Source organism: Camelus ferus, chromosome 16 (genome assembly GCF_009834535.1).
Source record: "Camelus ferus isolate YT-003-E chromosome 16, BCGSAC_Cfer_1.0, whole genome shotgun sequence".
In the NCBI taxonomy this organism is placed as follows: Eukaryota; Metazoa; Chordata; class Mammalia; order Artiodactyla; family Camelidae; genus Camelus; species Camelus ferus.
This window is the reverse complement of record NC_045711.1, coordinates 4,962,962-5,107,140: the sequence shown is the minus strand read 5'-3', so window position 1 is coordinate 5,107,140 and position 144,179 is coordinate 4,962,962. Positions and strand designations below refer to the sequence as shown.

At 36.0% G+C, this 144,179-nt stretch overlaps 2 protein-coding genes and 1 non-coding gene across 4 annotated transcripts; 2 read left to right on the top strand and 1 right to left on the bottom strand.

The window, feature by feature from the left end:
* Positions 1-34,813: 34,813 nt before the first annotated feature.
* Positions 34,814-76,221, top strand: DHX40 (DEAH-box helicase 40). Its single transcript, XM_006181431.2, has 18 exons — positions 34,814-35,003; positions 35,841-36,008; positions 37,197-37,342; positions 38,803-38,922; positions 39,122-39,349; positions 39,564-39,630; positions 40,593-40,724; positions 49,342-49,441; positions 51,203-51,289; positions 51,420-51,602; positions 55,664-55,744; positions 56,361-56,518; positions 69,518-69,632; positions 70,161-70,269; positions 70,975-71,069; positions 73,429-73,498; positions 73,770-73,998; positions 74,939-76,221. The coding sequence occupies exons 1-18, from the start codon at positions 34,892-34,894 to the stop codon at positions 75,076-75,078; spliced, it is 2,340 nt and encodes a 779-aa protein (XP_006181493.2). The 5' UTR covers positions 34,814-34,891; the 3' UTR covers positions 75,079-76,221.
* A 4,046-nt stretch (positions 76,222-80,267) lies between these two features.
* Positions 80,268-80,339, bottom strand: TRNAS-GGA. The gene has a single exon. It is a non-coding gene; the product is annotated as a tRNA-Ser (tRNA).
* A 4,872-nt stretch (positions 80,340-85,211) lies between these two features.
* CLTC (clathrin heavy chain) lies at positions 85,212-143,644 on the top strand. Of its 2 annotated transcripts, XM_014556516.2 has the most exons (33): positions 85,212-85,679; positions 103,820-104,027; positions 106,685-106,953; positions 107,513-107,674; positions 109,895-110,008; positions 110,443-110,616; positions 113,450-113,647; positions 114,410-114,610; positions 116,705-116,857; positions 117,338-117,460; positions 118,172-118,309; positions 118,553-118,717; positions 118,840-119,020; positions 120,370-120,533; positions 125,261-125,386; positions 126,017-126,159; positions 127,799-128,033; positions 130,240-130,362; positions 131,403-131,548; positions 131,812-131,995; positions 132,195-132,387; positions 132,841-132,998; positions 133,188-133,352; positions 133,481-133,588; positions 133,673-133,840; positions 133,972-134,121; positions 134,213-134,344; positions 134,456-134,566; positions 135,487-135,657; positions 136,006-136,227; positions 137,432-137,452; positions 141,070-141,145; positions 142,602-143,644. In XM_014556516.2, exons 1-33 carry the CDS (start codon positions 85,638-85,640, stop codon positions 142,724-142,726), a joined length of 5,049 nt encoding a protein of 1,682 aa, XP_014412002.1. In that variant the 5' UTR covers positions 85,212-85,637; the 3' UTR covers positions 142,727-143,644. The 2 variants fall into 2 exon arrangements, with proteins under 2 accessions (XP_014412002.1, XP_006181495.1); XM_006181433.3 differs by lacking the exon at positions 137,432-137,452 and having other exon boundaries at positions 85,425-85,679.
* The last annotated feature ends 535 nt before the right edge of the window (positions 143,645-144,179 follow it).

Sequence of the window (144,179 nt, the reverse complement as noted above, 5' to 3'; positions counted from 1 at the left end):
TCTTAATAATATTAACCTTTGCCACGAAATGTGACTAGTGATAGGGGAAGAGAGGCTACGACAGAAAGAATATTGAAATGTGGCAACAAGAGAAAGGATTTTTAAGTCTTAACATCTCGCCTTCAAAGAAATGGCTCAAAGCATCACATTGCTTTTTTTTTTTTTTTTTTTTTTTTTTTGCATCACATTGCTTTTTTTGTGCTGGGGCGTCACAAGGGCAGTAACATCTCCCAAGTTACTAAGTCTGATTGGTTTTCATCTTTATTACTACTGCATTTATTTAACACTTCCTAATATTAGACATTGTGCTAGGTGTTTTACATGTATTATTCCATTTCCTTCACACACACACTTAAAAAGCCCCTTATGAGATAGGCACTATTAACATTCTTACTTCTTACAGGGAAAACTGAGGCTTCATCCTAATATGAGTAAGACCTCGGGGATGTGTAGCATCTGGAGAGTGGGAAGTAAGTGACTAGCCATGGTGCTAAGAAGAAAAAATAAACACAGTTAGGAGTAATTTAACAAAGAGTTATCATGGAATAGGACAATGCAGAACTCAGAAGAGTGCTTTTACAATGCTTCTAGAACTCCTATGAAAAGAAACATATACATTAAGTTTTTCATTCATTCATATTTCGCCTCTTTCCATGAGTTGGCCACTGTATTGGGACTGGGAATACAATAATGAATAAATGCAGTTTGCAGGCTACTGAAAGACAGATAACGGTCATATGAGAAATCCTGTAATATGGGGCAATGTTTCCAAAACTTTTCTGAACATGAGAATCCCCTGGGTGACTTGTTAAATATACAGATTACCAGCCTTCTCACATGGAACTTCTGAGGTCCTGCGTTATTCGTAAAAACACCATAGTTGAATCTTACATTCAAGAAAGTTTGAGTACGTGCCTAGTACTTTGAGTGATCAAAGGTGGGGTCTCTACCCAGCCTGGGGCATTAAGGGTGGCATTTAGAGGCGGTGGCAACTGAAGAGGAGGTGTGGGGACAGGATGCATTGAGAAAGCACTGACCTATTTAGGTCACTGAGAGCAATTAGATGGTGTTGGACCACAAAAAATACAAAGGGAACTAGCAAAGGATAAGGCTGGAGAGAAAGTTGGAGTCTAGATTATGAGGCTCCTGGAATGCCATGTGAAGAAATTTAGACTTTAGGAGATGCTTTTTAGACTGCTTCAGCCTTTATATAATTTATATTTTATATATCTATATTACATCTATTCTATTTATATTATATGTTATTTACATAATAGCTACATATTATTTGTATATGTATTTATGGTTAATATCATTCATGAAATATTTCTATATTATCATAGTAGGATATATCATTACATTTATTGCATTTCTGTTTAGTGAAATTAATTCATTTTTAATTTTCCTTAGGCAAGACTTGGTGGTGCTTTGCAGAGAAATGAGAGACTTGTTTATCCGGTCTGCAGCAAAAAGGGTGTTGGCCGCGCTGCTGGGAGTAGATGTGGTCATATTAGTGCAGGGAATCAAAACAAGAGAATGTAGGTAGAGAGGCAGGCCTCCCGGGAAGTGGGCTGGGGGGAATGGAGTAGCCATCTCCGCCTCCTTGCACTCTTCTCTGCTCAAAGCCAAAGAGGATTTTCTACTGTTTTTATAAGACTGAATGTTTTCCGTACAAAACCAGGCCTTAAATGTTTACATATAAAATACTGAAATCCAAAATGGCTTTTTATTTAAATATTTAATTTATTAATCATATTATTTAATTATTTTATTTTGGCAGGGTGTGGGGGGAAGTTATCAAGTTTAGTTATTTTGTTGAGGAGGTACTGGGGACTGAACCCAGGACCTCATACATGCTAAGTATGCACTCTACCACTTGAGCTACACCCTCCCCCTCAAAAAGGCTTTTAAAAATGTGTACTTAATCACAAAGTATAAGGAACCCTCTATTTTAATTCAAAGGAATATTACGCGCTCCAGGGAAACTTTCTCTGCCTGCTTTCCTCTCTCTCCCCCTGGTTTATGCACCTCTCCTGTGCACTTTTGTAATATCCTCTGTGTGTCTAACCATATTGCCTATGCATCTTTTATGTTTGTTTATTTACTATTGCATATTATATGCTTATTTGTCTGTTTTCTCCATTTCATTGTGAACACTTTGAAGGCAAGGAATGTGATTTATCATTTCTGTATCCATAGGAATGAGCAAAGGCACAAAATGAATGCTCAGTAAATGTTTTTTTAAATGAAAGAAAAGAGATTGAGTGAGTGAAAGAGAGAATAATATGTTTATTCTTTGAAACCACATTATTATCAGGACTTCTGACTAGGTAAGAAAAGGGGTTTGGGTACAGTTCAGTGGCAGAGCGCATGCTTAGCATGCATAAGGTCCTGGGTCCAATCCCCAGTACTTCCATTAAAATTTCTTTTAAGAATAAGAAAAGAATAAATGCCTTGTCTGAACAGCTTACAAGCCAGGATCTGATATGGTTTAAAAGCACAAAGATGTGTTCCTCTGTTATGGTGTGAATTCATGCAGTAATTTCACAGCTGTAGTTGGTATACAGCACATTTAGGCTACACTGTCCACAGAAAACATGTAACGCTATCATCTGTATTTTAAAGAGGATATTTCAACTCAAGCTCTGAAGGAAAGACAAAAAAATTAATACTGACTTCTAGAAGTTTAACTCACTTAAGCTTGTTGTTTTGCTAAGAAAAATTTTCACTCAAAACTCATTAGAAGATTTATAAGCAACATGTATAAAAACTCTAAAACAGAAATCTATTACACTTTTTATTTCACATGCATCAATTCTTTTCATTTTTGATGAGAAACAATTAAAAATTATTTCTATCATCTTTGATTTAGTTTAGCCCTGATTTTGCAGGCTGGTTCAATGCCCTGTAATTATTGTACCAAGATAATGAAATATCTCAAAACAACCCTTTTTAATAAAACAATTAGATTTCTAGGAAAAGAACCCATGTTTTTTTCTTTTGTTTCACTTCAAATTTCCATTACTGAAAACTTTCTAATTGCTTTTAATGGTTACAAACCTGTTACTTTAAAATCATTTTATCTCGGAAAAAAACAATTATTCTGCAATTATTACTTTAAAGTCTTGGGTGAAAAACTTATTTGGATATTTGTGACAACTGAAACAGAAAAGTCAGGCTTCAGAAAGGACTGGCCTTGGCAAATAAATATTTTGCTAAATGTAAACATATGTGTTCTCTATAAGAACAACTCGTATCAGAATCTATTGTTATTTATACAGATCTTAATTGATTGGAGAATTGTATATCTGTTCAATGAAGTTTCTAGAAAAGGTTAATTCATTTTAGGAAAAGAAGTAAAATTACTAAACAGATTAAAAAATAGAAAAAAAAAACAAACAAAAAACAACTGTGTAAGTCCATTAACAATTACGATTCAGGCAATTTATCCAAGGAAGTAGTTCTTTGCATTTGTGAAACTGAGGCACAATGTTGACACACTTCATTTTCTCTCATCAGACCGTCTTACTTAAAGTCATGAATGGCTGAAGTAAAACAGAATCTTAGACATCATCTGAGTGTGCATCAAAATTACCTGAAAAGCTTTTTAAAAAATGCCCATACTCGGGCCCCAACACTTTGTCATCCACCCCGCACCCAGTCTGACTCAGTTGGTCTGGCATGGGGCATCAATATTTGTGTGTGTGTATTAAAATATACAAAACATGAAATTCATCATTTTAACCAGTTTTAAGAGTACAGTTCAGTGGCATCAAGTACATTCACACTGTCTTTGAACCACCACCACCATCCGCCTCCAGAACTTTTTCATCTTCCCAATCAGGAATTCTGTATCCATTAAAAAATATCTCCTTGTTCCCTCTTCCTCCCATCTCTTGGTAACCACCATCCACTTGCTGTTTTTATGAATTTGACTATGCCAGGTACCTCATACAGTATCTGTCCTTTTGTATCTGCATTAGTTCACTTAGCACAACATCTTCAAGTTTCATCAATGTGACGATGTGTATTAGAATGCATTCCTTTTTAAAGACAGCAGCAACAGTAGTTTGAAAAACTCTCCAGATGGTTCTAACGTGCAACCAGAGCTGATACCCACTCATCTCATCCAGTTCCCTTCTTATTCAGATGAGAAAATTGAGGTTGAGAGAGAGGAGGTGACACTAACTTATCATCCACTCATTCAGCACATATTCACTGCTCATCTACCATGTTCCAGGCACTGTGCTGGGTACAGTTAAACTCACACAATGCCTAGGAAATTGGGACTCAGATCTTCTGATCTGAATTCAAGGAAGCTTCACAGGCTGCCCTGTTACAGTATACCCTTTCCTTGTGTTTGAAAAACTTAAAACTTCAACAACAGTAAAATAGTGTTTTTCCACTCTGGGGCTATTTTGGGAACCAATTTTTAATATGCTTCTATTTAGAGTTCTATTTAGAATCACTTTATTTTCTCTAATTATAATCAAAGTTGAATATAGTAATCGTGAATCAAGCCCAACTATTAATTTAGTTGAGGATAGCTGATTTACAGTATCTTTAAGTTTACCCTCTAGACCAAGAATGACCTGGCAAATAAAAATAACAGAAAAGCCTTAAAATGTCATTTCTTTAAAAGATGGGTGGGAAACCTCCAGCCTTCAATTTAATTTCATCTGGCCATAAGAAAAATCCAAAGAATTTGTGCCTAAAGCCATGAAATTGTAACTTTATTTTAAAGTATATAATAGCAAAGCCCTTAAAATGTACTTTTGTGTAATAAAAATCAGCCAGCAAAGTCCAAAAAACAATTTTTAAAAAAACAATTTTTAAAAAAACATTTTGTATTTCTTTAAAGATAAGGTAATAAATTCAAATTACATAAAATATGCATGACATAAAATTTATCATTTTAACCACTTTTAAGTGTACAATTCAGTGACATTAAGTACATTCACTGTCCTGTGTAATCATCACACTATCTATTTTCAGAACTTTTCATCATCCCAAACAGTAACTCTGTATCCATTAAACAGTTACTCCCCGTTCCTCTCTTCCTCGGTCTTTGGTAACGTCTTTTACACTTTCTGTCTTTATGAATTTGCCTATTCTAGGTACCGCCTATGAATGGAATCATACAGTATTTGTGCTTTGGGTCTGGTTTATTTCACTTAGCATAATGCTCTCGAGATTCATTCTTGTGGTAGCATATGTCAGAATTTCATTCCCTTTTAAGGCTGAATAATATTCCTTTGTACGTATATTCATGTGGTTCATCCATTCATTTGTTGATAGACATTTGGCTTTTTTCTATTTTTTGGCTACTGTGAATGTGGGTGTACAAATATCTGTTCAAGTCCCTGCTTTCAGTTCTTTTGGGTATATACCTAAGCGTGAAATTGATGGATCATATGGTTATTCTATGTTTAATTTTTTGAGGAACTGCCTTACTGTTTTCCACAACAACTAAACTGTTTTACATTTCCATCAGCAATGCACAAGGGTTCCAATTTCTCAGATCCTCCCCAACTTAAGTCAACTTTTAACCTTTATTTATATAACCCTTGATATTAAAGTCTTCTAACCCCCACATCTTTAATTATTCTGCGTTTCTAGGTCACATTTGTTTTTCAGTCCAACGTAAATGTTTAAATTCTAATTTTTTTATCCTATATATCTACCTTCTCTGATTATTAAAGTAATATGTTCTTTTTTGGGGGAGGAAGGAGGTAATTAGGAAAAGCAATATGTTCTTTTTAAAAAAATGTGTTTTTACTTAAAAATGTTTTTGTCATTAACAGAGGCACTGGGGATTGAACCCAGGACCTCGTGTGGGCCAAGGACGTGCTCTACCACTGAGCAATACCCCCCACCCCAAGCAATACGTCCTTATTGAAAACCTACAATTCATATAATCCATATTTCTCCAGGTTTCACCAAGCTGAGAATACTGATGCGGTCACATTTAGTATCTGAACTTTGACTGCCTCTTGTTTCCAGGCAAATCTGCCTTCCTCCTGTTATGCCCTTCCAGGAAGACCTCCAGAAGCCTCTGCTTTAGCAGCGGGATATTGTCACTGATGTAATTCCTGGAGAAGCCATTAGAGGGCAGCAGCTCCCTCTCACCCCTTACCCCAGCCCTGGAGAGGATGCAGCCATCAGGCCAAGAGCATTTCTGAAGCAGCAAAGTGCTACATGGCAATGACTATATAGAAGCAGGGGGGGTACCCATCTTCCATCCTCTTGGTCCCACTTTGTCACCTTGGTTTCTAGAGCCCCACATGGAAACTCAAGCACAGTTCTGAATCCAAGATTAACAACTGGTTGAGAAGATGGGGAGAAAAATGGCCCTGACAGCTAATAGCTGACCACAATGTCTCCCCACTGAAGACAGACAGTTTCACAGAGTAACAGTTATCAGACAGGTTCACTCTGACTGTGGAACAAGACAATAACAAGACCACACCATAATCATATCTGAACATGGACTGAAAAAGGCGTTAAACAACCACAGAAGTACCCAAACACCCCCCTGTTGCAGTTATATGAGTGACTCCAGCTTCCTCGGTGAAAACTTAGGTCCCCAGTCATTGACTTGCCCCTGCTTCGTAACAGAACTCAATCTGGAACAAACCCTTGCTTCTCTCCAGATCATCCAGCCCAAGTCCGAATCCTAACAAGACCCTTCCAACTCCTTTACCTAGACACTCCCAGATCTTGGCGTGTTCTCCTTCGAGCATTCTCCCTTGCTGCAGCAGTGAGCTTGCAAACCTAACTCTACTTTGACAATGGCTGTATTCCTGGTGGCCTTTGGGTGGAAACCTTAGCTGGAGATGTTTTAGAGATTTAGGCCGCTGTTCCCATTGGACCATTGCTTCCTCATTGCCTTCATCTGCCTTCCTCTCAAAAACATTCTCAAGCAGACTGATGCCTGCAGAACGGCTGGATTTTAGGTGAAGATTTTTTTTCTTTATTTTCTGAAAATTTGCAATGAACACAAAATACTTTCATAATTTTAAAAAAAAGAATTATACCTTTAAAACAATAGTACCTAAGAATATATTCTTTTGCCCACTACTCCATTGATAGGGAAATTTGAACACCCCTATCATTTTCTCCTTGCTTTACACATCAAAATTAGCTACTGTATCCTTTCTCTTTCTCTCATTCAGTTTTCTGCCTCTTCACAGTTCCTCTTTTTTTTCACTTTTTACACTCCAAATGCTTCTTTTTCTTGGCTTGTGCACATATTTTCACTTCTTTTACTCCATGCTTCCCTCTGTAAGATCTAAGTTCTGTAAGATCTGAGCTCTCAAATGGACAGCAGCTTCTGGCTAAAATGGCCCCATGTCTTCCTGCCTAGCTTGGCACAAACCACTGCTTGATCATAGCTCTTGACTCTGAGTGGCGCTTCGAAACACTGCTCAACACAGCCCTCCTCACAGCTGCCCATGACACGCTGGGGCTGACCTGGACGAACATGGTTTGTCATCTCCTGAGATAGGTAACAGTCTTGACAGCTAAATTCCCCCTTTTTACAATTTGTGATCACGTCACCTAGACTGGGACAACACTTACTCTTGAACAGCCTTTAAAGAAAATGATGTTGGAAGGGTGATATTTAAGCTACTTAGGTTAGAAGAACAAATATGTTCGTTTTCCTTATTCTCTGATTTTCTCACTATAATGAGGCACATGTAAGAAATGCTGCTAATTACAAATGGATCTATCTTATCTGATACAATGAGAACTTTATGTAGTAATAAACTATTTTCCTTTATTAAATCTTTTAATTCCTAAATTTTTAATAAATAAATGTTTACTTATTGACTACCCACCTCAATTAATCTCAACTAATGAGATTTTTAGGTTCCTACAATGACAGTTAATATTTCAGAGTCATGCATATCTTTTTTATGTTTCTCCAAATATATCCAAGTTGAAACATTTATAACTTAAAGTTTTGACAGACATATGTCCCAGACCAGCCCAAAGGAACACCTAGGAGCCCTTTTCATTTTTAGCACAAAACTCCACACAATGTGACCACCAGAGACAGTTCTGTTTTTCAAATTTTTGTGTTCCTACTGGCATTAGATTTTTCTTTTTTTAACCACCGAAAAGCTTACCAATTCTCAGGGTGGGGGCCCAGATGAAAAATCTTTGCAAGTTCAGAGAAAGGAAGATTTTTGTAAATAAAAGACTGTAGACACAAATGGAAAAATATTATTAAGATCAGTGTTCCTAGTGTATTGTTGCATTCCTGAGGCATGTCTTTATTCTAATCAAAAAGCCTGAAAGTTTTTGAGAGGTAGAGGAAGGGGGGAAAACCTCAGTTTTGGCTTTTCATTTATTTTATTACTAATTAATTAATCTGTTTGTACTTAATTTTGGATCTAATCAAAGTAAACATTTATCTTAGGCTCTCCACATGCCAAGTCCTCTTTTAAGGGTTTCATGTGTATTAATTTGCTTATTTCTTACACAACCCTAAGAGATCAAGACTATTCTTAAACCTGTTTCTCGAGTGTACAAAGTGAGGCAGAGAGAGATTAATAAGTTACCAATGTCATTCACTAAGTAAGTGATAAAGCTAATATTAAACTCCAGAAGTCTGGCTCTCATATTAGTAACCTCTTCTCTACTGGATGCAATCTTCTGAGATAGTAACAAAAATCTTCCCTGATCCACGATGGGCCAAGCTTGGCCAATTAAACACTCCCACCCTGCAACTCCTGTCCCAAGTCACAGGGGAGAAAAGGCTGCAAATGTTTGGAGTCAGTGCATCCCAATGGATGGGATATCCTGACAGACCACCAGGGCCACAAACTTTTCCTGTGTTCTTGCCCCGACCCTCCAGATCTGCCCTGTTTCAAACTGGTATCCAAGCCTGCTTTTCCAGCCTTCCCATGGATTCTGTAAGTTTGCCACATAACTTCCAATAAACTCTCTTCCGCTTGAGTTGCCAAAATTAGTTTTTATTTCTTGCAACCAAAGAATGCTAATCGATACCCACTGGAAGTTGGGGAAAGTATCTGTTATTTCTCTAAATTCTCTCTGCTTTACTAGTGCTGCACGCAAGGGAGGGAGGGAGTCACTGAGAAGGGCTAGCCCTGGAATTCAGCTGCCTAAGTTCAGTCCCAGCTCCACGACTTGCCAGTTTCTTATCTATAAAATGGGGCTAATAATAGCACCTGTCTCAAAGAGTTGTTGTGAAGATTAAATGTGAGAAACGTATAGAGTGCTTGGAAGGGTATCTGGCATACAGTAAGCACCTAATAAATGCTACCTTTTCTATTATCATCATCTATTTTTCTAGCCAGTTCAAGTTATTCCAATTGTAAATGTAGTATACAGTAATTTTAACTCAACATTAAATTTTAATCTTCCATGTATATAAGTTCTCCCATATTTAAGGTTAAATTTAATTTAATCTAAAATCTCCAGAGAGAAAATTTTTGAATAAATCTATATTTATGAAAAGATGTACTTTGGGTTCTGCAACAGTCTCCCGTTTTAAAATATATTTTATCTGGCGAGCTATTTCTTCTTATTTTAACTATTGCCTGAGAGACTATGCTGTGAATATATTAACTTCATATAAGTAAGTGAGTATCAATAATGAAACACTGTAATAAATCTTTATTCACACTGAGATAATCTTGAAATCAGTATAGATACAGCCACTTCAGTTTATTTTGTATAATTAATGACATTTTAAAATATGAGTTCTGAGTAAAATTTATAACATTTTTTTCCTCCGAGAAGGATGAATTCACTCTGGACTTTTTTGGTGTAGCTACAGTAGACAAGTGATTGTCAGCTTTCTGAGTTAGCTAAGTGAGAAACAGATTAAGTTATTTTTTTTCCTATGGAGCTCAATTATCTTAGTTGGCTCCATCAAACTCATAAGATGAATATTTAACCCCCAAATTGTCTTTCCTGTTTAAAGGATCAAAAAATGCACTGAGAATGGTTTCATTAAAAATGCAGTTCCATCTAAAATAGAGGCAGCTATCTATTAAATACCATACCATCAATGTTAAGCTATCACTGCTTTTAAAATAAAAGTTTAAGTTTCAATTATGGGACTAAACATGAATAGGTGAGAAAGAACGTTCTCATCAGGAAAAACAGAGACCAAAACAAATAAACAGGGCAAAGACAATTAGAAGCATTGAGCTAATGCAAGAAGCAAAAGAAAGCATCAAAAATAAAACTATTAGAAACATTCTCAGAGAGATAAAGGTGACTATGCACTCAGGAAATTGAAAATATTGTAGCAGGAGCAAAAACTTTAATAAATGATTCGGAAGATAAAGTTGAAAATCTTTCAAAAAGAAGGGAAAAAACCCCCAAAAGATGGAAATTGGACAGGAAAAAAGTATGGGATCACTGCGGAACATCCAATTTCTACCTAAAATGTGAATGGATGCATGAGGTCCTGGGTTCAATCCCCAGTACCTCCATTTAAAACAACCCCCCCCCCAAAACAGGCTATTGAATGTGCCTTCACTGCATGCAATTGCAACAAGTAGAAAATGGAGGCAAAAAAGTGTAACACAAAATTGATTCTCAAACGTCCACTAACAAAGTGAAAAAATGAATAATGCTTACCTCTGGTCAGTATTCCTGTGGTAACCAGGGCTAGGGATAGTGCCATAAGGTTCCATGAATCTGGATTGTTGGTTGTTGACTGTCCAGACCCTTTTAATGGTAAGTAATAGAAATTCAACTCAATCTAATTTTAGCAATGAAGAGAATGCCTAGGCTTCAGGAAATGGGAGGTCCAAGAAGCAGGTCCTGCTTCTAGCATAACCAGATCGGATCTAAGAGTGCAAATCACGTCATTAGATCTCTCCTTCTACCATTCTCTTTGCTTCCTCCTTCTTACTTCTGTTTTTCTCTGTGTGGCTTAGTTTTTCAGGCAGGCTTTATCCATAAGGGACCAAAGACAGCCACCAAACAGCCCCGGCTTACATTAGTCTCGCAACTAGCAATTCCAAAGATAAGAGTACAATTTTGCTGCCCCAGCATCTGAATCAATCTTTTTTTTTTTTTCAATTGAAGTATAGCTGATTTACAATGTTGTGTTAGTTTCTGGGGTCCAGCATAGTGATTCAGTTATATATATGTAAATACATATTCTTTTTAATTACAGGTTATTACAAGATTTTGAATATAGTTCCCCGTGCTAAACAGTAGGACCTCATTGTTTATCTATTTTATATATAGTAGTTTGTATCTGCTAATCCCAAACTCCTAATTTATCCCTCTCCCTATCCCCTTTCCCCTTTGGTAACCATAAGTTTGTTTCCTATGTCTGTGAATCTGTTTCTGTTTTGTAAATAAGTTCATTTGTCTCATTTTTTTTAGATTCCACCTATTAGTGTTATCATGTGATACTTGTCTTTTCCTGACTTACTTCATTTAGTATGATAATCTCCAGGTCGATCCATGTTGCTGCAAATGGCATGGTTTCACTCTTTTTTATGGCTGAGTAGTATTCCACTCTGTGTGTGTGTGTGTGTGTGTGTGTGTGTGTGTGTGTGTGTGTGTGTACTACATTTTCTTTATACAGTCCTCTGTTGATGGACATTTATGTTGCTTCCACGTGTTGGCTATTGTAAATAGTGCTGCTGTGAACATTGGGGTGCATTTATCTTTTCAAATTGGAGTTTTCTCCAAATATCTGCCCAAGAGTGGGATTTCTGGATCATATGGCAGGCAACTCTATTTTTAGTTTTTTAAGGAACCTCTGTACTATTCTCTAGAGTGGCTGCACCAAATTGCATCCCCACAAACAGTGTAGTTCCTTTTTCTCCACACCCCTCCAGCATTTATCATTTGTGGACGTGCATCAGTCTTTGGAAAGAACTTGGATTACGTTACTTGCTCCCTTCTGGACCAAGGGTGTATCTATGGGAATTAAGTACTCTGAGCAGCCTGATTCATAAACCCATGTAACTGACAGGTCCACCAGAATCCCGTGGAGTGAGAGAGAGATTTTAAAAGGAAAGAATGGGAGAAGACTCCTCTGTACCCACCAACCCCAAATGTGTAATCTACCCTCAGGAGTCAAGATTCTTCACGCTATAGGAGATTAAATAAAACTCGATGGTTTTATGAACCACATCCTTGAGAAAATTATCACCTTGAAGTGATGGATGGCTTAATTAGAATTTTTAAAAAAAAAACACCTCAACCCACAACATTATCCAAATTACTGGAGGTAAAACATCTTTGGTTTCTAGGAGATATGTAAATGATTCACTTGTATTTTTAATTTGTAAGTAAATGATGGTGCCAGGTTTCTAGCTTGAGACTGAAGACACATCTTTAATCCATACAACTTCACACAAAGAGGCACATCTTGGAGATGAATACAAATCTAAAATTATTCCTATCCAAATGTGCCCTGACATTGTACCTAATATTTGCTGGTCATGATATTCTCATAGCTCTGAGTTCTCCGAATCTCATGTGGACTCTTATTCTTTTCAAAAATAACCCCTTTGTAGTACTTTAATACAGCTCCAGGACTTGACCTGACCAAAACACATTCTATTAAACTTGCATACTAAATAATCTTTCCTTGTATCTGTCAGAACCTGCCTGAATCCCAACTTCTATATCCTCCCTCTCCCCACAGATATCAACCATCTGACTCCTAAAATAAATCTTGGCCTTTGGAAGGCACTCCTACCCATCACCCAGGGACTTGGCACACAAAGTTATACTCGCTGCTAAACTTGCTCTGACCTCATGCTCTAATAACCGGGCTTCTGACTTGTCTCCAAGACCACGCTTTCTAGTAATCAGTCCTAGTAACTACATCTCTGTCTGTTTCCTGTGCCTGAATCCTTGACTTAGAAACCTTCCAAGGGCCACGGTCTCTCTAGACCAGGAGGCTCTGCCTTGTTCTTATCATTCCCTGTTCTTATCACACCAGGAACTGAAGGTACACACTGTTGACTTGAAACAAATAGACTGCCAGATATTTCTCCAGCAAAGATCGGTTTATTTGGGGTCAGCAGAGAATTGCAATTCAGGGTCTACAACTGTAGCAAGCCATGTGCACATTCCCACACAGCAAGAGAAGGAGAACACTCTTGTGGATGCGAAAAGGAAGGCTGGGAGGACTACGGTAAACAAGGAGTCCAGGATTTTTCATTGGCTGAGTCCTGGCCAGGAAAGGGGTCTTTCTTCTTCCTGTTGAGCCCTGCTATCAACACAGGGTGTGAGAGCCTCTCCGTTCTGGTCTCCCAACTCTACTTAATTGATATTTCTGTTTATTATTTTTTTTATGGCACCATAATCTCAGCTTAAATACCTGACAGGTAGGTGGCTCTCAATATTTAGAGATCTATGTAGAGAAGCATTAAACATCTTCCATCAGAGACCTTCCAGCTTCTCTGTGTTGGGCCGCTGCTTTCTTGGCTTGTAGCCTGCTGTCTCTTACCCTACCTTCCTGAGGTAGATTTCGTCCCAGCATCTGTAGCTCTTATCTGTCCCTTTCTAAGCCCATTTTACCCCAGCAGACGGGAACCCACTTTCAGGCTTTCTCTACACCTCAGAGGAGAGCAAGATTATTTCCTGTCCTACTGCATTTTCTCAATATCCTGAGTTTAATTTCATGGAAAATTTACTCTTTAAGAAGAGTAATTTAATTGGGTGCTGGGAGAGGAAGGCCCAGCTGGATTGTAGTAATTTTTATACTTCTTTTGTGCTACTCTCATAAAAATAATTTATCCTTAACTTCCCTTACCATTCTGGATTTTGTCATTTTTTGTCTCTCTAGCATCCTTAGTGTTGGGGAACGTTAGTTCCCCCATTTCATAGGACTTTTAGTCACAGAACTCTGACAGCCTTGGTCTCAAGGGTAAACCCAGGACCAGGATCTGGCCATGATCTGAAGATGATCTGACCGTGATCTAACCAGGATCAGTCCCTCCCTTCCCTCTGATCAGAGTGATTGGTTCAGAACGTAGGACCTGACCAAGGCTGGCCAACCGGAGAACTTCCCTAGGATTTGATGTATACAAGTGTGGGGAGAAAAGTGGGGTAGTTTTGCTGTGATGTCGGTCTGGTGCTGCTGGGGCTCTCTTCCCCTCCACATGGAGAAAGGCTGAAGGTACCAAGCATGAAGATATGAAGCCAAGATATGAAGATATGAAGTCAGAAAATGAAGCCAAACCAAGTAGAGATGAGAAATTAGAGACAGAAATTTTTAATTTAACACTCAATGAATTCTTCCCAAGATGGGAGCCAACAGCCTTCTTCTTTTTTTTTTTTTGCTTTAGCCAGTTTGAGTTGAATTTTTGTCTTTATAATCAAGAGTCCAGATGAATAGAATTCTATTTCAAGATAGCCACATATCTAACCAAAATCCATCCGCTGAAGGTCTAGGGGCTAATCTCTCCCCTATCTTCCCCGTCAAGTTCTAACCCATTGGAAAGCAGATGTAGGGAGGGTTTCCTTACAAACTGTGTGGAAGCAATGTGGCTTTAGCCTGAGGCTAAAGTAGGGTGACTCTCAAGTCTCCTCTTGTCTAGGCCTTTCAGCCCATCTTTAGGGAGAGTGGGGTCTGCAAGCAAGACATTCCTTCAGCTAGCAGTGCATAGGGTCAGGGGTGGTCACACATCCTGTCACCAGCAGGACAGAGAGAATACTGATGGTGTAAGCCTCTAGAGTCCCTTTTTCAGTGCAGTGCTGGCTTCCAGTTTCTTGTCCTGGTGTCACTCCTACTTGCTGGTGCCCTCAGGGACCCTCAGGGAATCAGATTTCCACCAAGGTCTTTTTCTTTGGGAATGTGAAGGAAAGTCACTCTCCTTCTTGTGTCCTTACCTCCCTTCCTTTGGCATCTCACCCTGGTTCCTCCCACATTATTCATAGTACATCACCCACAGGGGCTGGCATAGGGCTCAGATGGAACAATCAGAGCCCATCTCTTGACTTTCTGAATTGAATTCCAAACTTCTGTGCCCCATTCATCAGATAATGTCATCTTCAAAGTCACTTTTCTTTCTCGGGGACTTCGTACAAGCTGTGCCTCCGCATGGAATGCTTCCTCCTGTCGTCACCTCACTTGACTAGCTTTTTGTCTTCCGTTAGGCCTCTGATGGAATAAAATTCATGTGTTATAACAAGACAAAGAAAATATTAATATAATTTTTTTCTTTGCCCGTTTGGGCCTCCTCCTTCCCCTTTAGTGTGTATTGTGCACCTGCATCACCCAGACCTCCTCAGGAGGTAACATTCCTTCTTAATCTTGTAAGGAGTCCCGGTGACCCACTACTTGCTTTGTACAGGCAGATCTGGAGTGTCTAAGCTGTCGATGTGTCATGTGATGTATAACCTTTTGTCTCAAAAATGTGATCTCCATTGCAGCCCCTTGTTTTACAACAAAAAGAAATGATCATTATATTTTAATTACAGACTGATATAAGAAAATAGAATATATGTACAGCTAAAAACATGAGATGCAGAAGTACATTGAAGTGTCTTTTAAAAATACATTAGAAGAGAGAAATAATCCCAAACTTGAATTGGAAAGAAATCAGCATTCCTGATAAAATGTGTAAGGAGTTTTCTGACATTTAACTCATTAGTACTTATTCTGAAAAAACAAATCACCCGTCCATTTAATTGAGTCGTGACTTAAACTTTCTTTTATATTCGATCTAAAAGTGATTAAACTTTCTATTTTTCTATAAAAGAAATAGCATCTTATAGCATCTTTACTTGCTCTATTTGTTCCTAACTTGTTTTGCCCCTTCCTTGCAGTGGACTATAAGCTATTAAACTGTGAGCTTCAGTGGGGCAGGGACCAGGTTTGTATTATTTATTTCCAAGAACAATTAGCACAGTACCTGGCAAATAGCAGGAGCTGCCATGATATTTGTTAAATTAATCAATAGTAAGTGAGTAAAATGTAAATATGTGCCCATTTACAAACTGGACACATTTAAACAACAATTTGTGTGAATCTTCTCTTTTCTTGTGGTGGGACTCAGGACACGCTACTGCAGACTGCACAAGGTGAGAAATTGAGCGTGCAGTACAGTAGAGAAGGAACCAAAATATGAAGCCTGCACCCAAGGCAGTCACAGGAATGATCATTTGTCTCTAGGCTGTCGGCTGAGGCACTAAAAGGATTAAATGATTTGCCTTGGCTTTTGTTCTTATTAGCGCTGAAACAGCTAGTTATAAGTCAGTGGTTATTATAGTTATTGACACCTCAACAGGTAAGGCTTCTCTGTGTAACTTCTAAAAGAACGCATTGCAATTACCCTCTGTATGATTTTTAACTCATTTAATGCTCCCTCATTTAAGATTTTTGAAGGGGGTGCAGGGGGGATAATTAGGTTTATTTATTTAAATTTTTTTTAATGGACACACTGGGGATTGAACCCAGAACCTCATGCATGCTAAGCATGTGCTCTACCACTTGAGCTATTCCCTCCCCACCTCCAAGATGTCTTTTATTGTCTTCTGAATGCAATTTTTTTCCAATTAAAAAATGCATCACTAAATCCTTCACTGCACTAGTAAATGCTCCAGATGCAATAGGCCTCCTCCACGTCTTCCTTCCTTTTGCCAGTGCATGTGGGCTGCCAGTTACATGAATGTAGGTCTAAGGACACCGGAGAAGAAATTGTCAGCATCTCACCATTCAAGCAAATGTTTCATGTCCAAACAAAGAGCTAATTCTATATGGGACAAAAATAGATGGAAATGTGTTATTTGCGGTTCAGCTTGCCTTGTTTTTTTGACAGAACAGAACTGACTTCATTTTTTTTTATCCTGCTCTCTTCTCTACAGTGGCTTAAAAACATAGTATAGAAACTTTCAAAAGAGTTTCTGTTATTCCCAGTGGCCCCAAATGGATATGAAAAAGAGCCTAAGAGCAAAACAGAATGCAATTCACTGCAGTGCTGCTTTCAGTATAATTTGGGTCTTTTTTGTTGTTGTTGCTATTCAAGACACATACTGTTTTTTCATCGATTATTAAAGAAGTGCATATCTATTGTGAAAATTTATAAAATGCATTAAATAAAAATCAGTAGTAATCCCCAAAACCAAAGGTAATGACTATTGACGTTTGGGGAGATTGTCTTTCAGTACTTTTTCTACAGACAAGGCCAGTTTCAAGGGCGTGAGACCTATGCAGACACACAGGACTCGTGTTCAAAAGGGCCCTACATTTGTTTGAAGGCTCTACTGTGGCTATCTTGAAATTATTAATAGTTTTTGAACAAGAGGTCCTGCATTTTCATTTTGTACTGAGCCTTGCAAATTATGTAGCCAGTTCTGTCTATCAATGTTCATGCACTCACACATGCTGATTCTATGCACATATACATATATTACATGCAAACATGATATATTTACAATCTGTGTCATAAAAAGTCTTTGTAAATGTTATTTTTAATACTTGCATAATATTTCATCATGTGAAAACATAATCACTTATTTAATTATGTTCCTATTTTTAACCCCTAGATTGTAAAAAATTTGGTATTATTGTAAATAGTAATGAGGAACACCTTTTTATATTAATTTTTCAATGTATTTCTAATTATTTCCTTAAAATAACATCCCAGAAGTCAAACTGAGGTGATAAATGGATTTGAATGTTTTTGATACTTTGTATTTAAATTGGTAAGTAGCTTTCCAGAAAGATTATTGTTACTAGAAGAGTGTTAGAAGCTCTCTCTTCATACCCTGAGTGGCAAAAAATATAATAATTTAAAAATACTTGGTAATTGAATAAGTTAAAATATTATCCAGTTACTTTAATTTCTGTTTTTTGACTATTAGTAGAGGAAATATATATATTTGAAAATACATATATTTATTAGTCATTTTTGTTTTTTCTTGGAATTGCCCTAGAAGACATACTTCTCAACATGGTTTTTAAAGCCCTTTGTGTCCTACCACTCTGGCTTTATTTTTCACTGCTCCTCTCCTACTCATCTCCCCAATCTATTCTAAACTCCAGCCATCCTGCATGTTACTCAGTTGCGAGAAATTGTCATGCTTTCTCTTGCTTCTTGCCCATTAAACATTCTACATGCTGTTTCTGGACATCTCTTCCTGTATCTCCATGCCTGACTAGCTTCTATTTGTCCTTCAGTTCTCAACCTAAACATTATTTCCTTGAAAGCCTTCCTTAAACCCCAAATTCAGTTGGTGCCTCTTCTTCTCCTTTAAATAAACTTTTTATGTTGGAATAATTTTAAGTTTATAGAAGAGCTTGTGAAGACAGTAGAGTTTCCATACACCCTCTACCCAGCTTCCCCTAATGATCACATCTTACATAATAGTGGTACGTTTGTCAAAACTGAAACCTGAAGACACATATGACACTATTAACTAAACTACAGACTGCATTTGGATTTCGCTTATTTTTCCACCAACGTTCTTTATCTGATCCAGAATCCAATCTAGGAGACCATACCGCACTTAGTTATCATGTCTTCATAGTCTCCTGTATTTCATATGTTCTTTATATTGTGTATATTTTATTCCAATTGCATCCCCTTCTAGCATATAAACTCTGTGAGAGCAGGGACTATGTATCTTTCACCTTTGCATCCCCAGTTCTTACAGTATCCATAGTAAGTAGGTGATGTATATGACTGAGTATAAAGCAAGGTTTTTGTTAAAGAATCTCTAAAAAAAAAAAAGGGAAACCACCTTCCATTTAAGTTCTTACAGAATCTCTTATATTGTTGTATATTTTCTCAATTATTTTATTCAGAACTATGAGGAACACACATCAGCCTTAAATGACCTCACTAAATGCTTGGATGCTTGTAGAGATCTTCTGCTGAAATCAGTAAAAATGATAAAAAATGGAGGTAAGGACATTTTTAAACATTTAGTTATCTGTGTTTTAGGGGTTGTGACCTCACAGTTAGAGGGGCTGGATGTCCTTATAAACAAAGCTTTTAAAAGGAGATGGACCCAAAAAAAAGGAGATGGCGACTGAAGGATAAAGGTTTATTATAAAGTGCACTTTAAAAAGCAATGCAGCTATTCAGGGTGGGGAGGAAGTGGAGCACTTCCCTGGTCACAGCTACTGTCTCTTTGCCTGGAACTGCTCCAAAGCCTCCTACATGGTGCCTCTGAACCCTCTCTTGTCCATCTACAATCAGCTCTCCATCAACATCTGGAGTGATCTTTTCAGAATTCAAGTCCCCTACCTAAAATCCTGCAATAGCTTTCCAATTGATCTTCGAATAAAGACCAAAATCCTTAATGATAGAGACACTGCCTTGGGAATGATCCCCAGTGCTCTCCTTACTTGCTGCAAGTAATAATAAATCCTTCCTTCTCCTGCAAAAAATAAAAAATTTTAAAAATCTTAATGATCTAGAAAGCCTTGAGTGCACACTCTCCTGCCTCTACCCTCAGCATGCAAATGTCAGCTCAAGCCTCAATTCCCTGACCGTGTCTGTCCATCAGGTACATGTTCTCAGCATTCAACTGAGCTTTTCTTAATAGCCCTTGTGAGAATTATAACTATACACTCTATGAGAGCAAGACCCAAGTGAATTTTTGCTCACCCTTGTATTTCCAACATCTGGCAAAGTACCTGGCGTAAGTAATTTGAAGCACTTCAAATTAGTTGCAAAAATGAAAAATGAGCCCCTTTAGTAAGAGTGAATTATCTACTCGGTGGTTTAAGAGAATAACTTTTAATATTTTTACTTTTCAGTTTCTAGGCACTCAAACTTTACTCTGAGTCTTGGCAGCATGAGAATTGGCCATCGAACCTGGTTAAGATCATTCAGTTCTGCAACTCTGGGATCAAATAGCTGTCCAGCTTAAGTGAAGCCTTATTTGGACATCCTCATTTTTAGATGTCTTATATATCAAGCTAATCATCAATGACTGACATCTGCTGCCTGATGTTCTGAGAAGTCTTTCATCTCTACTTAATTTCAATGTGATATTTACCATATGAGAATTCTCTCCCTGAGCCCTCTCAACCGTGGTCCTTTTTTAGACTTTCCAAGCTGTTCGTCTGGTTAAGGACATGTCAGGCATCCTACGTGGAAATGAGGGCTCGCTTTCAGGTATTTGTAACTGACATAGAGAAAGAACATAACTCTGTGTATCATGGACTCCGTGAAATCTCCTTGGAGAATAAAATGTTGCTTCTCTGTATCTCATTCCGTTCTGTAGCTTGTGTACCTCTTGTAAGGATCAAGAGTAATTAGGAATCACCAGGCAGTTACATAGAAGGACCCGCCAGCTCTCTGTAGTGTGTACTGCATGTAGTCTGTTCACACTATGTTAACAGCATTTGTATCTCCCAGGGGTACGATGCTCTATGCAATGTGTCCTGCCTATAACTTGCTTAGAAAAAGTCGTTATCAAAAGTTATGTCTTGCTCAGAGAATCCATGATGTTCTACATACCCCAGGCTACTTCTTTACTCCCTGGCCACAAGCCTAACCCAGAGTTCTAATCTTCAAGAACTCTTTGCTCCCTAAATGCTCCATTCACATCTTCTTTCTCTTTCTCCTTGAAGGTCATCATAGTTGTCTATTCAAAAAAATCACGGAGTTAAAAAGAAAACCTCTTTTTATGTTTTTCCATAACACTTATCATCATCCAATGAAGTAACTATTTTATTTGTTCGCATGGTTTATTATCTGTTTCTTCTCACTAAAATGCTTGTTCCATGAAGCAGAGTTTTTTTTAAATTTCTTTGTGTGTGTGTGTGTGTGTGTGTGTGTGTGTGTGTGTGTTTGATGGGGGGGTAATTAGGTTTATTTATTTTTAGAGGAGGTACTGGAGATTGAAGCCAGGACCTTCTGCATGCTAAGCATGCACTCTACCATTGAACTATACCCTCCCCCACCTGAAGCAGAGATTTTTATCTGTGTTATTCACTGTTGTTGTCCTATTGCTTAGAAAAGTGCTTAATACATAGTAGGTGCTTAATAAATGTCTGTTGATAAAATTAATGATGACCAACCCAGAGAATAAAAAATATTCAAGATTAACTATACTGTGCATAGGGTTTAATGCAGTTCTTTATTTCAAATTGTGGAACAAAATTCTCAAAGATAAGAAAAAAAAAAGCCCCACTACTTTGGAAGAGAATGCAGACATGTGGAAGAACTGAGGTGCTGAATTAGGGAATTTAGACTAGAAATACCACTGAGGAGTGAACACTTGGAGACAGGCTAGATATAGCCCTATATCACATGTGCAGCTGGGGCTTAGGTTGCTAGAAATAATTGCCCTGAATAATTTCTGAGAGTTTATGCCATCCCTGATTTGCCTGGCTCTACCTGTCCCTTGGTCTGGGCCACTCAGCTTACTTCCTTGCCAGAAAGGTATTAGGAGGTGATAGCAGACTGGGGGCTTTATAACCATGGGAATGGGTGAGGCAGCCTCCTGGGGGTGAGGACTGGGCTACAACAGCAGTTTCAGGAACCTCGTTCCACCTGACTGGACCCATGCAGGCTCTGGCTTCCCCAGAGTTTTCTTGGAGAAGCCAGAAATGTAACTGTTTGCCCATTTTTCCTGCCCTCCAACAGGTTGTTCTGAGACCCACACATCCTCTCCAGAGATGTCCCACATAACCAGGTAACCAGTTGTGTCTCTTTCAGAAACTGTGACCCTTTCCCCCTTACTCTTCCTTCCCTGGAATCATACTTCTCTCCCCTCTCCACCCACCCCCTCTACACAATAAAAATGAACCCTCTAAACTTTGTCTCAGGCTTTGTTTTCTAGAAAACCCAGGCCAGGGCATAGAGAAGAGGGAGGAGTTGTCACACTTTAATTTCAGAAAGATTGCACTATACCATAGACGTATCAGAGTTCTAACCCTTTTCTCGTGTGCTTTACTGCAAAAAAGTATGATTCTGCTTCAGAATAGTTAAAATATTACTATCTAGCAAAAGTCAAATAGCCATAAAGTAAAAAAACTGGTAGAACTTCAAATGAAGACTAAAAGACATGGAGATGAGTTATTGTAGTCAGAAAGACCACTCTAAAATGTATTCATTCATTCAGCAAAGAGTATAAAGCACTAATTTAGGTGCTGGAGGTATAGCAGTAAGCAAGACACATGGACCCCTCTTCCCCAAGGAGCTTAACTATTACTGGAAGAGACAAGTGACAGGCAAATAAGAAATATTTAGTATAGTGTCAGATGGTAATGAATGATATGAAGAGAAATAAAGAGCAGGAGATGGTAGAGAATGATGAAAAACTCCTTTAAGTAGCATGGTCAAAAGAAACCTAAGCAGAGACCTTCGTGAAGTAAGAGAGGAATCCACGTGAAAGGCCGAGGACTAGCATCCAGCTTTGCATGCTCATCCGTTGTTTGTCAGATTAGCTTTCAACTAGGAATAAATAGAGTAACGGAAGGAGACAAGTTTTGCCTTTTTTTTTTTTTTTTTCAAAATCATCTAAGCCTGTCCTAAAACCTCCTAAATTCTTCTTGGTGACTGGTTGTGTTTTTTTTTAAAATCAATCAACTTAGTGGAAGTCCAAGATGCTTCCTCCTTCTTCAATGCAAGATCATTCCTAATCTCTTCTAGCTCCACGATTGCTATTTATTTATGTATCTCATATCCATGTAACATGGCATATACTTCAAAAGCAAAGTCTGTATATTTTCAGCATTACATTCCCTGAAATATCTAGTACAGTGCCTATCACAAGAGTCAGCAAATAATTACTTGTTGAATTAAATTTTTTATTTTTATTACTGTAAGTACTTTTTAGGACAAAATCATCTGACTTCTTGAAATTCCTAAATCATGAGTAAGTCTTTAGCCTCTTTTGAAAATATACTTACACATGCACTGATTTAAAAAAAATAAAATACGTGATCTTGGACAAGTTTACCTAACCTCTCTGCGCCTCAGTGTATAGCAAATAGAAATAATAATTCAAATAGAAATAATTCTTATTTCACAAAACTTGTTGGTGCAAGAATTTTAAAAAGAACATAAATCATGTGGTATAGGACCAGACATGTGGTGGTATTTATTAAGTTGTCGATCAATTGAGAAATAAGGAATTTTCAAGGTGAATCTAAAACCAGGTTATGTGATCATGTAAAGACTGCACTGATTATTTGTTAACAGTATTTGTTGTTAGTTATTTCCTATAATGAAATCATGATATTATCACAAGATCCTTTCTTTAATCGGCTTTATTGAGATATAATCTACATGCTATAAAATTAATCAGTCCACAGTGTACAGTCTTTGAGGAATGCACACAGCTGTGTAATCACCACCAAAATCAATACATAAAGTATGAACATCACTGTAAAAAGTTCACTTACACTCCCTTTGCAGGAAGTTCCGTCTTTCTACCCCCGGACTTGGCAACCACTGGTTTGTTTTCTGCAAAAGTTACTTTTTATTTAATTAAGCAAATATTTATGAAGGCCTTCTATTTCGAAGTCCTCGAGCTAGATACTTCACAGAATACAAAGATAAGTAAGACACAGTTTGTGTCCTAAAATAGCTTAAAATCTAGTCTAGTTTTATATAACTTTGAGATTACTTGTCTACCAATAATATGGGACTGAATTTCAATATGAATTATGCCTACTGAAGAGGAATAAGAAGAAAAAATATTGTGAATGATTCTCTTATTTTCAGAACACTGAATGAAATTATGTACCTTCATGAATGCCACTATGATTGCATGATATTCTGGATAATTGTTAAAAAGTAAACCATTTTTAAAATTAAGTAACACATATTGGAAAAAAGTGCAGAAATCATAAGCGCACAGCTTGATCTTTCCAGGTTATTTAATGTCAGCCTAGACCAGCTCTCTCACCAACACAGTGAAAAGGCAACATCCCAAAGCCTTTCAGTTTAGAGAGAATAATTACACCATTGAAAAAAAAGAAAGAGATAAGAGAATAATGCGCTGCAAAGGCTCACCAAGAATTGTGGGGATAAGTAGTGAGAAAATGGATGGCACATTAAAATTCATGAGGAAATGACAGTTAAGTTCCATGAATAACAAAGCGATTATTATGCAGAATCAGGTTTTTCTTTCATCATTACAGAAAGACACAAAATCATTATTGTGATCCACCACGAGGTTTTCTTTTGTTATTAGATGCTGGGACTGGCCTATTAAATGTTCCGTGTTACCCAGGGGGATGGTCACAGAGGCGAGGAACGGTGGTTGCTGTGCACGTGGCTTTGTATGGTTCTAATTGTATACAGACTAGAAGAAAGGAGCAAATTAAAAACAAGGGCAGAACGGCTGGGTGGGCATTTTCTTGGTGATTACAAAGAACTGGATCTATCCTCAACCTTACAGCCCCTTGCTTCATGCATTACACCTGCCAATTCCAGAATAGACAAAGCTGGTATTTGCATTTAGAGCCTCCTTGGCCAACACAACGGGGACTACAGTTAATTTCAAAAGGAGTGTACATGTGAATCGAGGAAAGGTATTAAAAGGTGAAAAAACAATCTGGAGAAATAATCCTATACAAATGTGTATAGTGGGTCAAAAATTGACCACACTGTAAATCCAATGTGCAAAGAAATTATTGCTCTTTAGTTTCTTTGATGGACTTAATTTTCTTTGCAAGCTTCATTCTGGGAGGGGGAAACAAATCCCAAGCTTTAAGCCTGTCAATTCAAGGTAACGGTTTTTTTTTTTTCTTTTTTCAATTTAAATAAATGGTCATTTTTGAACACATTTTCTTTTGGGTAGTTGCAAAAATCTTTCACATTCTTCCCCCTTATTCTTGCTTCTTTTCAAAAAGCGTCTAGCTGTATGGAAGGATTTGTGACCTCATGGTGGCAAGGGGAGGAGAGGCCTCAGATCCCTGTGGGGGTCTCAGGATGCAAATTTGTCCCTGCAGCAGAACAGCATCTCTGTGGACTGGTGGCCATTGAGGGCCCCTTTGGAGATGTGGTAGGTCTTACCTGGCCTTTGGGCCGTGAGCTGGTATCATCCCTGGGTCAGTGGTTCAGGCCATTTGCTCTACACACGGCCACCTCTTAGTTGGTTCTAGTCTCATCCTTATTTCTGTGCTGTCTCACCAGAATTCCCTGAAGATCACAAAGGAGCCAGGACCACTGCTTCAAGCTAATCCATCCACCCATTTCTTTCTGTCGCCACCCAACAATCACTGTCTCAGCTGTTGGACCGAGTCAAATAGAAGCAGGGCATTCTCCTCATGCTGTCTCACATATCTTCCTTCTCTAGAACATTGCCCTGGAAAAGAGCACTCAAGACACAGAAGTCTAACTCCTCTTTCTCCTTTCAGGACCACCATTCACCCTCCGCTCCTTCTCTCGCTGAACAGGGTTTCTCTATAGCCTCCTGTTTCACTAGCAGGAGATGGGAACTCCCTGGTTCAGTCTTAATGGCAGAAAAGAGCATCTTTTCTTCATTACAAGACTATTAGGAGTGATCCTGACAGGGTAACAGCTGGGAACTGGGGTTTACAAAATACTTATTTATTTTTCCCGAATATTGTTCCAATTTTTTTTGAAGAAGCATGACAAATGCTCCCCAATTATAGATGACACAGTATTCCAAAATTATGACCATTAAGGAGAGAAGAAAGAAATTTGTGGTTTCATATTTTAGGGTGGTGGTTTTTTAGGGCTTTTATGAAAATAGAATTTCAAAAAATTTATATTTGACACTTGAAATGGGGTACATTAAAGAAGAGTGTATTTCAATTCTTATTTGGAGGACTTAAAGCTCAGTTCTTTTTCGTTTGGCTCCTTCCTCTCTTGTCTGTCTTCTCCAGCACCAAAGATTCATCTAACTCTCCCAATGACAAAAGACCCACAATTGCCTTGAACCTATGGAGTCAGAAAAATAAAAACATGGATGCGCCAAAGCTCCCGTAGGAAATGTGTCCCTTTATTATATGCTTCTTTTTCTTTCCTTCCTTTGAAAAGTACTGAACATTGGTGAAGGGAGTGTTTTGCATGTATTGGAATAAGACAGAAATACAGTTTGGATCTCAAGGATCTTCCACCTTCACCTTCTCTGCAGTAGAGGGTCAAAGTGATGACCAGGAAAACACGAGATGTGGTACACCATCTTTCCTATAAGCTGTGTTGACAACTGATGTGGAAAAGACAGTTCAGCAGCCTCCTTCAATGTCCTGACAACCAGTGAGAAGATATTTATAAGTACTTAATTATTTATTTGCTCAAATAGGCTTATTTACTGAGGTTTTTCTGAGATAATGTTTGGAGGGTTTTTAATGTAGAGTTAATTTTTCAGATATTCATAAAAGAACAGAACAGAACATGATAACATCTAGGTACTCAACAGCAAACCTTAACAGGTTGCCATTTTGGTTCAGATTCTTTTTTTATTTTAATTTTATTTTTTGGGTTCTTTTAAGAGAAATTAAAATTACAAATACAGTTGAAGCAGCAGTCCCACCTCATTCCCTTCCCTACTTACCACAGGTAACCTGTGTCCAGAAGTTAGTACATATCCCATGTTTTTTTATAATTTTACTACATAGGTATGTATCCATAAGCAATGTTACTATTTTTTCTCTGTGTTAGAAATGTCATTTAAATAGTATCATGCTGTGAGTTTAGTTTGGTATCTTTATTAATACAGTTTATTTCTAGTATTTTATTTTGTGTTTTCTACTTACTATGCTTTTATTTTACTTCCTTTTCTACACTTTCCTGCCTTCCATTAAGCTATTGAGTTATTTCTCCCCCACTTCTACTGGCTTGGATATTACACATTGAAAAATATTAACCTTTATTTATTATAGCATTAAAAAGGATTTGCTGCCACACAAGTGGAGTTTCAGATTTATTTACATAAAGCTTTATGTGATACAGAAAAAGTACCAGAAAACAAACTATGCTATTTTCTTATAGGCTTACACGTTTTGAAATCTACCTTTTCTTCACTGTAATTATATACAAGCTTTAAACATTTTTCTCCCCTTGGATTCTGTCTCTTCTGGTGAGAAGTTCATGGCTGTCAAATATATTTTCTTCATAGTGGTGAAACTAACAAGAACTTAACTTGCTTCACTTTGACATTTATATAACAATATACACTTTCTTTTTTTCATTCAGTGTTGGCTCTTAAATTTATAACACACACATTCAACCGAGTCTAAGATATCCTCAGCCTTTTTTAGAAGCCGCAACCCTCCTGTCATTCATGTTATTATAGTAATTAGGTTTCACTTTTTCACAAACTCTCAAGTTAGAAATACTTTTTTTTTTAACTAACTTTTCTGTTCACAGTTAGGACTTATAGCCAATGCTTTTTTCCTGGCTTCATTTTTCTTCATCTTGAAATACATACTTGAGTATATTTTAAGCAGCAACTTATTACTATTAAATTACTTCAGTATTTGTCTGAATATACCTTAACGTCAGTCTCACTTTTGAATGTTACTGTGAGTGCAGACCTCGATTATTTTCCTTAATAAAGTGGTGATACCTGTTATTCTATTTCTCTATTTTTGTTAAATGAGAAACCTGATGATGATGTATTACTATTCCCTTGTACAAAATATTTTTTATCTTGTTGCTTTCAAGATTTTCTCTTTTTCTGTTGTGTTCTGTGTTTCACTTTGTTTAGGCATATATGATTTTTATTTTCTCCTGTTTGGGGTTTGCTGATTATTTACTCAGATATTGCTTCTTTCCTATTCTGCCCCTTTCTGACTCTGGAACTCCTTTTCAATATATATTCAGTCTCTTTATTCTAGTCTCCGTATCTCTTAATTTCTCTTTCACGTCTTCCATCTCTTCACATTTACGTGCTACATTCTGGGTGAGTTCCTCAGCCCTGTCTTCTACTTTATTCTTTTCTCTTGATTTGTTTAAAGTGTCCACTGAGTTTCTAATTTCCATGAATATATTTTTAATTTTTTTGACATTTAATTTTATTACATTTTCAAGCCTACCTGTTTTTGAAATGTTCTCTTGTTTCACTATGTTTCTATTTAAAAAATCTTTTTAATAATTTAAAACATTTATTTTACAGTCTCTTTCAGATTTTCCTATTACTTCTAGTTCTAGGGGTAGTTTTCCTGTTTGTTGGGTTCCTTGATCTCTCTCATGATAGTGTTTCTCCATGTGACGTGTAATTTGTTGTTGTTGTGAGCTCAGTTACAGTAGGGGATGTTTACTCTATGAGAAGTCCTTGCACCCTAAACGTGTCCTCACAGAAGACTGTCCCCACAGAACAGTGTTTAATTTTCCTGTAGATAGATTTGCATTCCCTATTTGTTTCTGACATCTAGGGATTTTTCTCTTTCTTATATTTTATCAAGCACACATGTGTTATTGTTGCATAAGGCAAGGTGGGATCATTCAGATTTAATTCACCAGGTTTGCTGGAAGTCCCAGGTAGTAAAAAAGATGAATTTTCTGTCTAATTTACAATTAAATGAAAGGAGATGTAGCTAATTTAATGTAAAGTAAAAAATTATGCATATGTGCAATCTTAGAATTATCAACTAAAATCTCATCATTTTAGTAATCCCTAGGTTACTAAATTACATTTGTTTCTTTTGTCTAGATTATGTTGCCTTCCTGTGTATTTATTTTGTGATGAGATTTGTAAACTCAGTGGCATTGGATAAAGCTTAGAGGTATTTTGTAGGAATTGGGTTTAATTCTGCTTAGTCAAATACCATGTAGTATCTAGAAAAAGCACTGAAAATGAAGTTTTAGATAAAAGCCTACAGTTGCAGAAAAATCTATATTTAAGAAATAGAAATAAAGTTAGTGACTCATTCAATAAGGAGGCCACAAAGAGTTGGCAGAGAAGGCAATAGCCTGAGATTTGGAAAGTTGAACCCTGGACTTCGCTCTGCCTCTGTATAGCTGTATGACTGTGGACAAGTCACTGGGGATTTTAAGGTCTCAGTTTCCTCATATCTAAAAAAAAGTGAAAAAATTGAAAAACAAAAAATTGAAAAAACTGTCAAACATGACCAATCACAGATTTTAACTGTATGATTTAAAAGGGTGAGTCTCTTCCTCTGTTAAATTTTCCTCCTATGAAGAAATGATATTGAACAATCGGACATCTACATAGAAAAAACAACATTGACCCCATACCTTGTATCATATACAAAAATCAACTCAAAATGGATTACAAACCTAACTATAAAACCTAAAATAATAAAATTATAGAAGGAAACTTACAAGGACATCTTTGTGATCTTGGATTGGGCAAAGATTTCTTAGGTATCACACCAAAAGTCCAATCAAAAGAAAAACATTGATAAATAGGACTTCATCAAAATTAAAAACCTCTTCTCTTTGAAAGACATGATTAAGAAAATTAAAAGTCAAGCCATGGACTGGGTTAAAATATTTGTAAAGCACCTGATAAAGGACTTGAATCCAGAATCCATAAGAAACTCTTAAAACTTAATAATAAAATAAGTAACCCCTCCCTCCCACACACAAGTAGACAAAAGATTTGAATGGACGTTTCACCAAAGAGATATGCAGGCTACAAATAAATGCATAAAAAGATGTTCAACATCATTGTCATAGGGATATGTAAATTAAAACCACAATGACATCCCACCACTACCTATTAGAATGGGTAATATAGACAGACAAACTGACAATATCAGGCCCTAGGAAGGATGCAGAGCAACTGGAATTCTCATATATGTTTGGCAGGAGTGCAAAATGGACCAGCCAGTTTGGAAAAACAGATTGGCAGTTTCTTGTAAACATACATTTATCATTCGACCCAGCAATTCCACTCCTACGTATTTACTGAAGAGAAATGAAAACATGGTCACTCAAAAACCTGCAAGTGACTGTTTATAGTGACTTTGTGCATAATTACCAAGAAACTGAAAAGAACATAAATGTCCCTGAATTAATGAACTGATAAACAACTGTGGTACATCCATACAACGGAATACTACTCAGTAATAAAAATTATTGAATTATTAATACACACCACAGCTATATTCAGCTATAGCTGAATCTCAAAGTAATTCTGCTGAATGAAAGAAGACAGACCAAACAAGGGTACAAATTTTATGATTCTATTCATGTAACATTTTGGAAGGGGCAAAACTATAGAGACAAAACAAATCAGTGGTTGCCAGGGGCTAGGGGCGAAGGAAGGGACTGACCACAGAGAAGTATGTTAGAGTAATGTAACTGTTCTATATCTTTATTATAGTAGTGGTTACACACCATATGCACTTGGCAAAATTTATAAAATGCATGCAACTATACACTAAAAAGGATGATTTTTACTATTTGGAAATTATGTCTCAATAAACCTTACTACACCCCAAGAGACTTATACATAGACTTACCATAGATTTTAATGGTTATACTTAAAAGTATAAGCTCCTTTTTTCTCCTATGAAAAAATTATATCATAACTGAGAAATCAATAAGGACAATAAAAACTTAAAATGTAAAGTACTTGCAATATAAAATCCATGTGCTTTAAAATAAGCAGTATTAAATATGTACAGTATTTAAATGATTAACTTATGTTAGTAATTTCGATCTTTTTCACTTTTCGATTTTACAAGTTAAATGTCAATGAAAGTTTTTTTTTTCCCCTCAGAAAAACAGTAATGTTTCATTTTTCCTTCAAATAAGGTTTATGCTGAAGTTTCTCAGATAAACCCAGCTTGCCACCTTCAGGCAAGTGAAAGATTTACAGAGACCATCACTAGAGATGGGACATTAACTTTGCAGATTTCTCAATCACTCATAATTAATAATATCTTGGTCACTCTATTAGTGTCTTTGTGAGATTTCTTCTATCCAGGATTTTTCCCTGGCATTTACTGAAGCCTTGGCAACTTTCAAAGCTCCGTTCAAATGCCACTAACTTCAAGAAGCCTTTTCTGATTACTCTATTAGTTCTTCCTCCTCTAAATATTTATCTCCTTGACTACTTCTAATCTCATTGAAAGTAATGATGATCTCTTATACAGATTTGTATCCCTCTGTGTAGCTATTGAAAAGGGTACATAATATAGCTGTAGATTCTAATACTTATTGGGTGAACATATGAATGAATGAATAGGAAGTTAAAGTACTCACTGAGCTTTTACTTGAAAGAAGTCCTATTTTATTAATAGAATAATGGAACACACACATTGTGGCAAGATTATATGCATAGGTGTAAAGCATCAATTTTCACTGATGATGACTAAAAGTGTCTCAATTATTATTAAGCTTTCAATTAAATAATATCATTGATGAACGATTTAATGACTGCTTGGTAATACTCAAATCTTAATATCTGGACACTTAAAACCAAAAAAGAGAGAAGGAAGAGGAGGAAGTGTGATGATGTTTTTTTACTTTTGAACTGAAAGGTGGATACTTTCATAAGTTCTATGGTATGGACATGTAATTATTTCCCTCTAAATGCCCAAACTGCTAATGTCCTATAAGTGAGTCAGTAGCATATGTAACAGTGGCATGGGGTCCCCTACCTCACTCATAGGAAAATTCCCTATTTTTACCGTCTAACTACCCAGTTTAGGGAGTGAGGTTCTTCGTTATGCCTCCATTACCCCCGGAACATAAGAGCTCCCCTCTTGTTCCAGGCCTTTATGTATCCAGGACTGCTAAATGACTAACTGATCATAGGCTTTGGTTTTTTATTTATTTTTAATGGAGGAATGGTCCTCACTTTAGATGGCTCATCGTCTTGAATTCCTTCCACCAGAACTTTGTAACAAAAGATCCTCTTTCTCTTGCCTACTTTGAGAGCTCCTTATTCCTTCGATCAGTTCTTCCTTTCTCATGACAGTCTCTCTTTTCTCTGCCCTCCCTAGGCTCCATCTCATTTGTCAGAGACAGACAATAACCAGTTCTGCAAGCATGCATAGGAGGCACCTATCTTGGCCTTTAGGTCAGCAGTGACTCTGGATCTTTGTTTCTGCTCTGGTGAGGGCCGAGGAGGAAGGAAGGTCCTCGGTTTACAAGTGAGATAGAAATAAAGGAGGGAAATAATGGAGGAACAATCAGATTCATATTTTGGGATACAAATCTGCCAGAAGGTAGAGTTATTATACCTGCCTTGACTAAAAGTTTGTTCTCTTTCCTCCAGTCCTGCATCCTTTCTCAAAATATGAACTTGCTTTTTCTCCTTCGTTAGTACCTCTGTGTTTCAGCTCTCCAAAACACACCTACTTCAGTGGTACCCCAATAATTCCATTGACTGTGAATCATCATACATACACTGTAGCAGTGGCATCTTTTTCTGGCTATTCTCTTCTCTCCATTCACTTACCTTAGTTGATTCTAACCAAATGCATTAAGTACATTTTCAGTTTGCTCTCTAATTCTCTTCCCACCCACTTAAAATCTGACTCCTATGTGCTTCTCTTTACCAAAACAACTATTGTTTTGGTCAAATTCATGGATTAAAAAAATATGGTGTACTTTTAACACCATTGCTCATTCTCTTTCTGTGCCTTCCTGTTATGATTAGCTTTCTGCATACTGTCATTTGTCTGGTGTTTTTAACTTTCTGGATTTTATTGTATTAATATCTTTGATAATTTTCCTTTCTGCTCCAGTTATTTCTTTTAAATTATAACAGTGGTTCTATACTCTCCTTTCTTTCCTGAAGAGGATTTAAAAATTCTATTCTGCTTTTGTAAATCTTTAATATTGAGCTTCCTTCCTGTGTTTCTGATGCTCAGAAGCAGATTGCTTGGATTTGAGAACATTTTGAAAGATGGCTTATGAAGCAACAGCAGCAGGGTGCAAGTCATACTTCTCACACTTCTTTGAATATCGTTTGTCTCAGGTTTTTCTTGTGACCCAAAGATAACAGGAAAGATTCACTGTTGTTGGGAACACTGACTTTTTTCCTTTGAAACATTGACCTTTCTTCTCAAATTCAATCCATGTATTTTCTATTTTCAGTCTGTATTTGGATCTTGTTTGCCTTTGTAATTTGTAAACTCACTGGGCAGGAAATAATTGTTGATCTTTCAGTTTGGAATAGCCCTGAGCACATGGTTATTAATGGTAACATGTTTTAAATGTCCTTGGTTTTAAAATCAACAATGTTAAACGATATTTGAGTTTTTCACTTTTACTTTTCTTTATTCTTGGCTTGCAGGTTTTATTCTGGATACTCTCATTAGGTGGTTCTCATATGAGAATGGATCATTCTATAATAGTTGATTTATAAATATTGAAAGAAAATATATTAGCCACCAAGACTTAGATAATTCTATCTCACATTACAGTATAGTAGTTATTAGTGTGGCTTTGAAATTCAGTCCTATTACCTCTTTGTTTTGTTGTCCTGAGCAAGTATGTGAGCCTTGATTCCCATATGTGAAAACTATCGATTACAACCCACCTCAATGGGGTTTTGTGAGGAATAAATGAAAACAATTTATATCAAATGTTTGACCACTAAGTGCTCAATAAATGGTAATTATCATTGGTCTGAAATGATTTGCTCATTTTCTTAGAAAGTGACTTTATTATGCCACTGAAATACCTTACCCTGAACTCACTGATACCTTGCCTGAACTACAAATGTCGTTTTGCTTTATGGTTTATTTTTCTGATTTGTAATATTTTGAATTTTTAACAGAATCCAGAAGGTTGGGAGATTCCCTTCAAGGATGAGAGAAATCTGAGACGTTCTCCTATTACCAGATTTATTCCTGTAGTTTCCAGATTTTGGAGATATGAAAGTTGTTAGAAAGCTGCCCTCACTCAACATCTGATAAATTTGCATTTTAAGAGATGTTAATCAGTCCCATTTAAAAGGATTTAGTGTATATACATTTTTAATGAGCACAGGAAAATCTTGGGGGCCAATGACATCTTTTGAAGCCTGGTTAGATGGAAGAGTAGTGGCCTTTAGTTAATGTAAAGTGACAACTTGAGTTGTCTTCTTTAGCAGTTAAGTGTTGGTCAATTCTAACAGCAGGAACAGTTGAAAAGTCCGAGAGATAATCTTCTTGCACCGATTTTGTTACACTTGACATCAGTTACAAAATCGTAAGATTCTATAACAGAAAGATCTCCTCCCTAAGTACCTTTCCTGAAAAAGTCACCCCACCTGATTGTTGTATATCTGTTTAACTTTTCAGCTTTTGTGGTTTCCAAGGAATCCACAACCATTAAGTGGGCTCAGTATCTCTGGAGATCAATCATTCATTCATTCATTCAGCAAATTCAAATACTGACGGCCCACTTTGAATCACTTTGCTGGACTGAGTGTACCATGGTTTTCTAAAGTTGCTGCCCTTGTGTCTTTATGGTTGGGGCAAAGGGGAAGAAAATAAACATAGAAATAAGTTAAAATGCAGGGTCCCATGAAGGAAATGAACAGTGTCGGGGACTTTAGTCCTGGGCACTGTAGAACTAGAAATTCAGCTCTGCAACTCATTAGCTGTGTGCCTTGAACGGGCCATTTTAGGATGAGCAAGGTGAGACTTTTGTGGAACGCTGAACTCTAGGAGGGTTCCAGCTCCTGGCAAAGGGTCATATCACTTTAGCTGTGTGAATTCAGGATACGCTTGCAGTGACCACTGTGGCCGAGAAAAAAGGAGTCGCCTGGCCCTTTTGCGCCCAAGAAGAGAAACAGGCGAGGGCCCTTCCGGATCCGGGTCTGGCTTCGCCGTCTAAGGCTCAGAGCACGCGGGCAGATGGCGGGAAACACTCGTGGGTGGGCCCTCTGCTCGCCGCCCTGTCGCGGGGGCGGGGTAGCTCTCCTGCCGCCGCGCGCCACGTCATCAAACAGCTCCCCCTCCCCTCGCTCGAGTCGCACGCGCGGAAGTAAACACCTCAACGTCATCAGGGCGCGTCTTCTCCTTTCCCCTCCCATCTCCCTGGATCGGTGGACGTGCTCACCTCCGCTCCGGGCCAGGTCTATGTCCCGGTTTCCCGCTGTCGCGGGCAGGGCGCCAAGGCGGCAGGAGGAGGTTGAGCGCTCAAGAGACCTCCAGGAAGAGCGGCCTTCGGCTGTTTCCATCGCGGATAGAGGTGCGGTCGGCGGGACACTACGGAGGCTAGCGGGAGTTATGGCATGGGGTTTAGGGGGGTAAAAGTCCTCCTTAGGCAGGTAGAGAAGAGTAGGGTGAGGGGCGCATCGTTCTTCTCGGCCTCCAAGCCGGAGGCGAACTTTGCGTCCAGTGAGCACTTTGGTCTAGAGGGGGGCGGTCCCAGACCCAAGTTGAGTGAGAACCCCGCTGGGGGACAAAAAAGTGAACCCCATCGCCGAGACGCGTTCTGCTCTTAAATAGGCTCATAAAGCCTTTGTTCTCTACCCATCCACCCCCCCACCCCGCCCCTTCGTCGGGCCGCCAGCCTGCCTTTGGGTATGGTATGAAGGGAGCCAGTTTCCAGGAGCCAGTTTCCATGGTTACCCACCACTTGGCCTTCTGGGATATCAGTCACTCTGAACAGGGACCTAACTTGAACCATGAATCAGAAGCAAACACAGGTGGCTTTTAATTCAGCTGAGAGTTTTTCCGCTGTGTTCCAGTTTTTGTTTAATAAAATTGGGTTTTGTTTAATAAAATTGGGTTTTGTGCTTCTGTATAGGTATGCTTGCAATACATTGCCTTGTGCTAGGCTTACTCTGTCAGATACTTTGAGTCATGCATTAGTAAATGCTCAGGTTGTTAGATTTCACTGAAAAGTTGCTCTGGACTTGCTAATTGGATGTAAGTGATTTAACTGAGAAGTCATGGGTTGATTCTTGCCAGCCCTGAAATTGTCTTCAAGAAATGTCATTCTCTTTTCAGTTCTGGCAAACTGAGTCAGAAATCTTTACAGGCATTTTAATTGAACAGTTTCTTTTTTTTTCTGTTATTACAGAGGAGAAAGGATGCACATCACAGGAGGGAGGAACTACTCCAACTTTTCCTATTCAAAAACAAAGGAAAAAACTTATTCAAGCTGTGAGGGACAATTCATTCCTTATTGTTACTGGAAATACAGGAAGTGGTAAAACAACTCAACTCCCAAAATATCTATATGAAGCAGGTAATTTTATTCTGGGATAACACTGGGAATATTTTTTAAAATATCCTCTTAAAAGCTAATAGAACTTCTGTATTACTCAAACTCTTGCATCCCCTGTTCTTCTTTTAGCACACTTTCCCTGCATCTTCCCTGCTTCTTTGTCGTCTTATTTTGGATGCAGGAATTAGCTGAGATGGCAGGTTTTCCATTTTTAATTACCCTTATAATTCCAAATAGAATTATAGGTAGATGTTGATTCTCTGCTCTAAAATAAGGTTGTCTTGCAGTAGACTATTAAACATTGGGTATTGAAATAATTTTCAGGGAAAAGGGATTATATTGATATCTACCGCTGACATTAGTATTTCTTGGTTCTTTCTCTAGAGCTGTATCAGGTAACTGTTGATTACTTGACTTTGCTAACACCAAGCCAGCTAAACAAATTACCCTTACAGTGTTTTTCCCTTCCTCATGGTAAAACTTTCTATCATAAGTTTGGTACAAGACTCACAGACATAGAATACAAACTTGTGGTTGCCAAGGGAGCAGGGGATGGGAAGGGACAGACTGGGATTTCAAAATGTAGACTAGATAAACAGGGAAATAAATACAAGATCTTGTGGTAGCTCACAGCGAAAAAAAAAAAGTGACAATAAATATATTTTAAAAAAAAGTTTGGTACAGAGCAAAAGTGTGTTGGATATTATTCATATAAAAAAACACCAAAAAATTTAGCTTATATTAACTTACTCTAAGGCATCAAATCTGCCATCTATTAAGACATAGCACTATTTTACATACTATTAATAAAGAAAGGTGTCATCAATTATAAAATGCATCTCCCTTTCAGAGATATTAAGATGGTATTAAAAGGCTGTAGAATCTACGAAAAGTTGTATATTTAAACTTCTATTTTAGAATGTGTGTGAAATTTTAGATTCCTAAGAGTTAAAAATTTTTGGCTTATTCTTTAGATTAAATCTTCAGATTGAAATTGGAAAAAACTAAAATATGTACTTTAGAATGGTTATTAATATGTATTCTTATTTTAAATTTATACTTAAATTTCCATGGCACAAATGTAATACAGTGTGTTGTTAATTTGCACAGTTTTCTTTTAGAAACACTTGAACGGTTTGTACTGATTGACCAGAAACTAATAGGAAGCAATTGTTAACATTTTGTGGTTTTTACCTCTGGTTTTGATAGGGTTTTCACAACATGGTATGATTGGTGTGACTCAGCCACGAAAAGTAGCTGCCATATCTGTTGCTCAGAGGGTTGCTGAAGAAATGAAATGCACTTTGGGATCCAAAGTAGGATACCAAGTTCGTTTTGATGATTGCAGCTCTAAGGTACAAAAGTTTGCATTTAACTACTGTAAACTTACAGAAAGAGTGGAGAAAGTTATGAAAGATTTTAACTTCAAAATCCCATTTATATTTTAAAGAAACAAAGCCTCTGAGTAGAGTTAGTTTGTGTTGCCCATTGTTAATGCTTTAGCTCTGTGTTGTCTGATTTATCCCTTCTCCCTTAGTTTATGTGACAGTTATCTTGATTTTTCGTAGGTCTCTTATTTTATGTATTTAGCTGTGAGGATCCTTGGCGTGTAATTTCCATTTGTATTCTTAAAAAAATTTTTATTATAGTAAAATATACGTGACATGAAATTTATAATTTTTACCATTTTTAAAAACTATTTTTAGGTGTACAATTCAGTGGCATTAAGTACATTCACAGTGCTGTGTAACTTATCACTATTTTCAGAGCTTTTTCACCATCCCAAACAGAAACTGTGTCTGTTAAACAGTACCTCCACATTTCCATCTCCCCCCAGCCCCTGGAAACGTCTCTGTGCATTTCCATGTTCTAAGTACCCTGTATAAGTGGAATCATACAGTATTTTGTCCTTGGTGTCTGGCTTATTTAGTTAATGTTTTCAAGGTTCATATAAAGTATAAGTTTGTATTCTTGAAGTCAATGGAAAACCGACAACTTAACAAAATTGGTAAGCAAATATTTATTGAGCATCTTCTGTATTCACGACAATAGTTCATAGTTACTGTTTACATTCCCACAGGATTTCTTAATCCTGTACCAGATACAGAACAATCACTGATTTGCATATGGTCATGAATAGGAATGACCATCAATAGTGCAAAGAATGACTCCTTAAAATACTATCTTTGCCTTCCTAGTGGTCACTGGTGGGAATTTTTTGTTCTTTCTTTTCCCCCTTGTTTTATGTATGTCACTGCTGTTAACTCCTCACCTTTGGACCTTATTTGCCCTTTGTTTTAATGCTAGTCAACTGACACTATTTTTGTAATCGGAAAATGGGCAGAGAACAAGAGGGTAAGAGAAAATGATACACCTTACCACTTCCTTTGCCTTTTCTCCTGAGTCCTCTAAAATAGCAGCTGAGACAGGGAGATGAATCCCATTTCATTGTTTCCCACAGTTTGCTCACCTGGAATCATCGCATTATCTTAACCACTTTCCACTGACTTCATTATGTTTCCTTATTGGTCACCTTTGTTGCTTTATTCCGGAACATCCACCTTAATTCCTTATTCCTGTCTATATATAGATTATAAGTTTCATAATTTACCATGCATGTTATTAGATATATGTTATTAGACTATTTTATGTTCTTTTTTGTTTAGTCAGATTAGTTTGATCACTTACTGTCTACATTTTGGGGGGAAATTTAGTTTGGGCAGCAGAGGTGAATTTCTGTGATTCATTCTATCTACCTACCTACCTATCTATCTATCTGTCTATCTATTGATGTACTCTGCTGTTTGAACATTAGGATACAGCAATCAAATACATGACTGATGGATGTTTATTGAAACATATTTTGGGAGATCCAAATCTTACCAAGTTCAGTGTCATTATTTTGGATGAAGCCCATGAGAGAACTCTAACTACAGTGAGTATTTTAATATATTGGTTATTCATTAGACAGTTTACTTTTTGGGGGTAGCTTTGTCCTGTATAGTGAATTGCATTCTCTTACTTACATTTTAATCTATCCAAATAGGAATTCTTTGCTTAGGTGAGCAAAATATTTAAAATAAGTTGGTTGTTAGGTATACTTGTGACTTCAAGAAATGTACTTTTTTTTTCAGGACATCTTGTTTGGTTTACTGAAGAAGTTATTTCAGGAGAAGTCTCCTAACAGGAAGGAGCATTTAAAGGTCGTGGTGATGTCAGCAACTATGGAATTAGCCAAGCTCTCTGCATTCTTTGGAAATTGTCCAATATTCGATATACCTGGAAGACTTTATCCAGTCAGGGAAAAATTCTGCAATTTGATTGGTCCACGAGATAGAGAAAATACTGCATATATTCAAGCGGTATTATTTGGTTTCTTTATATATATGATTCTAGTTGATTGAGTAGTTTGATAATTTATTTGTTCTCTTTTATTTTAATGGCAGCCCTAGGTCCTAGGATTTTTGAGACCAAATTTAATTTTTTTGTGGAACTAGGGGAGGTGGTGGGGGTGGGGGTCGAGGTTGGGGATTATGTTTCCACTAGCGTGTGTTATGCTTGTGTTTCTTACTTTAGATTGTGAAAGTGACCATGGATATTCATTTGAATGAAATGGCTGGAGACATCTTGGTTTTTCTGACTGGTGAGCATTGAGTATCAGATTTAAAATTTTACTGTTTGTAAGAAGGAAATGTGACATCACGATTGAGTGTTACCTTTGTTGTGAAATCTAGGCTCTACTCACGTTACCCTAGGTTTTTAAGATTATCTGAGTAGCTTTAGATATTATTTGTATTATAAGATATATAAGATAATTCCTCACTGCCCCCAAAAACGCCAGTCTCATTAGTAAACATGTGAAACACACTGACCTTCCAATAGAAAGATATTAAATGATAAAATATTAATATTTGTGGTACTCTATTTTATATAGAACTGTTGCCACACTGAACAGTCCTGGATCTGAATGATTAATTTCATTATTCCCAAAGACATCCTACTAGCTCCTTTCTTATTTGAGTGGTGAGATGGTACTCTGTGGTAGCAGTGCATAAGGTGTGGAATTCATGTCTCATAGACTAGCCTTTCTTGGAGGTCAAAAATAGATAAGTTAAATCTCAGACTAGTGTGATTCTTCAAGTAGCAGCATCCTACTAACAGATATGAGTCATTTCATGGCTCACCTCCTACTCTGCCTTGTACTGATGTCAGAAGTGAGCCATTGTAACAATCTCTTTGCTCTTTTGAGATTACTTAAGTATTTTGAAATAAAACCTAAATGTAGTATCTCATAGACTAGCTTCCCCTATGTTAATGATTAACTTTACTGAATCTTCTTCAAATACCATACTAACAAGATGAAGGTCTTAAAGATTATAAATATTTTAATTTTTTTAGAGATTTAAATTCCTTGGAAACTGGTGTTTCTTCTATTTCTGATTTTATTGTTGAACACATGGGTACAACCTATGTGTTTATCGACTTTGGATCAAATGAGAGATTTAGAATAACTATCATGCAAAACTAATATTAATCTAGAATCCTTTTTTTTATTCTTAAATTAATTTTGCTGTTCAGTTGCTGATGTTATTTTCCTCATTTCAGGTCAGTTTGAAATTGAAAAAAGTTGTGAGTTACTTTTTCAAATGGCAGAGTCAGTTGATTATGATTATGATGTTCAAGATACCACTCTAGATGGCTTGTTAATATTGCCGTGTTATGGATCTATGACAACAGGTAATTCCTCACTAGAACAGAAAATTTGATTTTTAAAAAGCTTTTTATTGAATAATCACATACATATGGAAGAGTGCACAGATGTAAGTGTTTAGGTCAATGAATTTCACATAGTGAACTCACCTTTGTAACCAACAGCCAGATCATGAAACAGAGCATTAAGAGAACCAGCATCCCTTAAGAGAAGTGATTTTTTTCTTGAAGTCTTTTTAAAAAGCCGTGGACATCCATCCCTCTTACTGTTGTTAAGAGTGGTCTGTGTCCTCTCCCTGCAGAACAAAAGTGTTGTTGGTAATTTTTTGAAATTAGGACTATAATTCCTTGATAGTAGTACTATAAGTTAAGTCTAATTTGTCACTGCTACAGAATTTCTAGAAATCTTATGTATCAAGATACATGAGATAACCTAGTATGTAGTTTTCTTTTTAAGTAGCCACATATTAGTCTCCTTTTCAAGAAAGATGTTCTTTTATAAATTCAAAGAATAAATGCAAACTCTTATTCTAATATTTGTTCATAATAAATATTGTTGAATGAGGTTTAGAATTTGTTTTGCAAAGCTATTTTATTATGTAATTTGACTTGTAAACTAAAGGGAAGTTAACCGTAGTCTATTTGGAGTTTGACTGGGATTAACATTTAATGTAATATGAAAAACATTTAAACGTTTTTATATTTTATGTGTATTTTTGTTTTTGTTAAGTGGGTGGTTCTTATCCTTATATTAACAAAAAAAGTTTAAAATACATGTGTTGGTAAATAACCAGAGACCACACGCTATTTTGGAAATCTCTTCTGTGATGATATTAGGCCCTTGCTCTCAATATTTTTCGATTTTTACATCTTTAAGGGGATTCTTAGGATAATTATGAGATATTTAAGGGTCTCATTGTGTTTTGGAGATTTGAGCTACTAACTCTATTGTAAGTTACCTTGTAACTGGTAAGGTAATTCAAAGCCCATTACAGTTGCTTTGTTATTAACCATTAACTATATATATATATTTTTTTCCTTTTTCTTTGTGAAGTAAATAATTTCATTCTTACTTGTGTCTTACTGCCCCATTGAAAATAATGTTCTGTATCTCCCATTGCTTCTTGTTTATCTTCCTGAAATCCAGTTTTTATACTATTTAAGATTGCTAGTGACCTCCTATTTCTCAAATCTCATGGCTTTTTTCTATTAGTTTGCATTTTGATTTTGTAATAATGAAAAGTCTCCTTCTTAAATGCTATTGTCTAGGATAATATTTAATTATTTTGTTCTCCTGACCACTCTCTCTAAGGCTGCTGCCTTCCCACCCTCCCTGACCATTGTTCCCCTCTTACTGTGACTTTTCCTAAGGTTTCATCCTTAGCTTGCTGTTTTCTGAATATTCTCTATTTTGGGGAAGTTGGCTCCTAGGAGTTACCTGTCACTTCTTTGTGATGACTTCTGGAAGCTGTTGCTAGTTCATTGTCCTGCACTCTATACCTACTGGGTTTCATGGGGCTTTTTGGTCTGTGCATCATATCATCCTAGATCATATAATTCAAATAAGTGGCAACTCCTACAGGCTTTCTTTTACCTTTGTCTCATCCAGATTCCTTTTTTTTTTTTTTTTTTACTATCATTAGAGTTGGGATCCTTAATTTGCTATCCTGAGTTATTAGTATATCCTGTAAATTATTCTTCCTGATTTAGTTTACCATCCTACCTGCCATAGTGAGCATAATCTTCCCAAAGCACCGTTCTGATTGTGTCAGTCTCCTGTTGGGTACCTTTAGCTATTTTTCTATTGCCAGCTGAATTAAAATGCCAGCTTAATAACTTGGTGTTCGTTATCCTTAAACGTGACTTCAACCAGCTTTCAGCCTTAATTCTCAGTGTATTTGATTTTCTTTGTTGGTGTATATGTGTAAATTGAAAAGGTGTGGGATTGGGTGTAAGTAGAGCCATTACTGAAATATTTTGTTTATTTATTTTAGTTTCCTTTCTGGGTCCAAGGGCGCTCTAAGGGTGAGCTGTTGATAATTCATTATGAGCATAATAATATTTATTATCGTGATTTGTAACCGTGCAAAGAAGCATTCAGATGGAGCTGATGAGGTACTAAGTAATGGGTGAGGCAGAGTTGGATGAACTAAGGAGAAGGTGGCAGATTCCTGGGATCTTAAGCTTTCTTTTTAAGCCTGGTTAATACAATACAGCATTTATTTTCCTTATTATTGCTACCTTGGGTGGTTGGGAGAGATACTATTATAATGTTATTTCCTGTTAGCTTCAGGAACAGAAAACTTGGATTTAGAGGAGAGAGAAGAAGGGTTTCTTGGTTGTAACCTAGTGAAGGGAGTTCAAAAATGACCCATACCTAGGTTTAGTGAATAGGTAAAAATTATGAGGTAGATATTTTATATTTGCTCTTATTTCTGGAATAGCCATGAAGGTGGCTGACTGATTTAAAGGGGCATCTTAAAATATCTCCGTAATTGACTTAAATTCTCATCTGTCAGATGTGAAGAGGTGCTGTGGTTTCCTTTCTACCAAGATTATATGAACTGCTCCCTGGGCTAAAGTCCTCCTTACCCACCCCTACTCCACTTTGTGATGTTCCATCAGGCTCTCAAATGTAAGAGTTATTTTTGATGCCTTTTCCCTCTACACCTTTTTTTGTGACTCCGTATTTCCATTTCCTGAACTTGAACTCCTTCTTTCCCTTTCATTCTCCCCTCTTTGCTGGTCAGAATCCTGCTATTTTGTTTCACGAGTGCAACCAACTCCATAAAAACCTTTCCTGATTTCCCTCCCCACAACTGGCTTTCATTTCTTCTTCATTGGAGCCTCATTGTGCTTTACTATACCCTCTTGTGGCACTTAACCCATTTATCTTGTTATGATTGTCTCATCACCTCGATGAGATTGTGAACTTCTTGAGGGCAAGTACCATATGTTGAAAAGTTCTCATTAAATATTTGTTAAATTGAGTTTTAGATTTTTCCCTTTCTGCTGGATGTTCTGTTAACATTTTGCATAAAGCATTCTCTGAACTTTATTCTTTTTTCTCTCAAACCTTTTCCCTTCTGACTTCCTTCTTTTGTTCAGATTTTGCACCTCTTCAAGTTTGTCATGCACTTAGGAAAAGCTGAACCCTACAAAAATGTATGAACTGAAATATACCTGTTACTTCATAAGTGACAATTATTTGCATGGAATTAGACAATTTTAGCACTGAAGTAATTATCTAATTCAGTGCTTCTTAGCCTTTTTTTGGAGGGTGGGAATCACAAATTTTTTTTTTAAAGTATTGAAAGCCATGGCTGTTTTTTCCTAGAAAAATGCACATATACCCATATATATGTTTTTGCATAATCAGATTTCTTTATTTTACAGATAGAGGCTAAGTGATGTTCCTGAGGTCACATGGTAAATCTACATTTGATACCTGGTTATTTATTCAGTAGTGGAGAATATAACAGTACATGTGTTTCCAGAATACATGAAGAAAAGGAGAGGAGCTTTACCTTGAATTAGTGTACGGCATTTTAAAAGAGGAAAAACTGCTCATTTAGATTATTGCATAAACCCCAAATATCTTTTTTTTTGTTTCTTATGCCTGAAAAACAAAGATGTTATCTCAATATAGCAATTTCCAACTGTCTAAATAGTTTTTTTAAATGTTAAGATTAAAGAAAAGATATGGGGGAATAAGGCTAGTGAGCTTTACATAAAAATTCTCAGTTTATGTGGAGTCTCCCCAAATGAGGAAAGTTTTCTTTTGTCTTTTAAAGGAATATATACTTTTTAAAAACAGTAAAATCAGTTAAGTAAGAAAAGTAATTAAACTTACTAGATCCCACCATGATTAAGTGATAATCACTATTAATATTTTGAGGTATATTGTTCTAACCTTTTTCTTTATAAATTTAGGTGTATTTTTATTGCTTAGTTTTTTTTTTTAACAAAAATGGGTTAACATATGCTTCTTTGTTTTCCTTTTTTGTTATTTGTAGAAATTTTAGAAAAGTACCCCAAAAATCCATTTTCCACTCTACAGAATTAATACAGTTGGTGTCTCAGTATATTTGTTATTGTTTTCTTTTAAGAAAAAATCAATTGAGGAAAAATGATACTATTTCATTATAAAGAGTGCAAGCAGTGTACACAATTACAAAGGTGAAAGTAAAGAAATCACCTCAAGCTCCTCCATCCAGAAATAACCATCTTTAACACTAGGAGAAACGTTATTTAAAAACTCTGTGTGTGTGTGTATGTTTTTGTGTATATTTGTGTTACATTTAGAAGGATAAGTAAGTAGATAAGTAGGTTGATAGAAATACTTTTTAAAAGTGAGATTACACTATTAGTTGCTTTTTAAAAAAACATTTAATTTTACTTGAATTTACTTGAAGGAATTGTTAAGCTTCAAGTGAATCTTTACCACATGAGATAATAACTCATTAAAGATTGTTAAAAATATTAAGCTGAAGTTAATATCTTCTTTTTAGACCATATTTGAATGGAGATCTTACCTGTTGCCTCTGTGATTGGAAAGATGAGGGCTTAAGTACTTTTACTCTTCTATATCCTCCCCTTCTGATTTTTGTTAGTTATTTTTACATTGTTCGGGTGTATTTAGTGTTTACCATCAATCCTTTTACCATGATTTTTTGATTCCTAAGTTACTTTTAGTTAATTTTAGATTCATTAGATTTTAACTTTTTTTAAATATAAGGGCTCTTGGGTGTTATTTTATTTTTTTTTTTGTAGTTTTTTTTTTTTTTTGTCTAAGAATGTCTGGCTTTTGCCTTTATACTTGAGCTACATCTTGGCTGGGTTTTATGTTCTTGGGTCACACTTTCTTTTCCTTAGAACTTGGTAGACGTTGTCCAGTTGTCTTCTGGCATTGAATGTTGCTGCGGAGAAGTCTGAGGCCAGCCTGATTTTTTTTCCCTTCCTTGTAAGTGATTTGCTTTTTCTGTCTGATTGCCTGAAAATTTCTGTTTTTATCCTTAAAGTTCAATAGTTTTAATTAGAATATTTTTTGGTGTTGAGTGTTGTATATTAAAATTTCCTGGAATTTTATGTGCTCTTTTAAAGAATCAACTTTACTGAGATATAATTTACATATAATAAACTGTGCCTGCTTTAAGTATACAGTTCAGTGAGTTTGACAAATGTACATACCTGTGTAACTACTACCAATACAATAAACTTTTTTGAGTTGCTCCTTTTATCTGCAAATTCATTTCCTCATTTCAAGGAAGTTCTCTTGTGTTATATCTTTGAATATAAGTTTTGTCTATTTATTGGTTTCTCTACTTCAGGGATACTAATTCTTATGTTGGATCACCTGTCTTCCGTATTTTTAAGCTTCCTCCTAGTCAGTTTATCTTTTCAACTGCATTTACTGATGATCTCAAGCCTTTTCTCTGTATCAGAAGTTTGATTTTCAGCTGTTTTAGTGAGACTTCTCAAGAGATTTTTGACTCAGCCAAAAATGACTCCCAGGGAGGGTAGAGTTTGAGCTAAGCAGTGTTGTATCTCTTTGGTTCTGTTCCAGAATCATCTTTTTCTCCGTTTGATTGACAATTTCTGTTTACTGCTTTAAATTATGTTTCTTTTATACCATACACACACTTTCTCACACATACGCTTTCTCTCTCTCTCAATTACGCTTCTGCTTTGGGATCAATTTGAGACAAGAAATCTATGAGGAAGTTTCAGTTGGCCTTAATATATGTCACATATTCACATATTTTAGGAGCATCACTCTGTGTGGTGTTAAGTGGTCTATCCTCAGTATCCTTATTTCTTGGTAGACTTTGTAACGTCTTTCTGCCTCTTTGACAACTTTTTCCCCTGTTAATTTACATCCTACAACCTTATGAGGTACTGAGATAGATGGAGTAAGGTGTATCAGAATCTGTCTTTTTTTTTTTTTTTTTCAGATTTATTTTACTTTTTTTGGGGGGGTGGAATTAGGTTTATTAGTTTATTTTAATGGAGGTACTGGGGATTGAACCCAGGACCTCATGCCTGCTAAGCATGCAGTCTACCACTAGACTCCCCAGAATCTATTTTAGATAGGAAGATCAGGCAGTGAAAGTAATCAGAATTTCTACATCTTAATGAAAGTATTCAATTTCCCTTTTCCTTTGTGGAAAGTGGGAATGTGCTTTAGGGTGTATGTATTTAACTTTTTCCCAAACATTTATAAATAAACATAAAATTGACATGTGTTTATACTTGTGGAATATGGTGTTAAAGTACGTGGGTGAAATGTAAATGTGAAACAAACGTGAGTCTTTTCAAGCAGCAGTTTCAGGACTTTTTATTTGACTGTAGTGAACAAAATAATAAATGAAGCTGAAGTTTTGCTTGAACTGAAGACTAAAATTAGGTACTTTTAGAAATGGGTTATTGAAAACAGGGTTGATAATAGATAAATATGTTCAGATTGGACATTTCTAATTTATATATAAAATTTTAGGGTTATGTCAAATTTTAAAGGTAGAAAAATTTCCACTTATTTTTATCATACATTTTAAAATTTATCAATTCATCGAACTTTATTGAGCACTTTCTATGTTCTAGGCATTGCAGGTACTGGGGATACGTCTTGAATAAAAGAAAGTCCTTCTTCTCATAGAGCTACATTATAGTAGAATACATAGACAATAAATAAATGTATAAATCTATAATTTGAACTAAAGTAGTATATGGCTTCTTTGAACCATCTGGAAGAAATGAGCTATCTAAATCTAAGAAATACCTAAATAATTTTTCTCATGTATGTATAAGCTGCCTCTCTAGCACTTTTTTACTTGTGAAATTAATTTCAGAGTGATGTATTAGAATAACAACAATACTCGACTTGGTTTTAAACTTGCCTGTCTATATTTACATCTTGGGCAAGTAACTTGACCTCTCTGGGCTTTAGTTTTCTCATCTATAAAATGAGATGGTTGGCCTAGTAACATGATTTTAAAATTGTGCTGATATGTGTCACTGCTTTTTTCCCTCATAAAAGTTCAACTTTGATCTGTTTCGTATTTTGGGAATACATGGATCTTTATATGATTTTATATGGAAACAAGTTTTGTACTTTATTTAAAAACAGATTTGATTAAGATTTTCTTGGCTGCTGAAAATAAAACAACTTGAAGTTGCTCAAGTAGAAAAAATGAACTTTCTAAACAAACATGGGCATATCTTGTGGAAATCAAATGCAGCTAGGCATTAAAAATTTTTTTCTTTTTAAAGTATATGTAAGTACTTACTGTTCTAATATATAGTATAGAATAATAAACACATATGAAACAAAAAGTTTAAAAGGACGTTATGAGAAACATAGACACGCTAATAATTTCTTTTTATACCCCAGTAGATTGACTTGTGTACTTCCTGGAATGATTACTCCTAATTTTTGGAGATCACTGAAATAGACAGTCTACCTAAATCCTTTGCTTGACCTGTCTAGCTTAAGTGGTCTTTTCCTTCATCTTTCCTCAGCCACCCATTCAGAAACTTGTTATAGATTTTGTCATTACCATCATTTATGATCTCAGTTTTAAACATCTTTCTGATGATTCTGAATCCTGTTTCTGCTAACTAATTTCTGTTCCTAATTCAACAATTTTCAGAATGCATCGAGATTTGTCTTTTACCAGCCAGCACTTATCTCCTTTTGTCTATGCCATAACCATTTCCTTGTAAACATTAATTCTCTTGTCCGGTTCTCTGCTTAACTGGCAGGAGGGCAAATCTGGCCAAATCCATCTTTCATTTGTTTCATGCCCAGGTCTCCTAAGGCCTGGGAAGTGCCAGGAACCCAGAAATACTCTCTTACGAACTCTCATGGCTGATTCATTTTTTTCTCTCTTTAGCTTTACTCCATGTACACTAGTCACTTCCCTGTGGTTCACAAGTTAATTTTTCATCTTTGCAAGAGACTAATCTAATCAAATCGATCATCTCTTGGACCTGGAGAATCAGACTGGCCCACTTGGGGGGGGTATTTATCCAAATTCACAGGAGAATCAGACTGGCCCACTTGGGGGGGGGGTATTTATCCTTGGTGCCATAAACTGGTCAAGGAGCAAGGTAGCATACTATAAGCATTGCTGCTGGGGCATACCCTTCAGAATGTGTGGATAGTGGAAATCAGTGTGATGTTACTTGTTGAGACATGTAGTCATAAATTAGGCAGACATCTGAAAAAGTAAAAGCAGCCTTAGCTAATCAATCCTTAAAACATAGATAGGTCCTTAATCTGTAATCCATAGGTGGGCTTCAGGGAATCCCTGAACATCCTGATATTGTTTGAAATTTTTTTGTGTGTGTACATATGTGAATTTTAATGGAGAAGCAGCCCACAGTTTTTAAATACTCTCAAAGGGAGCTATGACCTACATAAATGACTGCTGAAGGGTTTATTTTAGCAATAGTCTGTGATTCCATGGATCCTAGAGATCTTAACAGTGAAAGGTGAGGAAAAAATAGTTTGCTATTATATTTTGAATTCAAGATAATTAGAGGTGAAGAAAACAACTTTTAATGAAAAGAAATTAGTTTTTCAAAACTTGAGTTTGACAAATGCATGCTGTCAATTAGTATTTTCTCTTTACATATATTTTAGATCAACAGAGGAGAATATTTTTGCCACCACCACCTGGAATTAGAAAATGTGTCATATCCACCAATATTTCTGCAACATCTTTGACAATAGATGGAATCAGGTATAACTTTTAAAATTCCTCTTAAAGCCAAGGAAGCCACTTAGCTGATCATAAAACATGAAGTTTGTGTCTCTGTACCCTCCAATTTCCTTCTCCCTACTTAACTTGAAATCACCTATTGTATTTTGTAATTATTGATTGCTCTGAATAGGAAGTGGAGTAGGAAGTGCACGTAGCATTTCTGTTCACACGTGTTAAATACTTGTACTGGCAACTGCTAGTTTTCTCTTCCCAGATTTAAGGTTGTATGTAGTACTTCATGAGTTTCATTGAATGGGAAGCCAAACCTGTTTCTCTGTGCTCCCATTCTCAGTGTGTACCTCAGATGATCTGCTATTCCCTTCTCTCTTCTGTAGTAACTTTGTATATCCAAGTGTTTATCTGGAAGTACTATTTCTCACTTTTCACCTTTTTGTGAAATGAACTATGACACAGGCCCTTTATTTTTTAATGTAATCAGCGATCCCCTCAAATTTTTGAGTGAATTTAGTAGAGAAACACTTGGAAATTTTAAGTTTAGCTACCTAATGTGAAGTTCTTTTAGACTGTTGAACCACATTCCTTCTGGATATTTATCTTTTCCTCCATATATTTTATGTTTTTAACTAAGGCTGTCTGTCTGCCACAGGAAGACTGGCCCTGACCCAAAGATCCTATATATTTTGGGTAAAATGATCATCCAGATCTGAAAGGAAGTTTAATTTCCTCTGCTTTTATCCTTCACTTTAAAAATAACGGTTTCACTAAGGGCTTAGGGGAGCAGCTCTCTTGAATAAATTAACCTCTGAAGATTTCTGTTTCCAGCAAAGGCAAAAGTTATTAAATAGCATGTTTCAGAATGTTCCCTTAGTGAATGATAGACTTACTACTGTTCCTATTTTAATTTTTTACCTGACTTGTTATCTGTTTAATTGGCTTAAAATGGCATTGTTAAAGGCTAACTGGAATTAGATTCTGAACCTGTTAGAATGGTTTAGAGCGGATTTTCAGGTTTGCTTTTTTTTTTACAGGAGAAATCCACATAACATAAAACTAACATTGAAAAGTGAAAAATTAAGTAGCATTTATTACATTTACAATGTTGTGCAACTACCACCTCTGTCTAGTTCTAAAACATTTCATCACCTCCAAATAAAAACCTGTACACTTTAAGGAATTGCTCCCCATTCCTCCCTCCACCCCTGCCCCGGCCAATCACCACTTTCTGTTTCTATGGATATCCTGTTCTGCATATTTCATGTAAATGGAATCATACAATATGTGACGTTCTGTGTCTGGATTTTTTTACTCAGCATATTTTTTGAGAGTCATCTGTGTTGTGTCATTCCTTTTTATGGCTGAATAATATTTCATTGTATGTATCTACCAAAATTTGTTTGTCCTTTCATCCCTTAATGGTTAATGGACATTAAGGTTGTTTCTACCTTTTGTCTTTTATCAGGGGTCCTCTGAACTTATGTCTACAAGTATTTGCTGAGTACTTGTTTTCAGTTCTTTTGGGTGTATACTTAGGAATGGAATTTCTGGGTCTATGTTTAGTGTTTTGAGGAACCTCCAAACCATTTTCCACATTGGCTGAACCATTTTACATTTCCACTAGCAATGTACAAGGGTTCCAATTTCTTGACTTTCAAGTTTTACACTTAACGTAAAGGTTGTCATGTAGATGTTAGTTAGGTAGAAAAGGAGAACCCAAAGTGGTTAAAAATTAACAAGTCTTTCCTTATTTCCTGGAAACTTAACTTTTTTCATTCTCCTTAGATATGTGGTAGACGGTGGCTTTGTGAAGCAGTTAAATCACAATCCCAGATTAGGACTGGACATCCTAGAGGTGGTTCCAATTTCAAAGTAAGTCTCTGTGTTAAGCCTTTTTGTTCAAAGAATAGTTGATTAGATAATTTCTAGCTGGTTTGGGGGTGGGAAGTTAATTACTTAGAAAACTCACAGAATATTTTCGGGACTTTTTTTTCTTCTAAAGGAGTGAGGCATTACAGCGAAGTGGCCGAGCTGGCAGGACTTCCTCAGGAAAATGCTTTCGGATCTATAGTAAAGATTTTTGGAACCAGTGTATGCCTGACCATGTGATCCCTGAGATTAAAAGAACTAGTTTGACATCTGTAGTTCTGACCTTAAAGTGCCTTGCCATACATGATGTTATAAGGTATGTAGACAACTTGAAAAGAAAACGGAAAAATTTGTTAGGGAGCCAGGTTATTCCTGAGAAATTTTTAAAAAGTATTTGACTTGTTTATCCCTACACTGCAAGGTTCAGCTGAACCTGAATAAGGCTTCTTTGCATTGCTTTCCTGGGATTTGATCCCTTGCTCATGTTTTAACCTTGGCTTAATGGACTTTTTCATGCTGATGTTTACTTGGATCATTTAGTGACCACTGTTTATCTGTAATGGAAGATATATAATGACCCTAATCAAAAAAGTGTCTTGTTTTTTTGTTTGTTATGTTTGCTTGCTTGTTTTTTTGTAGCATCTTTTTTATGGCCAGCACTGTACCAAGTACCATGAGAGACAGTGGTTTTTTTGTTTTCACTAAGCTTCAGTTATAGTGGGGAGACAAGATTCAGACACATGAAGCAAAAAATAGAATAATTATTAAATTAGTTAAATGTTAAACTATATAATTAATTAATATAGAACTCAATATTGTAGGGGTTTGAAATTTCATATTATACATGGTAGAGGAAGTAATGAAATGTCTTGGTCTTAAATTTTGGTCTTAATTGTCTGGGTGTGTAAGTGTCAGGAACCTTGGGAGAAAGTGACCATGCATTCTTTAAATTCATAATAAGAAGGGGAGTGATTACTAGATGCATTGTTTACTCTTGGAAAGGAAAATTTTTTGATAGTTATTATCATAAGACTACAGATTTTCTGGAGGAGAATATAAATTCTAGACAGAGGAAGGCAAAGATTTGAAATTCTAACTGTAATCATAAATGATACTAATGAGAAGGAAAAGCCACTTAAAGAAATCTAAATTGCCAAACAGATGAACCTAGATTTTAAAAATAATATTTAGAAAGGATAGCAGAGCAGCATGAAGAATAATTTAGTGAAGAATAAATATCTTAGAAAAATAGGAACAATAATTACTTAATAACATCTGCCCCAAGTTATTTTTCCATCTTAAGTTTTAAGACTTAGAATGTAATAAAAGTCCTTAAAATGCAAGAGATCAGGAAAAAAGACTTCTTTCCTCCCTCTTTTTTCGTCCAGTTTTATTGAGCTATAATTGACATACAGCACTGTATAAGTTTTAAGGGGAACAGAATAATGATTTGACTCTACATGCATCATAAAATGATTACCACGATTAGTGAACATCCATCATCTCATACAGATACAAAATTAAAGAAATAGAAAAAAATTTTTTTCCTTGTGATTCTTAGGATTTACTCTTTTAACAGCTTTCATAATAGCATACAGCAGTGTTAATTATATTTATCATGTTGTATCTTCTCTTTTTAAGATGTGTATAGGATTTGGACAGATAGAACCAGAATTTGAAATAGATGGTATTGTATTCATAGATGACAGAAAGAAAAAACAGCTTTTCAATTGTTATTTTGATTTCCGTTCTCCTTTATTAAGAATGATTTTAAAACTGGAACAAGCCTAGATAAGAAAGCATTAATGATCAATATGGATTAGGAGATAATGAGAGAGAACCTAATGACCATAAATGAGTTTGTCTTGAGGCTTTATTTCCATGATACTAAAAGAACTTACAGATAGAATGTCGGAGGTATTGTGGGTTGTGTGTGAGAAATTATGCAGTATGGGTTATCAGAAAATTGTGAGAAACGCAAATGTCTTGATTTTTCCATTTAAGAAAAGGGCAGGTTATGGAAACAACTGCTCAGTAAGCTTGACATTGATTTTTAGCAAATTCTAGCATAGTTTATTGAAAAATGATTTAAGATAATTTAATGGTGATTTATAATAAGTATGAATCAAAATGGTTCACAAAGAACATGTCATAGAAACTATTTCTTTTTCAGTTTGAAGATAGGACCATTCATATAATGGGTGCCCCACAAGAATTTATTGAATGATAACCTAATGGCTCTAGTTTCAACACAATATTTAATAAGATTACATTTGACATCTCTGTGAAGAAGGATGTGACAATACTGCTGAATTAGGGTGTAGTTGTCAAATAGCTAAATCTAGAAAGAATTGATTAGTTGCTTTGTGTAGTCTAGATGGGGGTTTTACTGGTACAGTACTGAACTTCACTCTTTCCTAATAAGCATTTTTAATGAAAATATTAAATAAAGATATTGAAGTCATGATTATCAGATTTTTGGAAAATGTCTTCATATCTAATTGGTAGGTGATTAAAACCAAGATTTAGAATGGTCTACACAGGCCAGAACCTTGGGTGGAAATCAACAAGGTAAAAGACTAAAGGGTACATCTTATATCCTGCGTTTTGGTTGCACATTAAGGAAATTCACTGTAGTGGGGGTGGGTGTAGCTCGGTGGTAGAGCACATGCTTAGTATGCATAAGGTCCTGAGTTCAATTCCCAGGACCTTCATTAAAAACAGAAAGAGAGACGAAGAACGAAAGAAAGAAAATCAATGCAGAAAAGATCTGAAATTATCAGATTACTACAAACTTAATATGAGCTTGCAATTAACAGAATTATTATTTTGTTTTAAAAAACAATTTAAAAAGTCCCATTAGCATGGACTTTGGTTATATTAATAGACTGCAGTGTCCAGCTGACTGGCAATTATAGCATTCCTGTTCTGTGCTGGTCACTCTACATTTGGAGTTCAGTTTTGCATATCATCACGTTTTATGATGAGTTTGACAAAGTAAAAATGGTAATTAGATATGGTGGGTGTCTTAGAAACCAAATAATACAAGGAGTGTTTGGCAGCTTTGGTAATTGGTATAATCAGGGGAGAAAAATAATTGTAGTTTTTACAGATCTGAAAGGGTTCTTATGTAAGAAGACAAAGTTGACTAGTTTGGTATTGCTTTGGACAGTCATTGGCAAAATATGGTCCGGACTCATTGACTGTTTTTGTCACTAAAATTTTGTTGGAACACGGCCATGCTCATTCATTTATGTATGGCTGTTTTACTTCAGCAGCAGAGTTGAGTAATTGTGACAGAAACCATATGGCCTACAAAACCTAAACTATTTACTATCTGGCCTTCTTTAGAAAGTGCTTGACAACTTTTGCTCTAGGAGATACCAGGCCTTGTTGGTACAGATTGTAGGAAAGCTGCCTGTAGAGCAACAGTCTACCAGATTTTTGTTTGTTTATTTGTCTTTAAGTAGAACTGTCAATCCTGGCATGGACTTAAGGTGTCGGACCTTTTGTCCTTTTTTGCACCTTTTTTTCAAGGTGAGAAATTGGAGTAGATGATTTATCCTCTCAAGACCAATGATGGAAAAAAATAATCCAGTGCAGATAATACTAAGTAATTATTGTTCCTATGGAAAAAAATATATATTCATGCTTGGTTATATCCTTTGTGAATATTATTAATTGTCATGTTAATTAATGATATTGTGGTGCATCCTTATTTAATAAGAGAGTGTCCTTATTTTCAGGGGATACAAGCAGAAATATTTTGGGGGCAAACTGGCATTATATTTGCAGCTTGTTTGCAGATAGGGAGAAAATGAGTATATACACATACATAAAGCAAATTGGTAAAATTAATTGAAAATATTTACCATTTTATCAAAAACCATTTTGAGGTACTATTAAATAATTTGTAGCTTTTGGCCACTTTCAGTTAATTTTCCTTCACTGTTTTATAATGTAATAAAAACTGTAGAACAAAGAATAAAAAAATAAAGACTGTTAAAAAAAAGACTGTAGAACAGAGTAGAGATAAAGAATAAAGACTGTAGAACAGAGCAGACTTGATATTGGCTATAAAGAATGGGGAAAGATTAAGATAAGTAGAGAGGAGTGGTGAGAATGTTCCAGATAAGGGGGATCAAAAAGGAAGTACTTCTTGAATTAAATAGAAGAGTATGATTCAGAAAAAACTGTTTCCTCCTTTGCTGAATGTTGATCATGACCATAGAATACTTCTTGAAAAAAGAAGGGGAAAAGAAAGACTTGAAAAATAGAAGGAGAAGTAAAACATTTTAAAGGAATTTTCAAGTGTGTATAAAATCTTACCATGTTCAAGGAATGGAATTTCATTTTATATCTCATTTAAACACACAGGTTTCCCTATTTGGATCCACCTAATGAGAGACTTATTTTGGAAGCTCTTAAGCAACTTTACCAGTGCGATGCTATTGACAGGTAAAAAACCAACCACAACAGATGTTAATTGCTTTTTAAAATAGAGTTCATAATACTTTCCTTTATCAGTACAGAGTGATTTGTTTGAATCGGATAGATTGTCTCACCTGAAATTAGAATTCATCAGCAACCTTTCTTCACCATAATTCTGAAAATGTACCTACCATAAACCTGTTTTGGTTTGATACTGGTATTACTTAACAAGTAATTTCTGAGAACCGTTTCAATGCCAGGCATTGTGTTTGGTACATCAGAATGATAAAGAGAGCCAGAATCCTTGTACTCATGATTGTGTGATGGGAAGAGATTTGATAATTATCACTGTCTCATATCTTCAAGGACATCTTCTCTGTTTCTGTAGCATTTTGTGTCTTTTATTATACTACTTTATTCTGCCTCCTTATTTAGTTTTTCGGATATATTGGCCCTTGACAGCAGGTTTATCATCTTTACATTTCTCTTATCAATGACCACAGTGTATCATGTTTCTTATATTGAACTGAATTTCTGGAGGTGACTTAAGGTAATCTAAATTATATCTGATTTATTCTGAATGATGAGCATTTCATTTGTGCTCTCCCAACGTAGAAAGACTTAATCTTTTCTTTCTATTAAGGAGTGGCCATGTGACCAGATTGGGTTTGTCTATGGTAGAATTTCCTCTTCCTCCACATCTGACATGTGCAGTAATAAAGGCTGCTTCTCTGGACTGTGAGGATCTGTTACTTCCAATAGCAGCAATGCTGTCTGTGGAAAATGTCTTCATTAGACCTGGTAAGAAGTTTATTGATGAGTTGGTTTTTTTTTAATTAATAGATTTTATTTTTTGGAGCAGTTTTAGGTTTATAGAAAAATTGAGGGAAGGTGCACACACACAGTTTTCACTATTATTAACATCTTTCATTGGTGTGGTACCTTTGTTACAACTGATGAGCCAATATTGACGCATTATTATTAACTAAAGTCACTGTGTAGTAAACTCTATGGGATTTGACAGATCCATAATGACACATATCCACCATCACAGTATCATAGAGTAGCTTCACTGCCCTAAACATTTCCTGTGCTCCACCTGTTCATCCCTAAATCCCTTCCCCCAAGCCCTTAGTAACCACTGTTGTTTTTACTGTCTCCATAGTTTTGCCTTTTCCAGAATGCCATGTAGTTGGAATAATACAGTATATAGCCTTTTCAGATTGGTTTCTTTAACTTAGCAGTGTGCATTTAAGTTTCCTCCATGTCTTTTTGTGGCATGATACCTCATTTCTTTTTATTGCTGAATAATATTCCATTCTGTGGCATTTAACCATTCACCTACTGAAGAACATCTTGTTTGCTTTCAAATTTTGGCAGTCATGAATAAAGCTGCCATAACATCCGTGTGCAGATGTTTGTGTGAACATTGATTTTTAGCTCATTGCCGAACTGTATAATAAGAATGCGTTTAGATTTGTAAGAAACTGCCAAACGTATCTTCCGAAATGTCTGCACCATTTTGCTTTCCCACCAACAGTGAATCAGATTCCTGTTGCTTCAGATTCTCACCAGCTTTTGGTGTTGTCAGTGTTTTGGATTTTAGCCATTCTAATAGGTGTGGAGTGATATTTTGTTTCTGTTTTAAATTGCAGATCCCTGATGACATACAATGTTAACAATCTTTTTATGTGCTTATTTTCCATTTGTATTTCTTCTTTGGTGAGCTGTCCTGGTCATTTTTAATCGGGTTGTTTGTTTTCTTACCGTTGAGTTTTAAGAGTTCTGGAAGGAATTGACATCTTGACAGTGTTATTTTCCTAGACAGGTACATGGAATATCTATTTCGATCTCCAGTAATTCACTGAACATTTGTTTTTTATTTTTAATAGGTGTACTGGGGATTGGACCCAGGACCTCTTGCATGCTAAGCACATACTCTACCGTTGAGCTATACCCTCCCCTCCCACTAATGAACGTTTTTGATGGCTTATATCTAGCCCTGTGGGACATGAAACTGAAGATAAACAACTTTTTCATTCTGTTATCCTTTAACTTAGTTTTTGAATAGAGAGTATATATTGTTCCTGGCTGAGAGTTAATTTCCTTTCACTAGTAAAGGAAGATAGTATGGTAAACCTTTGCCCTGTTGTAGTAACTTAGTAATATATTAACCTTTTTTTCCTAGAATCAAAAGAAATGGTAGTTCAGCCCTTGTACCCTTAGAGATGTGTTTTGAGGTTTCCATGTCTTTTTTGTTTATTCTGTTTCTTTCCTTTCTTGGTGTGTCGGTATGGGGCACAACAAAACACCTTAGTTCATCACGTGTCAGGTTTGCTTTCTTCCAGTGGGGTTGGTGGGGGCAGTGGTTGTCACAATATTTTTCTCCCCCAGGAACTTCTGAGTAGATTGTGTATCTTGCCTGCAACCAGAACTAACAATAGAGTGTGTTATCTCATTAGCCATATCTCTTTATGGCTGTGAGTGCTGGGTCCAGGTTGGTTTATTATTGCAATGATTATACTGGAGGGTATGTTTTTCTATAAAAATACTCTATAGTTTATAATCAGTGTGCTACCTATCCCAAATAGATTGCAGTGTAGTTTTCAGTGTCAGAATTTTGATTCTAATAGTACCCCTAATTGCAATTATATTTTTTCTCGTAAAATACTATATGCAGTTAAATAAGGGTGACGGGCTTTCATTAGGTAATATCAAAGCTAAAAATACTCTAGAAACGATTACAGAGTATTGAAGTGGGAGTCAGGAGATCAGGATTCTAACTTTCCATTGCTAGCTAATCATCTGACTATTGGCCTAGTCTTTCTGGACTTCATTTTTCATTTGTAAAACCAGGGAGTTCGATTAAGAAAAAGGAAATGTTTTTCCTTTTGGAATACTTAAATAGATGAAACAGTCTGGTGTTAGCCTTTTGGGGGGGAAGGGTAACGTATTATTGTAATACAATTTCAAACTTACAGAAATATTGAAAGAATATTGAAGGAACTCTTTTGTGCCTTGTATCTAGCTTCTGCAGTCTTTAACATTTTGCTGCATTTGTTTTATTCTTTCCCTATATGTGTGTATATGTGTGCATGTATACATGTATATATTTATAAAAATGCATTTTATGTCTTTTTCTGAATCAATTTAGAGTAAATTGGAAACATTGTGCTCTCTTACCACAAAATATTTACATGTGTATTTACTAAGAACAAGAGCAATCTCTTATTTAACCATAGTACATTTATCAAAATTAGGAAAGTTAACATTGATACAATACTGTTATCTAGTCCAGAATCCATATACATATTGCCCATTGTCCCTAGAGGATACAGAAGTAGTTTCAGAATTGCTAAGCTATACCACTGTGAAAGGCAGCCGTATTACATAACTAGAGTTCAATATTTGCTTACAGTTTCTTTTTTTTTTTTTTTGAGGTAAAATTTACATGTAGTGAAAAGTATAAATCCTAGGTATATAAGTCACTGAATTTTGTGAAATGTGTTCACGTATGTAACCCACACTTCTGTCAAGATATGAAACAGTTTTATCACTCCAGAAAATTCTCTCAGTGCCCCTTCCTAGATCCCATCCCACTTCCTCCCAAGCCAGCCACTTCTCTGGTTTTTTTTTTAAAGGCTAATTTTGCTTCTTCTGAAACTTCAGTATGCATATAATTATACAATTTGTGTTTTTTTGTGTTTGGCTTCTTTTGGTCAAAATATTGTATGTGAGATTAACCCATCTTCTTGTATGTATCGATGCTTTGTTCTTTTTACTGTTTAGTGGTATCCTGTTGTTTGAACATACTGAAATTAGGTTATCCATTATCCTATTGATTTGTTTCTTGTTTGGTGCTATTTATGAATACAGCCGTCTTGAAAGCGTTTGTGCAAGTCTTTTTCATTTTTAATTTCTCTTAGGTAAATACCTAAGAAAGAAATAGTTGCATTATTGAGTTTAATTCTTAGAAATTGCAGACTCTTTCTGCAAAGTGACTGTACCATTTAAAAATCCCATCAGCAGTGTTTGAGAGTGCAGCTTGCACCTCATGTCCTCCTCAGCATTTGGTGTTGCCAGTCACTTTTACTTTGTATATTCTATTATATATTAGGAATACCTCTTTGTGGTTTTAATTTGCATTTTATTGATGAGTAATAATTTGGGTTCCTTTTTTTGGGCGGGGTGGTAATTAGGTTTATTTATTTATTTATTTCTTAATGGAGATACTGGAGATTGAACCCAGGACCTCGTGTATGCTAAGCACATGCTCTACCGCTGAGCTATAACCCCCCCGATCACTTTTTTATGTGATTATTGGTCATTTAGCTGTCTTCTTTGTGTAGTATCTATTACAATCTTTTGCCTATGTTTTTTTTCTTTTGCCTATGTTTTAAATTTAAAATATGTATATATTGAATCTGGGAATTCTTTATTCTAGTTATAAGTTATTTGTTAGGTATGAGTTGCACGTATTTTTTCCAATCTGTGGCTATTTCTTTTTTAGTGGCAGGGTGGGTAATTAGGTTTATTTATTTATTTGTTTTAATAGAGGTGCTGGGGATTGAACCCAGGAGCTCCTACATGCTAGACATGCACTCTACCACTGAGCTATATCCTTCCCCCTGTGGCTTTTTCTGTTTACTTTCTTAAAGGTGTCTTTTGATGAGAGAGGTTTTGAATTTTGATGAAGTCTAATATATCAGTTTTTTTTTCCTTTGGTGGTTATTGCTTTTAGTATGTAATTCTTTTCTTCCCCCAAGATAGTGAAAATATCCTTCTTATATCTCTTGATATTTTGACTTAGGAGCTTTATAATTTCTAGCCATTATGTTTTGGACAGTGATCCATCTGAAATTAAGTTTTGTCTATGGTGTGAGGTAGAGGTCTAGGTTACTTTTTTTCCTGTGAGTATCCACGTGTTTCAGCACATTTGTTGAAAAAACTTACTTTCCCCCATTGAATTGCTTTGGCTCCTTTGTTAAAAATCTATGGAAAGTATATGTGTAATAGTCTATTTCTGGACTTTATTTTAGTCCATTGATGTATTTGTCTATCTTTATGTCACTGCCAACTTTGTATTGATTATGTAGCTTTGTGATAAATTTTGAAATCTGATAAATTTTGAAATCACAGTCTGTTTCTTTTTCAGTATTGTTTTGGTTATTCTATATTTTTTGTACTTCTATATAAATTTTAGAATCAGTGTCTCAGTTTCCTCAAAGTAAGCTTGCTAAGAATTTTGATAGGGATTGTGTTGAACCCTTTGTTGACTTTTTGCTATCTCTTAATATATCCTTGCTCTAGGGGTTATAATATACATCTTTAATCAAAATTTACTCAAAATTAAGATTTTATTCCTTCATGTGAAATATAAGAAACCTTGCAATAGTTTAGTTCCATTTACTCCCCATCATTTGTGTGATTGTCGTCATATATATTAATTTACATACATTATAAACCCCACAATATAGTATTATAATTTTTCCTTAAATTTTCCTATGTCTTTGAAAGAAGAGAAGAAAAGGAAAATTAAATCTCTCCAGAGCTAGAAGTAGAAGTCCAGGTGTTGGTTTTTAAATTCTTACTTAGAATCCTCTGTCTATGGGTGGGCTGTTGACTTTTTTTTTTTTTTTTAAGCCTTTCATGTTGAGGTCTTAGGTTTTAAGTATGTGTTCTTTGGTTTTTATCAAGTCCTTGAGGTGGCTTTTGATATCTTGAAGGCCTTTATTTGGGACCTGCACTTTAGGAATACACTGAAAGTGAACTGCATATGTAGACACTCAAGGAAAAGGGAGGCTTCCCTTTGCTAGCCTAATACTTGGCCTTGGTATCTATGGACAGAGGGCAGTCTAATTCTTTAGAATATATTGAGATAATAGCCAATAAGACTATGTCTTGTGTTCTGTGCTTTGATTTGATGGGAAATTTTTCAGTACGTCTTGCCTTTGTGAAGCACTTTATGTGAGTGATGTTAATGGATATGACACTTGAATTACCCTGAAAGTACTGAGATAACACAGATTTATCAGTGTTTCTAAATACTCCACACAATGAAAATGTAACTGTAAAGCAATGAGTGGCCTTTTCTGTTGTTTTGTTAGAATTAGATTTATTTTCCTTAGATACTGACCTAGGCCTCTTTAAAAAAAAAATAGGTAGTAACATGTGTTGCTGTTGTCAGATATATTTCTCTGTTATAGGCTTAGCAATACAATTTTATACATAATGTTTCATGCAATTTCTTTTAAAATTGCATAAAAGAATAGAAGAAATAATGATTATACACTTTTTAAAAATTTTACCTACATAGTAACTTTTACTAGTGCTCTTTTATAGTGTCATTCTTGTGTTACTTCCTTTCGTCCTGAATAACTTCCTTTTTTATTCATTGTAAGGCAGGTATGCTGGCAACAAATTCTCTCAGGTTTCGTTATCCAGGAATGGCTTTATTTTGCCTTCATTTTGAAAGATCATTATGCTGGATGTAGGATTCTTAGTTGACAGTTGTTTTCTTTCAGCATTATAAATATATCATCCCACAGTGTTCTGGCTGCCATCATTTCTATTGAGAAATCAATTATTAATTTTATTGAAGTTCTCTTGTACACAGTAAGTCATTTTTGTCTTGCTGCTTTCAGTGTTTTGGCTATAATATATCTGTGGATTGCTTTGTTTTTATCCTACTTGGAGTTCATTAAGCCTCTTGAATGTGTAGATTAATTTTTTAATCAAATTTTGAAAATTTTTAGCCATTATTTCTTCAAAATTTTTTCTGCCCTATTCTCTCTCTTCTTCTGGCACTTCCATCATGCATGTGTTGGTGTGCTTAAAGATGTTCCGCATTTCTCTAAGACTGCTTATTTTTCTTCATTGTTTTTCCCCTCTGTTCTTTGGATTGCATGATCTCTCTTGATCTGTATTTTGCCACTTCTTTCTTCTACCAGCCCAGATCTGCTGTCGAGCCCCACTTACCAAAGTTTTCATTCTATTTATTGTACCTTTCAACTTCAGAGGTCAGCCACTGTTGGGTCGGGGGTTGTACCCGAGCCCCTTAAGACACTGATGTTTTCACCCTTTACTGTTTGGGTCTATTTTGTGTGATTTGGAGACGATTTTCACAGTTCAAGGAGTTTATGAGTTTGTCCTATGTTCAGCCAAAGACCAGAGGCTCAGACATTCCCTTTGCTTTTGCTCCTCAGAAGGTACAACCTTGGGCATCTACAGTCTTCCAGAACATCAGGACAGCTTTGGTTTTAGCAAATTTCTCAGATCTCTCTGCTAAATGTTTGACTGGTCTCATTTATGACAAACCCATAGCTAATGTCATACTCAGTGGTAAAATGCTGAAAGCTTTCCCTGTAAAATCAGGAACAAGACAAGCATGCCCACTGTAGCCACTTCTGTTTAACATAGTATTGGAAATCCAAGCCACGGCAAGCAGTCAGACAAGAAATATAAGGCATCCAAATTGGAAAGGATGAAGTAAAACTGTTACTATTTCCAGATGATATGATACCTTACATAGAAAACCCTAAAGTCTCCACTAAAAAAATCGTTAGAACTAATACATGAATTCAGTAAAGTTGCAGGTTACAAGATTAACATTCAGAAATCTGTTGCTTTTCTATACGGTAATAGTGATCTATCAGAAAGAGAGAGCAAGAAAATAATCTGTTTAAAATTGCTTTAAAAAGAATAAAAATACCTGGGAATAAACTTAACGAAGGAGGTGAAAGACCTGTACTCTGAAGACTATAAGTCATTGGTGAAGGAAATTGAGGATGATACAAAGAAGTGGAAAGATATCTTTTGTTCCTAGGTTGGAAGAATTAATGTTAAAATGTCCATACTACCCAAAGCAATCTATAGATTTAATGCAACCCCTATCAAAATGCCCCTTACATTTTTCACAGAACTAGAACAAATAATCCTAAAATTTATATGGAACCACAAAAGGCTCCAAATTGCCAAAGCAGTCTTGAGAAAAAAGATCAAAACTGCAAGTAACATACTGCCTGACTTCAGACTATACTACAAAGCTATAGCAATCAAAGCAGCATGGTACTGGCACAAAAACAGACACATAGATCAATGGAACAGAATGGGGAGCTGAGAAGTAAACCCATGCACTTACGTCAGTTGATCTACAACATACGAGGCAAGACTGTACAATGGAGAAAAGACAGTCTCTTTAATAAGTGCTAGGAAAACTAGATAGTTCCATACATGTAGAGTGTGTGAAAAAGCATGTATAAAAGAATGAAATTAGAACATTTTCTCACACCATTTATAAAAATAGACTAAAAATGGATTAAAGACCTAAACTTAAGAAAAGAAACCATAAAACTAGAAGAGAACATAGGCAGAACACTCTGACATAAGTCATAGCAATATTTTTTTAGATCTATCTCCTAAGGCAAAAGAAACAAAAATAAACAAGTATGATCTAATTAAACTTAAAAACTTTTTCACAGAAAAGTAACCATTGACAAAACAAAAAGACAAAAAAACCTATTGAATGGGAGAAAATATTTGCAAATGATATGACTGATAAGGGGTTAATATCCAAAATACATAAATAGCTCATGAAACTTAATATCGAAAAAAGAACCAAACTGATTAAAATATGGACAGAAGACCTGAATAGACATTTTCCAAAGAAGATATACAAATGGCCAACAGGTACATGAAAAAATGCTCAATATCGCTAATCAGCAGACAAATTCAAATCAAAACCACAGTGAGATATCACCTCACACCTGTCAAAATGGCTACCATCAAAAAGTCTACAGATCACAAATATTGGCAGGGATGTGGAGAAAAAGGGAACCCAAGTATACTATTGGGAATGTAAATTGATGCATCCAGTATGGAAAACAGTATGGAGGTGCCTCAGAAAACTAAAAATAGATCTGTCTTATGATCCAGCAATTCCACTTCTGGGTATATATCAGAAGAAACTGAAAACACTACTTTGAATAGATACATGCACCCCAGTGATCATAGCCATAGCCATACATTATTTACAATAGCCAAGATATGGAAGCAACCTAAGTGGTCACCAACAGATGATGGATAAAGAATATTATTCAGCCATAAAAAGGATAATATTCAGCCATTTGCAACAACGTGGATGGACCTAGAGAAATAAGTCAGAGAAAGACAAATACTATACTTTTTTTTTTTCATATTTAAGATGCCTACAAAGAGGTTTTTTTCTTTCTTTTAGGCAACAAAATATTTTTCAGTCCTTGACATCTCACTCTCATCTAGCACCACAGATGCAAGACAAATGCTGTATGTTATCACTTATATGTGGTCTAAAAAAATTAAAACAAATGAATTCATATAACAAAACAGAAACAGACTCACAGATACAGAGAATAAGCTAGTGGTTATCAGTGGGGAGAAGGAAGAAGGGATGGACAAGATAGGGGTGTGGGATTAAGAGATAGAAACTATTATATATAAAACAGAAATAGACTCATGGACATAGAAAACAAACTGGTTACTGTGGGGAAAGGTGGGGAGGGATAGTTTAGGAGTTTGGGAATAAAAGATACACATTACTATATATAAAACAGATAAACAACAAGGACCTACTGTATAGCACAGGGAATGATACTCAGTTTCTTCTAATGAGCTATAATAGAAACATTTGGAAAAATACCTGTATATGTATAGCTGAAATGCTTTGCTGTACTCCTCAAACATTGTTAATTGACTACACTTCAATAAAAAATATTTTTTAAAATAATAAAATGTAAGGGGATTTTAAAGTCAAAAGAGGAACTACTGTGTATAAAATAAGCAACAAGGACATATGGTACTGCATAGGGAAATATAGCTATTAGTTTGTAATAACTCTAAGTGGAGTATAATCTAAAAATACTGCATCACTGTGTTGTACACCTGAAACTAATACTATAAATCAACACTACTTTAATAAAAATAATTTTAAGGCAGAGGGTCTAGTTCTATGGTACAGTGTGTGCTTAGCATGCATGAGGTCCTGGGTTCAATCCCCAGTACCCCCACTAAAATAAATAAAAATAAAACTAATTCCACTCCCCCCCCCAAAATAAAGAGAATTATAATTAAGAGAAGTTTGGCTGGTCTGCCTCTGTTTGTATCACACTGAGCTGTTAGTCTCCACTGATTGGTAGCTGATTGCTCTGTTGTTTTTGAAAGTCCCCTGGGGCATAAATTGCTCCATAGTTCGATCCAGATAAAAGTTGGGCACCTCAGCAGGGGCAGAGTATTGCCAATCTTTGACAGTACTTGTTCCTGCCCTCCCCTGGGAAGAACCTCTGTGCTGTGGAGCAGGAGCTGAGGGTTGATTGGGAACGTCTGGTCTTCTCTGGTTGCCCCAGCTGGGCCCTCCCTATAGAGCAGAAGCTTGCAATGGGAGGTGCTGGGAACTGGTTCCTACTTGAATGCAGTGCTTCCTGCTGTTCTTACTGAAATCCATAGATTCAATCTCCAGAAGCTTTGAATATTTATCTTTGGTAATTTTGACTAGTTTAACAGATGTCTCTGAGAGTGCAGTTTCACCTAACTCCTCATACCACCATTCCTAATATACATCAGTAGCTGAAAATTAAAACAGAAAAGGAATTAAGTGAAAAGCAAGTCTTCCTGTCCTAAACATGTCCCCAGGTCTGATACCTGGAGGCAGCGATCGCTGCCAGTTTCTTACTCATACTGAGAGAGATACTCTTGCTATATATGCACATATGATCTAGACTTCCTTTTTAAACTTAGGTCATCAAGAACTTCAGCTGCCGCAAAATGCAGCTTCAGTTTTTGAGCATGTGACTTACTGAGGTCTTGTTACACCCAAAAATGTGTATTGGATTTCCAGCTGCTTTTAAGTGCGTATATGGTCTTTGTAGGTTAAACAGTCCTTTCTGGCTTGGATCTTAGTCATTGTAGATCACCTGATTTAGTTTATTACATACTTACCGGTAAGACCAGTTGGTATTCTCAAATCTAACATTGAATAAAGATTTTAAACATCGAAATGATGATACTGTCACCATTTTTAGTAATCTCTTTTGCTCTAGTAAACTGTACACAATGTCTGGTGTAGATACTGCTTTAGAAGTCAAAAAATGAAGTGAGGGCTCTTAAATATTTTTAAGCCTTAAAATGAAACAAATTTAATCTAACATTGTGTTTTAAAGTTTTTAATTGTTTTAACTGAGATATTTGAGAAGTAAGGGGTACTTAATGTGTATATGACCCTTAAAGCTTTATTCCCCTGCTTCAGCTCTGAGGATTGTTGTTACAAAAGCCCTTCCTGTGTGATAGTTTTGTATTCTGATTGATTGTTAGATAGAAAAGCACTGAGTTCTCCTCCCAAAGGGAGAAGTTCAGCTGATACACCTTGTTCTGCTTCTTCAGCTTCTTATTTATAGTTTTTGCCTCGGTAGCATCTACCTATTTGCATGAGGTAAAACCAATAATAGAATTTCATCTGGGGAAAGATAATAAGTTAAAGAAAATGACAAGTCTACTGGGAAAGGAATTAAAGATGGATTGTCAAAATATTGTGTAGTCAGAGGATAAACTTACTGAGATTGTCATAACTGTGTGTGATACGGTTTTTGATTTTCCTATACAAATCCTGAATTTACTGTGAGACTTCTGCCAATTTTAATTTTAATTAATTAGATTATTTTGAGGGAAGAGTTAGGGAAAAGGAACACAAATATGTTCTGTATGTTGTCTTCAAGAATAAAGGGGGAGAGAGAGAGGCAGAGAGAGAAGGTAACAGCAGTGTGGGAAGGACAGCCGGAAAAAGCAATGTGCCTTCTGCATTTTTCAGAGTGTGAGCAGGTAGCCACTCTAAACAACAGAGATCCAACACTAACCATGCAGTTAATTTTCACAAACTATAAACTGAGTTTAGAATTTTAATCCACTAAAACTTATTGTAGTTATTCCGACGTTTCAATAAGAGATGGTAAGCCATCTGTGTAAATTGCTAAAGCAGGTATTAGAGCCAAATCGAACATTTCTAGGATTGCCTGGAGGCAGAGAAGGGAAGAACTGAACCATAATGGGAAGCTTCTCTGAGGCTACATAGCCCAGGCATCCAAGGTAGCTGACACTCAACATTTTTATAGCAGGGAATTCAATTCAAAGATCCAGGAGCCCCTGGCTGATAGGTAGGCTTGGCTCCTAGTGTTGGCAGCCAAGGCAGCGTTGATACTTGAATCTAGTACAATTTGACTTTTGGCCTAATACCTTCCAGGCAGTGGATTGGGTGCATGAAATTAGGTGTTTTGACTTAAAAATCAGTATCCCTAACTGGTCAAGCATTATATCTTCAGCTTGGTAGCGTCATTTGTATGACCTATGATAAATCATATTCACTCTTTTTTTGTCTCCAGCTGCTTCCTTCAGTTTTACCTACATCACATAGGTGGAACCCACTTAAAGCCTGGGATGGAGGACTTTGTATCTTCATGAGTGTTTTGTTTAATCAGATTGCTTTCCTCCTAATACCAGGAACTCCTGCTTTGCAGATTCACAGTGTAGTCTGTGTAAGTGCTGCTCCCTGGCATCAGGCAACATGGCGCCTCTGCTAAATCTAGTTGTGATTGGTAGACTGACGGAATAGGAATTGTGGTTTGATGTCATACAGAGAGGAAAGAATCCCTGGGAAGTTTGTGGGGGGGAAAGGTGGAGGGGTGCCCTCTGAAAGATTAGCCTGGGTAAAGTGGTATGTGGGGAACTTGAGCAATCAGAGAACAAATCATTCCTGAGTAGGATCTGGTCAAAGTCAGTAACAGATAAATATCAAAAACATGATGTTAAGCAATAGAAGCCAGACACAAAGCGCATTTATATAAGGTTTAGAAACAGATAATACCTTTCTGTGGGGTAGAAGTTAGGATATGGTTATCCTTGTGGAGGGGAACAGGTAGCAAAAGGAGAGCTCTGGGATGCTGATAATCTGCTTGTTGATCTGGGTGTTGGGTACATTGGTATGTAATGTTTGTGAGCATTCACTGAGCTGTACACTTATGGTCTGTGTCATTTTCTGTATGAATGATATACTTCAGTATAAAGTTAAAAAAGAAAAGTTTGTAGTAGTTCAGTTCTGCATATATGATGGTCCTAATTGTCCATAATTAGGAATTGAATAAAATAGGGACTGGTTACATAGTTTTATGTTTCTTATACTCCTGAGAAATACAAGGTAGGTTTTTTGAGAATGAGTAATTCTGTATGTACTGGCATTAAACTGTTGTTAAATAAATAAAGGAAGTTTCAGAAGGTATATCCCACTTCTGTAAAAATAAACCACTGTACACAATGCTTGTATTATCTATAGAAAATATCTTGAAGAACACACACTAAAAAATTAACAATTGTTAGCCTAGAGGATTGTTTTATAGATAATGTGTCAAAGTGGGGAACTTTGAGCTTTTACATTTTATATATATTATATATATATTTTACATTGTATGTATATATATATTTTCTGTGAGCATGGGTTACTCTTATGGTAAAAAATGAATTTAAAAAATAAATTCCAAACACTATTTTAAAGGTGAATTGATTAGCAGAAGTAATGTAGCTATTCTGATAAAATCTCCCAAGAATGGTTAAAAGAAGAAAGGAGTCATGGGAGTAATTAGATACCCTGCAGAAGGGTTAGTATAGTTCTTCCTTATTCCACCCCAGAGGATGAGGCAGATTTTAATGAGCTTGAATAAAGGAAGTGAATGTACGCACTTGATGTAAAGTAGAACTAAATTGCCTCACCAATTGCCATTTTAGTTGATCCAGAGTACCAGAAGGAAGCAGAACAGAGACATCGAGAACTGGCAGCTAAAGCTGGAGGATTTAATGACTTTGCAACTTTAGCTGTCATCTTTGAACAGTGCAAATCAAGGTATGTGAGATAGTTCTATGTACTGGCAAGTGCAAGTTTGAAATAGAGCTCCGATATATACTATGTGACTTTAGATAGTAAGGTTCTGTGGGGATGATACTGACCTCAAGGTATTTTTGTGAACATTTGTGAGATTTATCTATATCAGATGACTATGACTTAGTAATCATTTATTATGTAACATTAATTCTCTTCTTTCTTCTCTCCTTAAACCTTTCCTGAAAATGACCTTATAGAATTTTGGTTCTGTTTAAATAGCTTAAATGAGAAAGTGATTGGATATTTGTTAAAGCATGTTTGTCTAAAAAGAAACCTATTTACAAATTATTTTTTAATTCACTCAGAGGCACCTCCATCAATTTGTTTTTTTTCCAAATTCCTTAAAGTGCTTTTTAATTAATTGGGCAGGTCTCATAAGAGAGCTGATAGTTGCTTATGGGTTTCTAGTTTTGCTATAGAAATGAGAATGTTAGACTGTCCTTCCCTTATAGAAGATATTTTCAAGACACCAGTATTTTTGCTTTGCAGTGGAGCTCCAGCTTCGTGGTGCCAAAAACATTGGATTCATTGGAGGTGCTTATTTTCTGCATTTCGTGTTGAAGCTCAACTTAGAGAGCTAATCAGGAAGCTTAAACAGGTGATTGCTATACTGGTTTTTCCCTAGAGAATTATTTTCTCAAGACCCTGTGAGTACTCTACCCAAAACCATGTGTGTTATAAGGTGTTCTAGAATGGCTTGTAGTAATAGCCGCCATTCCTAACCCTGTTTAAGCACCCAGCTCTGTCCTCCCTTATCCTTTTAGGAGGTTCTTCTCCTGGCCTTGGGTAATTTCCTCACGTTCATATGCTAATCGGTCCTCAGCTGAACACTTGGGGCCCTTCTGCAGATCTTTGGAGTTGTCTGTGCAGTTCTTTTATCTCCTGAACTCTGGCCTAGGAGCTCTAGCTATCTTGGTCTTCCTGGATTCTCAGTTCTGTCTCTTTAACTCAGGGAGTTCTCCAGGATTCCTCTTGGGTTTTTCCTTTCCTGCGCCTTGGTCGGGAATGTCTCTCAAGGTTGACTGTAAGCTGGGGCAGTTGTTGGGCTTACTTCATTTGCTTTCCTTACTTCATTTACTTCCAGAGATCACTGTCCTTCATTGCTTCATATATAGTGTTTTGGAAATCATTATTTCATGTTTTGTCCATTTTTTTGGTTGTTTCATGCAGGAAGGTAAATATGGTCCCTCTTACTCCATATTCACCAGAAACGGAAGTCTTTAGAAATATGGATTTTTCAAAATAAAAGATTATTTCAGATTGTTCTGTGGGATTTACCACTATACATATATTCTTTTGATAGCAAAGTGATTTCCCAAGAGAGACCTTCGAAGGCCCTAAACACGAAGTATTACGAAGATGTCTTTGTGCAGGTTATTTCAAAAATGTAGCTCGAAGGTAAGCGAAAAGAGCTTGAGAGATGGCTAGAGGAATACTGCTATATTTGATGACAATATTGAACTATTTAATATTAAAGATTGACAGTTTGATTTAAGTTCTGTGATTATGATGACATCAGTCACAATGACCTTTTTCATAATTGCCACTTGTGCAGGGGGAGCTGCGGTGACTCAGAGTGGGATATTAAGCTCAAGTGGGGTAGGAGGGGAGTCTGTAGGACAGCTGACCAGAATGAGATATTAGCGTCTAAGCTGAGTGACAGTGGCTTTCTTGCAGAGGGGCAAGGATTGGGGAAGGTACTCACATGGGGGTCGTTTGGTGTTGAGTGTCAGAGTCTGAAGGCATTTTTGTAGGGAAAGGGGTAAGAGTGGTGGTGATGGAGATTTGTGATACAGAGGAATTGATCACATAATTGAATGTATTAAGGATAATGGTGAAGGGAGTTAGAAATACTGAAAGGGAGAAAACAAGAATGAGCCCTGTGGTGCTGATTGGGATTTCAGGTTTTATGGTGGTTTTAATATAGTTAGATGGGTGGATAGATAGATATGGTAATAAAAATAGATGTTACTGTGTGTGTATATATAAAATACATATATTTGTATGTGTGTAAATATTTACATACATATGTACCCTGTGTGCTGGACTGGGAGCAATGACGCTATAATAGCAATAAATACACTTGTGCCCAGATCTTGACTTGGAACAACCATCTGCTACATAAAGGACCCAGGGCTCTTTGGAGAAATAGGGCTTAGAAAGTACATAATGGGCCTGAAACATCTTATTTTGCCAGCAAACAAAGAAGTGATTATTGAAGGTTGAGGCCACGTCAGAAGTACACAGGAGCCAGCTTGAATAGGCCTCAACTGATCAAAGATGCGACATTTTGAGCATTGAAATAAATAATGATAGTAATTGATTATATAACCCACTAAATAAAATGAGAATCATGGGTCTATAATCATAAAATGATAAATCAATAAATTAAAAGTTTAATGACAACTGGAATGACAACATAGCGAGCACCTTTTCCACAAAATTCTTGTTAATTACGAAAGGGAAAAGTAACTTCTCAGTGAAGAAACCTGGCCAATGTTCCCTAAATCAAGCGATCAAAGTGAACATCAACAGTAATGAAACAAATCGAAAGCATATTCCTCCTGATAGGATATAATGGAAACACAGCATCACTTCTGTGATGTTCCTGCCAAAGACCTGCAGCCTGAATCTAATCCTAAAACAGACAAAATCAAATTGAGGGACATACTACAAAATAACTAGCCTATAATCTTTAAAGGTGTCAAGATCATGAAGGTTGAAGAAAGAGTGGGGGAGTGTTTATTCCAGAATGAAAGAGACTAATGGGCCATGAAAAGTAAAGGCAATACATGATTCTGAACTGGATCCTTTTGCTATAAAGGATTATTATTAGGACATGTGATAAAACTTCAGTGGGGTCTGAGGATTAGATGTTAGTAATGTATCAGTGTTAATTCCCTGGTTTTGATGGTTGTATTATGGTTTTGTAGGATAATGTCTTTGATTATAGGAGATGAACAATCGGGTATTTGGGGATGATGGGGCATAAGGGTAGTGACTTACTTTCAAAAGGTTCAAGGAAAAAAGATTATTGTGTTGTACAAATATGTACTAAACTGTACAGATATATATACAAATAATTATAACAGTCTGATCTGGGTTATAATAGGAATTGAATATATATAAAGTTCTATAGGAAATCAGTTGTGACAATTGAGCTAGGGCTGTTACTTTGACAAGTTTTTGGAATAATATCTATGTAGGGAAGGATAGAAGAAGATAATATGAAGTTAAGAACATGAATTAGAAAAATTATAGACAAAATGTTCTAATAGTGAATTTAGAATAGTGAAAATTGTTTATACCTTTAAAAAGAGATAAGGCATGATATAATGTAAATACTGTATTTAAGTCAGAAAACCTATATTTGGGACTTACTTTCACCATACATTAGCTCTGTGGCCTTGAGAAAGTTAATTAATTTATTTGAATCTCAGTTTTGACCCTTTAATAATGTACCTGGCTCATAGTTATTTTGAGGCTTTATTATAAAAGCATTTTGGAAATTCTAACGCATAAATACAATATTATTGTTAATTAACCAGAAATATTTATACTGAACTGAAATGACTAAGTTGTATCATTAGTTTTAAAATGAATTGGTAGAGAGGTTATAGTGGCAGTTGAATGAATATAAATCTCTGCTCATAGTGCTCTCTGTAGTAGAACACATTGTAATTGTTCATTGTTAGCGCTCTACTTATTTCATTGTTTTACTCTTCTTGTATTTATCCTTTGGTTTTTCGGTTCTTAGATCTGTCGGGAGAACGTTTTGCACAATGGATGGGCGTGGAAGCCCAGTTCACATTCATCCTTCCTCAGCAGTAAGTACCTTATTTTTAGTAAAAGGAAGAAATGTGTAAAGATGTAGGAATAAGTAATACACAGATGTCTTCTACTTTTCGCTTTGAGGAGAAGTTTACATATATCTATATTACATATAGCTGTAAAGGCATTGGTTGGCCCATGCCTCCTGTTTGATTAAAGAATATAGAAATTAATTCAGAAGAGTTTGTGCTGTTAGTATTTGGTTGGCCTAATATGGAATAAGGCAGGTTATTGTGTTATCATCCTTAAATGAATTCTTTTGTGTAGCTTCATGAACAGGAAACCAAACTTGAATGGATCATTTTTCATGAGGTATTAGTTACCACCAAAGTCTACGCAAGAATTGTGTGTCCAATTCGTTATGAATGGGTAAGGGACTTGTTACCCAAGTTGCATGAATTTAATGCACATGATCTGAGCAGTGTGGCCCGACGTGAAGTGAGAGAAGATGCAAGAAGGAGGTGGACAAATAAGGAAAATGTGAAACATCTAAAGGGTGAGCGAATTGCTTGTTCTGGAGCATAAATGTCCTAATTCTCATAAAACTACAGAAATATTATTACAGAGCTTAGATTCTGGCTCTGTCTCCTCAGAAAAGTAAAGAGTTGTCATGAGTCTCAGACTCCTTCTTCCCTTCCAGTTTATCATGTTTTCCTTAGCCCCTCTGTCCAAAATTATTAAAAACAGTATCTATTGAGCTTTTGCCATGGGCTAACATTACCCCGTTACTGTAACCCATTACAGGGTTTTACAGTAACCCTATGAGGTAACTACATATTCCTACTTTACAGATGAGGAAACACTTAGCAGTGTGCAATAATTTGCTGAACACTCCATAGCTAATATTTGGGGAATCTGGATTTGGAATTCAAGGAATTTGACTCTGTGGCCTCTACTCTTAATCATTACACTATATTACTTCCTGGTAGTGCTTTCTTTACTTTTTTTTGTTGTTGTTTATAAAACCTCAGAACATCTTCTACCCTCCACCCCCACCCCCCAAGGGGATTCTTCCTTGATATGTTAGGTCCTTAGTTGGGAGGTAGAAACAGTTGTGGTACTGAACTAGGACAGCTTAATTCTCAGCTCACATATAATTGATGGAGCAAATTATATTATCCTTATTTAACAGCACTGAGAAATAGAATGGTGGGTTTTGCCCAAGATTATAGAAGAGTCTTTGGAAATGTTATCTACCAGGTGTTCTGTTACAGTGTGTAACTACACTGCATGCTTGAATTAGGGTCAGTTTTTCTGACTCCTCAAGGCCACTGTGCTCTTATTTTTTAACCATAGACTATATCTTTTCTTTTGAAAGGGCAAAATTTAATTTCCTTTTTTCCCACTTAACATTGAAAAATCAGGGCATCTCTTTCTCTTAATATTTCTAATACTGAAACTCAAAGTTTTACTGGATTAATTTGTAATGTTTTCAGATGGAATATCAAAAGAAGTCCTAAAGAAAATGCAAAGAAGAAATGATGATAAATCCATATCAGATGCGCGTGCCCGTTTCCTTGAGAGAAAGCAGCAGAGGTCCCAGGATCACAGTGACACACTGAAGGAAACAGGCTAAGCAGTGAACCCTCCAATTCAGGAAGTAGGAAAAGCAGCCAGAAAATGTGCTTCTACTTTGCCATTTATGTCAGACAGCACTACCAAGAGGAAGTGGTCGGCAGCTGTTATTAGCATACGAGTTAAAAGCAAATCAAAGTTCATCAGTACCAATAAATGGAATTTTCAAAGGAAAGATTGGGTGGCCATAGTCATAGGCAATGACACATGAAACCAATGAAAGACAATACACGTGATGTTTTCCTCACTTCAATTTTGCTGGCCTTAACTGGTATCAAATGCTGTCATTGAGATATTTTCAAAGAACATTGAATTGTATTTAATCAGCGTGTATTCCATTTGCATTGAAGCATTAAAAATTATTTTCCTTAAATCTCTTTAAGGCCTTCTTGTTGCTATTAGAATAGTATATCAGGTTATCAGGTATGTGACCATTTCCTTCAGAAGGCTGAACATAAGAGGTTTTTACTCAGCAATACTTAGATGTCTAACCATATAATTGCTACAGAGCTTTATAGATATTTAGAGAAAAGAATCAATTAGTAAATAAGAAAATTGCCTATGGCAAGATTCTTTGTTGAACTAATACTAATCTTTAAGTTGATTTTTCTGGGATTATACAAATTCCTTTTTATATAAAAGTATATTGTTTAAAACAGTAGCTATAGCCATTAACCAAAGGACAGATGATATATATATATGTTCTTTTTTCAGCTGTCCCTACATACTTGTATCAGCACCATGTATGTAGGTATGACAGTGTTTAAAACAGCCCCTCCACTGGCCTACTCTCTTGCCTCCAGCTGCTAGGGTAGGACCATTTAAACATCTATTATGCTGATCTTGAGATGGGATTTTCAAAGCAGTGAATACTACATCACCAGTGTTTCAAATTGGAACCTTGAGGCTAGTTAGTATCACACTCAGGCCACACTCAGCACTTGCCCACTCTTGTTGTTTACTGCCTTGTATTCTAGTTATTTGTGTATTTGTCTGTCTCCCCCACTAGATTATACGCTCCTTGTGGGCAGGGACTCTGTCTTTTTCATCTTTGTATCTTTCATGGCACCTAGCACAGTGCTTTGCCCATAGTAGTCACTCAGTGTTTGTTAAATAAAGCTATTAGTGTCATTAAAATTCAAAAGGCAGTATAATGTGTGTTTTTAGATATTTTCTTGCAAAATTTAAGACTCTAAAATTTGTATAGGTAACTCACTCTTCTGCAGTTATTTCCTTTGGCATCTAAACAGTTTTCTGTTCATTATTAGAAACTTGAAGACTTTATTGAAAAATCACATGAGGATTCAAATCCATGTGTTTGTTCTTGAAGTAAGGTGAGTGGTTTCTCTGAACATTCCCAGAATTGTTAATTTGTTCATTTAAATCTTCAGTGTTGTAGACACTGTTTCAGCACATGAGTCCTATCAGTTTCTCTTTTCAGGTTTATATGTCAGGAATTTCCTTAGATATGATGGGGGTGTATGTGGATTCTTAGAATGAAAGCTCTTTTATTTCAGTAAGTATTTATTGAGCATACATTCTAAATCTGTGGTCTGTATTTATAATATCATCAGCTGTCCCTATAATGTTCTTCTTTTTTAAACATTTTTTTATTGAGTTATAGTCATTTTACAATGTTGTGTCAAATACCAGTATAGAGCACAGTTTTTCAGTTATACATGAACATGCATATATTCATTGTCACATTCTTTTTTGCTGTGAGCTACCACAAGATCTTGTGTATATTTCCCTGTGCTATACAGTATAATCTTGTTTATCTATTCTACATATGCCTGTCAGTATCTACAAATTTTGAACTCCCAGGTCCCAATAATGTTCTTTATAGCATTTTCCTCCAGTTGAGGATCCAGTCAAGAATCATGTATTGTATTTAATCTCCTTTAACTTGGAAAAGGTCCTCTGTCTTTCTTTGTCTTTCATATTTCACATTTTTTAAAATTGAAGTATAGTTGACCTATAATACTGTGTTATTTCCAAGTGCACAGCATAGTGATTTGATATTTCTACACAATGATTATCACAATAAATCTAGTTACCATCTGTCACTATATACAGATATTACAGTATTATTGACTATACTTCCCATATTTCATACCCATGACTCATTTATTTTGTAACTTAAGTTAGTACCTCTTGATCTCCCTCACCTATTTCACTGATCCTGCTTCCCCTCTGGCAACCACTTACTTGTTCTCTGTATCTATGACTGTTTGTTTTGTTATGTTTGTTCATTTGTTTTTTAGATGCCACGTGTGAGTGGTGGAATCATTCTTTTTTCTAGCTGAGCAATATTCCATTGTAAATATATAAACCACATCTTCTTTATTCATTCATCCATCAGTGGACACTTAGGTTGCTTCCATATCTTGACTATTGTAAATAATGCTGCAATGAACATAGGAGTGCATATATCTTTGAATTAGTGTCTTTATTTTCTTTGGAAAAATACCCAGAAGTGGAATTGCTGGATTGTGTAGTAGTTCTATTTGTAATATTTTGAGGAACTTCTATACTGTTTTCCATAGTGGCTGTGCCAATTTACATTCCCACCAACAGTGTATGAGGGTTCCCTTTTCTCTACATTCTTGCCAACACTTATTTGTTGTCTTTCACATTTAACATTTTTGACATTTTTAAATAAGTTAGTCATTTTATAGAATGCCCACAATTTGTATTTCTCTAATGTTTCCTTATGGCTCTGCATTTTTGACTGGAATTTTGCATAAATGATACAGTATCTGTCCCAAAGCATCAAATCTGGAGGTACATCGTATTTGCTCCTTACTGCTATTATTAATTTTGATTACTTAGTTGGGATATTTGATTTTTTTCAATCTAGTTACTCTTATAATTAATAAGTAATTTGGGGGAAGGATACTTTGAGATTATGTGAACTAGCCTGTTCCTCATAAATTATTACCCTCTGGATTATATCATCAACTGATGATTCTTACCTGAATCAGTTTTATTCTTATGGTTGCAAAATGGTGATTTTTTTCCCCAATTCTTTCCTATACAGTTGACCCTTGAACAACATGGGTTTGAACTGCACAGGTCCTCTTATACACAGATTTTTTCCAGTAGATATGTAATATAGTACTACATGATTCTCGGTTGATTGAATCCAAGGATACGGAACCATTGATACGGAGGGCTGACTGTAGAGATATACGAGGGTTTTGGACTGCTGGGGTGGGGGTGGACTCTCAACCACCTCATTGTTCAAGGGTCACCTGTATAGATTTGTTGGCATTATACTGTAAGCTTCCCTTGAAGAAGAATTTCCAATTAACACTTGGGTATTAGGAACAGCATAAGTCAAGACAGAGAATTGGAAAGCACAGGGCATATTTGAGAGGAGTGGCAAACGCTCTAGTTTATTTGGTGCATAAAGTGTATATATAGGCGAGTAATAGGTTGAAAATATTGGTTGATAATAGATTATGGAAGGCCTTCAAAGCCAAACTATGGATTTGGACTTACTTTGTACTATATATGAATTTACTGGAGGGGAATGACATCATTACATCTTTAAGGTAAGTGTGACAATGGTGTTGATAAGAATCGAATTCCATTGAGTGGGCTCTGAGATAAAGTATGAAAGGAATACTGCATCTCGTTAAGGATGTGGAAGGAGTCTTGGAGGAAAGGTAGTGGTTATGGAGATGTTTGTTCTTAAAAGAAGTAAAGATTCACCTTCAAATTACTAAATAAAACAAGTAATGAAGATGAATGTTACAGAAAAATGGACAAAGGACATGGTCAGTCATTTCATAAAAGGAAACATAAGTGGTCAATAAATAAGATACTGAATCTTACTAGTAATTCGGGACATGCAGTTGAAAATAAGTGAGATGCCATTCTTTTCCATCCAATTGGCAAAGTTAAAATGCCTGAGAAGTGTTGGTATAGGATAAATTGCTCATATTTTAGAGAACATTTTGGCAATATCTAATAAAATTGAAGATGTGAACAACCTGTGACCTAGCAAGCCCAACTTTAAAATTTATATCCTAGGAACTCCTTGAGACTATACAATATGTTCTGTTCCTCATAAAGCTTGACTCCCATAGATGTAGCATCAGTTGATGATTTATGTTAAATACAGCATTCATAAAATTGTTATGTACTTGCTTCTAATAGCAAAAAACTGGAAAAATATGTAAATAACTATCAATAGGGAAATGTTTGAATAAATTGTGATATGTTCTTATGGTTGAATTCTTTACAGCAGTGAAAGTGATCTTTGAGACTCCTGTTGCCTACTTACAAACTGCTCTGCAAGACAGATGAACCAGTTTGTATTCCTAACAGCAATGTAGTAAAGTACTATCTTATTGGAGCCTTGTGGCCCCTCAAAAATATTCTTGTTATTATAGACCCAAAAGGTGTCATTATTATGTTTATTTATTTAGATATTCAGCTCTTTTTTCTTAGTCCAAATTGTCTATAAGAAATGAAATTAACTGATTTGAATTTGATAAGGCCAGATGGTAAATATTTTAGGCTTTCAGGCCAGTCTCTATTGCAACTACTATGCTGTTGTTTGTTGTAGTATAAAAGCAGCCATAGATGATACATAAACAAATGGATTGGCTGTTCTCCAATACAACTTTATGGACATTGAAATTTGAAGTTCTTACAATTTTCCCATGTCAGGAAATACTCTTTACCATTTGCACTTTATTCCAGAAAAGCTACTTTTCACATACCCATTCTAATTCACATTACTTCATTTGAAAGAAAAGACCTTTATTACATGAAATACTGAGATATTTTTGGTTTTTACTTTTTCTTTATAGAAGTGACAGGATTGAACATGTCAGAAATCAAAAAATTTAATTTGTAATCTTTATTCTCCCAAAGATTTTCGAAGCAATCTGTATTACTTCTTAGCTGTTCCTTTAATCTGAAAATGTGAATAATACAAAACTCTTATGAAGCTATTGAAGATTTTTCGAAGGACAGAATCATATTACTTGTCCAGATAAAAGCTAACATAATGTTTCTTAACCTAGTATTACTTGGTGCTCAGTTAAATCATAGGAAATAAAATGGGATAACCCCATATACAGCCTAGCATCCAGGTTGGTGCTTTCTGTATATGACAGGTATTTATAAATGAATGTTGTGCTAACTCCAGGTGTGACTACTATTTTTCCCCCATGATGGGCGCACTGGGGATTGAACCCAGGACTTTGTGCACTCCAACCACACACTCTACCACTGAGCTATACACCCTACCCCCACAGATGTGATTATTAACAACATAAGTTAGCCTAGGCTTCGAATTAAATAGGTAGCTATAGTCAATAAACGCTGTAATAGCTTAAGAAGTAGGGTAAATGGATTTTAACGTGAGTTTTTAAGGAAGAGTAGGACTTGGATTAGAACAAGAATGGAGACACTGTGTATGGATCAGGAGAGGAATCAGATAAACAATTGAAAGATGAACAGTGTCACCTTGAGAAGGGCTTTTTCGAGGTATTTTGAGGTTCCCAGTTCTGTAACTTGGGTTAACACTAAATAGGTCATATGCAGGATAATTTAAGTGCTAATCATTCTTGCAGCTAGAAACATTTGAGTCAGCCTGGACGGGAGGTTTTCTTTCATAGCGCGCAGCACTTTGAGACTGCCATGGTGTGCTAGTTGCCACTACTTCCGGTTCCTTTTCAAGAAATGGAATTTTTAAGGCCTCTGCAGTAATGAGCACAGTCTCATCTCCACATCTAATCTGATGGCTTAGCACGATGGTCCCAAAATACGGAGACAGTAAAGGACAGTCAGGTTATTTTCACCCTGTGGAAAGCTTTGTATTTGGTCGGCTTTACATATAGAGTGGCCTAAACTCAAGAGGCTTTTTCATGCCTCTTGGTGCTAACAGGGTTGGCTTAGAAAAGAAAAATAAAACTAAAATCAGTAAATTTGAGGTAGGCTTATATGAATGCTACATATTTTTCATTACTGGAGTGTTATGGAATGAAAAATAATTATGTGGTTTTGTATACTGTACAACATTAACTCACAGTTATTTGTAATATAAGCAACAAGGAGAAGGAAATAAATAGGTTTTGGGTTTGTTTTTTTTTTATCAGTCATGACACATTGAGGTAAGACATTTAAAAAGCAGTAAATTTCTAGTGTGTCCTAAATTTGGTACATATTCATATCAGGCTCCACAGTGATGAACCTGAGGCCTTTAAAATTCAGAATTGCTTTCCCCATATAAAAATATATTTTTAAAAGCCTTGTCAAAAGATTTTAACATTAATTTTTCATTGTTTATTCTGAAGTATTTGTTGACCAAGTAAATTATACTTTCTTGACTTTGTTATTACTGAATTAACCAAAACTTTATCAAATCTCAGTCCTCAATACTCTGTTCTGAGTTTACTACCATAACAAGGCTGCACAGGTGCATTGCTACTGGTAGAACTATCCCCGGAGTGTGACAGAATTTTAAGACTGTTTGAAGAACATCTTTGTGGGTCATGCCTTTCTTTAGAGACAGTAACTCCAGGAGGTGAAATGAGACAGTTCTACATATTTAGAAAGGGGTAAGAAAAGCTCATAACAATCATTCCCACACCTTGGCCTTCACGGCCGCTTCATTCTGTAGATCCTCTCAAGCTTCTTTTAACTTTCGTGTTTGGATGTGAAAGGAATGTTGTGACGTAGCATGTGACTGTTGATCAGTAGTGCTCTAACTCTCCTGGGTTTTTCTGTCCCCAGTGCTCTGTGTATCACTATATTTGAACCAACTTTCTTGAGATGACTTTTTAAGGTAATGTTATGAGCTACTTCATTCCTCTGATGGGATATGATTTAACCTTTAGAAGACATGGGAGGAGCCTGTATTATATGCTAGATTCCAGATTATATTCCCACAGGGCTGGTCTGTACTACTCACTTGGAACATGTTTGATCCTGACACAGAATAAAGATTCACTATAGATCTTACTGGTATCCATGATACATTATAAACTTGTCTATATAAAATTAGGTTTAGGACAAGCCTGAGCAGTGAGTGTTAACTGAGTATAAATTCAGGTCCATTTCATACCAAAATAAGGTCATGAAAAATTTTTTTCTTGCTTTGTAAATGTTCTTTTTGGGAGAGCTTTGCCTATATAATCAGTGCCCTTGTACCAGGCCAAAAAAAGTGGGTACTGTATGTTGACTGATACCTGAGCCACTTACTGGCCTTTGATATGCTCTTCATCTAATCCTGCTGGGATTCTTATCAGTGGCTGTAGGGGGCTGAGATGTTTCAAAGCTGCTGTTTAAATGGCAAAACCACTTAGCTTACTTAGGTGATGCTTAAGTATATCCCTCTTGGTTTCATTAAAATCTGAATTTTAAATATTTGGCACAATGGTTTAGGTTTTAAAGTTCTGGTTTACAATTAATCTCTTAATATTTGAGAAATATTTTTACCCTGTGGCTTCTGCAGTGCAGCCAACTCATGCTGTTTTCAAAAGGTCAAGTTAAAAGGCGGGGGGCCTTAAATCTGGGGTTGCTTGAAGATGAAAAACTACAGGAATCCTACAATGAAAAGTTATTCTGATGTGTCATTCCTGTTGGAGGTTTTATATATATAAAATAGTTCCTGGCAAAAAAAATAGAAAATTAGGGACACAATAAAGGTTTCTTGCACAGCTTCTGAGAAATTGGCACTCCTCAAAATAACAGACGAGCAATGCAGTTTTTGCTAATGACACTTGCTGTGACTCAGAGCAAGGACCTACTATTGAATAATCTGCTAAAAATACCTTCAAATTCAAAGAACTTGACCACTTGTTAACATGGATATCTTACTAAAACATTTTCTAAAACCAAAAGCTGGGATGATAATATATTTATACCAGTTGTCTTATTAAGACTTTGTCATACTTTGATAACCTAATACACCAGAAAACAAATGCTTTTTTTTTCTTTCGTCTCCTCTAGTTAAGGTAGTGCCTGCAAACAAAGCCATTCAGCTACTGCTCAGATAGCTGTTAACAGTGACTCAGCCTTTGGGGACTTCTAAACCAAAAATTGACCACCTTTTTGCCTGTGCCTATACCATTAGCAAGAACAGTGTACTACCATAAAATGCTCTCATTACCTCAGCCAAAATGACTGATCTTTAAAAGGCACAGGTTTGGGGTTGTTTCTCATCTGGACCATTTTTTTTCTTGAAAAATTTTGGGTTTTTTGATTTGAAGGATACAGTGCTCAAAATGAGTTGTATGATAAATCTAAATTCTTTCCAAATGATTTCTGAAAATAATGCATTTATTAGATTTCTGTGTGTGATGACACAGAAGTCACTAACAGAATCTCAGCACTTTTGGTTAGATACTCCACACCAGATACCCAAATTAAAATCCATTGCTTTGGGGATTCTACGTGTATTTAAAATTACAGGTTTGTATGAAATTTCGACAGTTATTAATAAATTAAAAGAAAATTTTGCTGGTCTGTCCATGATACAGTTCTTGTATCCCAGATTCTGAGATAGGAAATGTAACTTTACTGCTTTTACTGTAATAAAACAATAACTCCTTTAGATTTTTAACTTAGAATTTGTCTACTTCCAAAAAAGATTCAAAGCAGTTACTATTAAACTGGTAATAGAAAGGTCGTTTCAAATGCTCTAGAATACAGAACACCTTCAAGTTTGTGGCTTAACAAAACATAATGAAATTTTGCCAAGCATACGTCTTCACTCTGAGGACATGGTGGCAAGGCTTTCCTTTGCAGAACAGTCTCTGCTCTCTTAACTGCCAAAGATTCTTCCCTCATCCTCAGTATGTGAGATACACTTCAGGAAAAAACATTAAAAGCAATTTTAATGATTGCTAAGCAAACTTCTCTAAGCAAAACTGCTTAACACACAAAATTACTGTTTTCCTAAGAGTTTTATGTTTAACTGAAAAGGGCACTAAAAATAATTATTGGGTACTTGAATTTTTCCTGAAGATCTTTCTGGAAAAACAATCACACCTCATAAGATGAAAGGCACAGAATGAAATTTTTTTGTCCTTTATTGTAATTTGTGTATTATGAAATATTATTACAGATTATACATTAGCAATAAAGTGGTGGCAAGGTTATCAATCGATAATGAATACCGTAGATACCTTAATGCTGTTAGAAGACACGATGCTTCAGCTTTGAAGAGCTTGCATTTCCAAATACTAATTTAATGCTGAGGTGGTCCCACCGAAATACACCACTAATAGTTAATCCCTTTCCCCAAGAGTATGCATTAGCCACACCGAGTAAACACCTTAAGGTTTTACAAACCATCTTTAACCTAATTATCTAAATCTTTGAGGCTCCTTAATTACTTGATATGTCTAAAAAAAATACTCCTGCTACAATTTTGTTCCTATTCTTTAGCGTATTTATGCTACTCAAATTCTTCAACACCAGATAAAATTACTAAGCTAAACCCATATACAGTCCGTCAAAATGTCCGCAGAAACGTTAAGAAAGGCTAACACAAGGCCAGCGTGAGATACCTCACAAATGGCCTTCACTGTCCTAGGCCAACTGTCCATTATCCGAAGAGACTACTAGTTAGAATCCAAGCGTCAGCTTCTCCAACCGTCAGAGGGACGCGCGAAAGGGCAGAGGATTTTAAACGCCATTTCATTCCCCCTCCCTGGATGTAACACACCACCCACCACTTGAAACTAGGCGGGGGAGGAGCGCTGCAGCCGGCTGCCAAGAGCACCCTGCAGGGAGGCCGTTTCCCTGAGTCACGGAGAGGGCGGGAGGCTGGGCCCATCTGCCCACGCCACGTCCTCCTCCTTAGGGACTCGGTTTAGATAGGCAGGGCCCACAGGGGAAGGGGAGCAGCACCGCCATTCCTCAAGGCGGCCCACCAGCCAGCTCATTCCCAGGAGACGGTGCCTTTCCCTAGAACGCGCTCTGCATTCTGGCAGCAATCAGCCGACCTTTTCCGACCAGCATCACGTGCACCCGGATGTACGTGGGCGGGACCTAAAGCGCCCACGGAAATGACGTTGGTCGCCCCTAGTCGCATGATGTGGCAAAATGCAAAAAAAAAAAAAAAAAGGTGGGGGGAGGGAAAAGAAGGCGGCTGGGGAAAGTGATGAGGCAAAAAAGTAGTCCCTTCGATTCCTCTATTTACCGTCGTGTCGCCGCAGTAAGCGAGGCCCTCAGCGCACTGCGACCCGAATTCCTGCGCTCCGCTGTACCGCGGCGCTCCGTGGAGGGGTACATAAGGCGGAGGGGGTGAGGTGACTTGGGCGGAGTTCTGTCGCCAGGATCCCTCCGCAGGGCTCAGCCGTTTCCGGAGTCTGCGCTGCGCCCGGTTCCGCCATTGCGGCTCTCCCGGACCCTGGAGCCTCCGCCCCCGACCTGAGCTCTTTCGTCTGCCTGCCAGTTTCCTGCGTCCCCGGAGACTATCCTGCTGAGCCCAGCCTCCCCCCTCCCCCTTCTCCTCCTCTCCCTTGGAGAGCCCGGGCAGCCACTGCCCCGTAGCCCCAGTGACAGGAGGAGACCGTACCCCCCGACAGCGCCATGGCCCAGATTCTGCCAATTCGTTTTCAGGAGCATCTCCAGGTGCGGCTGGCCCCGGGCTGATGAGGGCTGTGGAGAGAGGGAGGGAAGAGGGAGCAAGCTGGAGTCTGAGCCCAAGCGAAAAAGAGGCTCAGAGGTGGGGGGTGGGGGTATCGGTGCCTGGGGTAGATGGAGGATGGGGGCACTATCTTGGAAATCTTAAAGGGTTAAATGATGTGGGGCTTGGAGAGAAGGGACGAGAGTCGGGGTGCAAAGGGCAAGCGAGACCAGGCCTAGGTTTGAAGGCCTCTGTCTTCGCTTCCTGGATGACTGGAACTGCGCATACTAACCCTTCCACCCCCTGGTTCTGTTCAGTTCATTCATTTGGGTAGGTTGGGGGTAGAGGGGTTCTCATGCGTTTCTTCCGGAGCAAGAATTCTCATTCCTTAGGCCAGTGCAGGGCTGTCACCTCCCGTTGCACTCTCTTCCCTTTCCCCCATCGTGTCTGCACCCAGGAGTTGTGGGGCGGGTGGGATGGGGAGGAGCAGTTTTTTTTCTTCCTCCCTCTGCGGCTCTCCACGGGAAAGGCACCTTCCCCTAAGGGTGCGGGGGACGGCAGTGGTTCGTCTCTTGCCTTCCCCAAGGCAAGAGGAACAGGGAAGGTCACTGAAGGCAAAGGAGGATAGAATGGGGGAACGTATTCCTCAGGGCGGTGGCAATCTTAGAGTGCGTGGGGTCAGGGTTCCTAGGGGGAACTCGCGTGTTTTTTTCCCCCCGTTTTTTGATTTCTCTGGGAATGGTGCGGCTCTTATCCTCTCTTTGATTCTAGAAGCCAGAAAAGAGTTATCCAGAGGTTATCTTGGGGTCTGCTGGAGGTAGTTAACTTGGGCTGAGTACCTCCCTCAAGACTGCATGGAATTGAACGAGCCCTGGGGATAGAGCACACCTGTTCTGAGATATGCAAGGTTATTTGGTCTGCAATTGGCTTCCTTTAGTAGGTTCTAGAGTTCTTCCCGATGGTGCATTATCCTGTAGGCAACAGACTGTCTTATCTGGCATCATGCCCGTGGCGGGCCCAGGCAGGTGATCGTTGGAGGGTTTGACTGAATTAAGTCTTATGAGCTTCTGATTTTCCTAGTTCACCTATCTTGGTTTTACTTTGGCTGAAATAGTTTGTTCATAAAATACGCTTTCTTCCCAGTTACCTTCTTTAAAGAAGCCTGCCTCAGCTCAGTCATTTGAAGGGCTAATTTTGTAATGATAAAAGATGCCAGTGGTTTCACATGACACTAATATTAGTGACCTCTTGGACAATTTACCATTGAGGGCTGTTTTTATTTACTTTCTGTCATTGTTATGCATAAAGGATTCTTCTTAATAAAAAGGTTTAATTGGGGCTATCAGTAACATAATTTCATATTTTTTACAGGTATCACCTTTGCTTGCATCAGCAAGAACTTTCCTTTTAAGTCCTGAAATATAATGAATAATAAATCTTTACTCAAAAAATGAGTTAAGTAATGCACTTTCTTCAGTCATCTTTGGTTTTCAGATAACTCATCTGATGTAATAGAACACTTTTACAGAAAGTTAAAACGTTAAATGACAGAATGGACACAGGTTTTTGTTAATGCCCAAGACAAACTTTAATTGCTGTGGTTACAGTTCTGTTCAAGTGGGTAGTAAGTGAATGTGGAGGGTTAGGAAAATAGTATTCTTGAGGGTGAGGGGAAAACACACCCTTGTCCTCACACCAAAGTGCTTCTGGGGTATAATCTTTCTACAGACAAAAGTTTGTAAAATCATACACAAGAAAAGCGGTTACAGTTGCTGTTTACAAAGCAGAGGTATAGCCCACTGGTAAATCTTATTTCTTGACTAGTGGTGGTTTGAACAATAGTTTTCATTTCTATTAAAAAGGAGACAGGATTGTTAAATAATCCCAAAGATTGGACTCCAACCTTGTCACTAATTGAAGACAGATTTAATATGGGTCTGATTTCTAAGTGGTTCAGAGTTTTTGCAAATACTTGAAGCCATTTCCTTCTCAAATAATTTGAAGGGTATAAAGTACGTTAGCAAATAGACTTGAAGAATTCATTTATTTTTTGGAGTAGTATATATGCCGTGCTTAAGCTTGCTATGGTGACTGTATACTCCAGCTGATGATTAATTGTGCAGAGCCCTGGTCACCGACCTCTTCCAGGATAACTCCTGACTCCTCATTTTTATCCCTTCCCTTTAAAAAAAAAAAATGAATGATTATTTTAATTGGCATCTTAGGTCTTTGGCCTCTGAATCCCCGTCACTTTGCTAAGTAGCAGAAAACTTTCTGAAACACTTAAGATAAAAATTGGGAATAAGAATTAAGGAACTTTAGTGTAGAATTCACCTGTGAAGACTTCAAAAGGTGAACATAAATGATTTTATTTTATACCATGTAAGTGCTTTGGCCAATGGAAGGATTTGTCATCAAGGCCTGGAACTACATCAAATTAATGTTAATATTTTAAGTTATGAAGGAATTTTTTCTTATTTTAGGATGTTTAGGCTAATAGCAATGAACAGATGAGTGCTTATTTGAGCAAGACTTTGCTAGAATTGTAGGTTCTGAAAAAAATCCTAAGCTACATATAGTGTTGCCTGTTATTCTCATTTCTTGGCTCATTAAGTATCTGTATGCCAGTTAACTCATTCCACTGTATTCCCAGGTTCTTTGGGTCTGCAGTTAATCTCCCCACCCTATTCTTTTCCCTTTGATCCATAAATACAGGCGTGGAATGTGTTGTGCATTGAATGGCAGGGGTTCTTGCTCTGTTTATTTTGACTTGCAAAGAGAAAGCAATGCCAAGTATTACTGGGATATGTTATATGCTTAACTATGCTGCCTGGAATTATGCTGCAGTCTTCTGTAGGAATAACTTCCAAGCTTAAGATGTATCAGGTTTTTGAGAATTTTCCTAATGGTCAATTTACTTAGCTTAAAGGGGTGTGGCTAATTCTAGTGAATGTGCTTTCACTCTGTTTTGGAAATAATTTGACATGTAATTGGTTTGCGTGTGTGTGTGTGTGTGTGTGTGTGTGTGTAGAACCACAGTCATTTTCATTTTGGACTGCAGTGAAATACATGATTTCAGGAACCTTAGCCTGTGATGTTTGAATTATATTTAACAATAACAAGATGTTTTTCTGTCAGTGTTAATGATGCATCTTTTCCTTTTTGAGAGTAACTGTCCAGTAGAACTTTCTTCCGTGATGAAAATTTATCTGGCTACCTAGGCACATTGAGCACTCGAAATGTGCTAGTGTGACTGAGAAACTAAGTTTTTACTTTTATTTATTTTTAATTAATGTAAATATGAATAACTATATGAGGCTGTGACTATGACATTGAGCTGCACAATTACAGGCCACACAGATGTGCTTTGTAAGAGTGAAGGTTTATTTGGCCACCCAAATTTATATGTTTAAAACACTTTGTTAGCAAAAATTAAAACATTCATAATTTGAAAGTGTTAGTTGAATACTGTCTTCTCTTTTGGGAAGCAGTGGTGATGAGCAGTGTCCAGTGAGTGGAAGGAGCAGCAGACTTCTGTGAAAACTTGTGTCCTATGAATGTGACTGGGTGCTTTCAGGTCTTTACTTAATCCCTCCAGACATCCTTCTTAAACAGTTGAAAGTGAGACTTGAAGTGGTACCCAGGGGAACACTGTCAGAATGGGATTTTGAACCTGGGTCTTCTGATACTAAATATTTCAAAGAAAAAAAGTGATTGGCCTTAAGTTACACAGGTCCTATTGTGGTTTTTTTTTCTGTTGGAGTCTACCCTGAAAAGTGATTGCTCTACTGGCTTAAAGTGTGATTAATTATGTGGTCTACTAGATAGATCAGGGGTTTGGAGGTTTTTGAGACCATTGCTGTTCAATAGAAAACTATGGGCCACAACTATAATTTTACATTTTCCAGTGGCCATAGTAAAAGTAAGAACAGGTGAAACGAACTTTAATGCTTTGTTTAGCTCAGTATACCCCACATGTTGTAATTTCAACATGTAATCAGTATAAAATTTTCAGATGGGATATTTTACATTCTTTTTTGGGGGGGTACTGAATTTTCAAAATCTGATGTGTATTTTGTACTTAGAGCACATCTCAATTCAAGCCCTATTTTCATTGGATATATTTGATCAGTATTTAACTTTCATAAAATTTACAGTTGGAAAAGCAAATTTGCATATGTAGGTTGTTCCAGACATACTTAAGTTTTCCATAATTGGATCGACTATCAGTTACTACTTTAAGATTTAAAATAATTCAGTCACAGTAACCACGTTTCATGTGCTCGGAACCACATGTGGCTTGTGAAATGTGGCTACAGTGTTGGAGAAAGCAAGTTAAGACTAACCCCTTGCTCCTTTTTCTCTGTAAAATAGGTATGCTGCCTTACAAAGTCACTGTGAAGGTCTGAGACGGTGTATGTGAAAGTACTTGGTGTAGCTCTTGAGGAATATTCATTGTTAACCATATAATTTTTGTCCAGTACGTTTTATTCAGGTACCTCTCAACCAATGACACAGCATTTTATTTGCAGACCTAAGACCTAGATATTTATGATTTATAAATATTTGGTACTGACCTGAGATTTGAGTACTTACTATTTATCAACAATTGTGTTAGACTAGGGACAGTGGTAACAAGACTGCAGATTGCATTTGTGCTTGTGTTGATTAGTTGGCAAAGGCTGTCCACACATAATTGGAACCTTGGATGTTATTGAATGTTAGAGAATGTGCAGAATTCAAGATAAACATTCATATAACACAAAATTGATCCTGTTCTGAAACTGCCCAAAAGAAAGAAATTTTTAAATTAATCTTTTATTATAACCCGTGAGTGCTCACATGTGCCATTGGTTCATTTTTAATTAGTATTCTTTGTTCAGATATATTTGAGAATCCTGATAAATCACATCTGATACCTACATAGAATGTCAGCCAGGCTTTTGTTAGTGTTACTATTATGGCTGTCCCTCTATAAGATGGTAGCGCTGAAGCGAATGTTCTCACTTAGATAGGAAATGAGTTCATAGCTGATGTTTTTGTCCTGTATATTAGAATGAGGCTAGTTCTTTAAATTTATTTACTACATACATGCCATGCAGAATCTACTTTATGAAATCAAATTGTAAGCCATAGCAAAGTTTACAGCTCTACATGTCTTTTTTTTTCCTTCCCCTCTTGGCCAAGTGCCTGAGGCTAATGCTCTTAACTCAAGGGATGGCAGGAAGCTTGGATTGGAATGTATTATGCAAAACCCATCTGTCATACTTGTATTTTTTTGTCTCTCCTTTTGTTATGAAAGACATAATTTAAGGTATTTTATCCTAGTTTAGAGGGAATTACTATTCATTTTAATAGTCCGGGGGAGGGTATAGCTCAAGTGGTAGAGTGCATGTTTAGCATGCTTGAGATTCTGGGTTCAATCCTCCATCAAAAAATAAATAAAGAAAGAAACCTAATTACCTCCCCCTGCAAAAACAAAAAACAAAAAACAAAAAAAACTAAGGAAAACAAAGGACAATCACATAAAAAAAAGATAAGTAAACATCTTAATATCCTGAAATCTACAAAAGATGAAATTAAATTGACCATTACAGCTATTTGAGCACCTACTGTGTGCCAAGAACTCTGCTAAGTATTTTATGTTCATGTTCTCATTTAATTAGCAAAAACATCCCGTCAGGTAGGTAGGGTTAGCCTTATTTTGCAAAAGGGGAAACCGAAGTTCACAGCAGTTAACCTGTAGAGTCACACAGCTAGTGAGTGGGTAGTCACACTTTATAACACTTGCTCTTCTTTCAGTGTGGCACATGGCCTCATTTGGTGAATGATCTGTAAAATGTGTGTGTGTGTGTTGTGGTGTATATTCTACTAGTATTTAGTTTCTAGCTCTGTAGTTTTTATATTATGAGAAATGTAGGGGGCCAGTGAACCTACATCTGATTTTCTATGCCTTAAATGGTTATTTAGATGATGTTTTTAAAGAGCTTTGTCCAGGTTCCCACTAGAAAATTGTGCAGAATGATTGGGATCATGTTAACTTGTAATTACCTAGATTATCTATATCCCTCTCATAAGGCTGAATGTCTCAAATTTCTCTTAGACTTTTCCTTAATGACAAGAGAGTGTATGTGTTCCAGTCTGAAGTCACTTGTGAAAGCAGGAAAGTTCTGCTTTCTATTTTACTATTTTCATGTTTTTGTGTTTATACTAATGTAAAACTTGAATAGAACCCAAGGAAGACAATTGAGCATGGGGTGGGGGGAAGAGGAAGGTGGAAGTAGAACATGCTCCCTCAGTTTAAATAGCATAACCATAGAGGGGAAAATGGATACAAATTTGTAGGACTGTGCTTTGGAGGCAGAACTGCCAGTAATATTAGGACTTCCTGTCTGAATCATTGGGTAATTGAGAAATTTTAAGTTCTGAAGTAAAGCAGATTTAAAGCTTACTTTTGAAAGAATGGGAACTGAGTCCATTAAAGCCATTTTGTCACATTAAAAATTTTAAATTCTGCAGTGTGTTATTGTGGGAAAATGTCTCAGATGTTTGATTGAAGCTGTATCTTTTTATCTTTTCTCAACTTCCTCATTTATTATATAATTAATACTTTTTGTACAGTTGTAATGTTAGACTATAGTATGTATTTGTGTTTATATCATAATAGTTGGCCCACATAGACACTCAGATAATTAGTTCTTGGCCCCTATGCTGGAGGGGAATCTCTATCCAGTTGAGTTGAACAAATGTTATGCTACAGGGAAAAACTACCTTACCCAGGTATTGAAGCCAAGATCTTGGAATTACACCAGACTTTGTCCTCGTTTTCTATGTCTAGTCCATTTCGGGAGTAGGGAAGGGAAGAACTGTGGGTCCTGGGGATTGCAGTTTTTAATGACCTCTGTCTATTGAAACTGTGGGAATCATAATAGATGAAAAATGGGAATTGGGTTGAGAGTTCCTTTCATCTGTTTCTGACTAGTTTCTCATCTGAGAAAGGGCTTAAAAACCACCAAAGTGGACAGAGTGAAGCCAGAGACTATCCATATATGCTAAGCTTAGCGAACAGCTGACTTTGGGTAGATCTCATTATTTGAGAATTAATAATTAGGGGGAAAAAACCTTTAGGGACAACATGGTCTACAAAATCCATCTCTTTCTGCACTCTACAATACCCTACATTCTCTCCTATGCAAATCTAAGGCAGGTTTCTTTTCTTTTCCTTTTTTTTTTTTTAACCATAAAATATTCCTCAGGAACTGAGTGTCCATATTACTGAGTCCTTTCATAGTTATTTCTGTTTGAATTGAGTGCTACAACAATGTTCAGTGAAGGCTACCATGGGCTTGAAACCAGCTGAATTGGTACGAGGTAAATTTAACACATCTAATAATTATTTCTCTCTGTATGGCCTCAATTACAACTGTTGGATGTTGTAAGCAAACATTTTAAATATCATTCAAATATCAGTCCATTAGGGATGTATTTCTGGAGATTATAATCCAAAAACCAACTGTAAAACTAACTCTCCTAATACAGAAATAGAAATTTGAGGCCTTTTTTAAAATTCCCATGATTACACCAGAATGGATATTTAAAAAGCACTTTGATAGAATGGAGATGACTTTCCACTGCTAATGAAGACATGTATGATGTAAAAAATGTATTTGAAGAGTCTGAAATGGTTTCTGAAATGTGAAGAGTAGAAAAACATTTCAAAGTGAATTATTTTTAAAGATGTCTATATAAACTACGTCAAATGACTACTTGAATTATACATTAAGTATATCTAATCCCTAAGAGTTCACAATTTAACAAGACCAGAAGCCTTTTTAAATTAAGATAAAATTGATATAATTTAAAATTAACCATTTTAAAGTGAACAATTTAGTGGTATTTAGTATATTCACAGTGTTTTGTGACCATCACCAGTTTCTAGTCCCAAAAGATTTCATTACCCCAAAAGGAAACCCCGTATCCATTAAGCAGTCTCTTTCCTGCCTCCTCCCATCCCCTGGCAACTACACTAATGTGCTCTCTGTCTCTGTGAATTTACCTATTCCTTCTAAATGGAATTGTACAACATGTGACCTTTTGTGTCTAACTTCCTTCATTAAGCCTCCTATTTGGGGTTTATCCGTATTGTGGTATGTATCAATACTTCATTCCTTAGTGGCAGAATAATACTCCGTTGACTGGATATACCACATTTTACTTGTCCTTTCATGTATTGATGAACATTTGGCTTCTTTCCACCTGGGGGTATTGTGAATAGTGCTGCCATGAACAATAATGTACAGGCCTTTTTGAATACCTGTTTTCAGTTCTTTGGGATATATACTGAGAAGTAGAATTGTTGGGTCATGTGGTAATTCTATATTTTAACTTTTTTAGGGACTGCCCTACTATTTCACAGCAGCTGTACCATTTTACATCCCCACCAACAATGTATGAGAGTTCCAGTATTTCCACATTCTCTCCAACAGTTGTCAAACACTTTTTTGGATGTCCAGGGAGTAGTCTGTTTGGGAAAATGAATATATATAAAATATTTGGGCATATATGGTATTTTTTACTATTGTATGTTCTTGCCCAGTCTCTGCATATCTGCCCTCTCTTAAATTACGTGTCTCGTCTTAAATTGCGTTTCCATTTCTTCTGAGACAGCACGTGTACCTCCACCTGTAACCAGTCATAGCTTTAGTTGCATTCAGTTGTTTTGTGTCAGCTGAATGGCATTTATACAGAAAAGGGTATAACCTTGAGGAGTCATACCCATCTGTAAGATTTGGGGTATAAAAACTTCCCTGTATTCCTCTGCAGCTTGATCAGAATTAATATGTGATTATTCATCTAATTATTGGATAATTATTTTTAAGAATGAATCAAATTTAAAGGTTTTTAATTTTGTAGTTAGTAGTTGGGTACAGGTAAGAAAAATTCTTTGAGTCTCCTGATAGTTTACCAAAGCTAATAGTCTTTTTTAAACAGCCCCTGTCTCCAACTATGGTTCCTTCCTGAATGTGTTAACAATTTGGAATTAGTGACCAGAGGAAAAAATTCTAAGAATGTTTGCCACGAAGACTTAACAGAGGGTAGAAACAAGTATGTGTATTTTTAAGTGTGGGGTCAACAAGGGTTAAAGGCATTTTTATTGCTTAAAATGTGTGACGGGCATAGAAAACAGTGGCTGGTATACAGCTGATGAAAGAATTAAAGTAATGCTGCATTTTCAACATTTTTATTCATTTCCTGTAGAAGACAAACTGCAGTTCTTATTTCATATTCTGCTAGTTTCCTGGAAGGGCTCAGTGAAGTGACTACTGTCAGCATGTTTTTCACAGTGATTAATACTAGTGAAGGTAGAGGATGTTTTGGAACTTTCAAAGGAAATTATGCTGAGTGAAATCCTTGGGATAGGAAGTTAACCAAATCTTCAAGCACTAAAAAATATCTGTCTTGGGTGACATCCATGTATCAGCAGGTCTCTCTAAAATTGTTGACTTCTTAACTCTGTAGTGATCACACCTATTAAGTCTTTATTAAGGTACAAGATCCATTTACAGAAAAAGTAATGGATATAGGACTATACATAGAGCACTTCCAAAATCGCCTCGTCTGAAACCCAGTAGCTGTACATACTTCCTTTACATTCTATTAGATGAAACGAGGAAGGAACCGGAAAGTGTAAAGCCAAGCACTGATTGTGAAACATTATCCTTAATAATGCTGTTGTAAACACAAATTTTAATGTATTTTGATTTTCAGCTGATTCAGCTGGTAAATGAGTTCTGTTCTGAGTTTGCTAGTCATTCATTAGGAAACAGACTCCCCAGATGTGCTTATAAAGAAGCTTGTTTCCAGTGAGTGTTCCTGTCTGATCAAGTGTAAAGAACTGCTGGTTGAAATTAGTAGGCTCAAAGCAAACTTACTACTCCTTTAATTGTGTGATATTTGTAGGCATAGACACAATTGTGATTGACTGCTGAGGCAGACGTGCTAACAGAGAGTGTCGTCTTTAGCTAGCCAAAGAATTGGGCATTGAAAAAATAGTGTGGTTTTACTTGGTTGAACTGTCTTACACTAGAATTTTCTGCCCTTTTTGCTACATGTATCCTATTGTATTAAACACTTGCATGGTCCATTTGGTTCCTTTAACAATATCACTAATTTATTCTAACATGGTTCTGACTCACCGTCAGTAGGTTTCCTGATTCCTTGACACATGAAGGTTTTCCTATCTGTCTTTAGTAATGTCAATTTTGAACAAAGAAAATTGGCCTACCCTTGTTCTGGGTTTGACTGTGTAATATTAGTAGCATCACATCAGAGCCAATCTATTTGAGAATAATTTGTCATAATACCATAGTCCTAGAGCTAAATAATTATAAAAGGATAGAAGTCCATAAAATAGAGTGCTTGTATGCCACATTTATAATCAAATCAAGTACAGTTTCAAAACCAAGACAGGAAAAAACAAAGTGTTAAAAACTGATGAGCATTTAACTTAGATTTCTGAATCTAATATTGTTGAAGTTAAAAAAATTTCACCATAAATCTTTGATTTTAGTACAGTCTGTTTCACCATTAACATTTTTGAAATTGGGTATTCTTCTTAACAGTTGTGTGCTCTTCTGTCAAAATCTTTATCATATTGAGCATCTTAGAAATTGAGGCAGTGGTAGTTTACCAGGCACAGAGATGGGCCTCTCTTGTATTCTCTGAAGAAATTACATCTTATTTTATCTGCACATTCTCAGTCCTTCTTAGTCCCTTGTAACCCAGGGCCTAACCTATTTGAATTTTTAGTGATTTCTTTAAGGGGAAGAATCACCCAGACTGAGAAGTTTTTCCTTAGACTCTCGTTTCTGCTAGCATTGAACTCTGTAGATTTTTTTCCCCCAAGCCTCCTCCAGATACTGGACTCTGAAACCTGAAAGTTCTAATTTTTTCTACTTCTCCTTGTGTTGTCTGAAATCCTTATATAAGATGAATGTGTCTCTTTGCCAGCTGTCCTTTATATTTGCCAGAACTTAATATTAAAGTTAAAAGTTCTTGTTGAACTCCCAAGAGAAATTTCTGAAAACAATGCTGTCCAGTAGAACTGTGCAGTGATGGAAATATTCTATATTCTTTTGCCTTCCAATACAGCAAGTAGTCACATGTGACTGTCAAGTACTTGAAATGTGACTAATGTGCCTGAGGAACTGAATTTTAAGTTTTATTTACTGAATAAAATTAAATAGCTGCATGTGACTGGTGGCTGCTGTATTAGACAGTGTAGCAAAACCTCTTAGTTCTGATTGGATCTGTACGGCTCCTTTACAGAGCGTAACCTCTTGCTCTGAAATTACGTCACTCTTTGAATGGCTTGATTTTCATCTTTACCTTTTGAGATGGTAGTCTTCCTTCCTGCCCTAAAGGTAAATTGCCTAATAAAAGCCTAATCCTTACAATTATAATTTACTTTTCAAGTTCTATAACCTATAAAAGAGTGGAGGTTCATCCCTTTTTAAAAACTTTAAAAAATAATAAATTTGTAAGCTTTCATAAAACTAGGAAGAGCATATACTCTGTCATCTAGATTTTTCTTTCATTTTTCCTGTTTTCTTTGGCCTCTAGGTTTTTAATAATATTTTGCTATATTTGCTTTTTTGTTTTACTTAATCTGATTTTTTTAAAAATTTAAATTTATCATGACATCTCACCTCTAAATATTCCAGCATCCATCTTTAGAAAATAAGGAACTTTTCTTACAATCACAATATCATTATAACATCCTAATAGTTTACAATCCTTCAATACCAATCCATATTCAGATTTCTTTGTCCCCAGATGTTAACTGGTTTGTTTAAAGTAGGGTCCAGACAAGATCTACATGTTACTTTCAGTTATGTCCCTTAAGCTTCTTGTAAGAAACGTTTTATTTCTACAGAGTTTCAGATTTACAGAAAAGTTTGAAGAATGGTACAAAGATTCTTTCCACACTTACCCAGGTTTGTCGGTTCTTAACATTTTTTTTTTACTATATTTGACTTATCTTCTTCAGCCTCTCTGTACATTTTTTATTGAACTGTTTGAAAATAGTTTGCAGACATGATGTCTCTTTGCTACTACATACTCTAGTGTGTATTTGCTAAGAATAACAAAATGGTCTTAAACTACAGTGATCAAAGTGAAGAAATTGACTTTGACAGAATACTGTTACCTAATTTCAGGCTTTATTCAGATTTCATCAGTTGTTCCCATAATGTTCTTTATATCAAAAGAAAATTCAGGATCATGAGTTGCATTGAGTTGTCCTGTGTCTTTAGGTTTCTTTCATCTGTAACTGTTTGTATTTCAGTATGTAGATAATTTTGAAGAGTACAGATCATTTATTTTGTGGAATGTCCCTCAGTTTGGGTTTATCTGATAGGTCGTCATGATTGGATTCAGATTGTATAACTTTGGCAGGAATACCACAGGAGTGATGTGTTTTTTTGTAGTGCATTGCATCAGGAAGCACATACTGTCATTTTGACCCACTGCTGGTGATACTAACTTTCATCATTTGATGAAGGTTGTGTATAACAGATTTCTTCACTATAAACCTTTTTGCTTTTGTAAGAAGTATCTTGTGGGGAGATATTTTGAGACTATGGAAATATGTTACTCCTCAAAATTTCATCTATTAATTTTTAGTATCCATTGATGATTCTTGCCTGAATCAGTCATTGTGATTGCAGAGTACTAACTTAAAAAATTCCATCAGTCTTTCACCATTTTTAAGTTAGCTTTCTTTCATAAGGAGCAACTTTTCCTTTTTTATTATTTATGGTTTTTATTTATATTGGTGTAGACTTCTGAATTTCATAAATCTTTTAATCTATAATTGTCCTGAAAATAATTAACAGTATGTATATGGAAAAGAATGTTGTCCTCTATAGGAAGATTCTGGCCTCAAGAACTTCAGGCATATTGAAAAGCAGAGATGGAAGAGACTTTCATTCTTTAGGAAAGTTCTTTTATTTGAGGAGCTTAAAATTTAGTTGGATAAATTGACCTGAAATTGTGGGACATGGGCAGATGAGGAAATTTTGGTTTTGGCAAGGTAGAGTATAGGGGACAGAGAGACAGTGTGTGTCTGTCTTTGAACCATGTGGCTTCAGCTTTTCACATGGAGGGCAAAACGCTGTGTCTGCTTTCCATTTCACCTTCTATTTCTTAGTCTTGAGCTCTTCAGGGTGAAGAGAATTTTTGGTGCTACTGACCATATGCTGTCTGTTTGCATTAGCTTCCCCAGCTTGCTCCTTCAGCGAAGGTGTAGGAAACATATTTGCCAAGTTGTTAGAAAGTCTTAACAGTACTGTTCCATGTTGCCCCTAAAAACAAGAATTGAAATAAAATAGGGTTACTTACCATGAAAATGTTACATGATTCCATGTTACATGGTGTTAAAGATTCCAGTCTCTACCTAACTTTAGTTAGGCAAATTAAAGGGCAGAATTGGAAGTTTTAAAGAGTAATTTCCTTTTCTCAGAAACAAAAAACAAATTTCGGTGTTTTGAGTAAGTTAAACACCCAGAGACCGGTAATCTTTTATCAGTAGTCAACAGAAATTCACACCCAGGGTTTCAATCAACTTCTAGGACAGCTGAATTAAGCAGATAATAAAATGCAAATACGAAAAAAAAAGCTAACTGTGAGCTGGCCTAAGTACTGATGTGTTACATGTACTAGGAGTATCTGTTGAGGCTTTAGTATGAGTCAGGCATTAAATCTTCATGTGGAAGATGTACTGTCATTTCAGATGAGGAGACGGATATGCAGGGATAATTGATTTACCCATGATCATTTATGTGGCAAAACTAGGACTAAACCCATACATCTTGACTCTTATGGGAAGTCCACAGAACTAACTCTGGATAGTACTTGTACTTTATAATCAGAGCCGTACATTTCCACAGTAATTGTCTACTTGAATGAAGAACCTCTGTGTTCTTTAGATTTGGAGAATCTGAAGTATTTATTTCTCACTACAGAACTAAGAATGCAGTGTCTTTTTTCCCTAGCATGTTAATCCAAATTGGGGTGAGGAGGGAACGAGACGAAAAGGCATTTTTGTATCATTTGTAAACTAATTCCAGGGCACTCCAGAGTTTTGGTTGTGCTGATTAATGTTAAATCAGTTTACAGTCAGCCCTCCCCTCCACAGCAGCCACAATTTCTCATCCATATAAAGGACTTTTGAGCATCTATGGGGTTTTGGTGTTTGGGGGTTGGAGCGGGGGTCCTAGAACCAATCCCCAGCAGATATCAAGGGATGCCTATTTATTTTTTGGAATTTGAACTAGACTTAAGTGTCGAGTCTTAACAGTCATGCTACGTGCAGACCAGTGTCCACAATCTAGCCTGGAAACTGAATGAATTACAAAGTACAGGTAGCTTTCTTTAGAAGGGGAGCAGTTGATAATTTGTGTGCTTTTCTGCATGCGCTGTTAATGTTTTTTAAAAAGGGAGAATGGAAATACGTATTTTCATATATACATAGAATATCTAAGATGGAAAAGTATTTCTAATTGGTAGGGGGAGAGAGGTATTACTGGAAACGTGGAGTGGGTGACTTCATAGTACTTAGACCCTTCTGTGTCGTATGAATTCTTTGCCATATGCATGTAATAACTATTCAGAAGAAAGTAACCCCTTTCCTTGGACCTAAATTTATTGACTCCATATCCTTATTTTATAACAGCCAAAAAAAGTTATTTGAAATTTAAAAATAAACCACTTTATTATGGAAACTTCCAAGTATATCTCAAAATAGAATATTCTTGGCTTCAACAGTAGCAACACTTTGCCAGTTGAGAGAAGAAAAAATGTGGCTGGAATTCGGATATTATTGTGTATTCTCTGAAAATAGCTGCAAGTTTGGAGACTCTTCTGTGTCCTGTGAATTTATTAGTGTTTTGTTCCACAGTCTGTAATTCAGTTTCTGTGGTAGATAGTCGATGCACCATCAGACCTTTATAATTGACTAGAATATTTTATGATTAGTATGTGCTCTTTTGAAAATGAAACTTGTTTAAAAACATATGTTTTAAAGTTTTAATCTGTGTAACTGTTACTAGACACAGTCGTCTAGTATGATAACCCTCTTACATGATCCTATTTTAAGAGTGCTTCTAAGCCAGAACTGTGGTTAATGGTGGTGACTGTCCTATGACTGCGTGTTTTGCGATGTTTCCCTTTTGAATATATCATAGAAAAATATGGGAAGAATTGGTGAGTGCTCTGGCGATTCTCACTGAAAAGTATCACCAATAAGTGAAAATTCTTATTGACCTTATTTGAAGAAGAGGAAACAAATGTAACTTTCTTTTATCTAGTAGGAATAGATCACTTGAAGTTCTGTCGCTTATCCTAACAACTGGGAGAGGATTTTCAGGAAGAAGCAGTTTCCTATTTAGTTGTGTAAATGGGCATTGCTTAAGTGTACTTCTTGAAATGTTTAAACATGTAGATTGGTAATAAGAGTTTGCCACCTCCCTCTTATTTAATTTTGTTTTTTAAGTAGAAGGTGTTAAGTCTGTTTCACATGGAGTATTTTGAATAGTCCTGGTACATTCCTTTTTTTTTTTTTTTTTGAGTGCTAGTACATCTTGATAGAGAATACTAAAAATTTATATGCATAGCTTTCTTGGTAGAATGTGTTTAATGAAAAAAGAATTACAGGGATTACATAGATTGCAAGAAGTGCAGAATCCCCATCCATTTTGAACCAAATCTTTGCCTTTTCTGCAAATAAAACGGCTCTGAGACTGAGGGTCAGTGCTCACTTTTGACGGCGTGCTTTTCTGGCTGCATATATCTGGAGTTCTGTCAGAGAAAAAGAAACAGATTTCTTGATTTTTCTTTTTTCCTCCTCTACTGTCTTTTCTGATAGTGTGTTCTTCTCTTACAGTTGTCTTGTACCTGTCTCTTATGTGGAGGGATAAAAAAGAATCTATTAGAATCATTTGTGGGTTCAGTTAGTAGTGTTTGTGGTTTGCATCCTTGTTTTACTTTTAATTTTACTGTTTGACTAGCCACTATTTTTACTTTTTATCAGACACTGTAAGATTTAAGATGTGACAGTTGAGACTCAAAATTGTCTTAGGTGAATGCTCTGGAGTGACTTAGAAACAAAGAATTCTTATTTTACAGAGTAGTTTAGAAGGTAACTTTTTGCCTTTATATATGTAGTTCTGGGAGTTCTATGAGCTATTGCAATGTTTTCTTTAATTATGGAAAAGTAAATATCAACTGAACTTAAAAGAGTCTGAGGACTGGTCTACTTAGAAAAACGTCCACCTCCCCTGAAATTAGACAGCTTGGTTTGTATAAGGCTTCCCTGCGGCCCCTACACTGACCCCGTATGTGGAGAACCACTTATTTTTACCTTCCCCCATTAGTTCTGAAACTAAAAGTCACTGTAAGAGTTAAAGTTAGGAGAAATGAAAATTAATAATTCATAAAGTTTTATTGTAACCAAACTCATTTATAAGTTACAGATCTCACAGCTAGTATACTTGCCTTGCTTTGCAGCATATGCTTGAGCTTGTAAAGCTAGTTAATCTTCTACTTTATTACCATGTTTTATTAATAGTTAGAAAATTGCTTGACTCCTTGCCATGGTATTCAGTGACTAAGTTACTGTAACTACACTGTGTAATTGGCTGTGCCTGTGCAGTCATTGAAATATAAGAGGGAAGTGAAAGTAAAATGTAGTCTCTTAATCTTATGTTGTATCTCATTCAGATCCAGGCCTGGTTATGGTTAAGCACTATTAACAGTAGAGTTTGGCAAAAGAATTTAAGTAAAATACCATTAACTAGGTTTGGCCAGTCCATAAAAGAGTAGTGACAGTGGTGGTTGCTGGGGAGAGAAACTGGATATTTGGAAGACAAAGGCAAGAGGAAGACTTGATTTTTTTTTTCCTGGGCTTTTTCATTCTTGTTTGTATTTTGTTCCATATGAATTTGTTACCTATTGGAGGACAGGAAAGAAAAACAAAACAAAACCTAGGCTGGCCAAAGCTAATAAAGCCTTCAGGTAGCCTAAATCTGTTGAACAGTCACCCAGAGAAATGACCTACTCTGGTAGAGCTCTCCTTGTAACAAGTGCCTTTTGTTCTTACACAGTTAACTAGTTTTCAGAGTACCATCTTTAGATCCTATATTTTTGTTTAGCAAATACTTTAATAGCTTCTGAGTACACAAACTGAGTACACAAACAGGTGGCAAACTGATTCCATTATTTTCCTTGTTAAAATCCTTAAGTAGTTTCCTTTGCCTGTAGAATAAATTCAGGATTCTTACTGGGGTGCATTTAGCTTATCATTCTAGCCGTTTCTTGTGTTCATAACCTTAATTCTCTACCTTGCAAACCTTTCGTAACCTACACTCCTAGTATTACAAAAGTTCTTATAGTTAAGTTAGTAGACCACACTTTCACATCTCTAGGCCTTAGCATTTGTCCTTCTCCTGTTGAGCATTCTCTAGAGACCTCCCTTGAACACACTCCCTTACCTGTTGGCCGCCTTCAACCAGATCTCTTACATATCTTTGTTTTGGCACTTCTGTAGAGTATTGTAACTTTTATATGGCTAGTCCAAGTTCTTTTAGATCAAGAATTCTGTGAAATTTTTAAATGTCTCATTTTATGCTGTAATTTAATTTTCAGATTTCTGAAGTCCAATGTATGTGAATAAGTTAACTATTAAATGTTAAAGGGATTAGAGAGGACAGATCCAATAGTTCAAAGATCTTAAACTGGGTAACATTGATGACCTCAAGTCCCTTGGCAAATAAAGGCAAGCTCTCAGATGTAACTCTTTCCTTTATATCTGTTTATTCTACCTCTTAGTTATAACCATAGGATTATACATCTCTAGTTATAACTACAAGGTTATAATAAAAGAATTGAATGCTGTGTTTGTTGGAAGATAGAAGGTCCATTATATTAATTGCCTCACTTGAATCAGTGTAATGCAGTTGTCCCTGTTGACCTGGAAGCAATAATTGTTAAATGAAGATTTGAAATGATGGCAATACATGAATATTAAGTCTTTTCTAATTCATTTTGTAACATGGTTTATTGATTTTTTTTTTTTTTCCCTCCTCAGCTCCAGAACCTGGGTATAAATCCAGCAAACATTGGCTTCAGTACCCTGACTATGGAGTCAGACAAATTCATCTGCATTAGAGAGAAAGTAGGAGAGCAAGCCCAGGTGGTAATTATTGACATGAATGACCCAAGTAATCCAATTCGAAGACCAATTTCAGCAGACAGCGCCATCATGAATCCAGCTAGCAAAGTAATTGCACTGAAAGGTATATTAAAAAAAAAAAAATGATGGGCTTTTTCCTTAAAACTCTTCCTGTGTACAGTTTATTCAAATACAGTAATTAAGATCGTCCAGTTTTAGTATGTTGATTAAGTTTGGTTAAATAGATCTGCAGAGTTAAAGCTGTTACTGAATTTGATTTTTAACTCCTTTCATGACTTGGCTTCTTTCTTGTGAGATGTCTTACTTTCTACTCAGCATAGATCTACTTGGAAATTTTTAAGTTTTAGATTAAATGAATTTAAATTTTATACCTACAGTGTGAGAAGATTGCTAAAAACGTAACTCTGTATACAGTAGACATAAGAAATTAGTGATTCATATTCTAGAATAAAGTATACTTTACTAGTATTAGCACCTAAACATTACAGAAGTTTGCTGTGATGATAAACTTGCTGTTCATGCTGTGCCTTTTTTATACTTCAGGCTTGCATTTCATCTAGATTATCAAGTTCTAAAAATGGCTTGAATTTACACTAATTTTTAAGTGTAAAGAGATGGGTATTAAAGCTTTGGAATCAAGGATGTCATAGTTTATTCAGACTAACTTATTAATTGTCACAGTAGGTAACTGTACAACCTGTCAGTCTAAACAAGAGTGCAGAGAACCTCATACTGTTTGGGAGCCTAACTTTTTTCTGGACTTTAGACTGAGAGTGTAATTGAACCTTTAAAACAGAAGTTTTTGAGAGGGCTAGGTAGCAAACTGGCTGAATCTGAAAAAGGCATTTAATTGCCTGTTTTTTGCTTTGTTGTTTTTCTTCTTGGTAGTAGGAGGAAGAGTTCAGATTCCCAGTAATTTTTTGATGAATTTGTGAGTGAGTTCTTAGAGGTGCTGAGATTTTTAAACAGACTTTTCTTTACATGATTTACACTTTGTATTTAGTAGTAACACTGGTTGGAGATATTGGGGGACGTGTGGGGAACAAGCGTATTTAAACAAGTAAGTCACCATTATAATCCAAGATAGGCCTTGATCTCATCTCATAGCCCAGCTTTTACCTGGGACCACTTGTTTTGTGACAGTAAGCTTTTTGCTTCTATTAAATAATACCTATTACACTTTAAGGTATTAAGCTCCCTTCAGCCTCCTTAAAGAATTTAAATTCAACTGCTTAGCAGCTCCCTCACCTCTTAAAAGACCATCATTTTAATTTTCTCAAAATTCTTTTCTATTTTTAATGTTATTGTTATTTTATCACATTTCTTAATGCTTTCTTATGTGTGCAGATGGTGAGTTATCTTAAATTAGATTGTATTAGTTATTGTCCTGTTATATAAAAAGAATACATTGAAAAGATTTTCAGAGCATTGTACAATAATAGCATTATAGATTTGTGTGTGTATGTCTGCACTGTAGAGTTAAGCTGTCATCCCTTGCCCTCCCCGAGCCACCCTCCATACATACACTCCAACCATTTTCATGTAAAGAATAAAAAGTGTAATTCTCGAGGCTGAGGAAGGCAGCAAAGGAAAGCAAATCATTCCCAAATACTGCTTCCTTCTGAATCCAATTTCAAACCCCTTGGTTTCTTTTTATAAACAGGACTATAACTCTCACAATTTTTCAAGTTTGATTGTGGTTTACATATTGTGTGGGATGGGAATAACACTCTTTGTTTTATGGAAGAAGTTTTTACCCATGTAGTAAGAAGGGTCATGATACAAAGCTGTATGTTTTGTGTCCCCTCCCATCCCTCTCCACCTCTACCCCTATACCAGCTTCATTTTTGTTCTTCAGGAGCCAGATTCTCTGTGGCTCAGGAATGGAGTTTTCTTTAGTCTTTGAGGACTAATCTGGATTAGATAGCCTAGTGACAACTCTGAACTTTGACCTCTGTTAATTTAAATCAAATTACTTTTCCGACTGTGATGGATTTCAAATTATAAGTGCAAGCCTTTGCATCTGACTCGGTGAACTCTTAACATTCAAGGCAAATTTCATCCTTTTACTGAATGTTTGCTGTCTTACTTGGATGAAGCTTGAGCTTTGTTCTTACCTCCAGTAGACTAACAACATCTGAAACTCTCCTTTGTCTCCCTGTCCTTTCCTCCAGCACCTCTACTTTCCCTTTGTATCTTAAACCAGTTAAATGTAGCATGCACTTCTCTTATGTGCTAGTGGTACAAGGCAGAGTTGAAGTAGATTCTCTTCCAAGAAGTTCCCATGAGATTTAGTTGGATGGGGAACGACTGCTTTTTCAAGAGTAGACATTTTCCCCATGGGCTTGAATCAGATTTGCTTTGTTCTATGTACCTACAACTAACTAAGTTTATGGGTAAACATTCTTAAGTATGAAGATTACAACCTTTGATTACCATCATTGTTAAGTGAGCTGTTCTTTAGACTCATTTTTAGTTGGGATTTAGAATTCCTTGGAAGTTATGCTATGTTTAAAATGTCTTTATTAATGGTTGTAGAGTTTCTGCTTCAGATGTAGATGGTTTACTCAGTCTTAGCTGTCTCTTCAGTGGTTGTGGCTCTGTCAGTGTGACTTCCGTAGTTGGTTAGTGGTCTCATGATAGAACCATTTTGTTTGGAAGTTACAGATTTTGCTGTAGAGCTAGTCTAGTCCCGCTAGATAGTAATTTATCCTGAACTTTGCTTTCTTAGTGATTCATAATTCTTACTTTTGTTTTTAGCTGGGAAAACTCTTCAGATATTTAACATTGAAATGAAAAGTAAAATGAAGGCCCATACCATGACTGATGATGTCACTTTCTGGAAATGGATCTCTTTGAATACGGTTGCTCTTGTTACGGATAATGCAGTTTATCACTGGAGTATGGAAGGAGAGTCTCAGCCAGTGAAAATGTTCGACCGCCATTCTAGCCTTGCAGGGTGCCAGATCATCAATTACCGTACAGATGCAAAGCAAAAGTGGTTACTTCTGACTGGCATATCTGCACAGGTAATATTTTTCTAGTTTTTATTAAAGAAAAGGTCCAGAGAATTAATGTGCCCAGAATGCAGTTTGTTTTGAAATTAGGTCTTCTTTGCAAACCTGACTTATTTTGGAAGACTTTTTTTTCCTTTCTTTTTTTATTTTTAAGAAGTTAACATTGCTGGCTCATTACTTTTTTACTGACACACAGTTCAGAGTACTCTTACCAAGTGTTTTTAGGTCTTAATTGCAGGTTGAGTGGATCTTAAATTCTTACATGAATGATTTGGAATTTACTGTCGACATTTACTGCACAACATGTACTCCTATATCCCTTTTTCTAAGATAGTGTAAAAAGATGGTTGTAAATGAGGCACATGTGAAACATTCATGTTAAGCTTTAATGAGATAATGTTTGCAACTAAGTTTTAAATTAAGAGGTATCAAATCTTCATTGAGAGAACTAATAAAGTATTAGAAATCCTGCTAAAGATGAGAAAACATTCTAATTGTTTCACTAGTTGATGAATCTGAGAGTTACTGATTCATTGGGTCATCAGACTTTATTCTGCTCAATCTTTTGTAGCAAAATCGTGTGGTGGGAGCTATGCAGTTATATTCTGTAGATAGGAAAGTGTCTCAGCCCATTGAAGGGCATGCCGCCAGCTTCGCACAGTTTAAGATGGAAGGAAATGCAGAAGAGTCAACGCTGTTTTGTTTTGCAGTACGGGGTCAAGCTGGAGGGAAGGTAAGTTTTGCTTTTGGAAATTATTTTAGTTAAGAACTTGTACTTTGTCTGTTTGCTACTAATTATCTAATTTCAAAATATTGTCTCTTTTTCTTGTTAATTTTTCTTTAACATTCAGATTTGTGGTGACTTTGTTGAAATTGTTTCTAGTGATACTTGTCTAAAATGAATAATCTTTAACAACTTTTTTTGTGTATCAGCTGTTTGTAATAAGACTTTATTTTCATTGCCTTTACCAAAGGCCTTAATATGATGTTTTTCAGCTTTAAGAAGAGTTTAAGAGTTTAAGAATCATTAGCATGGCTAAAATGCACATTTGTGTGCCATCCGTCTAGAGTCTGATTCAGTAAGTGGAGCTCATAATGTGTGTTTTATATACTCTTAAGTGACTAGACAGAATGTGGATCACAGTGTGAATACCACTGCCTTAAGTCAGAGCTTCTCAACCCTGACTGTGCACTGAAATCACCTGGACAGACTGAAGTGCTTTTTATGTTAGGATTCTTAGTTGCAGACGACAGACGCAAGGTCTGGTTGATTAGAGCATAAAAAATTTAGTGAAAAGATAATGGATAGTTTACAATAGCTAGGAACATTTTGAACCAAGCTTGTACAATGAAGAAGAATGAGGGAGAATGGGCAGCAGCCAGGCCCCCAGCCAAAAGCCCTGCCACAGAGCTCGGAGGACCCACTGCTGTGACTGCACTGCTGGATGCCCTGGTTAGCGCTGCTGGCCCGCGAAGCTCAGGTTGACTTTGTTCTCACTGCCATAGTAGAGTCTCTGAAGTCTCAGTATTTTTCATGGTAAGTAGTTTTTAAAATCAAGATAGAGAATGTGTAAAATATGGTAATCAATAGCCAGTAAGCTGGGAGAGAATATATGCACCTAGAGTTAGAATTCTGCCTCAAATTTCAGAGTGGGAATCCCCGAACCAAGGAATGATCCTACCAATCTGGTATGACAAGGATAGGCTGTGACATCTTTCGAAAAGTCCTCTTGGAAATAAACCTTGAGTATCATTTTTGTAGTAGTTTATAAGTTCTTGAGCCTGTTTGATGTGTTGTGCTGTTATCTTTCATGATCTGCCATGGTTTTTGAAGGAAGATAAACTTTTCAGTATGGCTAATCATCCTAATTAGGGATGAGACCCTGTAACTTTCATATGGTTATTTATCTTGAGAACTTCTTTTTTGTCTTAGTCCATTCCTGACATGACTAAGCAAAATATATGACACTCTTTCATTGACAGTATTCACTTTCTTCTGCCTTGCTCACTGATGTGCAGTGTCAGACATTTTAAACCAAAATGTTCTCATCCAGTTTCTGAGATGTATATGATTAGAGGGACAACTCAACTTAGGTGTACACTTTCAATCTGTGTTTAAGTAGGTTTTGGCAGAGAAGAATTTAATAACTTAAGTTAGATTTCTATTTGGGAATACTAAATTATAATTGAAAGCCATGAGAAAGTACCTTTGTGGTTATTTTACTATTCTGTGTACTTACTTTAAGGTAAATTGAGGTGTGATTGTTTGAGCTAATCAACTGACTTTATAAAATTTTTATCTTAAGATAATATACATTGAGAGGAAGCTATAAAAACAGTAGGGACAGATCCTGTATCCTTTATCTAGTTTCTCCCAGTGGTTACGTCTTACATAGAAATGTTGTACAGTAGAAAAACCAGAAATTGACATCAGTACAATTGTATAATTTGGTGTCATTTCATCATGACAAGATTCAAGATACATACTATTCCATCACCACAAAGATTTCCCTCTTGCTACCCCTTTATAATCACAACCATTTACTTCTCCTTCACCATCTGTAACCTCTCACAGTCACTGATTTACTCTGTAAATTTGTGTAATTTTGTCTCTTCAAGAATGCTGTATAAATAGAAAAATATAATATGTAATCTTTTGAGATTGGCTTTTTTGTTGTTGTTCCCAGTGGGCATAATGTCCATGATATATGTATGTATATGCATGACTGGGACATTGTGCTGTGCACCAGAAATCAACACATTATAACTAACTATACTTCAGTTTTTTAAAAAGTTCATTTTATTACTGAGGGTATTTTATGGTGTGATTGTACCATATAGTTTAATGTTCACCTTTTGTGAGACATTTTGGTTGTTTCCAGTTTGGGGCTACAAATAAAGCTGCTATTATCCTTTCAGCAGTTGATGATAGGTTTTATTTTCTTTTGGACAGTTACATATCATTGAAGTTGGCACACCACCTACAGGGAACCAGCCCTTTCCAAAGAAGGCAGTGGATGTTTTCTTTCCTCCAGAAGCACAAAATGACTTTCCTGTTGCAATGCAGGTATTTTAAGCAAAACAAATGGAATTTTAAGATCTCTCCTCTTAACACAATTAATTCAAAAACTACTACTCACAGTCAGTATCATTTAAGTGGAGCTTAAAAGAGTACCCTTTATCCAAAAGTAAAGTTTATTAGTGAAACTTTATAAAATAATACTCTTATTTTCATGTAGTGTGTAAATTGGGTTATCCTAAGTTTTTCAGAGTCATGTTTTCTCTTGTATATAATTTATTAATATTCTTGTGTTTTATGGAAGAGCATGGGGTTATCCCATATTTGAATTTGCTATAAAAATGAGGAAACCATAAATACTAGCTTTTAATTTTCTTATCAACCTCTTGTCAAAGTTCTAGAATTTCACAATCTCTAAAATGGAATTGGAATAAGTTTTGTTTGTAGATTATTTTACTAAATTGTTGATTTTCTTTATACAGATCAGTGAAAAGCATGATGTAGTATTTTTGATTACTAAGTATGGTTATATCCACCTCTATGATCTTGAGACTGGTACCTGCATCTACATGAATAGAATCAGTGGAGAAACAATCTTTGTTACTGCACCTCATGAAGCCACAGCTGGAATAATTGGAGTAAACAGAAAAGGACAAGTAAGGAAACATTGAAAAGTAAATTGTGATAAAATAAAATAGCACTTATTACTGTCAGCTTTTTTTCAAAAAGTAAATGGTAACTTTGGATGTCAGAAAATAATCTATACCTAAAAATGCAGAAGCATATGATACAGTCTCTCTTTAATCCTGTCTCAGAGAGGGAAACTGGCATACAGCATCACCACCTAAGATCGTATTTTTGTCTCTGTTACAAAAGAAGTGCCTCTTCATGCAAAGAAACTATTAGGGTCACTTTGATAGGCTGTAGACATTTTATAGCGATCTTCTTCTTGTGATCTCTGAGACAAATTATTAACTACAAGGAAAAGAATTCTTCCTACATCTTTCTTCCTAACTTTAGTAACTATCACTAAATGTTTAATGTTGGAAGGTGATACGTTACAGTAGCTATTGTGGGGTACCTGGAAAGTTATCCAGTTAGATAGGGAACATATTAACTGTTCTAAATTTGTCACACTTGATAAACCTCTTCACTCCACCTAACGCAAGTGATCCTTTTTCTGTTTTCTTAGTATTCTAATGTAATTTAAAATATTCTGCCAGGACGTATCTTTTTTTCTTAAAAATAAAGGTTAAAATTTTAAAAACGGTACTTTTACTGGTCTTGCCTTTTACTAGTTTTCCTCCAAATTAGTATTTTTTCTAGATGGTAAGCAAAGGAAGTAGGTAGGCTCTTTCCTCCTTTACTCTGTTAATTTCCAGAAAATGGTATGTGTATGAGGAGGGAAGTACTCTAGAGAAAGGGAGTCTTTCCCTACCTGTCCATCCCCTACCTCAGTTCTACACCTGGTGAGGTGCTTTATGTCCCTAGATCTTAAGTGGCCCTCCTCATGGCACTTACCACAATGACTTACAGTTGCTCACTTAACTGCTTCAGTCACTGTTATCCCTTAGGAAAGGGGCTTTTCTTTGTTTAATTGTATTTCTACACCAGTTAGTGTCTGGCACAAAAGTGACTTTAAAAATTCAGTAGCTTTCATTTATTCAGTGGCATGTGTCTCTCGGAAGAATCAAGAATGAATTGGTCTTTTGATAAACTAGGTTAGTGATTATTTATGAACATAAAGTTGTTAAGCCAGAGACTTTATTTCTGCTACTATGCTGATGTTTTTTAAGATAATGCTTAAGTTAAGCCAAAGTATCTTGAATGATTTTCACCATATATACTTAATATTCATGACGCTGATTCTGGGACCTTACTTATTATTCCCCTCCCTTTCCCCCACAAATTTTCTTTGAGTAAGGAGATGGATGTTAACAGTAAACTTTAGGCCTCAGGACTTTTCTCTGTTCTTTTGATCAGAGTCAACTACAGCTGGACCTAAGCCCTGAAGGAATTAAGTGCGTGGTTTCTATTAGTTGAAAACTTAAAAGTGATCAAGGTGACATTATTGCCAATATCTGGCTTAAATTCTGAACTTGGTAGAACTGAGTACTTTAGAAAATACAGGAGAACCTTCTTTGTCCCCTGTAGATCTTAAGTACTGGTTGCTAGAAATCAGCTAGTACAGTCTAAAAGCAGAGTGAAGATGAAACTATGGATTTGGTGTTTGGGGAAGATTAAGGTGATGCTCATTAGGAAGCTTCAGGAAGTATAGTTAGAACTGGGTTTGTTCATTTCCTTATTTTTCCTAGGAGGTAAGTATTAAAGGTGAGAGTCAGGAATGCAGATGACTGTAAGGAAAGTAATTCCTTTCTTTTTTTAAAAGGTGTGTCTTAATATGGAGTAGAACGACACATTGCCAATATAGGATGGCCTTTGAGGATGGAGGTCAGACCTGTGGAAATGGAAAAATTTTGGAGGTTAAAATTCCATCATTTTCCTCATAAAGAATAATAGAGGAGGCAAATAGATGTTGCTTATCTAATTGAGTTCTCAAATTGTATTCGATTCTTGTTGTTCTTGGGACAGAAATTTCTCACATTCATTTATTTAACAAATATTAAGTGTTTACTCTGTGCTAAACAGTGTTTGGTGCTTGTAATACAGTTAAAGATAAGTCCCTTTCCTTATGTGGAGTAGTGACTGAGAAACACTTAGACAGGAAAATAGTATGACGAGTGTTGTTGGAGGTGAAATAAATAGCTCACTAGCTGGAGTGTGTGACCACCTCTGGTGCTGGGGAGAGGAGTGGGTGCACAGTGGAGGGCTTCCTTTCTCTGTGGCAACTGACACAAATTCAGCTTTTGGACAAGTAGACCAACATTATGGGGAAGTGACTTTTTAGGAGGACTTGAGGGTAGGTGACTCTTCACCAAAAAGCAGTTGGAAATTGCTCTTTACCAACCGCCATATTTATTAAGCACCTATTGTACACTTTGCATTTTATTAGGTATGTTGGATTCAGTAGGTACGAGGATTCAGTGGTTTCTCCCCTCATTGAGTATATAATCTGAACTCTAGGAATGTAAATGTAATTAAAATTACTGAAAAATCCTTGTTAAAAAAAAAATCCTTGAGTTAAAAGGAATGTGCCTTAAACTACTTCTAGGCAAGTCCGTACCATGTTAAGAATGGATGGTAGCAAAGTATTTAGAGTTTGGACAGTATGAAGTAGGGAGTTACTTATATTACAGAATGGCCAAATTTTAGGAGCCCCCAAGTGGCTTAGCATCCCTGTGTCTTCTTTTTTCTGGTCTCTATTTTTTCTTTTGTATTTTTGTTTGTTTTTTTTTTTATGACAAAAAGAAAGCAGCTGTCACAGTATTATTACCTTTCTGACTCAGTAGTAGTTGTCTGTAAACAGATATGGTATCATTGATAGTCAAATGCACACACTGCATCTATTCATTAGATCTTAAATTGCAGGTTCTCTCAGTATGTGTGGAAGAAGAAAACATAATTCCTTATATCACCAACGTTCTACAAAATCCTGATTTGGCTCTGAGAATGGCTGTCCGTAACAACTTAGCTGGTGCTGAAGAACTCTTTGCCCGGAAATTTAATGCTCTTTTTGCCCAGGGAAATTATTCAGAGGCAGCAAAAGTGGCTGCTAATGCACCAAAGGTAAATAGCTATGAAGATGAACTTGCCATGATTGGATTCATGCTAACATGCTTTATTTTATTACTGTTATAAGCAGAACCAGCTTCCACAGAGAAACTAATCTGTTTTAGGTCAGATTTTCCAGTAGAATGAGTTACTTGTCAGTACCTCTATATTTGATTAATTACTTTTCTGTGCTCTAGATTTAGTTAGCTTTTTAAAACTCAGAATGTTAGAATGATATGTAGACCTAACAAGCTATGATTTACATAGATATAATAATGTTTAATTACTTAGTTGTTACACTGTTTGAGCCTCATCTATGATAGCTACTGATTTTACTTCCACAAGTTGGAGATTTAAACAAATCCTGTTGAATTTATGGTAGGAAGAGTTGTCTGAAATAGAGCTGAGTTTATCCTCATCACCTGTGAATTATGTTGGACTGAATTAACGCCTTACTCCCTGACCAGTGTAATGATATTTCCACTTAATGTGAACCTGCAATAATAGCTTAGCCATAACTACTTATGAATATGCTTATTCTCTTACACATTGGCATTATAATTAGGTTGGTATATTTCTGATTCAGAATAATCTCATAGCATTGAACCAGAAGTGTGACCAACATTGAATCTTTACTATTAAATATACTGAAGATTTGAGATTTGGTATTCGTAGATGGAATCATTCCTCTGAGATTGATCTAAGAAACCCATGAAGTTATTAGCATGATGTTGGATCATCTTTAAAGGGAGTCCTTAACTCTTCTCTTTCTTAAAGGGAATCCTTCGTACCCCAGACACCATACGTCGGTTCCAGAGCGTCCCAGCCCAACCAGGTCAAACTTCTCCTCTGCTTCAGTACTTTGGAATCCTTTTGGACCAGGGCCAGCTAAACAAATACGAATCCTTAGAACTGTGTAGGCCTGTACTTCAGCAAGGGCGGAAACAGCTTTTGGAGAAATGGTTAAAAGAAGATAAGGTATGTTAATTTACGTGAATATGTTTTTGCTGTGATTGCAGTAGACAGCACATTAGCAAGGTAAAAACATATAGACTGTGCCAAAATGTCTCCATCCATTATTTATTGCTTATGGTGATAGAACAAGAACAGACATGGCATGTGATGATAAACGTATATCCTTTTGAAAATGTGTTTTAATTTTGTGGCACGTTGAGGTGGGATATCTTTATTTTTTAAGTGGAATCCAGGATTACTTGTTGAGTGCTTAAAACTACTAACCTGGAAGCAAGTTGCTGTCCTTTTGCCTTAGGAAAAGCTTAGTGTGAGACCCTTAATTTAGTATACATTCAAATTTGTCAACATATGTGATAGTCATTTGGACATAAGAGTATCTTCTATCTCCCACATTGCACACTTGATATATACAGTAGTGTCAACCATACATCATTTCTTTTCTTTTAAAACTTCTGAAGTATCAAAATTGTCATATTTGCTGCTAGTAATCATGTTTGGGTGTGCGAGGGAAATGTTATATAAAATGTTGGATCACAGATAAGTTAACAAGGCAGCAGGGCTGTCTCAATTAGCAGTGATATCGATTTCCAGAGTGATTTCACGGAATACTGATAGGCATTACATGAAAAAATATTTAACTTAGTTTCTTGAAATTATTTAAATAATGAATCTTTAAAAACAGTTGTTAACCATCTTTCTTTACTGTAGGGTTTCTCTATGCCTTTTATATTCGCTTAGTACTTAATTTCTTTTTACATAGAGCATCTGATCGTACTGTGGTTTCTAAAGTACATGTGGTAAATGTTGCTTCTCAGTTAGACAAATTACAGGGTTAAGCAATCCATTAGTGATATTGTCCCTTTCATCCCACCAGAGAAAGCCTTTCTCCACAAAGTAACAGTAATGATTGCCATGTCTTATGCCATTGTCAAAAACCGAGGTGGTTCTGTTTAAAACACCCTGAGTAGAGAGTACCTTTTAATGTTTATTACACCATTCAGCGTTAGTGTATGTCAGTAATATTTTTACATTACTAATTCTAAGTCCTTGTTTCTTGACCCAGCTTCTGGTAGTCTTATACTAGAGAATAGTACGTCAGGGTTGAGATGCTCGGACGGGAGTCTGCTGAAGAGTTGTTACTAGCCACACTAGTATTTGAGATCCGTCTTAATTATTTAAGATAAGGGAGGATGGGAACAGCCAAGGTAACTGAGTTGACCAGCATAACAGCGTGAAAGCTTTTTGAGCATCATTACTTGTTTGTGTGAATGGTCATATGGGATCCATTTGTGGTTAAAAGGACACTGGTCAACTCTTCATTTAGTTAGCATGTTAAGTTAAGAGGTATAGACTCTGGTAGAGCTTCTCAGTATTGACTTATCAGGGCTATTCTCTGACATAATCAGAACAAGTAGAAAATCAGCTCTAGTGTATAAAGCAAAACTCTCTTAGAGAAGCTGCTTTCCAGATTGGGCAGCTGACTGAGGCAGGTTGAACAGTACAGAGGATATTTGCCTGCATGCCGCCTAAAAATTCTAAAATTTTTATCTGTTTGACCTTGTTAAATTAGTGGCCTTATTTACAACCTTAAATCCAGACGTCGAGAAGTTAATGGAACTTAGATCCTTCAGACATACAGATTCTGCTCTAATTTTAATAGTGGTCCTTGTGGTAAGCTTCATCTGACTCCTTAAATCAGATTTTCATTTGATAACATTACATTAAGGATTGCATTGTTCTTGAAAAATTGGGACCACGGGAGTCTGACACCTGAATATTTTTAATAGTTAGAAGTACAAGATTCTGCTTTTTAATTATTTACATTTCTAAGAAGATAGTTGGTAATACTGGTAAGTGTGAAGTCTTGGTGGGTTTTTAATCCTTGTTTAAGTAGGATGTGTGGAAAATTCTCTGGAGATACTGCTGTGAATGCAAAATCAAGAGTCTTTATAAGCACAACTACTGCATATTTATCATACGTTTCTGGGACAACTGAGTAACTGTCATGTTAGTTATTATTTGTAGGGGAAGTTGTGTCAAGTGCTGGTTATAAAATACCTCATGGATTACTAAACAGGCTCTCTTTCCTTTGGACAGCTGGAATGCTCTGAAGAACTGGGAGATCTTGTGAAATCTGTGGACCCTACACTGGCACTCAGTGTGTACCTAAGGGCTAATGTCCCAAATAAGGTCATTCAGTGCTTTGCAGAAACAGGTCAAGTCCAGAAGATTGTTTTGTATGCTAAAAAAGTGAGTTCAGTGAAACAAATACTCAGCATAAATTCACTAAAACATTGAGAGAAATGAGCCTATAGTAACTCTCAGTGACTTTAAAAATTTAAGGAAATTCACTATTAATTACGTGGAAAAGTATAAAAACGGTGTTACTACTCTCAGATAAAAAATTGCACTTCAAAAATGGAGATAGTTACTTTTGCATGACTCATCAGGGTTTAAGTTGCTAGGGTATGTTTAACCTGTTAGAACAAATTTTTCTGTGGTCATTGAAACTGAATAAGCCAGTGAAAAATTTACAACTATTTGTTCAAGCATGTTGTCACCAAGGTATCTTTGTCTTATATAACCAAGGTTAAATTAAGCTTCTGAGTTAAAACTGAATTTATACTTTTACCAATAGTTCTGAATTAGCAAGATTCTATTATAGAAAAAGCTTTAAATGATGTCAAAACGGAACTTTGCAGCAGGGGTTAAATTTTTCTGTGTTTGTAGGTTGGATATACTCCAGACTGGATCTTTCTGCTGAGAAATGTCATGCGTATCAGTCCAGATCAGGGACAGCAGTTTGCTCAAATGTTAGTTCAGGATGAAGAACCTCTTGCTGATATCACACAGGTAAAGGAATTTAAATATATTTTGTAGAAGTTGATTTAAACAGAGAATGAGGGGATCTTTGGAGAATAGGTTAACTTTTCTGTTTGTAGAAATTACTTTGGAGAATAGGTTAACCTTTCTATTTGTAGAAATTAGAGCTATGTCTGTTTTCATGGATAAATCTCAAGTATGTTACCAAAATAAGCAAGTTGCAGAAGAATGGACAGTAAGATACTATCTGTATATAATTTTAGAACATGCAAAACAAACACCACCTTTTTTAGAGGACGTATATGTATTAAAAATATGAAAAACGTATGGGAATAACAAAATGCAAGAATAGTCATTCCCATTAGGTGAGGGGAGAGGGAAGAGATGCATATACGAAGTGGGAGTCACAGACTCTTTCATTTTTATGTTTTTCTGTGTTTTAAATAGTTCATCAAAATTTTAAATTTTTATCAGTTTGTATTCTGCTATTATATAGTATCTTGAAATAGTTTTTACTCGAACTAAAAGTCACTCCAGAAGACAAATTTTTTTCTTAAGTTATGAAGTTAATGTTGTCCAAATAATATTCTTTAAATCTGAGATTTGGTCTGGCAATTTTTTGTATGTAAAGGAAGAAATAATGTTTAATTTCCTTTTGTTTACATATTATCAACAGTATCATAAAGCAGCTTTTAAGCATCTTAAAAACAATTTTCTTCAAATCTTTCTTTTTTTTTGCAGATTGTGGACGTGTTTATGGAATACAATCTAATTCAGCAGTGCACTGCGTTCTTACTGGATGCCCTGAAGAATAACCGGCCATCGGAAGGTCCTTTACAGACACGATTGCTTGAGATGAACCTTATGCATGCACCTCAAGTACGTGTTTTCATGCTTTTTTGGCATGTTTCCAGCACTGTTTCTGTGGTTATTCAGAGCTTCTTAGATTAAGTTATTTGAAGCTACTGAGATGCCTGTTCCTCATTTAAGAAAATTCAGCTAACATTCCTTTGTACCTTCTCTCCTTTATCTGTTCATTAGTGAATCTTATGTAATCTGGATATGGGATTACTGATATAAATGGGGTGATAAAATAAACTCATCCTGTTTGTGATTTTATAGGTCGCAGATGCTATTCTAGGGAATCAGATGTTCACACATTATGACCGGGCTCATATCGCTCAGCTGTGTGAAAAGGCTGGCCTCCTACAGCGTGCATTAGAGCACTTCACTGATTTGTATGATATAAAGCGTGCGGTTGTTCACACCCATCTTCTTAACCCTGAGGTATTTCAGTCTCTTAATAGTTATGACTAATTAGTATACTGAAAATGTGTTTGCGTTACTGAATGATAGTAATTTCATATCGCCATTATGTTCAACATTATTTTATTTATTTTGTCCTCTAGTGGTTAGTAAATTACTTTGGGTCCTTATCAGTAGAAGACTCCCTCGAATGCCTCAGGGCCATGCTGTCGGCTAATATTCGTCAGAATCTACAGATCTGTGTTCAAGTGGCTTCAAAGTATCACGAACAGCTGTCAACTCAGTCTCTGATTGAACTTTTTGAATCTTTCAAGAGTTTTGAAGGTAATTATGAGTTTCTGAGTTGTTTTAAATTATTTAAGATAGCCAAGAGGTGTTATTGGTATGGTCATAGGCTGTTGGAAATTCTTTCTACAAGCTTACTTTGATGGGATAATTTAAGTTTTATTATTCAGTAAATGTTGTCAAGCATCTTTTATGTCAGGTTCTAGGGATGAGCAATGAGCAAGACTGCGTGGATATTCTATAGGTGGATTAAAGGCAGAATTTTAAAATTCAAATATATATAGTAGCTTTGTCATAAATATATAAGATTAAAATACTAATAATTGGATATAGTAAGATTTCATGCTTATATTATCTGATTCTTATTGTGGCAAAGTTTCTAGCCAAGGACATTCTGTGACTTGTCACTGTACAGCAGGTTTTCTCAAGTTTAGCACTACAGACGTTTTGGGTTGGATAATTTGTTGAGTTGGAGGATGTGTTGTGTGCATGCAGGATATTTAGCAGCATCACTGGCTTCAGTCCACTAGATGCCAGTAGCATGGGCTCCACCAGTTGTGACTACCAAAAATGTCTCCTGGGAAGAAAATCACCCCCAGTTGAGAACTAAATACTAATGTGATCACTGTTAGTGGCTTTTAGGTTCATTAGCTAAACATCTGGTTCCCAATTACCTTTCCTTCCCTCTCTTTATAGTACTGCTCTAGACAGAAGGAATGAGAGATTTCTACTGATTTTCTTAGTTTTTTCATTTTCTGTTAACTATGCGCTGCATTTATACTGTTCATTCAGTATAGTAGCCACCAGCCACATACAGCTATGTAAATTTAAAGTAATTAAAATTGAATACAATTAAAAATTTAGTTATTTGGTCACACTAGCTACATTTCAGATACTCATAAGCTACATATGGTTAGTAGCTACTATATTAGATAATACAGATATAGAATTATTTGGATCACTGAAGAAAATTCTGTTGAACAGCACTATATTAAATTCTTAAGCAAGTTTTGCATGTTTCCCATTAATTGCATATAGAAAAACACCTGTTATAATGGACTTCGTTTAAAATTTCTTACATGGAATATGGTATGATAATAGCTTTGATATTAAGCAGTTGCCTCCTAAGTGTTTCTCAGCTACTAGAAAACATTGGATTGAATTTTCTGTTTTGTAGGGATTAAAGTGCAAATCTGTTTATTGAACTGAATTCTCATTGAGCTTTTTAAGCAATCAGTTTTTATTTGGGAGTATTCAGTATAATAGTGTGTTTGATGTTTTTTAAATTGAGGTATAATTAGTATAATGTTTAATTGCTTAGGTATTTTTTATTTCTGTTATTCTCAAAGGTGCACCTGTGCTTAATTTTAATTATTTGTTTCTTTAAGGTCTTTTTTATTTTCTGGGATCCATTGTTAACTTTAGTCAGGACCCAGACGTGCACTTTAAATATATTCAGGCAGCTTGCAAGACTGGGCAGATCAAAGAAGTAGAAAGAATCTGCAGAGAAAGCAACTGCTATGATCCTGAGCGAGTCAAGAATTTTCTCAAGGTAATTGGTTTTGAGTAATGCATCTTCTGGTTGGGTTGAAGATCAGCAGTTCTACAAGGGTTTGCTCATAGCTTTAAAATATTTTTCCCCTAAGTGTGAAATTCTTAGCATTCTCATATTGTGTGCTGAATTATTTCTTCCAAATTTAATACTTTGTGGTTTCCTTTGAAATAGGGAAGGAAATTGGTAAGTAATACTTAAGAATGACCATCTGTTTAAATGGAAAAAAAAAAAAAACACACCCCACTATCTCAGAGGAATTTTCTTTCTTTCACTTTATTTTTGGAAGAAAAATTTCAAAAAGTGGTTGTAGATGCTCAATATTTTAAAATATCATTTAGGCTCTTTTTGAATATTAAGATCCGCTTGCCCTCAGTGTCATGTTAAGGAGCCTCTGTTATATATAAATATATATATATATATTCTATTGTGTAAAGAACATAGTTTTTCTCTCAACAAATTAGCCTGACTCTAGAAACTGAGTATTAATCATTTATTAACTCATAAATTTAAGTTACAATCAAACAAAAAAATCTTCAGCTTTTGTGACACATGAATTTGGTTGTAGAGAAGTAAGGGTTGCCTGAGTTGGAATGAAGAGTAATGATTTAAGGATTCTTAGCCTTTAAAGCATACCTAAGGGCAGTTAATTTTGTTAAATATTTAACTTTAGCTTCATTCTCATACCTACTAGTTACTTTGTGAGGAAAATAATACTTTAGAATTGGCAGTTGCTTATAAAAATTAGGAAAAGTATAGAATATTTATGTATTTTACATTTATATTAAACATATATGAAATGATTCCAGAGATAGTATATAAAATTCTTAAGTATTTTTTTCTTCTGGGAGATTTTAGATTGAAACTGAAACCGAAATGTTTATTGTGAAATTTAGTAGGAAAAAATAGGCTTTCCTTACTGCAATCATCATTTTTAGATAATCTATAGTTTTAGCTGTTTGTTCTTTTGAAGAACTTAATACTTAGATTAAATAGCTGATCCCTTAGGGGTTGTAGTGTAATGATGTAATTAGAAATGCTGAAGTTGCCCTATATTTTAGATTAAAAGATAAACTTTCCCCCAAAGTATAGCTTTATAGTGTTTTAGCCATCATGAATATTCTGAGTAGCCTGCCTGGCTAGTATGATGTGTCTGAACCCAGGACTTTCTGGTGTCAAAAAACCCCTCCAAATGAGAAGGATTTCATGCTCTATGCTTGGCTAGTGTACCCATGATACCAGTTCAGTTCCTCCTTTGAGTATCAGTACTGTTTCCTTTTTTAAAAAATACTACCACATCTGACACTGATTTCTTTGTGTTTTTATTAAGCTCTCAACTTTTACGCTTCAGTTGTAATTTCTTTAGTATTAAGTTATCGTATAAGTAAAGCAGGACTAAATTAACTATTTTCACCTAATTATGATGTTCTTGAGCTTCAGGAAATCCTCTGGAATCTAGGATGGTGCAGTCTTGTGGTGCTTAGCCCATGAGATCTAATTAGATGAGGATTCCCCTCCACACTTGGGAACTGGATGCGAGTCTGTTAGAGGAGAGTGGATGTGAATTATGGGCTTTTGAACCAGTCAGACCTAGTTCAAATTCCATTTCTTTCTGTTTTTAGGTATAGTTTATTCATTCAGTAAATATCTAGCTGTTACCTCAGGCAGATTAACTAATGTGTCTCAGCCTCGGTTTCTTCAACCACAAGCTGTGTTTGTCAAGTACCTTGTATGCCATAGGTGTTCAAGTGGTAACCATGGTTAACAAGCCTTGCAAGTAAGGCAGAGTTAGCCTTTCTGTCAGGCAACTTTTGTTTCTTCTTGGTTTTTAGTTATTCCTGACTTCTTGAAGGAATTTTAATTCCAGGCTGAGTTAGGGAAACATGGTGTCTTATCATTAAATAATCTGAAATGTGAGCTCATTGCTAAGATTCTGCTGTTGTATATTCAGCCTTTCACGCCAATAATGAGAATGAAAGTATTAAACCATTTACTCACTCGTTACTGACCTGTAGTATGTACCTGCAATGCTACATCTCATCATTATTGTTATTAAACTTCATTTTAGAGGTACTAGCTATATAATTGACTGGTGGTGTATGTAAACTGTGATAATAAGAAAAATACTTCTCTGAATCTAATCTTGAACATTAAACATGTATCATTTATATGCTAGCCACCAGGAATACAGAGATTGGTAGAATATAAATTCTTTAAAGTAGCCTGTAAGTAGGATGAAATGGTGTCATTAGCATTATTCAGTTCATGCCCTAACCTTCTGAAACTGTAGCCCTGAACAGAAAACATAGAGCTGTTCTTCAGACCGATGAGCCTCTTCTTGCTACCTTTGATCTTATTTTTCTATCCTTTTTCCTCTCTTGGTTTTGCTTCAACCTTGTTGGCCTGCTTGCTATTCCTGGAACTCCCTAAACCCTCTCCTGCCCCAGGGCCTTTGCTTGTGTCGTTTTCCAGTTTCTTCTCAGACTTTCATGACCTGTTCCCTTACCTTCTTTCAGATTTCTGATCAGATGTCATGAGAAAGGACACCTCAGATTACCTATCTAAAAATAAAATAACACCTATTCCTATTCCATCATCACTTCTCCTATATCTCGCTCTTTTCCTTTATAACACTTAACACTATAAGACAGTGTCTCTTCCCACTAGAATGTAAGTCCTTTTGGGGAATGCTTACTTTGTTCTCTGTTAAATCTCCAATGCTGTATTTCCACTTATTCCAGTGTCTGGTACATAGATACTTAGTAAATAATTAGTTAAATGAATAGCTTTATGTTTAAGAAAGCCTGAATTTGTTTACATAATTTCAATTTTAATCTTAAAGTCTTTAACCATATAACAAAAGAGAAACCTTTTAGTAAAAATTTGAAGTATTAATAGCATTATTCTCATGTATGAAATCATGTGCAAATTTAGGCAATCAAGAAAATATCTCCAGAGAAAGACAAATATCATATGATGTCACTTATATGTGGAATCTAAAAAAATGACACAAGGGAACTTATTTACAAAACAGAAATAGACTCACAGACATAGAAAACAAACATGGTTACCCAAGGGAAAAGGAGAGGGGTGATACATTAGGAGTTTGGAATTAACATATACACACTACTATCTATAAAATAGATAAATAATAGGGACCTACTGTATAACACAAGGAGCTACATTTATATTTAATATCTTATAATAACCTATATTGGAAAAGAATCTGAAAAAGAACATATATATACACACATATATATATGACTGAATCACTTTGCTGTACACCTGAAACTAACACAGCATTGTAAATTAACTATACTTCAATTAAAACAGAAGCAAGCAACCAAAATTCAAAATTCTTTATAAATTAAAAAAATGTATCCCAGTTTTTGTCTATTTTTTTCAAATTTAAATTTTCTTTGCAAATACAAATACTTGTCTTTGTAGTAGAAATCTTAAACACATATGTATGAGACTAGAATACCTAAGTAGTCTTAAATTACTTGCAAGTGTGTTTTTTCCCTAAGTGGTGAAATACGCTATTTAGTATCTTACATACATATTAAACAAGTTGAAGATTAATGTGTTGATACTTGTTTAGTAGGAAACACTTGGCCTACAGAAGTCTTTCACATTGATCAATCAAACATTCTTTTTAGAAATGATTGCAGCAGCTGTTAGTACAAAGTTTCCATGGTGCTAGTAACACTTGCTTGAGACTTTCCTCGATGTGAAAAATCTGCAGCTGGACATCCACTTCAGATTTACAGCCATTTTGATTTTTTTATTCAAGATTTCTTACAACTCCCGGATTTAGTTTAGTGTTCTCTGAGTACTTCATAGACTAATCTTCTAATTATTTATAATTGGGTGACTGATCGGTGTTAGACTTAGGAAACATTTTATTTTGACCTTGCAAATGATGTTCTTAGTGGCTGTCATTGAGGAAAGCCCTACCCTGCTTATTAGTTCTCCTTCCTTAGTAGACTGTCATAGAGGAATCATTTATTGAGGAATGTTTCACTGTGTATAAATGAATTCCTGATGGAAACTGTTGTTTTTTGTGCTGTACCTAATGTCTGTGGAATGTAACAGGACATGTATCAGGTAAATGCCCAGTACAGGTGTTACCTATCTGTCTGTAACATCTGTGTCAATCTATATGTATGATGATAGCTTGGTATTTGTAATGATAAAAGCAATTGGCAGTTTAAAGATGCTTTAGGTGTTTTTTTTTTTTTAACTTGTATGTTATAGCAACATATGGTGTATTTAATTCATGGCCATCACCATCATGCTGCTCTTGTAGGCTTTATTATAATAGTGTGTTAGAAGCTGGCCATATAGATTGGAATGGGGAGGGGTAAAAAAAGTCATTAGTTTGAAAGAAATGTGAGCCATATATACCTAGTTTAACAGTATGACTATAGCTCTTAAATCAGCTCCAAATTCACTTGTTACTATTAATTAAAGTCCCAGTGTGATTATTTATACCCTCAGTGTCACTGGTGGCTCACAAATCTTGTTGCCTGTTTTTGTAAAGAGTATGTGTGGGAAGGACCTGGTATTTTGCTGTGACTATAGGTATTCATAAAAATTTACTGAAACTGGGTTAGGCATTCTTCAGCTATTGGGATATGAGCCAAGTATAAAACAGCTTTTCATATTTTACATTGATAATCTCACAGAAGAAGAAAATTAATGTTTCTTTTTGTTTTGTTTTTCAGGAAGCGAAGCTAACAGATCAGTTACCACTTATCATTGTATGTGATCGATTTGACTTTGTCCACGATTTGGTGCTCTATTTATATAGAAATAATCTTCAAAAGTATATAGAGATATATGTACAGAAGGTAAGTAATCCTTAGATAACTTAAAAATATAATCTTGTAGATTTTACTTCTCACACTGGAAATTTTCACCCTTTTGAAACTCTGTGCCCAGTAAGAGTGAGCTACAATGACTTTCAACTTTTTTTTTTTACCCCAGCAGAATCCTTTAAAATTTTATGTGCATGCCAAGTACATAGAATAGAACAGAGCTGCTATCATTGAAAAAGTTAAGTGGCCTACACCCTACTTATTTGATAGCCTCTGAGGTATCTGAGTAGAGGCCATAGACTCTAAAGCACAGTATTAAAACCATCTTAACTAAAGATATTAGAAACTTTTATCTTCTCACTCCCCAAACAGAAAGGCAGTGTTGCTATAATGGAGGCCTTTTTACCAGATGATGTTCCATAATCATTTCATGACTGTAGCATCTTTGGACTTACTTATGCTTTGGAGGAATGCTGAGGTAATTAATTAACCCAAGCCAGACAACTGAATTTTAAAACTGAGCTCCAAGAAATAAAAAAACAAAACAAAACAAAACAAAAAAAACTGAGCTTGAAGAGGGAAATGAGTTTTGTTTTTTTTTTTTTTAATTTCTTTTGGTTTTGCTTATGAATATTACGACTTTTTTTTTTTTTTTAACCGTAGGTGAATCCAAGTCGACTTCCTGTGGTTATTGGAGGATTGCTTGATGTTGATTGCTCTGAAGATGTCATCAAAAACTTGATTCTTGTTGTAAGAGGTCAATTCTCTACTGATGAGCTTGTTGCTGAGGTTGAAAAAAGAAACAGGTGCAGTACTGTTCTCATCTTCATAACTGGAATAAATTACTAGTCTCTCCTAGTGTGGTAGTGAATAAAAGTATAACCTGTCAGTTGCCTTAAAAGCTACTCAGTAACTCATAGACCTTAATTTGCTGGAGATGCCTAATTTAGAAGTGATAAGCTAGCTATAGCTTGATGTATAGCGCTGGAAAAAAAAATGTTTTGCTGTTTTCTGAGATATTATAGAATATCTGTTAACCTGGTTGATCAATTTTTTTTTTTACATGTTTACAATTACAGAGTCAAACCACATAGCTGTTTTTCATATAAACTATGTAAAAAGCCTCCTTTTAGTTAGGTATGATACCACCATATTTAATAACTAATTCTTCTGTGATAAATTCTTATCAGGTATAACAAGAGAAAAGAGTTTCCTCTATAACCCTGTAACTCTATGTTAAACTGATTTTTAAGTTGAACCTTAATATGATAATGTGAATTACAAATTTCCAATAGAGGAGAATATATGTGAGTGTGTCTAATACTAAAAAAGTACATGAAGTATGTTTTTTTAGTTGGGACATTTTGATGAACTAGTGTTCAGAAAGTGCTGATGTAAATGAGGTTAGTGGGTTAGAAAAATAGTATAAGGTTACTCTATCTATGAAAAGATATCAAGAAAGCCTATGGGGTTTAATTTTAAACTGTGTTGGTATAGGTGTTCTACTAATGGTATTCATAGAATTTATATTGGAATGTTTCAAACATGGAAAAATTCTGCATTTAAGGACAATGAAGATATAAAATAGAACACTGATTTTTAAAAGCTTGAGACTAATTTAAAGTGATTATAGGTCATAACAATTTAACATGTTATTTAAACCATGATAAGAGTGTTGGTCATCTGGACCATTGAAATATAAGCTGTAGCTTAGCAAAGCCATGTCCCTTGGTGGAGTGATCATATGACTGCTAGCATTATTAAGCCCAGAGGTTCTAAAGCTACCAGATTTTTGTTCCTGGTATGTATTTGGGGTACTGCTTCTTTTGGCTATAGGTAATGATATATGTTAATTGTGTTAGAATTGAAAGGAACCTCAGATAATCTGGCCTATTTTCTCGTTCCATATCCCTATCCTACTCCTAGGCAAGATTTATTTAGGTCTAGATATTTTGACCAGTGTAAAAAAGAACAGTCTAGGAGGAGGGAATAGCTCGACTGGTAGAAGCGCATGCTTAGCATACACCAGGTCCTGGGTTCCATCCCCAGCACCTCCTCTAAAAATAAAACAAATAAGTAAACCGAATTACCATCCCTCCCCTGCTGAAAAAAAAGGGTTAAAAAGAAGAAAAAAGAACAGTCTGTGAATCTGTCATCTCTTCTTTCTATATCCTATCTAGATAATGTAGCTGATAGATTTGGGAGAGTATGAAATAGTCTTACATACTGTCTGTGTAATCTTGGGCAAGTCATTAAACCATTTTCGGGTCTTAATTTCCCAATTTGTAATAGGATTGTTGGAGAATTCAAAATAATACATGGGAAGCACATTATAGACCATAAGGTACTTACATAGTTAGCATGTCAAAAGTGTGTTATTTACATATAATACAGTATGTGTATATGTGGGTTTTTGTGTGTGTTTTGTTTGTTTGTTTTTACTAGATTGAAACTGCTCCTGCCATGGCTAGAGGCGAGAATCCATGAGGGCTGTGAAGAGCCTGCTACTCACAATGCATTAGCCAAAATCTACATAGACAGTAATAACAACCCAGAGAGATTTCTTCGTGAAAATCCTTATTATGACAGTCGTGTTGTTGGGAAGTACTGTGAGAAGAGAGATCCACATCTGGCCTGTGTTGCTTATGAACGTGGCCAGTGTGACCTGGAACTTATTAATGTGAGTACTGCTAGCTGAACCATGTGGAGAGAAGACTGCATTTTTACAAACCATTTTATATTTTGATAGTTTCAGAGTGGTTTTAAGTAATAATGGGGCGTTTTTGGAAGAGACATGCTTTTTAAAAAACTTTGCCGATGATTATGAACTTTAAAGTGGCCAAAATAGTAGATTGTCTGTACTCACCTGTTAACATTTAACCCCACTAGTTTTATCACTTGTGTTCTCATACACTCTCATGTACACATAATACACACCATATATACATACATGGGTGTATATATACACACATTTAAATTTTTAACCGTGTGAGAATAGGTTGCATACATCATGGCTTCATACCTCTTCCGTGTGTGTTTCCTAAGAATAAGGATATTCTCTTTCATAACCACGTTATAAATAGCAACCTTGGTCAGTCTGACACTGATGGAATAAAATAGATTTTAAAAGAAATTCTGATTTTGTCAATTGACCCAATAATGTTCTTTAAAAGAAATTTTCCCCTCCAGTCTAGGATTACATATTGAATGTACTCATATCTTTCTAGTCTCTTTTGATCTGAAACAATTCTTCAGCCTTTCTTTGTCTTTTATTGTCAGACATCATTGTACAAATAGACTTTTTCTAACTTTTTATTAAGGTAAAATTCACGTAACATAAAATTAATCATTTGAAAGTGAACAACTGGCAGTTAGTGCATTTACGATGTTGTGTAATCACCAGTCTGTCTAGTTTCAAGTTTTCATCACCACATAAGGAAATCCGGTACTCATTCTCTGCCTCCTTCCAGCCCCTGACAACCTACAAACTGCCTTCTGTCTCTGTGGGTTCACTTACTCTGTATATTTCACGTGAATGAAAAGTCTCTTTTAAAAAAAAATGTTCTTTGAGTTTTTCTTATAGTTCCTACTGATTATATTTAGATTGTGCATTTCCATCCAAAATTTATGACTGAAGTTTTGTCTTTCCCATGCTGTAACGTGCAGAAGCACCTGAAGTCCTTTTGTCCTTCATTTGTGGAGTCACTTTTTATCAAGTTGTCAGTTTTCCATTGTATGATTATTAGATTTTCCCCTGCAGTTATTGAGTAGTTTGTGAAGAGACACTTAAGACCATGCGAATATCCTGTTGTGTGTGTGGGTGGGTGGGTAGTCCCCCTGCCCCGCAGTTTGGAATCTACTGATTCTTCTTAACCATTCTTACTCTACACTGGGTGCGAAATGACAGTACTCCAACTTCATTGCTTTCTCCACATTTATCAGTCAGCATGGGTATATTCGTGCACTCATGAGTTCTGTGGGTTATAATCCAATAATGTTTGTTTGTTTCTTTGTGTTTTGATTTTCAAATTATCCCAGTTTTGACTGATAGAATAACCTTATCAGCCTGCCTCTCATGGCTTTGGGTCATGGTCTCATTGCTGTTTGAGCACTTCCTAATTTCCTGCACAACAAGTTACACCATGCTCATTTTATACCCTCCCCAGCCCTGGATCTTTCATTTTTCTGGGAAGCTTTGATCCCTTTTATAAAAAGTGTAGAGTAACAATAGAAACACAAATCTAGGCTCTAGGTGTATTTCCTTCTAGGATCTTTCAGTGGTCAGAGCTAGGAAATAAATGCATCTATGTATGCGTATACACATGGGAAGATAAAGACACAAGAATAGCTAGTAAGGGGAGGGCATAGCTCAGTGGTAGAGTGTATGCTTAGCATGCATGAGGTACTGGGTTCAATCCCCAGCACCTCCATTAAAATAAACAAACCTATTTCCTCCCCCCCCCCCAAAAAAAAACCTACAAAGTAATAAAAAATTTAAAAAGAAAGAATAACTAAACACTGAAAAGAAAGCTGTGACTCACCCTACCAGATATTAAAGCACATTACAAAGCCTCTACAATTAAAACATGCATCCTGGTACAGGTATAGACAGACCAATAGAGTAGAATTTAAAGCCCAAATATAACTCTAACATCAGGGTATTTTTTAAAAGTTTCCAAAAATGAATAGCTGTTTTTTCTGTTGACCGAATTTTAATAAGAAAAGCATGATTGTGACCTATTTAAGATTATATGTAAAAGTGACTTTTTTTTGCTATAAATTATTTAACAGGGTATAATTATAAGGAAGTAATCTTTAAAAGTAAAATCAGTCTATAAAAAGTTTTTACCTTTTACTTTGACATTAATCTTTAACATCTCATTTAGGTTTGCAATGAGAATTCCCTCTTCAAGAGTCTTTCCCGCTATCTGGTACGCCGAAAGGATCCAGAATTATGGGGTAGTGTGCTGTTGGAAAGCAATCCTTACAGGAGACCCCTAATTGACCAGGTAAAATTGGCAAATGTATTTAAAAGTCATCTTTTTAACTGTGAATAAAACCTTTCCCTCATCACATACCAAATATACTCAAATGGATCATATCTAACTGTGAGAGATGGCAGTAAAAAATAGAAAGAAATAAAAATTACACTAAAAATTACTAAACATATGTATCATGTTAACAAAAATGAAATATATCTCCTCCAAGAAAATACATTCCCAAAGAGAGAATTTAATTATACAGAACTCTCTCAATTCATCACAGTTAAAAGGAGAATACTAAATTAAATATTTAATAAAATGAGTTAAGAATTGCTATTGTTAATACCTGAGAAGTGACAGAATTGATCGGAGACATTCAGGACAATGGTAAGTCAGCAAAGAATAAGGATTGGTGAGAGAAAATAAAAATGACTGAGTAGGTGAATGTTAAATAAACTCAGTAGTAAGCTTAGAACTGCAAGAGAGATTTAGGCTTATAACTATATAAAATTGAAAGCATTTTTAAAAACCTTAAAAATTGAAGATTGTTACTATGGTTCTTAAATTTTCCTGGTAGAAGTATAAATATGGAAGAGGATAAACTGAAGACTATTAATTTTTTGTTCCTCTCCTAGGAAGCATTTCTAAGGAAAATTCCCAGTAGATACAAAGCTTCCTGGGAAAAAAAATTCATTGCAGCATCTGAGAACCATGCATATAAGGCAAAAATAGAGGGACTACTAAGTGTATAATGCCACATTTATGTATTTGATTTTTATGTGGCCATTAAAGTGATAACGAGGAGTGTTTGTGGGTAATATTTTAAGTAGGGGAAAGATAGGAATTAATATAGGTAGGGTGCTTTTTCAGGAGTATGGAAGTACACATGTTATGGGTATACCTGGATTTGCATAGAAAGACATTTGGGTGATATTTTAAAGGTATTTCATCTCATTCATTCGTTTTCACCTTCAAGTTTTCTACTGAGAGGCCAGCTTATTCTTATTAGATAATATCTTCAAAACCACCTTGATTCTCAGTGTTTATTCCCTATATATCCTCTGTAGGTTGTACAGACAGCCTTGTCTGAAACTCAGGACCCTGAAGAAGTGTCAGTAACTGTCAAGGCATTCATGACTGCAGACCTTCCTAATGAACTCATTGAGCTGCTGGAGAAAATTGTCCTTGATAACTCTGTATTCAGTGAACACAGGTATGCTGTGAGAGGGGTCCAGTACTCTTTATATGCAGTCTTTAATTATGGCCTGTCAGTTCTGGGAAGGAACGAAGAGACAAAGATTAGAGAACATTGTCTAAATTCTGACTTTTTTTTTTTTTTTTTTTTTAATTCTCACTCTTTTAATATCCCTTTCTCACTCTACCTTCTGAGACAAAAACCTCTCTATAGCTGCAGTGTTTTTTCTTTATGACTAATGAGCTTTTAAAGCATTGCATTCAAATCTTTTTTCCTTAAAGGAATCTGCAAAACCTCCTCATCCTCACTGCAATCAAGGCTGACCGTACCCGTGTTATGGAATATATTAACCGCCTGGATAATTACGATGCCCCAGATATTGCCAATATCGCCATCAGCAATGAGCTGTTTGAAGAAGCATTTGCCATTTTTCGGAAATTTGATGTTAATACCTCAGCAGTGCAGGTAAATCTTCAGATGACCTGAGTTGATTTACTAAATGTAATGCCTTCTCTTGACTCAGTGTATGCATTGTCCTGTGAGGATGGGCATAATTTAGTGCTGTGGCAATAAAAGAGCAATAAAATCCTAACCATTTAAATGTCATTGCTATGTGGTAAGATTCATTGTACTGTAATTTTTTAACTAAAAATTGGTTGCCTAGGTCTTAATTGAACATATTGGAAACTTGGATCGGGCATATGAGTTTGCTGAACGCTGCAATGAACCTGCAGTTTGGAGTCAGCTTGCAAAAGCCCAGCTCCAGAAGGGCATGGTGAAAGAAGCTATTGATTCTTATATCAAAGCTGATGATCCTTCATCCTACATGGAAGTTGTTCAGGCTGCCAATACTAGCGGTACGACTTCTCACTTTTCATATGTTTATCTCCTCAGAAAATGTACATAAGCTAAGCATTAATTTAGTTGCTTATTCTGAATTATATTGGAGTTAGAGACTACATGGTTACTTGCCCTCCATCTTAGTGCAGATAAAGAGAGGCTGTATTTTGTGAACTTAAAAGCTCCATGGGGAGGTTTAGTTTTCTGTTTTGAAGTCTCATAAAATTCTGATTTGGCTCTAATCTTATAACTTTAAGGAAAAGGGGAATTGGTCATTTGGTCATTTGCTATTCATTTGGTCAGTAATAATAGAGGCATAATAGAAGTTTTGCTATTTTGATACATTTCACTGTTTACATTTGTTACTCTCTCTTCTGCTTCCTTGAAAAGGAAATTAGTAGCTTGGGTGAAAAGATAAATCTGGATATGTTAGTGTGTTTGGATTTATTTATTTATTTTCCTATATGCAGGAAACTGGGAAGAACTGGTGAAATACTTGCAGATGGCCCGTAAGAAGGCTCGAGAGTCCTACGTGGAGACAGAATTGATTTTTGCGCTGGCTAAAACAAACCGCCTTGCAGAGTTAGAAGAATTCATCAATGGGCCAAATAATGCTCATATCCAACAAGTGAGTTTCCTCTTTTAAATTTTCCTTTAAAAGAGTGTAAAAATAGTTGAGCGGTTTTATTAGCTGAATAGGAACATGTGACAACTGAAGGTTTCCAAGGAGAAGTCTTACAGGAAAAATACTATTTCTCGATATTAAATTGAGTTGTGACTTTGGAAAGAGGATTGAAACGGTTTGTGTTTTTTTCAGGTTGGTGACCGTTGTTACGATGAAAAAATGTATGATGCTGCTAAGCTGTTGTACAATAATGTTTCCAATTTTGGACGCTTGGCATCTACTTTGGTTCATCTGGGTGAATATCAGGCAGCTGTTGATGGAGCCAGGAAAGCTAACAGTACTCGAACATGGAAAGAGGTGATCTAAATAAACAGTTTGAATGAAGAATTAAGATGCTATTTAGGAATGCTCTTTAAACTTACTAATTGAATTAACCAGCCACGTGTACATGTGAGTTCACATAATTGAAATTTTTTAAATTGTAGGTCTGCTTCGCCTGTGTCGATGGGAAGGAGTTCCGTCTTGCTCAGATGTGTGGGCTTCATATTGTTGTACATGCCGATGAATTGGAGGAACTCATCAACTACTATCAGGTAGTGAACCGGAGTCTTTTGCATTAATTGAAATCTTTTGCCACAGATATTCTTATTTTTAATTCCATTATTTCCTTTACTTAGGATCGTGGATATTTTGAAGAACTGATAACCATGTTGGAAGCAGCACTGGGACTTGAGCGAGCTCATATGGGAATGTTTACCGAATTAGCTATTCTATATTCTAAATTTAAGCCACAGAAAATGAGGGAGCACCTGGAGCTGTTCTGGTCCAGAGTGAATATTCCTAAGGTAACCAACCTCTAATTGTAAGGCAACTCTGTAGCTAAAAATCATACTTCAATTTTAATTTTAATTTATTTATTTGCTATTAGCTGGAATTAGAGACCCATATCTAAAGCAAGTAAATCTTTCTTATGCAGGTGCTAAGAGCTGCAGAACAAGCTCATCTTTGGGCAGAATTGGTGTTTTTGTATGACAAGTATGAAGAATATGATAATGCTATAATTACCATGATGAATCATCCCACTGATGCATGGAAAGAAGGGCAATTCAAAGATATCATTACCAAGGTGTGTACCTTCTTCAGAAGATAAAGGCCTCAGAAAAAGAAAGCTCAGTAGGAAATAACGCTACCTTACATGTGGACTTTTTCCCATTTAGGTTGCCAATGTGGAACTGTACTACAGAGCAATACAATTCTACTTAGAATTCAAGCCCCTGTTGTTAAATGATTTGCTGATGGTGCTGTCTCCACGGTTGGATCATACTCGCGCGGTCAATTATTTCAGCAAGGTAATAATTTTTAAAACTTACTCATAGCAAGGAACTGAGGCACACTTGGATAACTTTTGTCCATGGACCTTTAGCAACGTGATTCATTTGTAACAAATTCTTATTTTAAAGGTAAAACAGTTACCACTGGTGAAACCGTATTTGCGTTCAGTTCAGAACCACAACAACAAATCTGTGAATGAATCACTGAACAACCTCTTTATTACAGAAGAAGATTATCAGGTAAAACTTTTTGGTTCCTGCATATATTCTCAAAACTCAGGTTATCATTGACTTGTAAAGTTGGTGTGCTTTGCAGTAAAAAGGCCCATTATCCCTTAGGATTACAAATAGAAGGTACTTGTGTGCCTCACATCTAAATTTTGTGAAGTTTCCAGGATTGATAAATCTGATGTCTCCTAATTATGTGCCAAGTTTGCAAAATTCGCTTAGATCTTGTCCAAGTTAATGCTTTAGAAAAATACTCATCCATCTGGACTATAGGTTGAGTTGAAAAAGTCTTTTGATCTCTTAAAACTAGGCCATAAAACTTACATGGTATTTGCTATATTTTATTCGCTGTTTTTCTTCCCAGTAGCGTATCAGTCTTTAGTGAGCTTTCCCTTGTGAAGGATTTCACAGAAACAAAATTAAAGTTAAGGATAAGCTAGCTGCCCTTTCTTTCTCTTACTGTCGACATGATTTTCTTTCAGGGTCACTTCCCATGCTGATCTGTATGACTGAATATCGTGTTGGTTGTATCAGTAGTTTCCCTCGAGCATAAAATCTTACCCTCCAGATTTTATAACCTCCCAATTTTTTTAACCATTCAAGTTAGTCCTTGATATTGAAAACCTTGGAGAAAATTGTACCTTTAGAAATTTTATAGTACCTTTGAGGACTTAATTGTTATACAGTTAGATTAAAGAATGATACTTGTTCAGATTACAACTTTGCGGTTTGATGCTTGAATCTAGGCTGTCATATTACAGTAACGGCTTATTGATCAAGTCATATTATACATACATATTACACAGTATGTTGATCACATATAATCAGTCATATACAATAATGGCTTATTGGTCAAGAATGGTGGAACATAAAATACAAGCTAAAATGAAATACTGATTTGGCATTTAAATGGCTTTGTCTTGTTTTTTAAGGCTCTGCGAACATCAATAGATGCTTATGACAACTTTGACAATATCTCGCTTGCTCAGCGTTTGGAAAAACATGAACTCATTGAGTTCAGAAGAATTGCTGCTTATCTCTTCAAAGGCAACAATCGCTGGAAACAGAGTGTGGAACTGTGCAAGAAAGATAGCCTGTACAAGGTGAATAAAGTTGGTGGGGGCAGAGCTGTTAAACCAAGTACCAGATGATCTGTGTTAACCTTAAAATGGTATGTTACAGGTGATTATGGTCTATAAAAGTGTTAGTTTTGTGAATCTGAGAATTGCCTCTTAGTCCCCATTTGAGGACATAAGTCAGGCAACTTCTTGGTTCTGGAGACTGTCTTATGTTAATGTCAAACCTCTCCTGTTAACCTGTACTTTGCTTTTTTTCAACAAGTCTTTAACTTAAATGATGTAACTGGGAGTTTTTGTCCCCCATTGTATTATTTGGTTTACTAGTTCAGTGTATGAATTTAATGTCTGACCTTCATCCTTTCCTTTAAATAGGATGCAATGCAGTATGCCTCTGAATCTAAAGATACTGAGTTGGCTGAAGAACTCCTACAGTGGTTTTTGCAGGAAGAAAAAAGAGAATGCTTTGGAGCTTGTCTCTTTACCTGTTACGATCTTTTAAGGCCAGATGTTGTCCTGGAAACTGCATGGAGGCACAATATCATGGATTTTGCCATGCCCTATTTCATCCAGGTCATGAAGGAATACCTGACAAAGGTAATGGCACCTCTTAGAACTAATTATCTTGAGGATATGTAAAATTCAGTTTTTTCCCAAATGTTTTTTCTCTAATATAAGTAATTTAGTTGATCTTACAATATTCCTATTCTCCTGAAAATTTTAATACCTGATAAATGACATTGAGTGGAAAGGGAACTCAAACATAACTTGTCAGAATGTTTACCCTCAATGTATTTCTGAAGGGTGAATACTACCATATTGTATTTTTTTTAACGTTTGATAAAATCTTTTTTGTCAAAATAACATCTTCCTCAGATCAGTTCTTGTAACTCAGATGTCCATAACTTAGTAATGTGTATTTCCATCTGTTTGATTGGTTTTTGAGTTTAATATGTATGCCTATTTCCCCTGGGGAAGCTATGTCTATATTCTTAATATCCTGTTAATCTTCATATTTTGATAGTTTAACCCCTAATTTAAAAATAAGGTTAACAGTTAATGACACATTTCCTAAAAGCACATTAAACAAGCTGGGGTATAATCATTTTATAAAATTCACTTATTCATCTTAGTGTTTGTTTTTGATGTTAGGATATTTTTTACTTACTGTCCTCAACGGTTACTAGCTTTAACATTTAATTTAAATGGTCCTAAAGGATCCATTTTAAATGTCAAAGCAAAACATGCTTATTAAAATCAGTTTCACATCTGATCTCTTTGCATGCCCGAGTGAAGAGGGGAAAAAGCACTGCTAACACCCCCTGTGTAACTAAATGTTTCCTTAGGCTGCCATCCAATTAGATACCATTGTGTTAAGTTGTAATTTTGTTTTAAGAATTAACATTTTCTGTGTAAAAACTGCTTAAAGTCCAGTGTAAGAGAAAAAACAGTTGCCGTATCTTAGCCATAGATGAGAATAGCTTCCTTTCTTATGCGTAATGCCAACTTGTGAGACCTGGCTCTAAGCTGCTGTTAACCAAAGTGCTATGAATTTTACTAGCGATTAAGCTGCTTTCTTTCACACTGACTCTAGCATAAATTCTTCTGCAATAAGCTCTGAAGTTAAAAAAAATACATATTCTAAATTTTGCTTCCAGTATGCCCTTTATTTTCACTTTTCTCATACCTTTTTTAGTGGTTAGATGTTTCTCCCCTAAACCTTTGTTGCTGACTCTACCTTTTTATGCTCATTATGGAATTTGATTTTTTTCTAAGCTGCACCTTCTGAATTCCTTTGCAGGTTGATGCAATAAAGGAAAAGGTGAAAGTTGATTCTTTTCCATCTTTAAGTCTGGAGGACTAAGTCTAAGGAATTTGCATGATTTTTTTTCCTTCCTTTTCTACACTGCTGCTGCTGCTTTTTCCCCCCAATAAATTTTCACTAAAGCCTCTGCAAGTCCCTTGAAACATAACTATAATAGAGCTGTAGGACATTAGTAGATGTTTGCTACTAATCGGCTAATAGGCTTTAGGAAGGGCAGGAGGCTAATCAGTAGTTGGTTCACAGTCTCTCTTAAATGTATTATTAAAAACTGAGCATGTTGAGTTTCTGTATTAATTCCAAAGTTTCAGGAAATTTCTCTTCCCTGTCAGGGTATCTGGACCATAATAGGATTTTCTCATTACTCTAAATAAATTTAAACAGCCTCTGGTTTTATTTTGTGAGCTTGCCTGACAGTTGTTGAATTTATATATGTATATACATGCCCTAAAAGGCTTTTTGGGGTTTTTTTTTTTTTAGTATTGAAGGACTGTGATCCAGTTTCTGATCTCTTGATTCTTACTAATTTTTTGCTGAAGTAGATACAAGAGATACTAGCTGCTTCCGAAGAGACTTTCCTCATGTTTCTCCAGGTGTCCAGTTCTTATGGTGCTAGTCCGTTTTTAAAAGGAATCAAAACTTTTTTTTAAATCATCAGAGTAGCTTGCTCTAATTGTTGCTAAGCAACATGGATATTTCTGTATTTAATGAAACAATATTAACTTCTACTTTCTGTAACGAGGCACATCTCTGAAGCTACAAATTTGCTCTTACTCAGCCGTTGGCTTGTCCAAGGTCAAATTTAGGCACCTTTTGGTTGCTGCTTCCTTCATTGGCTTATCTCCATCCCAGTATAAATGAAACAAACTTACAAACTTATGTCCAGTATCAAATTGTGATAAGAAAAGGGTGGGAAGGTAAAGGACAGTTGGAACAAATTTAAAAGAATTTGGAGGGGGGACAACAATGCCTTGAAATTTTGTTGAACCAAACTGGAGTCACCATTGGAACTTAGGGCTAACCTGAGTAAAATACATTGTGTGTGAGGCCCTTCAGCAGCTAGTAAGCAAGGCAGTTAGAAAGCGTGTGTGTGAAAAATAGGTAATTGAACTGCAGTGTTATGCGTTGTTTTAAATCAAGCATGTACGGCAGTCATTGCAATTACATCATAGTACTTTTGAAACTCTTAAAGCATTGCTGTGGGCTGTGTGTGTTTCTTGAGAGCCTGTATAGCAACAATCATCTTCAGATCTCACTTCTTGCTTCAGTACTTTTGCCTTTTTTTCATGCACACATACACCAAAATAACTGACTGCATGTTAACTTTTCCTCTGCAGCATATTGCAGTCTTTGTGGAAAAGCCTTTTACATTACAGGGAATTTCCAATAGTACAGATGGAACTAAACTCAGTGACATGCTTACCTGTAATTTTTCTTTTTAAATCCAAGGATCAGAAACTTTTGTTACAGCTCTTAATAAAGCTTGTGTTCATAAAAGCCTTCTCTGCTTTTCTTTTTTGAGCAGCCTAAATTGGGTCAGTGGAAACAATAATTGGATATTGCTGTGCCAGAGGCTGTCCCATTATATAGAAAAATCAAAAATTTTTTTTGCTTAGCTCAATTCTACTCCTTCAGAGTTGTTTTTTGTTTCTTCCCTATATCCAACCTGCCTAAGACTATGCCTGGGCATTGTGACATTGCTAGCTCTTCTAAATCATTAATGTAATTCTGTCTTCAACATCTGACTCAGACATTAACTTCTAAACATGTGTTCACTTCAGATTCTTTTCCTTGAAAGTCTGGAAATGTATTATGCAGTGGTGGATTTTTGTTGTTTGATTTTTTTTTTCTTCTAGAAACTATTAATGTACACTCACCCGTGGTTTTTTTTGGGGGGGGGCAGGGGTATAACCCTTTAGCTCACTCTTGGATACTGTTTAGGTTAGCAAAACCCCATCTGACCAACCCTTAGTGGCACAGACTGTGCCTTAAATTAAATTACACAGTTGTAACAGTTTTTAAGTTTGGGTGCCAAACAGTGGGTGTTTCTTGTGGTCCTTATACTCCATAGTAGTCTTTAATTTGATAGGGGGTAATTTGTAACACATGAGCACTTAGGCTATAAAGTGGAAAAACAGTATACAAAAGCAAGCTAACCCGTCTTCCTAGGGTAGGAAAGCCACACTTCATCTGAAGGTGTCTAGAGCCTACCTCTGCTTACTTTTCTCACATTTTGTTCCCTGGCAGGATGATTAGACCCATATTTATGATATTTAATATGAAATGATTAAAGTATGTGTAAAATACTGTCCTAAATAACCTTAATGGCCTGTATGAGGATTGAAACACACTGTTTTAAATAGTTTCAAATAGAAACTAGGGGCTGCTTTGACCCTGTGGGGACCCAGTCTTCGTAGCCTTTTCACTGAAGTCTGCATGTCCTTGTTTGGTGATTTTTCACTTCCCTTTCTGAAGAACATGCAGTGATCATTCATAAAAAGTTCCTTCCTCCACTCTGTCTCCCCATCTCACCCAGAACACTTACCAGTTGGAAAACCACTAGTAATAGATAACATTGAGATTTGAAGTTTAGTTTTACTTTGATTGAGATCTCAACTTTTAAATGCAGTCGAAAAGACAAATACAGTATAGTTTAAAAGGCAAATGGAAGTTGTACGGTGAAGGTTCCCTAATCCCAGTGTCCTAATGTCATTCTCCCCAGTCCTTCACAGAACTGCAGAATCAAGTCATGTTAGTCCTAGAAGGAACTTTATAGAGTATCTTGTTCAGCTGACTCACTGTATAGACAAGGAAATCTGAGGGTCAGTGCAATGGTTTACCAAGATCACACAACTAGTTAGTGGAAGGATCTATGTATTCCAGCTCCTTTCTTTCACTGATGTGTTTGGACTCCTCTACAGTATCTGCTACTATTCACTTTTATTTAGAGTAGCTAGCATATGATAGCTGTTTGCTTCTTTGGCTTGAAAAAGAAAAAAAAGATTTCTTCCTCCAAGAAGTTTGGGCAGAATCAGGCTTTCCTAGTTACTTAGAAAATAGAGCGTTCACACATGCAGCCTGTCTTTAAATAAAAAGAACAAATATGGAGCCACTTCAGTCTGCACCTGTTGTCAATAATGACAGAAATTGTGCACAGTTGGCAAAAGATAGCTTATTCTGCACAAGTCCTTGTCCAGTCAGTAGACTCATTTCACTTTTTTGAAGACCATTTCCTTTGGGGAGGGAAATCTTGCCAGGTCATGAGTTCATTATTATTATCTTTGATAGGGTTTAAACTTCGTTTGAGAAAGTGGTTCCTTCTTGTTAATCTCCCTCCCTCAGGCTGGCTGCATCCTAGCATGCCCAGTTTTAGCCTGGCGTGAGCTTTTATGGCATTTATAAATCCCTCCTTCCTGAGGGTTTATAATGACAGTGCTAAAAATCACCTTGACTGAAGTATGAACATTGCCACTGAATTTGAGGGGGATCGAGAGTGTTCTTTCTAGTCTGTTTTATTTTGACAAAATTTAACACACTAAGGCTTTTCCACTTTCTGCCATAAACCTAGGTTTATAATACTTTTGAGGTGCTAATTACCGTTACCTGTTTTTCTCCAGGTGGATAAATTAGATGCTTCAGAATCATTGAGAAAAGAAGAAGAGCAAGCTACAGAGACACAACCTATTGTTTATGGTAATCTCTCTCTCTTTAACCTCACAGAAATGTAGTAGACAAAACAGTTCATTCTGTAGGGATTTGACCTCAAGATAGAAATATTATAAGCTCTAAAGAGCAAAAACCTCACTGAGTTAAGAAATAATTCTCTCTACTACCTTTGTTTTCTGAAAAGTCTTAATGCAGACATTGACATCATTCACTAAAATAATCTTAAGTGCAAAGATAATCTCAAAAAATAGTCACTTGAGATCATAACCTAAATTACTGAGAAAGAAGTATTGATGAACTCAATTTTCAGAAGTACAAAATGTGAGAGAACATGCCAAGGCCATCTGAAGGATGCTTCACAGAAGTAGTACATCCTCCCTTTAAATTCTGACTGGGACACAGAGAACTGGGTGGGGTTTCCATTTGAGAACATTCCAGAGAGATAGGATCTTCAGACTCTGAGTGAATATTGAAGGCAATTTTATTTCTTCTTTTGTGTGTCTGTCTAGACTACTTCCCCTTTCTATTTCACTCTTGGTGAACAGATTCATTTGAACAATGAATTTGAAGGGTATAAGTTACAGCACTTTAACCAGGTGGTTTTGGGAGGAGGGTATAAAATTATGACTATTACAATCTCAACCCACTAAAGGAAATGATAGTATATAAATCTACTATGGCATTACCTCCCTTTTCTATAGATAAAAAAGACTGGGAATTTAGAGGACAGGGTAGTTTTGATATAGTTGGAGAAAATAAAATAGATTATTAGAGGTGGGAGCAAGATGTTTGACATAACTGACTTACGAAACAAAGTAGAAGCAAAAACAAGGTGGGTGTAATAATTTGGGGGCACCTACTGAATTTGGCTTATCTTAAGGGTATTTAAACTTCCTAAAAGTGTTAACTTAGTATTTGAGAGAGATTGTACGCGCTAATGTATTCCATACCTGATGCATATTTGAATAGGTCTTATTTTTTTTATTGCTTTTTAAAAAAATACTGGATACTTTGCTAGAAATGCATTAGGTTTTATTACCACTTAGACATGTTGAAATCAAATTTAAATCTGATTTTAAAAGTTCAGTTGTGTTTAAAAAAAAATCTGTTAAAAAATTGTTTCCCTGTGCTAATTATATTGTCACCAGATACAGTGTGCAAACACCATGTGCCAATAGGCTTATTGCTAAGTGTCTTGCATGTCGAGCATGCATGTGCATATTGCTTTAAATGATGCGTGAAGTAACAATTACTGTTAGAGTCCTGGCCCTGCACTGTTTTTGTTGGCTTTTTAGGCAGGACCCTTCTTAGGGTGCGTGTCATGCTGAAATTGAGACAGTCTAATGTGCCCCCACCAAATTCATTCTAAGTTGTGATTCCATGTTGCTAGAGTAGGGAGATCGGGTGTGGTCATCCTACAATGCTAACAGTTTCTCCCGCTTCCTTGCCCCCTACCCCTGCTCCTTTTTGTTTCCTTCTTTAGGTCAGCCCCAGTTGATGCTGACAGCAGGACCCAGTGTTGCAGTCCCTCCCCAGGCACCTTTTGGTTATGGTTATACTGCACCACCCTATGGGCAGCCACAGCCTGGCTTTGGGTACAGCATGTGAGACGGAAAGCTGATCCTGTAGTCGCCTATTTTCGTACCGAAACATCGTCTCTACCCGCTTCTCAGTTTATAACAGGGGAAAACAGGCACATGTTCTTGTAACCTGTATTTCATGAAGGACTACTTTTTGTTTCTAACTATAAACTTCAATCACCTATATTAAAAGCTTATTTCACATTCCGCATCATTTTAGAATTTATTTTCAAAGGGGAATAGTTTCAATGTTTATTCACTTGGGCTTTTTTTCTTTCCCCTCATTCTTTGAAGAACTGCTTAATATTCAATCTGTTGTGAAGAACCTGATTTGCACTCTGTAGTGTTTAAAGAAAAAAAAACTCTAATATTGAATCTCTTAAATTTAGTGTATGTAAACAGCTTACAGTATGTATTGTCTAAATGCATTTAAATCTCTTTTATTCAAAGAAAAGCTAAAGTGAAAACATTGGTATGTGACCATGCAGGACTGTCAATGCCAACAAAGACAACACTAATCAGCATATCCTACATTGGATTGCAGTGCTCTCCAAATTATTTGAAAAATGCATTACAGACAACTTGCCTGACTTTTAAATGAGCATAAAAAAAAGGCCCTCTAACCTATGCAGGTTTCCTCATTACGCATATAGAAAATGCTAGTGTGTTTTTGCTCACTTCATATGTAACAGGTGCCCTTATGTTGTGCTGTATCCTGTGCTTTTTCTGTGGGACCATTCCATTCAGGAACAAAGAGCACCATGATTCCAATCTGTGTGTATTTACTAACCCTTCCCTGAGGTTTGTGTATGTTGGATATTGTGGTGTTTTAGATCACTGAGTGTACAGAAGAAAGAATTCAAACAAAATATTGCTGTTCTTCCGTTTTGTTTGTGGAATTTGAAATTACTCCAATTTAAAATAAATTACTGGACTGTGGAAATAATATGTAGAATGGCAGTTTTAATTAATCTCTCAAACTTAAATCAAAAGAAACATCGTTTTGGTGGTTTCATATTGGAGACTGAGGCAGTGTAGGGAGGCAGGAGAGCAGAAGTGGAATAAGGGTCTTGGGACATGTGCAAACTTGGCATTACATTGTGTGCATTCCAGTAGTTAATAAGGTACATGCAGTCGTGTGAAGAACCAGTCAGTGCTGCAGTGGGCTACATTTCGGCTACCTCCATCACTTTAACCAAGTGGCACTTGAGGTGTTTATAAGCATTTCATTTTAATGAAGAAATCATGGATGTTAAATTATATTAACTTGAAATAAGAGTACATAAGCACATAGTTTACATGCTGTTCTTCACCATGAATTTTAAGAGTCCCCAAATTATGGGTATTTTAAGGTTTGTTTTTGTTTTTGTTTTTGTTTTTTTAAACCAGCATTTGAATTCAAGTTTTTAGCTTAGGGCAGAGAATGATACTTTACCTTCGTTTGACTGTTAATCCTCAGTAGAGTTAGAACGCCCCCTACC

Excerpts from the sequence above, each read along its gene's own strand:
- DHX40 (XM_006181431.2), top strand. The coding sequence starts at position 34,892 with ATGTCCCGGTTTCCCGCTGTCGCGGGCAGGGCGCCAAGGCGGCAGGAG. Across the intron at positions 39,350-39,563 it reads ATACTGCATATATTCAAGCG|ATTGTGAAAGTGACCATGGA; the intron begins GTATTATTTGGT and ends TTCTTACTTTAG. Across the intron at positions 73,499-73,769 it reads ACATTCATCCTTCCTCAGCA|CTTCATGAACAGGAAACCAA; the intron begins GTAAGTACCTTA and ends TCTTTTGTGTAG.
- CLTC (XM_014556516.2), top strand. The coding sequence starts at position 85,638 with ATGGCCCAGATTCTGCCAATTCGTTTTCAGGAGCATCTCCAG. Across the intron at positions 131,549-131,811 it reads TCTGTATTCAGTGAACACAG|GAATCTGCAAAACCTCCTCA; the intron begins GTATGCTGTGAG and ends TTTTCCTTAAAG. Across the intron at positions 136,228-137,431 it reads TGAAGGAATACCTGACAAAG|GTTGATGCAATAAAGGAAAA; the intron begins GTAATGGCACCT and ends ATTCCTTTGCAG.